This window comes from Lissotriton vulgaris, chromosome 8, assembly GCF_964263255.1.
Source record: "Lissotriton vulgaris chromosome 8, aLisVul1.2, whole genome shotgun sequence".
Lineage (NCBI taxonomy): Eukaryota > Metazoa > Chordata > Amphibia > Caudata > Salamandridae > Lissotriton > Lissotriton vulgaris.
This window is the reverse complement of record NC_141696.1, coordinates 1,556,123,655-1,556,267,833: the sequence shown is the minus strand read 5'-3', so window position 1 is coordinate 1,556,267,833 and position 144,179 is coordinate 1,556,123,655. Positions and strand designations below refer to the sequence as shown.

General features: G+C 47.1%; 1 protein-coding gene across 1 annotated transcript; it reads left to right on the top strand.

Moving 5' to 3' along the window:
- The first annotated feature begins 37,560 nt into the window (after positions 1–37,560).
- On the top strand, positions 37,561–115,021 carry LOC147700385 (uncharacterized). Its single transcript, XM_086935758.1, has 3 exons — positions 37,561–37,727; positions 76,056–76,131; positions 104,849–115,021. Exon 3 carries the CDS (start codon positions 105,942–105,944, stop codon positions 107,280–107,282), a length of 1,341 nt encoding a protein of 446 aa, XP_086791884.1. The 5' UTR covers positions 37,561–37,727; positions 76,056–76,131; positions 104,849–105,941; the 3' UTR covers positions 107,283–115,021.
- The last annotated feature ends 29,158 nt before the right edge of the window (positions 115,022–144,179 follow it).

The window sequence follows — 144,179 nt, the reverse complement described above, 5'->3', positions numbered from 1 at the left end:
TTGGAAAGGCGCAACTATTATCCCCATTCACAAGAAGGGTGATCGTTCACTGCCTGCCAACTATAGGCCTATAAGCCTAATAGCTACCATGCAGAAAGTAGTTGGGAGAATGGTAACAAACCAGCTTATGGACTGGGTTGATGACAACAACACCCTTTCTCCATACCAAGCTGGATTCAGGCGAGCAACCAGTACCATTGACCAGGTCTTCCGCTTCACTATATTGCGGTGGAAGACTGTTGTACTGGGAAGGGGCTGTCTGTATGTCGCGTTTGTCGACCTGCGGGCGGCATTCGACCTAGTCCCCTGGTTCAAGTTATGGTTGGTTCTGCAAAAGTTGGGGATTCCTGCCGATCTGCTTACACTAATCATGCGATTGCATGAATCCAACTTTGCAAGAGTCCAGTGGGGTGGAAACGGGGAGACAACCCCGGACTTCCCAGTGGAAAGGGGTGTCCGACAAGGCTGTTCCATGGCTCCTTTACTCTTCTCGTTATTTATTAACGGGATTGTTGAGAGAATGTTGAAGGCTAGTGTAGACGCCCCGTCGTTAGCGGACACCAGGGTTCCGATCCTGATGTTCACTGACGACACCCTTATCTTGTCTAAGACCCCTGCAGGGCTACAACGTGCACTAAACATTTTCGATGCTTTTTGCATAGAGCATGGGCTAGAAGTGAACGTGGGAAAAACAAAATTGATGGCCTTCTCCCCACGTCGCAGAAATTACCCCAAGGTAACCTTAAACAACAGCAGGTTAGATACTGTCGCATAATTCACGTATTTGGGAGTACAGATTGCAGAGGGCGCTGGCTGGACGCATCATTTGGATAAAGTGGTCTTAAAACACCAACAGCTCTCAGGTGCTTTAAGGGGGGAACACCGTAAATCCAAGACGAAACCTATTAAACCCGCACTTATAGTGTACGATGCGAAGGTCTTGGGTGCTACATTATATGGTGCGGAGTTATGGGCTTGGGACAATCTTGCGGCTCTACAGACTTCTGAGAACAAGTTCTTGCGAGGGATCACAGGACTTCCACAGAGCACCCCCTAAATCCCATTGTTTTTGGAGCTGGGTAGGCGTCCTATTGCCGACAGTTCCCGATTGCGCCCAGTCCTTTACTGGAGACGTCTCTGGACGACTCCAGAAATTAGACAATATGCGGAGGGTTTTCTTTGGATAATCAAGGAAGACATCTTCCACAAGATAAAATGGCTAAAAAACCTGAAGGCCATGTTAACTAACCTAGGGTTTTCAAATCTCTGGAATAACCCTGTGGGAGAAATCTTCCCAAGTAAAGAAGCCCTCAAAGAACAATATTGGGATTGGGTGGGTGGTAATCTGCTGAAAGACGCTAGGGCAGACTCTATGGCTGGTCGCTTCCTGGAGACAAAAATCTTTCCTATCCTAGAAAACTATTGGGATACCATCACGGTACCAATGGATAGGAAACTCGTCTTTCAGTTAAGATCCGGATCTATCCCCCTAAAGAAACTGACAGCTGGTTGGCACAGACCAACCAATAACTTATGTCCAGCATGTGAAAATGCCGAGGAGAGTGTAGGCCATTTCCTATTTGTATGTCAAGCTTATTCAGTACCGAGGAGAAAATGGCTTACGCCTGTATGTAAAAACCTGGGGACACGCGACAGCGCAGTGGCTTTAAGAATCTTATGTACAACAACCCAGGATTCGATAGTCATAGGGGTAGCCAAATACCTGGGCTGGGCTTGGGCAATTAGACGACGATCTGGAGTTCTGGACTTTTTGGTTCCGTCCAGAGGTGTCAGGGAACAACACCCAAAGACCCCGGAGTTCCACCTGCCTTGGTGCACAAATGAACAGAAACACGGGCTTCTCGATGGTGGCGTCAAAGACCAAAGGTTTATTACTGCAGGGACACAGAAGTCACAGAAACTACGCATGGGCAGTATCTAGGAGCCTGTTCAATTTGTACAAAGAGGGTTGCTCCTTATATACTAAATTTTGGCCTTCAGGCGAATTCCTCACATGTTGGTACATTCCCAAAACCTTTGTGTCATAAACAATAAATATTTGGCGTACACAGGAACCGTTGATAAAATCTGATACAAAACATCCACGAAGAGGGGTTCCCACTAGTTCATCACAATCCCTTGTCAATATTGTATTCAAGAGCCGGACCGCCTCATCGTAAATTTCGTTACCTCCCCCTAATAAAGATTCAGAAAGAAAGGAACGGAGCCAGGTGTGGAAGATAGGAAAGCGGGATAAGAGATGTTTGTGGGTTGTAAATGGGCAAGGCTACCGGCTTCGGCCGCCTAATCATGATCGGGACAATGGACACGAGAACCAGTTCAGTTGGGCTGGCCTCGGGCAGAGGAGGCAGCCTTTGTCGAGTCATGTAGCTACAGCGTGATCTGGTTTAAGGTGCACGTGTCATGAAAGAGGTGAATCTCCGGCTAAGGCTACGTGTCCTTAATCGAAATGAAGTGATCAGAGGTTATTGCGTATGTGAGGGCAAGAAACACAAAATGGCTGCCATGATCTAAGATGGATGCCGTGGGTAGATCAGAAATGTGTTCATAACAGGAGTACTCTTGCTCGTATCGTAGCGAAAACACCAGGATATGCTAAATGGATCATTTGCGGTTCGCCGATACCAATATTATGTATTTCCGACAACATTGAAAACACGGGTTCAAATCGTCACGGAACCTCAGACCCTCCTTTTGCCCTTACATAGGCAATTACTCAGTCTATGTCAGAATCTAATTCTATGCTCATCAGGTCAGTGACATGCTGTTGTATCATCATCCTTTCTCGTGCCTTTTCTCCAAACACAGGTGGTTTTCTAAAACAAGTTGCAGCACAAAGACTACACAGAGCAGGACCACACTGGATAATCAGGCAACATGAGAAGAGGAATACTACGATGACACCAATGACCATTAGAACCTTCCATCCCCACGCTGAGATCAGAGTCCAAAACCACTCCATGAAGGACCAGCTTCCCTTGTCTACGTGTATAGAGTCGGAAATCTTATGTAGCTTAGAGATCGCCTCGTAGACTGTTGGAGCATTATTAGGAATAAAGACACAGCAGCTCGATTGGATCATTCTGCATACCCCACCTCGATCTGCAAGTATAACATCTAGAACCATACGGTTCTGCAACGTCATGAGTCTATCCGCCTGAAGCTCAGCTGTCAAATTGCTAAGGGCACCAGCAGTTTCGGTAATAGTAGATTCAACTACCCGTGTTAGCTGACGTATGTTTCTACTATTGGCCATAGGCCCCCAGAACGGAAGGAAGCCTTTGAAGAAGTCTCCAGCTTCCTGACCAGCGGTATCTTCCTTGCTGAAGACACCTCTTGCTACTCTGGTTCTGTGGTAGTCAGATGAAGCAGTGTATGTTGGAGGCAACAATCGAGCAATATAACATGAACCTGAAAAGTCAGCAGGTATCCATGTATAGGCTCTGTCTCGACAGATGAAGTAGGTACCCCTAGCAGTAAGGAAGGCAGGGGAAGAGTTAGCCGGAAACACATAAGTCTCTACGCACTCACTCCTCCTTAGCTGAGCTCTCGGATTTCTCCCATTACCTTGCAAACAGACCTGACCTCGGTGAGGTACGACCCAGACTGGAGTTGAGCTTTTACGCTTGCTTTCTCCCAAACTAAGGCGATACTCTGAAGAATTCCAACTTAAATATACTCGCAATTCGTCTCTAGGGTAAGATGGAGTATTATTGACGTCCTTGATCATGTCAATAATTCCCTGGACTAAGGCTTTGTTGGCAGAGTTATATTTAATAGAACGTGGTGGACGTGGAGGATAAGTTTCAAGGGCATAAGCAAAGATGGTTTGAAGGGCCTGAAATGATCCATTGTAGCTGAAAGGCAAAACCAGATAGGGAATGCCTTTATCCATAGTGTGGGGTATCAAGCCACACACCCAGCAGTCTGTAGTGTTAACTACCAGTTGGTGTTGGTGCAAGATCTGTACAAAAGTGTTATTAATGAATTCTGAGCGTCGGGCTTGCTCATGTTCAGGAAACGAGTGGAAAGAGTGTATAGAGGAAACAGTAGAAGTAACAGGATCAAGGGGAGGTACTGTAGTAACTGGCACAAAAATCAAACTCATGCCAAAAACGATTCCACCCACCAACGTTATCAAAACAATTAAAAATGTAATGGCACATTGCATCAAAAAGCATTTGCTGTGAAGGATTCTGTAAAGTCTGTTTCTGCGAACATAAATCACATTTTCTCGTTGCAGCGCAGGAAGCTCCATCTTCTACAATCCGCTCGCGACCACTGATGATGTGTACGTAGATGAAAATGCCTCTATCAGCCCTGGGAGTTCCCAGAACCAACAGAAAGATCGACCTTGTGTCAGACCCCCGCAGATTCAACTAGGCACACAGCCACGACCCTACGGCTACCCAGACGGCAAGGCAATTTTAAAAACAATAAAACAATAGCAAACTTCCTGGCTGAAGGCAAAAGTTCAATTTTTCAAAATATCACAATATGCAGTTGCCTGCTTTATTTGTCCATTTTACGGTTTCGTAAATTATATCTTTGCTTAGCAGGTACTGTTTGATCGGCAAATAGCGTATCACTGGTAGCTGTTGCAGTGTTCAAGTTCGCAGATGACAGAGTTTTTTCTGATGCAGGAGACAAATGTTCGGAGTTCAAAGGAGTCTTTTCAGGAGGAGAGTCAGAGTTTGGGGTGTCAGTAATCAATTTGGCATCGCTGAAAGGGATGAACTTTGGCGTGCTTTCAAATTCGGAGGCACCAATTCCCTTCTTCACCCAGTCGTCGTAAGGAAGTGGCAAAGGTACACGCTTAACATGGGATGCGTGCACCCAATGCTTGCGACCAGCTACACGAACTGCTGTTCTCGTTGCAAGCAGGACCTGGAAGGGGCCGACGAATCTCGGCTGAAGGTTCTTCGTCCTCGCGAAATTCCTGATAACCACTTGATCTCCGGGTTTCAGCTGATGCCCTGGACTCTCCGGAGGCTTTGGTAAAGCATCGAAAACCTGTTGGTGAATAAGACTCAATTTAGCAGTCAAGTCGTAAAGGTAGTCTATTAACATAGGATATTCTAGAGAACAAAACTCCTTAGGCCTCGGCACACCCCAAATATTTGCCGGGCGGCCAAACACTATCTCATAAGGGCTAAGCCCCACTCTAGAATGTACAGTTGCTCTCGTTGATAACAAAGCCAAAGGAAGTGCGTCTGGCCACGGTAAACCTGTGGATGCTTGTATTTTAGCTAGTTTCAGTTTGAGGGTGCCATTGTAACCCTCCACTAAACCAGCAGACTGGGGATGGTTCGCACTGTGGAACTTTTGTTTCAGACCTAGGCCGGCACACACACTCTGCATAACTTTCCCTATAAACTCACTTCCGTTATCTGACCATACAATCCGTGGCATACCGAATCTAGGGAAATATTCTTTGAGAAGAATTTTGGCAGTTGATAGGGCAGTGTTGTCCTTTAGTGGGTATGCTTCGATCCATCTGGAAAAAGCACAGACTACCACCAGGACATATTTCAAATTATTACAGCGATCCATGTGAATGAAGTCTAACTGAATCACTTCAAAGGGGCAGGAAGGAGGTGCGAAGTGACCAGCAGGAGTTGGAGTTCCCTTGCCAGGATTATGCATCAGGCATACCATACAATTTTTCACCACTCTCTCTGCACACTTATTGATCCCATCATTCTTCCAGACTGGAGCCAACATCTTACAGATTCCTTTAGAACTTATATGCGCTACTCCATGCGCCATTGTCACCACTGCAAGCACATACGCATCAGGCAACATCCAACGCTGCTGTTCTGTCAAATCAATCCAACACCCATTTGAATCCAACTTGCCCGTACTCTCTCTCCATACACGTTTTTCCTCCTCAGTTGCTTCTTTCTGAATCTCTTTCACACTTTCCATTGTATCCTCACACATTCCAGATTCAGCAATCCACCTTGCAGACGTAGCAACATACATTCTACTCATCATGTCTCTAGCTGTCTGTTTAGCAGTTTCATCAGCAAAAGCATTCCCACGACCAACATCATCCGTGATTGCTTTATGAGCACTGCACTTCACAATCGCAACTTCAGTCGGCAAGGTTAGAGATTCCAACAAGTCGTTAACTAGCTGACCATGTTGAATCTTAGTCCCATGGGACGTAATGAAACCTCTTTCTCTCCACAACCGGCCAAAACTATGGGCCACGCCAAATGCGTACTGACTATCTGTAAAAACATTCACTCTCTTTCCCTTAGCTAAAACACACGCTCTTGTTAGAGCTATTAATTCTGCAGCTTGGGCAGAATTCTGACTCACTCTTGCAGTCTCCACAATCGTCTTCAAAGTCGTTACTGCGTAAGCAGCAGTCACATCACCATTCTCTAGTTTAAAACATGACCCATCCACATACAGCGTGCCATCTGGATCTGATAATGGAGTATCCTTTAGGTCAATTCGTCCTTTTGTCTCTTCCTCCGTTCTAAAGCAACAATCATGTGGCTCGGAATCACTCGACTCTTGATTAGCCGGCAACAACGTTGCTGGATTCAATACATTGCATCTTTTGATCTGAATATGACTCGCTAGTAATGTCAGCTCGTAACCAGATAGTCTCGCACTGGTAAGGTGTTGTGTCTTGGTTCGGTTCATGAGTGTATCCACCGCATGAGGAACCATGACCACTAGCATGTTGTTCATCACCAAACCAGCAGATTGTCGAATGGAAGCCGCAGCTGCCGCTGTAGCTCTCAAACAACTAGGTAACGCTCTGGCTACCGGATCTAATGTCGATGAACAATACGCACAAGGGCGTTGTTTATCACCAAATATCTGTGTCAGAACACTCAACGCGCAACCTTCTCTCTCGTGAACGTAGAGCGTGAATGGCTTACTGTAATCAGGTGTACCCAATACAGGAGCTGAACACAATGCTTTTCGTAATTCAGTAAAACTCTCCCGACATTCATCAGACCATGGCACTGGACTCGGAACATTTTTCCCAGTCAAAGCTACCAATGGTTTTGCTAAAAGAGAAAAATTTGGGATCCACTGCCTACAGTAAGAGGTAATACCTAAAAAGGCACGTACTTCTCTCTGTGTGCGTGGAACACTCATCTGAGTAATTGCTTTTATTCTCTCTGGGGTCAACTTCCTTCCCTCCTTTGACAAGAGATGACCTAGGTAGGTCACTTCTTGGCAGCAGTATTGCATCTTTGAAGGTGATACCTTGTGATTCAAATTAGACAAGTGATGTAATAACGAAACTGTAGCTGCTTTGCAAGTTTCCTTGTCATCGGCAGCCACTAGAAGATCATCTACATACTGCACTAGAGCAGAGCCTGGAGGAAGGACAAAGGAATCTAACTGACTTTTTAATGCTTGACTGTAAATAGATGGACTCTCACAGTAGCCCTGTGGAGCGCGTTTAAATCTGAAACTGCGACCTCCTAGACAGAAGCCGAAAATATCTCTGCTTTCCTCGGCTATCGGAATGCTGAAAAAGGCATTCTTCAAGTCGATAACTGAAAACCAAGTAGCTGTAGCAGGAATCAATGTTAACAAGGCAGTAATGTCTGGAACCACAGGAAACTGCGGGACCACAATCTTATTGACTTCTCTGAGGTCGATGACAAACCTATACACTGGAGGCTTTGTAGGATCAGTTCGTTTCAAAATCGGTAATACAGGACTATTACAAACATTTCCTCTAGTTTCTTCAACCACACCTTTCTTAATTAAATCCTGCACAATCAATAAAAGCGCACGCTCACCTTCACTAGATATTTTGTATTGAGGAATTCTTGGAAACTTCACATTTTCTTTCAAAGTTACTACATATGGTGGTATTTCTAAGAGGCCTACATCATTAGGACCAGTCGCCCAAAGAGAATCAGGGAGTGAACGCAGCTCTGGCGGGAGTGCATCCATTGACAAGTACATCGGAGAGGTGATTCTTCTACCCAATGTAAGCTGTACCCCTTCCGGAGAACAGTACAATGTCGCATATAGTCGTTTTAATAAGTCTAAACCAAGCAGATTTTCATTACAACCTGTCGTCAAAATCAGAGGTGCTTTCAGTTGACACGGTCCAATAGAAATAGACAAAGGACCAGATATGGGGTTATAAACAGGGGCGCCTGAAAAACCTACAGAAACATTTGTTGAGCCAGACAAAGGTGCGCCAGGGAGTTTCGCATGAATGATAGAACTTTTTGCTGCACCAGTATCCAACAGAAACGGTTCGACTACACCTGATGTTGCTACTGCGACATAAGGCCCACTCTGATCCACTGGAACTGATACTACTCCCTCTCTCTGTCCATGGCTGTCCTAGTACCCATTTTGCTGAAATCCCTCATCCACTTCACAATAGTCTTCAACAAGATATTGTTGAGATCTATTTTGCTGGGCTGACTGTCCATTTCGTTGATCAAAGTGATTGGAAGGACGATCATTCGTCTGTGGAGGCATAGCACCTCGCCCTCGACCTCTAGAATTCTGCACAAAACCACCACGACCTCTCTGAGCTGCTGCTGCATTATTTTGCGCTAAGATCGGACATTCATTCTTATAGTGACCCTCTTTCTTACAGTACGCACACTGGTTCCACTGATATTGAGGCCTCGTTGAACTATAATCTGTCCTTTGATACGAACCTTGTTGCGTATTAGTCTGGTTCATGCGAGGCGGATACGCCTGTTGCAAAAGAACTTTAGTTTTTAAATCTTTCGTTTTCTTGTCTGATTTCTCTTTTTCCTCCTTATCCCTATTTTCGTAATATTGTGCAGTTGCAAGTATTTGCGCAGTTGTAGAAACAGCCCACGCACTCTCTGAATCCTTTAATTTATTGCATAACTCAGGTAACAAATTATGCACAAATTTATCGACAAACAGTCTCTGTCCTCCTTCTGTGCTCATATCCTGACCACTATGATCTACGAAAGTCTCTTCAAACCTCGTGAAGAAGTCGGAGACACTTTCGTCTTTCTTCTGCCTGCATGCAGATAACTTGTCCCAATTAACACGCAATGCGGGCATCAGAGTCTTCATTAAGTCTATTATCCTACCTGGAAGATTTGCAATTAGGGGTTCGGGTTTGGCACCACCCATTTGCTGACCATCCGCTGCAGTGATAGCTGCCCAATCACCACCTAAGGCAACTTGATGATCCTCTCTACGAATTTTAGCCCACACTGGTTGCGGAACTACATTACCAAATAACATATCAATGTCCGCTAAGTTCATTATACAAGCCTCAACTGTATGTGTTAATTCCTTGTAATATCCAGCAGGATTCTTACGCGGATCTGGCAAGGCCTGCTTTACTGCTAGCACTTCGGCTCGCTTCCACGGAATGTGTATCCACACCCTTTGGAATTGGGCTGGAGCAGCTACAATACCACGAACATTATCAGCTTGCACAGCTTCGCGCCAAATTGGAGGAACCTCCCTCATTGGATATTGGCGACTCAGCTTCGTCTTACCTTTCTCTAAATCTCTCGGTGAACGAAGAGATGGATCATTTCTAAAACTTAAGATCAGTTCCATCGCTTCTTCTATATTTTCACCTACTATCATACCTGCAGCAAACTCTTTCTGAACCTTAATTAAGTCTTCTAAATTTGATTCAACATCATCTTCTTCTATCTCCTCACGTAACAACGAGCACATCTCATCAAAGACATACCGTTGCGTTGGTTCCTTCCACTGCATAAATGTATCTAGCACATCTCTCGTACTATATCTCCTACTCTTCGAAATCCATCTGAGAGCCGTGGAATCTAAAATTCCCCGTTCCTCAGTGCTTGGATGCTGACTACGTCTCTGAACAGAGTCAGAAGTAGGAGTCTTGATTAAAGTTTTATAGAAAGGAGACAGCATATTAGACAATGAATCAGTGATTCTTCGACGAACAGAAAGTGGAGTCAACACACTCGCAGACGTAGAGAACACACTAGAGGTAGGAACAGATAACGGAACAGTAGGAGTATCAAGAAAAATAGTTTGGGGAACAGTAGGTGTAAGCGAGACAGATACAGGCATAGAAGTCGGCAACCCAGGAAGAGGAGGAGCCGTAGGAACATTCACATTAACCACAGGAGGTACAGGAACTTGATTCTGAGGGGCAGGAGCAGGAATACCAGGTTGTCCAGCAACCGGCAATTGAACATTCGGTACAGGTGGAGCCGTAGCACCTTGTGCATACGGTGGAGGTGACCGTAACAGATAAGACAACAGAGGATCGTTTTCGGGGTCCTCTAGTATCTTAGCTGTTTTCGATGGCAAGGCAGGATAGCACTTGTCGATCGCCAAATTATGCTCTCTAATGGCCACCTCTATGGCCTTCTCACACTCGTTATTTTGCAACTGTTTAGTTGCTTGCTCTAGAGTCAACTCTTCTTGCTCTTTCTGTTCTTTCTTCAACCTTTTCATTTCTCTCTGTTTGGATTCTTTTCGCCAGTAACGGAAAGAATCAAACATTGCCGGCCGGGCTTTCTTCTTAAACAATTTCGCTTCTAAATTGTCAAGAATTTCGGGTTCAAAACTACCATGCAGTGGCCAACTAAGGACACCATCTTTCTCAGTGTAGCGGACCCACACCTCATTATAAGATATAGGACCCACACCATGTTTACAGTACAAGTCATATAGGGGAGTCCCAATCGGAGGAACCAGACATGAGTCCTCCAATCGTGAATCACTGTTGCAACCGAAACAAGACAACATACAGTTTCTCCGACTTACCATTTTTCAGTCCGGAACACAAAACAAACAAAACACTAAACAGATATGTGCACCTGAACCAAGAACTTTTAGGCCTACCAAAACGAACTGATGTATCGATACCCAAACTAAACCAAATAGATTATCGTAACCAGAACAATCAATGATAATCTTACGAAACCAAACCAAACCAGGAACCAAAAAAGGATTTTAACAACCCTCACGAAGTAACCAACTAGCAACCACTAAATACTTAACTGAGGCACTGAAGACGTCACCAAAGAGAAACCCGTCACGTTTTGCCGTACTAAGGACTGCACCTCGGGTCCAAGACAGGGCGACGGTCAAGGCAACGGCCCACTGCAGCCGTCCTGAACGGGAACCCTCGTGGAAGAGAACTTCGGGCCACTTTTGCGATATGCCGGGATCGATGAAGTGGGGCGCCTCCCTCAGGAATCTTCACACGAAGCCTCTCGAACTCTTCAGGCTTTTGGACCGGTACCGAATGACGTCGCCCTACGTTGGGCGCCAATTGGAGTTCTGGACTTTTTGGTTCCGTCCAGAGGTGTCAGGGAACAACACCCAAAGACCCCGGAGTTCCACCTGCCTTGGTGCACAAATGAACAGAAACACGGGCTTCTCGATGGTGGCGTCAAAGACCAAAGGTTTATTACTGCAGGGACACAGAAGTCACAGAAACTACGCATGGGCAGTATCTAGGAGCCTGTTCAATTTGTACAAAGAGGGTTGCTCCTTATATACTAAATTTTGGCCTTCAGGCGAATTCCTCACATGTTGGTACATTCCCAAAACCTTTGTGTCATAAACAATAAATATTTGGCGTACACAGGAACCGTTGATAAAATCTGATACAAAACATCCATGAAGAGGGGTTCCCACTAGTTCATCACAATCCCTTGTCAATATTGTATTCAAGAGCCGGACCGCCTCATCGTAAATTTCGTTACCTCCCCCTAATAAAGATTCAGAAAGAAAGGAACGGAGCCAGGTGTGGAAGATAGGAAAGCGGGATAAGAGATGTTTGTGGGTTGTAAATGGGCAAGGCTACCGGCTTCGGCCGCCTAATCATGATCGGGACAATGGACACGAGAACCAGTTCAGTTGGGCTGGCCTCGGGCAGAGGAGGCAGCCTTTGTCGAGTCATATAGCTACAGCGTGATCTGGTTTAAGGTGCACGTGTCATGAAAGAGGTGAATCTCCGGCTAAGGCTACGTGTCCTTAATCGAAATGAAGTGATCAGAGGTTATTGCGTATGTGAGGGCAAGAAACACAAAATGGCTGCCATGATCTAAGATGGATGCCGTGGGTAGATCAGAAATGTGTTCATAACAGGAGTACTCTTGCTCGTATCGTAGCGAAAACACCAGGATATGCTAAATGGATCATTTGCGGTTCGCCGATACCAATATTATGTATTTCCGACAACATTGAAAACACGGGTTCAAATCGTCACGGAACCTCAGATCTCAGGGGGGAATTAGGTAATCAGGTTTTCCTTTTAAACACGACTTATGTAACACTATTTATCACAAATGGTTTTTGTATGCAAATACTGTATGAGCTGCACAGAATGTTTAATGAATTTATATCTGTAATTATGTTTTATTGTGTAATTGTTTTAAATTTTATGTGCTTTTATTTATTTTATTTATTTATTTATTTATTTATTTTTGGCATTTATTAAGCGCGAACAATTGCCCGCAGGCGTCTCGGCGCTGTACTGTTTTACCCTCCTATATGATCTGTACAGTTTTTCAGAGGTTTAATAGCCAGGTTTTCAATTTCTTCCTGAAGGACAGTAGATTTGGACTTGATCTTATATTTTGAGGAAGCGTGTTCCATAATCTTGGGGCGGCAGCTAAAAAACGTCTGTCTCCCCAGTTGACCAGTCTGGTTCGAGGCACTACCAAGTCATTCTGTCCTGCAGACCGTAGCATTCGAGTGGGAATGTACGGGACGAGATGGTCGCAAAGGAACTGAGGCGCTTGATGGTGTAGTGCCTTGTAGACGATACATAACGTCTTAAACTTAATTCGGTTCCTAACAGGTAGCCAGTGGAGACTCCTCAAGGATTCGGATATAGGTTTAAATTTAGGAATGTTGAGGAGAAGTCTGGCTGCTGCATTTTGGATTGTTTGCAGTTTCTTGATTGTCTTAACTTGGGCATTTGCAAACAAGCCATTGCAATAATCCAGCGCTGAAAGGACTATTGCGCTAACCAATGTCTTTCCCACATTGGTAGGGAGAAACGGAAGAATCTTCCTTACCAATCGTAGCTTGTAGAAGGCATTGGAGGCTGTCTGATTGGCGTGAGCCATGAAATTTAGGTTATCATCAAAGATGACACCCAAGTTTCTCACTTTCGTAACTGGTTCAGGTACAGCTCCGAAAGATGATGGCCACCAAGTGGGGGACCAGCTGGGGCTGAGGTGGCCAAAAGTGACCACCTCGGTTTTGTCGGAATTTAATTTCAAGCAGTTTGCTGACATCCATTTTCCAATGGCCAGCATACCTGTCTTGAAATTTTCCGCCACTGTTTCCCCGTCATTTCTGACAGCCAGTATTAGCGGAGTATCATCCGCATATGAGGTAAGGTTCATCCCGTGCGCTTTGATGGTATTAGCGAGGTCCGACACATAGATATTAAATAGTGTCGGACTAAGGGATGAACCTTGAGGTACCCCACACGGCAGTGATAGTTCAGCAGATTCATATTGGCCCAGTATGACTGCCTGGGATCTCTCTGCTAGAAAAGACGCTATTTAGTATTTTGCTAGGCCTTGCACGCCCATCCTTTCGACACGGTTGACTAAGATCTTGTGGTCAACCGTGTCGAAGGCAGCTGATAAATCTAAGAGCACCAATAATGCAGTTCCACCTTGGTCTCTGATTAATCGGATGTCGTCTGCTGCCTTTATGAGGGCTGTTTCCGTCCCATGAAACTTACGGAAACCGAATTGTGTTTCATCGAGCAGATGGTGTTGCTCGATGAATCCCGCAAGTTGAATGTTCATGGCTTTTTCAATTACCTTGGCGATAAAGGGTAGGTTAGCTATAGGCCTATAATTTTTTAATTCTGCTTTATCCAAGCCTGGTTTCTTCAAGAGTGGTTTGAGTAATGTTTTTTTCAACTGGTTAGGGAAGATTCCTGTGTGGAACATGAGATTGGTCATTTGCGTAATAGCTGGAATTACGGTGTCTATTAATGACCGGAGAGTGTTTAAAGGGCAGGGATCCATAGCTGATCCGGATTTAATTGTTTTCACGATGTCCTGAATATTGGCATCTGTTACCTCTGCGAAGCAAGAAAGGGTGTTACTTGGAGGAGAGGTATTTGTTTTCCTGATCCATTGATCTTCACCTTGGTTAAATGCTGAAAATATGTCATTTACTTTGGTGAAGAAGAATGCTGCTAATGAATCGCAGAACTCTTGTGAGCAAGGAGGATTGAGATCTGGGGCACATCACGCAAGATGTTTAGTTATTTCGAAAAGCTTTTTGTTCGAGTTTTTTGCGCTTTCGATTTGCTCAGTATAAAACTTCTTTTTAGTCTCTATAATTAGAAGTTTATATTGAGTTAAGAGTTCCTTGTACGCTATCTTGTCCCTGTTATCATACTTTTTCCTCCATATTCTTTCTTTATTTCGGCATTGCTGTTTCAATTTTTTAAGCTCCTCAGTGTACCAAGGGGCTGAAGGGGTACTTCTGTTTCTGGACATTCTTTTTTCAGGTACCAGTTTGTTAGCCGCCTGGCCTACCCATGTATGATATTGTTCAATAACGGTGTCTGGGTCAGCTGCCCATTTGGGAGTGGAGTTCAATAGCGCCTCCTTAAAGCAGGGGATACTGATGTCTTTCCAGACCTTGAACAGTTCTCGCGAAGAAGATGTAGAGGGGGTTGTGGTTTTGTTGATTTGGATGGTTGCCAAAACCAGATAATGATCGGACCAGGCCATAGGTAAAATATCAGACACTGATATATTTACCACGTTGGTAAAAATACCATCTAAGGTATGGCCTGCATTATGAGTGGGTCCTTTCACCAGCTGAGAAAGACCAAAGACCTCCATTTCAGATTGCAATGATATGGTGTCCTTGTCTTTGCCACATTCCAAATGGAAATTAAAGTCACCTAGCAGAGTTATCGAGTTGTCAGTGCCTGAAGTTTCTAGGATGGTAAGTATTTCTGTCAGGAAGTCTGCCCTGGTTTCTGGTCTTCTATAAAGTAATATACCTTTGAAATTGTATGATGGGGAGAGATAAATATCGAATTGAAGTGCCTCACATGCCTTTAAAAGTAAGGCAGTGGTGCGAATTTTAAAAAAGTCACGGGCAATTATTGCAACCCCACCGCCTCGTTTGCCAGTTCTATCTAGTCTGTAGCAGTTGTATCCAGGTGGAACGTCTATCACGAGGTCTGGGTCAAAGGCTTTGTCCAGCCAAGTCTCTGTCAGGAACATAATGTCTATGTTCCTGTCAGTGAGTACATCGGCTACCTCTTGCCTGTGTTTGGGTAAAGAGCGTACGTTAATCAGGGCTATCTTGAACATTTGGTTTGTTTGGTTCGTGTTTTCGCCACCTGCTCTTTTATTTAATAGGGGAGTTGACATTTGACAATGTTTACAGTGCAATTCAGTTTTCGATAGCAAAGAGTCAGGGCTGTACCTTGTACAATGTTGCGAGGTTTGCGGGCGTAGATCGGTCAAAGCCGAGCATGGGTATGAGATGAGGCTTGCGTGGACATTTTGACCAGGGGGGGTGGCCCTAGGCCCGTGTCTGGCGCGGACGGGAGCAGACGGGCGCAGACGGGCCCGCCTTTGGCGCGCCTTCGGCGCGCCCGCTGCGCCCGCCCGCTGCGCGGACGGGATTACCCCATTATTTTATATCCTGCCGAGGAGGGTGGGAGGCGTCCTGCCACTGGACCGCCAACCCTTCCTCCCTCCAAGATGGCGCCCCTGTCCCGCGTCGTCAGCCCGCAATCGGCCACGCCGGGATGAGGGGGTGAGTGAAGCACGCCTCGGTGCTAAAGTATTCTTGCACTCGAGCGGACTTTAATTACAGCAGTTTAAAATTGTAGCGGTTAAAATATATACAATTCTTAAAATTCTATGCAGTAACAGCGCTAAAAGTCTATGCAGTATCAGCGCGCTTCAGCAAAGGGAAAGTAGGTAGAACCCCCGGCTTTCGCCTCAGGGGAGAGTAAACGAGTACAGCGACCCTTGGAAATACAGCCCCTTAAGTATCCGGGAGGGCGGGAGGCGTCCTGCCACTGGACCGCCAACCCTTCCTCCCTCCAAGATGGCGCCCCTGTCCCGCGTCGTCAGCCCGCAATCGGCCACGCCGGGATGAGGGGGTGAGTGAAGCACGCCTCGGTGCTAAAGTATTCTTGCACTCGAGCGGACTTTAATTACAGCAGTTTAAAATTGTAGCGGTTAAAATATATACAATTCTTAAAATTCTATGCAGTAACAGCGCTAAAAGTCTATGCAGTATCAGCGCGCTTCAGCAAAGGGAAAGTAGGTAGAACCCCCGGCTTTTCGCCTCAGGGGAGAGTAAACGAGTACAGCGACCCTTGGAAATACAGCTCCTTAAGTATCCGTGAGGGCGGGAGGCGTCCTGCCACTGGACCGCCAACCCTTCCTCCCTCCAAGATGGCGCCCCTGTCCCGCGTTGTCAGCCCGCAATCGGCCACGCCGGGATGAGGGGGTGAGTGAAGCACGCCTCGGTGCTAAAGTATTCTTGCACTCGAGCGGACTTTAATTACAGCAGTTTAAAATTGTAGCGGTTAAAATATATACAATTCTTAAAATTCTATGCAGTAACAGCGCTAAAAGTCTATGCAGTATCAGCGCGCTTCAGCAAAGGGAAAGTAGGTAGAACCCCCGGCTTTTCGCCTCAGGGGAGAGTAAACGAGTACAGCGACCCTTGGAAATACAGCCCCTTAAGTATCCGGGAGGGCGGGAGGCATCCTGCCACTGGACCGCCAACCCTTCCTCCCTCCAAGATGGCGCCCCTGTCCCGCGTCGTCAGCCCGCAATCGGCCACGCCGGGATGAGGGGGTGAGTGAAGCATGCCTCGGTGCTAAAGTATTCTTGCACTCGAGCGGACTTTAATTACAGCAGTTTAAAATTGTAGCGGTTAAAACATATACAATTCTTAAAATTCTATGCAGTAACAGCGCTAAAAGTCTATGCAGTATCAGCGCGCTTCAGCAAAGGGAAAGTAGGTAGAACCCCCGGCTTTTCGCCTCAGGGGAGAGTAAACGAGTACAGCGACCCTTGCAAATACAGCTCCTTAAGTATCCGGGAGGGCGGGAGGCGTCCTGCCACTGGACCGCCAACCCTTCCTCCCTCCAAGATGGCGCCCCTGTCCCGCGTCGTCAACCCGCAATCGGCCACGCCGGGATGAGGGGGTGAGTGAAGCACGCCTCGGTGCTAAAGTTTTCTTGCACTCGAGCGGACTTTAATTACAGCAGTTTAAAATTGTAGCGGTTAAAATATATACAATTCTTAAAATTCTATGCAGTAACAGCGCTAAAAGTCTATGCAGTATCAGCGCGCTTCAGCAAAGGGAAAGTAGGTAGAACCCCCGGCTTTTCGCCTCAGGGGAGAGTAAACGAGTACAGCGACCCTTGGAAATACAGCTCCTTAAGTATCCGGGAGGGCGGGAGGCGTCCTGCCACTGGACCGCCAACCCTTCCTCCCTCCAAGATGGCGCCCCTGTCCCGCGTCGTCAGCCCGCAATCGGCCACGCCGGGATGAGGGGGTGAGTGAAGCGCGCCTCGGTGCTAAAGTATTCTTGCACTCGAGCGGACTTTAATTACAGCAGTTTAAAATTGTAGCGGTTAAAATATATACAATTCTTAAAATTCTATGCAGTAATAGCGCTAAAAGTCTATGCAGTATCAGCGCGCTTCAGCAAAGGGAAAGTAGGTAGAACCCCCGGCTATTCGCCTCAGGGGAGAGTAAACGAGTACAGCGACCCTTGGAAATACAGCTCCTTAAGTATCCGGGAGGGCGGGAGGCGTCCTGCCACTGGACCGCCAACCCTTCCTCCCTCCAAGATGGCGCCCCTGTCCCGCGTCGTCAGCCCGCAATCGGCCACGCCGGGATGAGGGGGTGAGTGAAGCACGCCTCGGTGCTAAAGTATTCTTGCACTCGAGCGGACTTTAATTACAGCAGTTTAAAATTGTAGCGGTTAAAATATATACAATTCTTAAAATTCTATGCAGTAACAGCGCTAAAAGTCTATGCAGTATCAGCGCGCTTCAGCAAAGGGAAAGTAGGTAGAACCCCCGGCTTTTCGCCTCAGGGGAGAGTAAACGAGTACAGCGACCCTTGGAAATACAGCTCCTTAAGTATCCGGGAGGGCGGGAGGCGTCCTGCCACTGGACCGCCAACCCTTCCTCCCTCCAAGATGGCGCCCCTGTCCCGCGTCGTCAGCCCGCAATCGGCCACGCCGGGATGAGGGGTGAGTGAAGCACGCCTCGGTGCTAAAGTATTCTTGCACTCGAGCGGACTTTAATTACAGCAGTTTAAAATTGTAGCGGTTAAAATATATACAATTCTTAAAATTCTATGCAGTAACAGCGCTAAAAGTCTATGCAGTATCAGCGCGCTTCAGCAAAGGGAAAGTAGGTAGAACCCCCGGCTTTTCGCCTCAGGGGAGAGTAAACGAGTACAGCGACCCTTGGAAATACAGCTCCTTAAGTATCCGGGAGGGCGGGAGGCGTCCTGCCACTGGACCGCCAACCCTTCCTCCCTCCAAGATGGCGCCCCTGTCCCGCGTAGTCAGCCCGCAATCGGCCACGCCGGGATGAGGGGGTGAGTGAAGCACGCCTCGGTGCTAAAGTATTCTTGCACTCGAGCGGACTTTAATTACAGCAGTTTAAAATTGTAGCGGTTAAAATATATACAATTCTTAAAATTCTATGCAGTAACAGCGCTAAAAGTCAATGCAGTATCAGCGCGCTTCAGCAAAGGGAAAGTAGGTAGAACCCCCGGCTTTTCGCCTCAGGGGGGAGTAAACGAGTACAGCGACCCTTGGAAATACAGCTCCTTAAGTATCCGGGAGGGCGGGAGGCGTCCTGCCACTGGACCGCCAACCCTTCCTCCCTCCAAGATGGCGCCCCTGTCCCGCGTCGTCAGCCCGCAATCGGCCACGCCGGGATGAGGGGGTGAGTGAAGCACGCCTCGGTGCTAAAGTATTCTTGCACTCGAGCGGACTTTAATTACAGCAGTTTAAAATTGTAGCGGTTAAAATATATACAATTCTTAAAATTCTATGCAGTAACAGCGCTAAAAGTCTATGCAGTATCAGCGCGCTTCAGCAAAGGGAAAGTAGGTAGAACCCCCGGCTTTTCGCCTCAGGGGAGAGTAAACGAGTACAGCGACCCTTGGAAATACAGCCCCTTAAGTATCCGGGAGGGCGGGAGGCGTCCTGCCACTGAACCGCCAACCCTTCCTCCCTCCAAGATGGCGCCCCTGTCCCGCGTCGTCAGCCCGCAATCGGCCACGCCGGGATGAGGGGGTGAGTGAAGCACGCCTCGGTGCTAAAGTATTCTTGCACTCGAGCGGACTTTAATTACAGCAGTTTAAAATTGTAGAGGTTAAAATATATACAATTCTTAAAATTCTATGCAGTAACAGCGCTAAAAGTCTATGCAGTATCAGCGCGCTTCAGCAAAGGGAAAGTAGGTAGAACCCCCGGCTTTTCGCCTCAGGGGAGAGTAAACGAGTACAGCGACCCTTGGAAATACAGCTCCTTAAGTATCTGGGAGGGCGGGAGGCGTCCTGGCACTGGACCGCCAACCCTTCCTCCCTCCAAGATGGCGCCCCTGTCCCGCGTCGTCAGACCGCAATCGGCCACGCCGGGATGAGGGGGTGAGTGAAGCACGCCTCGGTGCTAAAGTATTCTTGCACTCGAGCGGACTTTAATTACAGCAGTTTAAAATTGTAGCGGTTAAAATATATACAATTCTTAAAATTCTATGCAGTAACAGCGCTAAAAGTCTATGCAGTATCAGCGCGCTTCAGCAAAGGGAAAGTAGGTAGAACCCCCGGCTTTTCGCCTCAGGGGAGAGTAAACGAGTACAGCGACCCTTGGAAATACAGCTCCTTAAGTATCCGGGAGGGCGGGAGGCGTCCTGCCACTGGACCGCCAACCCTTCCTCCCTCCAAGATGGCGCCCCTGTCCCGCGTCGTCACCCCGCAATCGGCCACGCCGGGATGAGGGGGTGAGTGAAGCACGCCTCGGTGCTAAAGTATTCTTGCACTCGAGCGGACTTTAATTACAGCAGTTTAAAATTGTAGCGGTTAAAATATATACAATTCTTAAAATTCTATGCAGTAACAGCGCTAAAAGTCTATGCAGTATCAGCGCGCTTCAGCAAAGGGAAAGTAGGTAGAACCCCCGGCTTTTCGCCTCAGGGGAGAGTAAACGAGTACAGCGACCCTTGGAAATACAGCTCCTTAAGTATCCGGGAGGGCGGGAGGCGTCCTGCCACTGGACCGCCAACCCTTCCTCCCTCCAAGATGGCGCCCCTGTCCCGCGTCGTCAGCCCGCAATCGGCCACGCCGGGATGAGGGGGTGAGTGAAGCACGCCTCGGTGCTAAAGTATTCTTGCACTCGAGCGGACTTTAATTACAGCAGTTTAAAATTGTAGCGGTTAAAATATATACAATTCTTAAAATTCTATGCAGTAACAGCGCTAAGAGTCTATGCAGTATCAGCGCGCTTCAGCAAAGGGAAAGTAGGTAGAACCCCCGGCTTTTCGCCTCAGGGGAGAGTAAACGAGTACAGCGACCCTTGGAAATACAGCCCCTTAAGTATCCGGGAGGGCGGGAGGCGTCCTGCCACTGGACCGCCAACCCTTCCTCCCTCCAAGATGGCGCCCCTGTCCCGCGTCGTCAGCCCGCAATCGGCCACGCCGGGATGAGGGGGTGAGTGAAGCACGCCTCGGTGCTAAAGTATTCTTGCACTCGAGCGGACTTTAATTACAGCAGTTTAAAATTGTAGCGGTTAAAATATATACAATTCTTAAAATTCTATGCAGTAACAGCGCTAAGAGTCTATGCAGTATCAGCGCGCTTCAGCAAAGGGAAAGTAGGTAGAACCCCCGGCTTTTCGCCTCAGGGGAGAGTAAACGAGTACAGCGACCCTTGGAAATACAGCCCCTTAAGTATCCGGGAGGGCGGGAGGCGTCCTGCCACTGGACCGCCAACCCTTCCTCCCTCCAAGATGGCGCCCCTGTCCGGCGTCGTCAGCCCGCAATCGGCCACGCCGGGATGAGGGGGTGAGTGAAGCACGCCTCGGTGCTAAAGTATTCTTGCACTCGAGCGGACTTTAATTACAGCAGTTTAAAATTGTAGCGGTTAAAATATATACAATTCTTAAAATTCAATGCAGTAACAGCGCTAAAAGTCTATGCAGTATCAGCGCGCTTCAGCAAAGGGAAAGTAGGTAGAACCCCCGGCTTTTCGCCTCAGGGGAGAGTAAACGAGTACAGCGACCCTTGGAAATACAGCTCCTTAAGTATCCGGGAGGGCGGGAGGCGTCCTGCCACTGGACCGCCAACCCTTCCTCCCTCCAAGATGGCGCCCCTGTCCCGCGTCGTCAGCCCGCAATCGGCCACGCCGGGATGAGGGGGTGAGTGAAGCACGCCTCGGTGCTAAAGTATTCTTGCACTCGAGCGGACTTTAATTACAGCAGTTTAAAATTGTAGCGGTTAAAATATATACAATTCTTAAAATTCTATGCAGTAACAGCGCTAAGAGTCTATGCAGTATCAGCGCGCTTCAGCAAAGGGAAAGTAGGTAGAACCCCCGGCTTTTCGCCTCAGGGGAGAGTAAACGAGTACAGCGACCCTTGGAAATACAGCCCCTTAAGTATCCGGGAGGGCGGGAGGCGTCCTGCCACTGGACCGCCAACCCTTCCTCCCTCCAAGATGGCGCCCCTGTCCGGCGTCGTCAGCCCGCAATCGGCCACGCCGGGATGAGGGGGTGAGTGAAGCACGCCTCGGTGCTAAAGTATTCTTGCACTCGAGCGGACTTTAATTACAGCAGTTTAAAATTGTAGCGGTTAAAATATATACAATTCTTAAAATTCAATGCAGTAACAGCGCTAAAAGTCTATGCAGTATCAGCGCGCTTCAGCAAAGGGAAAGTAGGTAGAACCCCCGGCTTTTCGCCTCAGGGGAGAGTAAATGAGTACAGCGACCCTTGGAAATACAGCTCCTTAAGTATCCGGGAGGGCGGGAGGCGTCCTGCCACTGGACCGCCAACCCTTCCTCCCTCCAAGATGGCGCCCCTGTCCCGCGTCGTCAGCCCGCAATCGGCCACGCCGGGATGAGGGGGTGAGTGAAGCACGCCTCGGTGCTAAAGTATTCTTGCACTCGAGCGGACTTTAATTACAGCAGTTTAAAATTGTAGCGGTTAAAATATATACAATTCTTAAAATTCTATGCAGTAACAGCGCTAAAAGTCTATGCAGTATCAGCGCGCTTCAGCAAAGGGAAAGTAGGTACAACCCCCGGCTTTTCGCCTCAGGGGAGAGTAAACGAGTACAGCGACCCTTGGAAATACAGCTCCTTAAGTATCCGGGAGGGCGGGAGGCGTCCTGCCACTGGACCGCCAACCCTTCCTCCCTCCAAGATGGCGCCCCTGTCCCACGTCGTCAGCCCGCAATCGGCCACGCCGGGATGAGGGGGTGAGTGAAGCACGCCTCGGTGCTAAAGTATTCTTGCACTCGAGCGGACTTTAATTACAGCAGTTTAAAATTGTAGCGGTTAAAATATATACAATTCTTAAAATTCTATGCAGTAACAGCGCTAAAACTCTATGCAGTATCAGCGCGCTTCAGCAAAGGGAAAGTAGGTAGAACCCCCGGCTTTTCGCCTCAGGGGAGAGTAAACGAGTACAGCGACCCTTGGAAATACAGCTCCTTAAGTATCCGGGAGGGCGGGAGGCGTCCTGCCACTGGACCGCCAACCCTTCCTCCCTCCAAGATGGCGCCCCTGTCCCGCGTCGTCAGCCCGCAATCGGCCACGCCGGGATGAGGGGGTGAGTGAAGCACGCCTCGGTGCTAAAGTATTCTTGCACTCGAGCGGACTTTAATTACAGCAGTTTAAAATTGTAGCGGTTAAAATATATACAATTCTTAAAATTCTATGCAGTAACAGCGCTAAAAGTCTATGCAGTATCAGCGCGCTTCAGCAAAGGGAAAGTAGGTAGAACCCCCGGCTTTTCGCCTCAGGGGAAAGTAAACGAGTACAGCGACCCTTGGAAATACAGCTCCTTAAGTATCCGGGAGGGCGGGAGGCGTCCTGCCACTGGACCGCCAACCCTTCCTCCCTCCAAGATGGCGCCCCTGTCCCGCGTCGTCAGCCCGCAATCGGCCACGCCGGGATGAGGGGGTGAGTGAAGCACGCCTCGGTGCTAAAGTATTCTTGCACTCGAGCGGACTTTAATTACAGCAGTTTAAAATTGTAGCGGTTAAAATATATACAATTCTTAAAATTCTATGCAGTAACAGCGCTAAAAGTCTATGCAGTATCAGCGCGCTTCAGCAAAAGGAAAGTAGGTAGAACCCCCGGCTTTTCGCCTCAGGGGAGAGTAAACGAGCTTTATGAGAACTGTCTCGAATAAAGCTTATACAAACAAGCTTATTCCGATCCTGAGAAAGCCTTGCTGTAGTGTGGGATTGTGAACATTTCAATCTGTTTTTATACGGAAAAAAATGCACTCTTGTCACTAACCACCAGGCGTTGCTTAGCATTTTTGCAAATCTGAAAACCAAGAGGCCCCCTTGCATAGAGAGGTGAGGGTTGCGACTACAAGAGTATGATTACACTTATGTGCATAGGCCAGGAAAAGATCAAAATTCAGCTATTTTTCACGAGTGCCATTTCTGTGTCAAAGTGCATTGTCAATGGCAGATGAGGCCTATGATAATTTTTAAAGTCAATTCAAGTACGCGTTCCGCTTTCCTGTGTAACAAATCCTTGAAGCTAGGAACACCGATCGAGATATGCTTGCCATCAAAACATTATTACACAACAGTCCAGAGGGAAAAATACTTGACCGCTTACGGACGACTTTCAATATGAAAAGTGTGAGAAAAAAGGTTTCTATTACGCAAGGAGGCATTATCTTGCAAGGTAAGAAAATTGTCAATCCCGAGAGTGTGAGACAAGAAGTAACTGAACTCGCACACAAGGGTCATTGTCGCCACGAAGAGAGCTCTCCGAGTCTGAGTGTGGTTTTCTTGTCTTGATGAAAGAGTTGAGTGAGAATTGGAGGTCTGTTATTTGTATAACTGTTTATCTCCCAAAACAACACAACACCCCCTAATCATGTCTGACCTTCTGAAGCAAGTGTGGGAGAGGCTTGCCATTGATTTCTTTAGGCCTCTCAACAATAGACATCATCTCATGGTAATCATGGATGGGTACTCATGATTTTCCCTTGTGGAAGATCTGTCTTCAACCACATATGACAAAGTAATTTGGACATTGAATTACAGTTTTGCAACATGTGGTGTTAATTTCATTCTGAAGTTGGACAAAGACCCACCCTTAAATAGTCGAGTTTTAACACTTTCTCATGAACAAGTGTTAAACATTTAAAAAATAATACACCTCTCTGGCCACAGGCAAACAGGGTTATCAAACGTTTCATGGGTCCCCTGGAGACTAGTTCAGCGAGCTGCGATAAAAGGAAGTGACCTTAGATCCGCTTTGTGTTCATCCCCTCGTGCTTACAGATTTACTCCCCATTCCACGACAGGTGAAAGCCCTGCCACCTTGATGTTTGGTAGAGACATGGTAACAAAATTGCTGCAATGGACAAATCATAGATCGGCTGATGCTGACTAGGTCCTCGAAATGGATTCTTTGCACAAGTCCAGGATTAGGACCTACGCTGATAAGCATCGATGTGCTTGGTACATGGCTTGCAAGGAAGAAGACTGAGTCCTGGTCAAACAAAAACGGAAACCCAAGTCTGATGCTCCATTTGATGCAGATCCCTTGAGGGTTGTGACGAGTAAAGGGCATATAGCGACTGCTCAACGTCCTGGAAATGTTATCACACAAGACTCTTCATACTTCAAGCGCCAGCCTTGATGTTTGTCGGCTCCAGATATTAGAAGTGAGAGTCCACAGAGCCCCACTAATACACCTGCCTCTGCATCACCTGTACCCAATGCAGGCACCTCTCCTCCACCTCATTGACATCAAATGACTAGACCTGGCAGGCTGGTTCGAGCCCCTCGATGATTCATTGAGGAACTATAATGTATACATGTATGTTGTGCCTTTATCCTTTTTCTATTTCCACTATCTCTAAATGCGCAAGCTGTCCCCAGCACGTAATTGGTTAAGCCTGCTGGAATGTTGACAGCTGACGTTGTGTTTGACAGTTGAGTGAGTTAGTGCCTGGCTGCGATGCTCAGGCATGCTGCGGTGTGTTGTCTTGAGAAATAAATTATTACAACACTTCTACATGTTCCTGGAAGACCATACCTAACAATTTGGCGAAGAGGACAAAGACTTCACACCACGAACCCAGAAGAAGATACTCCGGTAAGGAAGGAGTGGAAAATAAATAAGGAAACTAAGTGGAATAATTCATAATTTGACAGCAAGCGGAATATGATGAGAAGGCAGTCAGAAATAATAATATAAATGATAATGTACGGGCTTGTGTACGAGTCGAGTATGAAAAGCGAAGAAAAGAAAAGATAAAATAACGTGAAACGAAAAACTCTGAAGAATCTGAGCAGCGAGTGATAATTGGGCTGTGTAAACGTACCTGTGAGAAGTAATGAGGAGATATTGACGCACAAGAAGAGCAGCGGATTGTTACGGCTGTGTTGATTCTGGCTGTGTGCAAGGAGTGTGAAACTCTCCTCAGCGCTAAGGCGCGAAAGGCTGAGAAAAGCGGTGAAAAGATTCGGGAATAAAAAACAGAGCGTGAAAAGACAAACTCTGAAGAATCTGAGCAGCGTGTGACAATTTGGCTGTGTAACGTACCTGCGAGAAGTATGAGGCGATATTGATGCGCATTAAGAGCAGTGGTTCGTTACGGCTGCGTCGACTCTGGCAGTATGCAAGGAGTGTGAAATTCTCCTCAGCGCTGAGGTGCGAACGGCTGAGCAACGTCAAATGACGTATTGAGCGCCATCTTGGGAGTGAAATTCAAGGAAGCAAATGCGCACAAGACTTTCGCGCCCAAGTGACATTGACGAGTAAAATAGGAAGATACTATTTTAAAACTGAAGAAAGATTTATAAGGAAAGTACACCCTCTAGTTGAATCAAGAAGCAGGAACATAGCAAACTGTTGAGGAAAATAAATAAGACTTTTGAGGAATCCTTGTTATAGGAAAATATGGCAAACAGCAGCAACTACATTTTGCAACCACCAGAACCTTTTTTAAAAGGGACAGGTACACCACCAGTAAAATGGGAAACATGGAAAGAATACTTTTGCAATTACATATCCACTTTTGAGAAAGAAGATGAACCAATGAAACCTGAAGAAAAGAAAAAAATACTGCTACATTGTTTAGGAGCAGGAGATTTAGATGTTTACAAAAATATAAATAAGAAAGCACGTGACGGTGGTGACAGGAATGTGTATGATGAAGCACTTGAAGACTTAGGTGGATACTACAAACCCACAATTTGTGTAGCAGTTCACAGATATATGTTCTACAGAAGAAAACAAGGGAAAGATGAAAGTGTCGATGACTATGTGGCTGCATTAAAAAACTTAGCGTAGACTTGTAAATTTGAGAACATGCATGATGATTTAATAAGGGATCAAATTGTCATGTGTGCAACAAACCCCAACATACAAGATGCGTTACGGGCTAAAGGCGAGAAACCACTACAACAAGTCATTGAGATTGTAAAGAAAGCAGAATTGACTGGAAGGTGTGCTAAGGAAGTAATTAACGAAAACAAAAGCAAAGAAGACATTTCCACGGTTGTAGCGAAAGTAATTGGAACAAGGAAAAAGAAAACAGACTACAGAAGTCAAAGCAAAGAGAAACCCAAACAAAGCAGCTATGGAAAAAAATATGAAGAATTAAGATGCTTTCGTTGCGGTAGCAGTAAACACCTTGCAAACAATTGGAATTGTCCAGCGAAAAATAACAAGTATGGAAAGTGTGGTCTCATAGGGCATTTCCAAAAAGCGTGCATAAGAAAAGAGAGAGCAAGAGTCAAGTATGTTCATGAGGAAGAAAGTGATGATGCAAGCGAGTCATCTGAGGACTCAGGGTACAATTTATGTGTACTTAATATCACGGATGTAACTGAAGAAAATGAAGATGAGGATAACATAGTTAAAAAAAAAACAAAGTGAAAAATGACAATTGGTGGTGTAGAGGTGGAGATAATAGCCAATTCTGGTGCTCCGTGTACTATTGTAAACAAAGAGGTGTGGAGAAACAAATTTCAAGAAGTTCTAGGGAATAAAATGGAAAAACCAGATATAAAATTGAAAACATTCACGAACCAACCTACAGAACTCGTGGGTTATAGGAAGTAAAATTTTGAGTTCAAAGAAAGAACCATGAACAGCAAACTGTACGTGGCAGTGACTGGCCCCTCTGGGAAAACTTGGAATTACACTCAACCCTAACAGTGCAGAACCGGTGTTAGTCATGCAACTGGACACGGAAACGAGTGAGGAACTCGTGGAAAGGTTTCCTAAGGTGTTCAACGGAAAAATAGGGAAATTGAAGGGTTTCCATCACAAAATAAAGTTAAAGGTTAATGCAAACCCATGTGTACATAAAGTAAGGCATGTACCCTTAACACTGAGAGAAGTCAGAAAAGAAATAGATAAAATACTGGATGCAGACATTATAGAGCCCACTGAGTCAGCAGAGTGGGTCGCACCCTTGGTAGTTGCGAGGAAATCAAACGGAAATTTGAGACTATGTATGGACCTGAGGGACCTCAATAAAAATATTCTCATCGACCAGTACCCTCTGCCAAGAATTGGAGAAATGCTGTCTCTCACAAAAGGCATGAAAGTATTCTCTACCATCGGCCTAGCGGCGGCATACCACCAGGTACTATTACACCCTGATAGCAAACACCTCACCACCTCCATATCACCATTTGGGTGTTTCAGGTTCAAGAGAGTACCTTTTGGCATAGCGTCTGCCGCTGCGTTATTCCAAAGACTAATGCAAAAAAAAAAATTAAGGGAGAGGAAAACATACTCATCTTTCAAGATGACACCCTGGTCATGGGTAAAGATCAAAGTGAACACGACAGCAGATTAATACAAGTACTGAAGAAATTAGAAAAATATGGATTGACAGCTGAATTCAAGAAATGCAAATTCAGTAAAGATTGTGTCAACTATCTTGGACATGAAATCTCAAGTGATGGAATAAGACCAAAGAAAGATCCCATCAGAGCAATTAAAGAGGCGCCGGTACCCACCAACAAAGATGAACTAAGGGCATTCTTAGGATTAGTGGAGTACTACTCAAAATTCGTAAAGGACTTTTCAACAAAAACGTACAACATAAGAACACTTTTAAAAAACATGAGCAAATATGAGTGGACCAGTGCATGTGAAGAGAGCTTCAAGCAACTGAAGAAGGAAATCTGTGAAGCACCGGCTCTGCAAGGATTTGATGGAAAACTGGAGTGCGCGATAACTACGGGCGCAAGCGGAAAAGGGCTCGGTGCTGTACTCACTCAGATAGAGAGCAATGGTAGTGAGGTAACTATCGCATTTGCCTCATGCTCACTTACAGCAACAGAGGAAAGGTACTCCGTGATCAAAAGAGAAGCGTTGGCTTGCGTTTGGGGAATGGAGCACTTCCGCCAGTACATCTGGGTAAAAAAGATAATTTTGAGGTGTAATCACAAACCTCTAACCAAGGTATTGACAGTAAAAGGGCTGTACAATGCTTCACCACGTTTGGCACGAATGTCCATCAGACTGTTGGATTATAACTACGAAGTACAGTACCTACCTGGGGCAAAAAATGTGGTAGCAGACTTTTTGAGCAGGCTTCCTTTGAAACACCCGGAAACATACGGTAGCACAAGAAGAAGATCTTTGTGTTGCAAGCATCAGTGAAGAATTTCCTACCATAAAAAGGAGCAAATGGATAAAGGAATGTACCAATGATAAGCAGATTCAAGTCATCAAGGACCACATTGTGAAAGGATGGCCACCGAAAAAATACTTGGAAAATGAATTGCGGATATTTTCGGAAATGAGAAATGAGCTGTCGGTAGAAGACAATCTCATCCTAAGACAAGGAAAAGTTGTACCTCCAAAAGGCCTCAGGGAAAGGATAATCAACATATGCCACTAAGGACATTTGGGCATGAACAAAACAAAACAAAGAATAAAATGTTGGTATTGGTGGCCAGGTTGTGACATGCAGGTGGAGAGAGCCATAAGAAAATGCATAGAATGCGAAAATTCAGACAAAACTCAGACCACCCTGCGACCCCCCACTTCAGCCATTGCAATGCCCGGACGTACCGTGGGAAAGAGTTGGCGTAGACGTCATGGGACCCGTGAAATGGCAGGATGAAGGAGTGTATGTCCAAGTGCAGTGGACCACCTTTCAAAGTGGCCAGAGGTAAAGGTTTGTGGAAAAGTAGAAACTAGCGACGTGCTTAAGTTCATGGAGGAAGTATTCATCAGGGAAGGAATCCCAAAGACAATTGTCAGTGATAACGGAAGCCAATTCACTTCTGAAGCCTACAATAAATTTGCTGAAAGGAATGGCATCAGCCATAAAACCACATCAGTATACCACCCTGCGGGAAATGGAGCAGTGTAAAGATTCAATAGAGTGATAAAATGTACCATCCAACTTGCGAATAACAACGGAAAATGCTGGAGGAAAGAAGTGAACAAGATGGTTTGTGGATACAGAATGACCCCAGGAGAGAAAACGTTGGTGAGTCCTTTCGAAGTCATGAGGGGTAGGACCCTTATCTCCAAGGACAATATTGGATGGATCAAACCTCTGCACCCCTGGAAGTCATGAAGGTTTTCTGCAATTCAGCCTTGCTCAGTGATGGAAGGGTATGGCATGCCTCTGCAATGTCTGTCTGTCATAGATCTGAAATAAACCAACAGAAAGGCAGAGAGCAATGCCCTGTGAAAGAGGATAACTGCTACAGAAGATCACAATTTGTGGGAGAAGAGTCCGAACAAGAAGAGGATTGTGAAGGTGAATCGCCTGCAACATGTAGTAACCAGGTTAGACGAGACTGTGGTAACATCGAGACTGTTGGTGAACGTGAGGACTTCAGCACGGATGCCTCTGTGGTGTCCCAGGACACATGTGAAACTTACACTTCTGGAAATAGACAAGAGGAGAATGAGTTTGAGGAAGCGGAGGGTAATCTAACGTACAAAGAGACTGGAGAATCCTCACTCAGCAAGGAGGGAACCGCTCAAGCACCTGCCGGTGCGTCTATGTGTGATGCAGAAGGGACTAAGACAAGCACCCGGCAGTTTTGGCAGGCATCTGAACAAACCCAGTAGATATGATGACTTTGTTTGCGAATAGCACCTCGTTGTGAATTACTTTAACTTTGCAACGCGTTTCCAAATGCCTTCTCATTAGGGAAGGAGATTTATTGTGCCTTTATCCTTTTTCTATTTCCACTATCTTTAAATGCGCGAGCTGTCCCCAGCGCGTAATTGGTTAAGCCTGCTGGAATGTTAACAGCTGACTTTGTGTTTGACAGTTGAGTGAGTTAGTGCCTGGCTGGGATGCTCACGCATGCTGCGGTGTGTTGTCTTGAGAAATAAATTACTACAACACTTCTACTTGTTCCTGGAAGTCCATACCTAACAATTTAATATCTGTATTTTTTTAACAAAGGGGTGATACAGTGTCTTGTGGGTATGTGTAGTAGGTCCCTTCTGATCCCTGAAGGATCCAGTAGGAAATGACACAGTCATTTGGAGGTGGTTAATAATAGTTTATGACACAGTGCGTGCAGTTATTTATTTATTTATTTATGCATTTTTATATAGCGCGGACTTTACCCGAAGGAGTCAGAGCGCTTCACAATAGGAACAGAACTGGTACATGAGGAGAACATTACACATGAACAGATTACAAAAGCAGACGTTAAGTTACATAAGGTAAAGTGACAATTGTGAGCAAACAAAATGCATGAGGTAGCAAAAAGTGCACAGGAGGACAACGTGACAAGTGTGCAGGTTACAAGAGAAAACAAAGTACAATTAGAGGTATAATACTGCAATATATGCTAGACACTCAGGCACAAGAACAAACGTTACGTAGGCAATGGTGGCACTTGTGCAAGTATCAAAGGCAAACAAAATGTGAGAGGTAGCAAACCATGTGTTACAGGGGAAAAGTGGTGTGTGCATGTTACAAAAGAGTACCAAACACAAGTACAAGGATAATACTGCAATAGATGGCCAACACTCCAACCACAAGAACACACTGGGAAGGCACTTCCATTGTCATGGAGAGTAGAATTTTCAGTAATGGGAGGTCTTCCTTCAGATAATAGAGAGGACGTGAATTACTTTTGGAGGTGTCTTTGGAACCACAGAACTTTGAGGTCCCTTTTGAAGGCCTGGGAGGAGGCGGTGGTCCGGAGCTGAGGCGGAAAGGAGTTCCAGATTCTCACTGCTTTGTCTGAAAAGGATTGGGCCATCGTTCTTTCCTTCTTGAAAGTGGGAGGTTCAAGCAGTAGGTTTTCCGCATTACGTGATGGTCTACAGCCTCCAGAGAGTTTCAGTTTATTCGCCAGATAGCGAGGAGAGGAGGAGTGCAAGGCTTTGTGAGTGATACAAGCAGTCTTGTAGATAGCTCTAGCCTCGATGGGAAGCCAGCGGAGGGTGGATAACATCGGTGTGATGTGGTCGCTTCTTTTGGCCCCATAAATGAAACGAGCTGCTGAATGGAGAATAGATTTAAGGGGGGACAACTGGGATTTGGGGAGGCCAGTAAGAAGAGAATTGCAGTAGTCTAGTCTGGAGAGGACCAGCGATTGCACCAGGGTTATAAGGTCCTGCTCCGGGAAGAAGGGACGGATTCCCCAAAGAAGGCGCAGTTGGTATCGAGCAGACTTTGCAATGGAATTGATGTGGGAGATTAGATTGAGTTTTTTGTCGAGTATGACACCAAGGGATTTTGCGCTGTCGACAATGATGGGTTTATTGTTATGTAGATTCATATGATCCATCCATGATTGCACCGGGGGAGAAGAGAGTGAGGAGGAGAAGAGGAGGAATTCAGTTTTGGAGGGATTCAGAATCAGTTGATGAGTTGACATCCAGTTTTGAATGGAGTCGAGAGTAGAGCTTAGGATGGAGAGATCGTGAGTGGAGGCAACCTTGAGGTAGATTTGAGCGTCGTCTGCATAGAGATGATAGTGGATCCCGGATTACGTAGGAGATTTCCCAGTGGTTCTAAATAGAGATTGAACAATGTAGGTGCAAGTATAGAGCCTTGAGGAACACCTTGACCTACCGCCACAGGATATGAGAGACTGTTCGCTATTTTGATCATTTGGGATCTATCAGCGAGAAAGGAAGCAAACCATTTAAGCACAGTGCCCTCAATGCTCATTCTCTGTTGCAGAATGTTGAGGAGGGTGTTGTGATTGACAGTGTCAAAGGCTGCAGAAAGGTCAAGGAGAATTAGAAGACAGGACCCCCCGAGTCGAGTATCCTCAGCGCGTCATCAACCACTTGAAGCAGGGCTGTTTCAGTGCTGCAGTTTTGAATGAAGCCAGATTGGAAATTGTCAAGAAGATCATTGTCCTTGATATGACGGGAGAGTTGTTTCGGTACACATCTTTCTGTGATCTTCGTAAGAAAGGGTAAGTTAGTGATGGGGCGGAAGTTGTTAAGGTCAGTCGCATCAGCAGTTGGTTTTTTAAGCAGAGGGGTGACCTGCCCAGTTTTGAAGGAGACAGGAAGGGAGCCTTGATAGAGGGAGAGGTTGACCAGAGTGGTCCAAAAGGAAAGGGAAAGGGTATAGAAGTCAATGGCAATGGCACTGGGGATGGGGTCCTGATAATGGTTGGAGGGCTTTGTTTCGCGGATGCACTTGAGAAGGGCATCTTCAGAAATGGGGTCAAAGTTCTGCCAAATGGCTAAGGATTTGCACTCCTCTGGAGGGGTAGGATGAGCGACCTGATCCACAAGTGATTTCACTTTTTCATCGAAGAAAATAGCAAAATCCGCTGCTCTCTTTGCAGAATCCTCCAACTTGGAGGTTGAGGGAGAGTAGTTAGGAATCTTTTGGGTCAATATTTGGCTGAGTCAAGGAGGGTTTTGAAGTGCGCCGCTTTCCCAAGGAATTTGTGCTTGTGGTACTTGGATCTTGCTGAGGGAAGCGTGGCCAAGTTATCGGTGGAGGGCACTTGCCTCCATTGTTTCTCCAGGAATCTTAGCTGCTTCCTTTCTTCATAGAGGGATTTGTTGAACCAAGGTGCTGAGGGAGTGGGCCTTATCCTTTTGCTTTTGAGTGGAGTGACATTATTGATTTCGGCTGCAAGAACTGTGAGGCATTGGGAGGTGAGTTTGTCAACATCTAGGTTCGGGTCTGGCCTTGGAAGTGATAACAAAGCTGATTCACAGAGGGGACCGACATCAATATTTTTTGCATCACGGAACCAGGAGATAGCCCTCTTGGGTTGGCCAAGAGTTATAGAGTGTTAGACCTGTCAGCCCTAGGGTGGTCTTCCCTGTATTTTTTTTGCCCTTGCCTCATTTTATTTCCACCTTCTTTTTGTTGGCCCTTAGGTCTTTGGGTACCTTTTCATGGCTTATCCATGTTAGGGTGCAGGTGCTCTCTACTTCAAACATGGCTGCCACTGGCCCCTGCTACTGCAGCGTGGTCTTTTAGTGTAGCACCCTAGCTGCCAGGAGCTGGCTGGATCCCCATACAATGTTGCAATGCCAGCCACCCATCGCCTGTCCATAGGTAGCGTAGGGAAGCTCCTGGAACCTTCCAGAAGAAAGGCGGAGCTGATTTTTATCTGGGCATATATAAGCAAGGGGGGGAACTTTTTCTAGTCAGTTGGGGCATCACTGACCTGGGGAACTCACGCAGGAGTTTTAGGCGGGAGGGCCTAGTTAGGAACTTATGCTACTGGGAGTGACAGGATTTAGGTGCTGCCTCTTAAGCTGAGTGAGGTGTCCTAGACTAGACTCCTGATCTGGCCCAGCGGTAGGGAACCCCAGGGCCCATCTGCAGTGACTGAGGAAAACTCATCCAGCCTCCAACTCAAACCCCCCCCCCAACTTCAAGAAACCATCACCTAAGGGCGCAGAACCATCCAAGCGCCAAGAAGACTACTTTCCTTTGACCAGAGACTGCTGGGGGATCGACCAGGTACTGGACTGTGCTGCCCTGCGCACTCACAGCCTTCATCTGGGCCCCCCTGGCCCTACCTGTCTCCCCCTGACTGAACTGCTCTGCTGTCTCTGCTAAACTGTGTGAGAAACGCTATCTTCTGCTCCCCCCTGTCCAGTGCTGTATTTGAGACTGTCCGTCCTGTCAGGAGTTTTGAGATTGCCTTCCCTCCTGCCGGCCCTATCTGCTGACTGTCTGGCTAAGCGCTGCACTCAGTTCCCCTGCTCAGCGCTGCGACGGAGATTACTGGAATTGACCCTTGGCCCTGCCTGGGACCAGCGCTGTGAAGCCCCCTAAGCGCTTCTCTGAATCGGCGCCAAGCGTTGTACTGTGTCGCCCTGAGGCGCCTGAGGAGGCCTTGTCACCGCGACGACTCTGAGGTGCTTCCGGCCTGTCCTGTGGCCGACAGTCCCCGCGCTGCGACCAGCACCGTCATTGACCCCCTCGGCAGCCCCCGGTACCAGGAGAGGGCCGCCGCATCAAGTTGGTCAGGCCGCGATAGGCCTGAAGCCTTCCTGGGCCCTTGTCACGTGAGCGGGAGCGCCACCGCGTCATCGGCCGCGCCCCCGCCCAATCCTCGCAGCCATTGGCTGTCCTCGCCGAGTCTCGTGTGGAAGGCCCGGCACCCGGAGCAGGACACGACTCCTCGCGGAGGGGGTCAGGAGCCAAATCCGCCCCTCCGCTTTGCCTCGCAGTGTGTTCCCTTGTCCCCGGCGGCGGTGCGCTAAGACAGCGCCCTGCACCGCGCCGGGCAGCGGAAAGCCACGCGACCGGTGGAAGCTTCTCCCGCCTACCCCCAGACATCGCAAGGGCCCCGGAGGGCCGAAGTCCAAAGGTAACCCCCAGGGGAGGAGGGCGGAAGGCCGGTTTTTAGGCCCCGAGTTCGCCCCTCCCCCGGGGAGCGCTGTGACTGGGCCCTGTTGGCCCCATTGAGCCCAAGCAGTCGTGAGGCCTGATTTATGCATGAGGTGCTGGGGCCAAGTAACTGTACATGCCTGAAGAGCAGGCTCTATTGAATTAACTGTTTCCAGCCCCTTGGTAACGAGATCGATCAGGTCATTGACTGTTGGTGTTTGGTGGCCGTCATGCGGCCTGTATTGCCCATGCTTACTTATATGTTTTCAAGCCTGCTGACAAAGTGGCGATACTTTTCCCTGTACTGAATTTCTTGCAGGGGAGGGCTTCTACAGTTCCTGATGGGGTTCAAACCTAATCCCTAGGAATTCATTCCAGCACTATTTTGATGATCTGATTTTGGTGACTAAACTGTTGATATTTACAAGAGGAAATGCTTATAATTGCTTCCTGCATGCTAGTCCGTGGTTTATGAAAATACCCTTTTAGCCTGCTGAAGAGTAGACGCGACAGGCTGTGTTATTTCAAGTTTTCTGCTTTACTGGAAGTATTTACTGAAATGTTTCACCATTTTACAGGAAATGCATTTTGGAAGGCTTCCATGAAATGCTGTAATGTGGTACTTTAATGAAATGCTGATGATTTGCTAATGCATTAATTGCTTTGATCTAAAGCCTACATAAAAGATCTTGATTTTCAACCACAACTACTGGTGTGGTCTCCATTATTGCGCCCACTTCTTGTCTCAGTGGATGAGAGTGTTAAGTAGCTGCTTTACACGTAAGCCCCTGGCTGCCTTCCTGCTTGAGCCAAGCTACCCCCCTAGAGAAATGGTGGTCCCAGTTCCTACATAGAGTGTGATAGTTGAAGAGAGAATGGGATGAGGAGGTGGTCAGACCAATCTACATGAATAGGGGTTTTGATAGAAAGCATGCCTGCTTTAGAAATAACGAGGTCCAAGATTGAGCCCTTAGAGTGAGTTGATTCTGTGCAGTGTTGGATAAGATCGTTTGCAGAGAGGAAGGTGGCCAGGGAGTTTGCAGAAGAGTCTTGGGGTAGGCCCCAGTGGAGATTGAAGTCACCCACGAAAGTCTGATTGTCACTTTGCGAGTATTGGTCACTGATGAAGTCAGTGAGTTCCTCCAAAAACGAAGGGCCACTACGAGGCGGGCGGTAGATGACATGGAATCTGAGGCGTGAACGGTGGTGCAATTGTAGCTCAAGAGAAAGGCATTCAAAGGTGTGGGAGGAGCTGATAGGAGAAGCCTTGCGTTAAAGGGAGTTTCTAAAGATGACTGCAACACCTCCCCCGTGCTGTCAGTTCTATCATTCCTAAATATAGAATAGCCTGTGGGTAATAGGAAATCAAACATAGAGTGAGAGGTATCTTTGAACCAGGTGTCTGTGAGGAAGAGCATGTCAATATTGTGATGGGTGATGGTATCGGAGATTTCAAGTTTGTGTTCTACTGCAGATCTGCAGTTGTGGAGCAGACAGCGCAGCTCTGTCAAGACTGTTTTGGTGACGGGGGCACTTGGGCTCTGAAGGGTGATCGGGATGTTGTACTTATGAGGGGGTGTTCGGGAGGGTTTAGGTGGATGCTTAGTTCTGACAGAGGAATAGTGTAGATAGTAGGGTTGCTAGGGTATGAAGGTTGAAGAAGGGTGGCGTTCAAGGGCTTGTGTGAGTTAACGAAGTTTGCAGATGATAGGTTGAGCTTGGCTATATCGGGGTGAGGGGGCGAGGTGCATCTCGTGGGAAGTTGGGAAGGAGTAGAGGTGCAAGGAAAGGTGGAAATCTTAGAGCTTCAAAGTGAAATGGCAGCAGTAAGCTGGGAGATGGAGGTGATAAGCGAACCTAGATTATTTTCCAGAGAGAGTAAGGCTAAGTTTAGTGGCACTCTGTAGAATAAAGAAGTGCACTGCAGAGCCCCATGCGTGGCATGGTCATTTACATTCTACTGGGTTGAGGGGGACGCTTAACATGCCATGTCATACTGTATGCATTATTGATGCCAGCTGAGCTGTCCATGTCCTACAGATGTCTGACATATTGCAATCCTACGGTATACAGTGTTCTAATGCCTGTGTACTTTTTTCCTATGTTCTTCCTTAAACTCGAATACATGAATATTTTAAAAAATAAAGAAACTTTACTCTTCTCGCCCAGCCTATGTTTTTGCTGCGTGGCTTTTTCATATTTCTGGAGCAAGTCCAATAAATTATGTCACATTTTCCAGCGTGTGGGGGGGGGGGGGGGTGGGGGGGGTGTTGTGTTATCCTCCCCTGGGGGGGGGGGGGTGGGGGGGGGGAGGGGGGTTCGGTCTCTTCTCCTCCTTCGGCCGCAGGTGGTTTCAGCCTCGAGGCCGCTCAGGGTCACTGCAGCCAGAGCTACTGCTGAGTCCGTTCTCTCTTTCGGTTTAGTCCCTTGTGTCTTTCTTTTACTCTCAGCTCCAGACCGGAAAGCACGTGATTTCCTCTTCCGGTCGTCGAGGGCAGAGACAGCACCAGCAGTAAATGCGGTCACTTCCGGCCTCTTCCTCGGCTCCAGCAGCGGTAGGGGTGGAAGGATCCTCGGTTTGTGCGGTGACCTTCACCCTCTGACCCCGGACGTCACCCCCGGCCTCGGATTGTCAACTTCACCGTCCCAGACCGAGGGGGAGAGGACTGTGAGCAGGGGTCTGCCCAGGTAGAGTCTTCAGTCCACTGCACCCCCCCCCCTTCAAGGCATGCCCTCCACCCCCCCCCCCCCCCCACCACCCGGGCTGCGACCCTTCAACCCCCCTTCAAGCCATGGCCCCTCCCGGGCTGCGGCCTCTCCATCTCACCTCTTCTCATCTCCCCTCTCCTCATCTCCCCTTCCCACCTCTCTTCTCCCTGTCCCATAGCTCCCGTCCCTCTCTTTGCCTCACACCGCGGCCCAGAGAAACCCTCCCTCTCAGCTTGGACTCTCAGAGACGGTGCCTGTGCACAGAGACTCCCCTGCACAGTGAGACCCTGCTGCTGGTGCAGGCAGGGTCTGACCTTATGTGTCCCAGGGCAGGGTTCTATTTTCACATATATAGCGCTTGATAGCCCTGACAAGGTGTAAAGCACATGTTAAAAGAGCACAGTACACTTTCCTCGATATGGATGAAAAAGCTACTATGGATGGGGAGTGTTTTGAAACACCGAGGTTCAGACGTATTTTTTTATGTGTGCCGCTGCACCTATTCATGATTTAGAAGTACCAATGAGTGGATAGTGGGACACTAACGCCTTGGATGGGACAATGTGTGTGAGAGAAGTGTTGTCTATGTTGTAACTGTTTTGGTAGTGTGCCTGTATGGCAAAGACTGACCAATCTATGTCAGAGCAAATATTTAGCAGAGCATCAGTGTACGGGCAAAGTATGAGAAAAGATGTGCTATACCTTCAAGTGGATGCCTACAAGTTTTGGCTTGGTCTCTGTTGGATGTGAGCATAGGTAGTGCCCACTCATGAAAGGATGCTATCCCTGGGGAGGGTACAGCCTTTCATCATTTGCAGCGTGGGTGCTCACAAACTGTTTTGCATCGGACAAAAATACTGTGGTAGCCTCTGCATTAGGGTATTGGACTCCGCCCTTCTTATTTCAGGCCTGTATCTCTCCCCCATAATTTCTTTCTCTTAAGCTCTTGGCGGCCTCACCGTACCCCCGAGTATCATGGGGCAGGCAAACAATGATAGGACGCCCACTGCGCATCACCCCTAGCGGCTTTCCCGTTTTTTAGGTCGAGCAGACCTTACTCTCAATGCGTGAGCATTGAGAGTGTCTGCTTCAGACCTTTTGCCGCCCGTATTTAGGAATGAGGACAGCTACCAGACGCGCGCTTTGACGAGGTCAGATTTCACCTCGGGAGCGAGCGTCTGGTAGCTGCGCATGCGCGAAGCAAATCCCTTGCTCACACACAGACACAGGCAGCCCCCACCCCTCTGCATGCACGCACACACACACACACAGGCGCGCGCATGCACACGCAGGCATACGACACACATACAGGCTCAATCACACACAGTCACGCATGCGCACACACAGTCACGCACGCGCGCACACACACACTCCCCCCCTCCCCTCCCAGGCATACACACAGGCACGCACTTCACTTCAGCCCTGGGCCCCACTCACCGACTGCGCTCTTCCGGCGGGCTCCTCACGGCGCGGCGCGGCTCGTCTCCTCTTCTCAATCGGGCTCGCGGACCTCGGGAGGCGGGACTTCCGGTCGGCCGCGACCTGATTCGCCGGCCGGCCAAGAGCTTCCGGGTCGCCGCGGGCAGCGCGGCGGCACTCCGTAATATGAACTTGTTACTTCATAAGGTAATACATAGGGTGTTCTCCAAAGAGACTTACTTTTTTCATCCGCTTTATCTGATCTAGTTGATTTTCTTGGCTGCATCTTTGAGGCTTGAGATTCACCGTGCCAGGTAGTGTGCTTTTTTTCATTTTCAAATGGACGTAGGAGAAAGGTTTCTCTTTTGTTTAATAATAAAGCTTGTGGCCGGTGTGGTGAGAAGTACATCTTTGAGGACGACACTTGCACACACTTTGAAGTGGACGATTATCCAGCAACCTGTACTGGAATCGAATCTGCATATGTATGCCTACTGACGCCAGAAGGATTCTGGAAGACGAAAAATGGAGCCGACCTCCCATTCATGACCAGAGTCCTGCAAGCAAAGTAAGAACTAGTCGAAATGAAGTGATATGATCTGGTGGTACAACTGAAAAGTGTTTCAGATCCTCCTGGACATCTGTAGTTCCTTTAGTGCATGTCCTAGTGCTCTCTGGTGTCAGTGTCCCCGAGTGTACTGGTGCCGCTGCTACTGAGATCTCAGGGTTTTAATTCACAATCCTATCACAAGTGTGAATGAACGTAAGATTCAGGTACTTAGCTGTTGCCTTTCGCCTCCTATCAGCACTGGTTTGAGGAACACTACCGAGTCAGCACCCCAGATGAAAGGAAGCGGTTGTGTGGTGGCGCAGTGATTCCTCGTAGTGCAACGTCTTTTAGCGGATGTGGGTGCGTGCACAGGACCTCAGGTAGATTATGGGAGGTTTTAAGCAGCGTTGTCTTCAGGTGCTAGAGGACAGTAAGTTTAAGGGCATTTGTTTCTTATTTAAAAATACTATTAAGCAGAATCCTATTTAAAAAAGGCAAGGAACCATATTTTACTTTGAAAACATCGAGCAGTATAATCATTTACCTTGTGGCGCTGATCCAATCCTGTTATTATCCCTTCAGTTTTTAGTTCCATTGTATGTCCTCCGCTGGCGCCAGTTCAGCAACACACTTGCACCATCATATCATAAACTATTTTAAAGTTGAAACAGCCCACATGTAAAAAAAATGTTGTGTGGTTTGGCTCAGCCTCCACGACTCTAAGGATACTGTGTACTTTTGGTTGCATTTGAAATATTTCCATTTCCTCGATTTATTGCTGAGAATAAAACATATAAGCTTGTATTATATGTTGGGAGGATATGTTTACTTGTGCAGCTTGATTCAGCAGATGGACTGTTGGAACACTGCTTGTTAGATTTACGTCCTCCTCCTTCTCCCTTTCATTCCCCTTAAGAACCGTACAATCGGGTGTTCTTGTTTATTTTCGCTTCCAATCTTTTGGTGTCAAGTGAGGCGTGATTCTACATTGAAGTAGGATATTTCACCATGTTAGTTGCCTTTCTTCTGTTTCAGGTCCTTTACCTTATGTGATCTCTCCATGCTGTCACTGATTTCTACCTGTCAGGGGCCTCTATTTTAGGGTTTTGTGAATGTACTGCAGTGTTGTGACAATGGAATGTCTCAGTTGCATCCATCTAGATATGTCAGCTGCTTTGGGTTTTCTGAGTTAGCCGAGAGTGCTGAGGCATCCCTGAGGATAACAGTGGAGCACAGAACGGCAGACGTCCACACAGGTTACAATAATTGAGACTGAATTTATGCTACAAGGGACTTGATAGTAGAACTGTGCTCCTTCAGTGTGCATCGGGTTGGTGTAAATCTGTTGAGTAGTTCTAGAGAAGTAAGCATTTAGAAAAGTTGGCTGAGGGGTGAACACTTACATCATTGCCATTTAAAACCACAATTCACAAAATTGCGAATCCTGTCAATCAGATTTTATTTTTTCAACAAGTATGTGACTCTCACACTGTGGAAAAAAAATGACACAGCCATGTGGAGCACCTGATAGGTGCCTGACCCCAGAGGAGTGCCTTGTGGCTACCGAGAGGTCAGAATTGTGGGCTAACATTTTTTTGTTTGTTTTCTGGAATACAATTGCAATTTTAAGGAAAATCGCAATCTCGCAGCTGCCATTTTATGAGCCGCACAAAAGATAGCATTGTGAGCAAAATATCAAAATTTTCAACAAAGTTATGAATTTTCACTAAATAGAAAAAGTAGTAGGGATAATAGTTTTCCCTTTAAAAGGGGGAGAGGGTAATCCCACTGTATGCAGAAAATAAATGACTAGCTGGATGGGCTCCATTCATGAGTAGCTAGCAACAGGTTGGCTACCCAATCTCTGCGAACAAACGCACTACGAAAAGCAGCCCGTGTGACGCAGGATTTGGTGCCCGCAGAAAGAATACTGTAAGCAGTGGGGTTTGGCCACTGACAATGTGCTAGGCCTGGCCAAAGGCAAGGTCTACCGGCTACTGTACAGGTCTTAGTATTAATTATAAAAAAAATTAAGCCATTGTTATTTGTAATATCAATACATCTAAGTCACGTAAATACAACACACATTGCATTACAAATGCTATAGGTGTCACATTTGCGAAAGTTATAATTATTGGCAATGTAAATGACAAAGCTATTAATTTCGCTATTTTCAAAACCAACACATAAATAAAAAAATTGTCATTTACAATACCAATAGCTCAAACTTTCCCAATGCGAGACCTATTGCATTGCAAATGCTTGTCTGTCCTTGATTTCCATAGTAGAGGTGCTGCAGGAGTAACCTCATCATGCTGATGAAATTCAGTCTTAAATTTAAAGGGTGTTGGGGTGATACAGTTGGGCATGTTTTCACTTGGGCAGTAAGAAACATTTGTTTTGCATCAGTCTCACTTCCGTTTTTGACAAAGAAACTGGCCACTGTGTTGTGACACAACATTGACGGGCATCGAAATGGTGCTATATGCATCTAGAAAAAGATAACTCTGATCATTAATGCACTTTCTGTAGAGATATGTGCTTTCTGTATTTGCAGTTTTGAACCATATTGTAGTCTTTAGCGATAACGTGTCTCCTGCATAGCACATTCTGTGACATGCAGATGACAGATTATTATGTCAAAGCCTAGTCTGGTTTGCTAACGACAACTTGGGGACATTCAGAAAGCTTCTCTGGGGATGCAGTCCACCCGTGGCTTACCGTTTGCTTTCTAACTCACATTTTCTTGCTTTCTATTTACTGGCTTTATTTGTTTTAGGCTGTCCAGCTTGAGTCTGTCCTTTTGGTTGCCCAAACCTTATTTACAGTATCCGCCCGAGTGTTCCTTTTTTGTAAACATGCATTTAAATCTTGTTCCGTCACATTTGCTGTACATTCAACGGGAAATGTCAGGCTTTGTTTTCCAAGGAGCTTGGTGTTTACTTTTCTTTCTCTTCAAAGTGAGAGGATTTCAGTGACAATCATGCTGGCTACAGGGGGTAATTCTTGTAATTCCGAAGTGTGGTGGAAACAAACATTTTAATGCCATCAATACACAAGGTGATGATATCTCCACACATTATCGTTTGTGCGCTGTATACTTTTAGCAGTAAAACTGTATGTTTGTGCAAATGATGTGGTATTTCAATTGAAGATGTGTTGTTTGTAATGACAGTGAGTTACCACACCATGCATTCTCCATTTGACCCCATTCCACTCTACTCTGCACCACTGCACTCTACTTTGCAGCACTCCACACTATGCCTCTCCACTCTATGCCTCTCCACTCTATACCACTCCGCACTGTCACTGCACTCTACATCACTTACCCTTCCCTCTATGCCTCTCTACTCTGCGTTACTCTATGCCTATGCACTCTACCCCCTCTACTTTACTATGCACCACTGCACTCTACCCCACTATACTCTACACCATTGTAATCTAAATCACTGCACTCTACGCCACTCTGTTCTACTCTGCATCACACTACTCGACACCACTGCACTCTACGCCAATCAACTATACACCACTGCAATCTACGACAGTCTATTTTGCAGCACTGCACTCTGACACTAAGCTCTATGCAACTCTACTCTGTGCCACTGCATCCACGCCGCTGCACTCTATTCTACGCCACTCCATTCCACTGCACTCTCTGCCACCACACTGTACTCTGCATCACTCCACTCTACACCACTGCATCGTCCCACACCACTCTACTCTGCAACACTGCATTCCCCACGACTGAAATATACGCCACTCTACTCTGCAACAGTGCATTCTGTGGCACTCTACTGCCCTCTATGCCAATTCGCTGTACACCACTACACTCTATGCCGCTCTACGCCAAGCCACTCTATTCTGCTTTGAACCATTGCACTATACAGCACTCTACTCCATGCCACTGCACTTTATGCCACTCTACTCTGAAACAATCTACTCTATGCCACTGCACCCTACACCAATCTGTTCTACTCGACTTTACACCACAGCACTCTATGCCAATACACCCTACACCACTTTACTCAAAACTAATATACTCTATGCCATTGCACTCTATATCACTGAACTCTGCCACTCTATTCTACTCTACACCACTGTACTATACACCACTCTACTGTGCACCACTGCACTCTCAACACTTTACCCTAAGCCTCTCTACTCTGCACAACTCTACTCCATGCTGATGCGCTCTGCTTTACTTGGTAGCACCGAACTCTACACAAAACCCGTCTAGGCAACTCTACTCTGCACATCGCCACTCTACACCACTCCACTTTACACCATTCAGAAACATTCTACTCTCTGCCACTGTGCGCTATTCTGCGCCACTCTATACAACTCTACTCTGCACCACTCTACGCCAAAGCACTCTACTCCACCAATGTGCTTTACGCCACAGCACTCTATGCAAATCTACTGTGCACCACTGTACGTTACTCCACTTCGCTCTTGGCCACTCGGCTCCACTTTACAACACTTTACAACTCTCCACTCTGATGCTCTGATGCTCTACTCCATTACACTCTACTCCACTCCGACAGTGTACTCAACTCGGACAGTCCACTGTACAACACTCTACTCCACTCTGCTATTCTACAACACTCTACGATGCTCTACCCAACTGTCTCTACTTCATGCCACTTTACTCCACTCTATGCTACGACACACTATTCTACACCACTTTGATACTCTGCCACTCCACCCTAAAACAATCTACTCCACTCTATGCCACACCACTGTACGCCAATCTACTCTGCTGTACACCACTCTACTCTACAAAACCATACGCCACACAACACCCAATATGCCACTCCACTCTACACCACTCCAGAACATACTATACTGCCCCACAAAACTCTGCTCCAATCTACGCCCTCTACTCTATGACACTCTCTGTGAGAAGTTGGCCTGGCATATTTATTTTGAAAGTTTTATATAGCGCGAACAAGATCTTTGCAGATATCAGAGCGCTTTACAAAAAACAACAACAAGGGGTAGGAAAAACAAGAGAGCGATTAACAGGCTTTTCAGCAAGGAATAGTTATAGGTAATAGATGAGTAGCAAAATAGGGTAGGTACATGAGGGAGCATAGTCAATCAGCTAAAACAATAATACAAGTAGACAGTCAGATAAATGAATATTACAAAAGGTGCGGAGTCTCAAATAGTTCCAAAGTGAAGTACAAGTTTTAGGTGAATTTAGCCATGAGGATAGCTTTCACTTCTTTCTTAAAAAATGTAGTGGAGGTGATAAGTCTGGTTTCTGGAGGGAGTGAATTCCAGATCCTGGGTGCCATTCCTGAAAAGGAGCGCTTATATGTATTTTCCTTCCGAAATCTATGAGGTTTCAGAAGAAGATTCTTTGTACTTCTTGTGTTTCTTGAGCCACCAGAAATTGTCAGCTTCTGAGTGAGGTAGCCGGGTGAGCTGTGGTGTTTAGCCCTTTGGGTCATGCACACAATTTTCAGATGTATTCTGACCTCAAAAGGCAGCCAGTTTAAGGATTTTAGGTCAGGGGAAATATGCAAGTGTTTTTTTGATCCAGTGATAAGCCTCGCTTCAGCGTTCAAAGAGGCTCTCAGGGGTGCAGTTGTGGAAAGGGGGAGTCCGCAGAGGGCGACGCTACCGTAGTCTATGCGCGGCATGACTAGGGCTTGTACTGCAGTTTGGAAGTCCTTGGCTGGGAGGAAGGGTTTAAGTTTCCTCAAAGTATTGATTTGGAAATTAGCTCCCTTAGTAACCTTGCTGATATGCTGTTGCATATTGAGATTGGCGTCAAGTGTTATGCCTAAAGATTTCGCTGAGTCCACGATGGTAGGTTGGACATTGAATGCAGTTAGGTGCTTAAGCCAGGTTTGAGTGGTGGAGCTTTTCGCGGAAGGTGAGATCAGAAGGAACTCAGTTTTCAGACCATTGAGTTTGAGGTGATTATCGGCAAGCCATGATTGGGTGTTTCTGAGCGTTGTGTTCAGAAGTATGATGTCTTTGGGGGATTGTAATTTCAGATATAGTTGGGTGTCATCAGCGTACATGTGAAAGTGTACATTAGATGCGTGTAACAAGGTGGTGAGATGTTCCATGACCAGGTTGAACAATGTTGGCGATAGGGAAGATCCTTGTGGGACGTCTAATGTTACAGGCACTGGTGAGGACATCAGGTTGTTGCTCTTGAATTTCTGAGACCGGTTATGTAAAAAGGAAGTGAACCACTTGAGTACAGTCCCAGATAGACCCATTCTGGTGTTTAACAACTCGAGTAAGTTCTCGTGTTCGAAAGTGTCAAATTCTGAGGAGAGATCAAGAAGGATGAGGAGGCAGGAATTGTTTTGATCTAGGATTTGGAGGGCGTCATCAATTATGTGTGTCATAGCAGTTTCAGTACTGTGCCCTGCTCGGAAGCCTGATTGATGAGGGTTGAGGAGGTCAAACCGATCAATGTGTTTTGTTATTTGGAGTTGGACGCATTTTTCCAACAGTTTGGCAAGGGTGGGAAAGTTGGTAATAGGACGGTAATTGTTTAGGTCAGTAGGGTCAGCTGTTGGTTTCTTGAGTATAGGTGTGACTTGTCCAACTTTGAGGGAGTCAGGGATGCGTCCTTGTTGAAGTGAACTGTTGATAATTTTGGTCCAGAGTGGTAGAAGTAGTGGGATGAAGTCCTTTACAGCGTTAGCAGGAAGGGGGTCTGTGAGGTGATTAGAAGGTTTCAGTGTGGTGAGCAGTTTGTTAATTGTTTCTTCTGAGGTAGGTGTCAAAGGATGACCATGTAGCATGGTTCTTTGGTTCATTGGGTGTTATGCTGTGGGGGTTGGAGTAAAGGCTTACGTCATTGAGGAGATTGTTCCTTATGTTATCAGTCTTTAGATTAAAAAAAGCAGAGAAGTCTTCACAGGATGGTGTATCACCTATAGTGCTATGTGATGGTTGGGGTTGTTCCTTGGATTGTGTATTGATTAGTTCAAACAGTTTTCTTGGTCGGTTTTTTGCTTGGTCTTGCTGGAGGCTGAAGAAATCTGATTTTGTGCGCTTGATTTTCCTGAAGTAGGTGTTTCTCTTTTTCTTCAGAGTTTTAAGGTGCAGTGCCGAAGGGGCTGATCTCCAGGTGCGCTCTGCCATACGCATGGCCTGTCTATCTTCGTTGACGGGTACCCTCCACAGGAGCACCGGTGGGTGCGAGAGCAGAATTATCCCCCAGGGAGATCCACGCTATCCTAGTGGTAGCTGTGGTGAGCAGCCTTCAGGCTAAGTCTTGAAGGAATGTAAAGCGCTTGTTTTACCAGTCTATAATCTTGTGAATGACCAAATGAAAAGATAACCACACCAGGTATATATATATATATATATATATAAAATATAGGTATTTATTCTAAACACATCCCTCTGGTCTCTTTATGAGGCTAGAGGCAAAAGTACATACGGAAAAATTATTTAGCACACAGTAAATTAGCACAATATACGTTGAGCCCCAGGGGCGTACCAAACCATATATTAAGAAAGTGATATAAGTACCATGACTTACATAGAGCACAGGACTAGGGTCTGTAGAACCGCGTGGGCCACCAGGAACCACCCAAGTTAGTGACACAGGGGACCCACGGGGACGAGTGCAGTGTCTAAACACAGCCACGAATCATCATTAACTGCTAAGGGAAAGTCGTGTTTGAAAAATTACAGATTAAGGACTCTTAGAAGAGGACTTGGAGCAAACCCCTTTAGAACTAGTAGGCTCTAGAGTCAACACCCACAGGAGCACCGGAGCACTCGAGTTACCTCACCCAGGGAAGCCGGGTGCATAGGTGTCTTTTCGTGTCGGGTTTCATCGTCTATTTCACTGGATAGCTGCTGTTAAGTGCTGCTGTCGTCCAAGTGGAAAGTATCTGGAGAGATCCAAGGGTGGATCGGAGATCTGAAGAACCTGAAAGCAGAGGGGACAGAGTCTGGGTCACTAGCCAGTGACCAGGAAGGCGATGAGCGGATGCCCACCGATGTCGGGTGATTTCAGGTGAAGAAGGTGAAGCTTGACTCTTCAGCCACGAGGTCCCGGAGACGTCGACGACAACCAGGAGCTGGATTCGAGCTGTCCCACAAAGGATGTCTAGTGCTGCGGTGTCGGATTGGACCCAATAAGCCTTGGCAACAGCAACCCACGCAGAAAGCAGAGATCGGCTTTGGTGCAGACCAGCAAGGTCTGGGAGACTCACCTCTTGGTAGGGAGTCCGGGCACGTCTGGAGCAACCAGGGAAGCCCAAGGAAAAGTAGAGTTACCTTCGAGGGGAGCCACCAGTCAACAGACTAGGGATCGCAAAGGAGCCTCAATTGGAAATGCAAGAAGCAGACCATGGAACACTCTTGGAGTGTAGGCCCACAATCTTTGGTGCAGATGATGCTCGGGTGTGGGCTACAAGTAACCCAAAGCACAACTTCAGAAAAGCTTGGGAAGTCAGTGCACTTAGCAAATGTGCACGGTGTCAGGAGTTCAAGTTCCACGTCACTCGTTCAGGCTTCGGGCCTCAGCTTTGCTGGGGACTCGGTCAGCCTTAGAGAAGTCTGGAAATCCTCTTCAGGGGCTTCAGAGTCCGGCGGGAGCTGCGAAGATGCAGACCGGCAAATGCTTCGTTGGTGCCTGTTTGAACAGGGGAGTCACTCCTTGACCCCAAGGGAGATTCTTCCGTCTTCTAGTTGAAATAGAATGTTGAGGTTCCAGGATATATGTTGCAGAGTTTTGTCCAGGTGTAATCTAAAGTCCTAAGGACTGGGTTCCTATACTTATACTGTGTTGGACATATGCTGGGGACCCACCTTTGGGAGGGTCTGGGAAGAGGGTTGGTTACACCCATTCCCTTTGTCCAGTTTCGTGCCAGAGTAGGGGCTGAGTGCCCCTGCAACCGGTTTGAATTGGGATATGCACGGGGCACCAAGTGTTCCCCCAGCACTGTCTGAAAAGCATTCATGAATGCACTCACCCAGCCCCAATACACTAAAGCCTGTCTGGGAGGTGGTTACACCTCCCTGTGACAGGAAACCTATTGTCCAGGCCTCCCCTGCAGGAGTTTCGTCCAGCAGCAGGAGGTCAGACTCCTGTCTGAGGCAGCAGCATCCATTTTGTGATGCTGAGGTTCTTTAAAACTATTACTGGTCAGACCAGTGGGTACATGTCTCTCACTCTAGTGGGTGGAATTCTACCCCCGCCGCCAGGACTGGTGGGGGCGGGTAGGATTCCAAAGTGGTTGACACCAATTACAACATGTTTCGATGCAGTCATTCCAAAGTTAGCATTCACCACAAAGTTATAATGCACTTAAGAGTATATGGTCTGGCTACATCACAGAACAGCCTCAGATGATGGATTCCAAAAGCTGCAGAGGTTTCCTGCTCATGCATGGCCCCCCTCTCACACAAAACCAAGCACTCTGCCTTCAGGATTGTTAAGGCCTGCCGTAGGAGTGACTTATAGGTTTATATGTGTCTGTTATTAAAGGTAGATATAGGTAGCCTATCTTAGTAAGGGGAGCATGCACCACCTTACCCAGGTTGCAGTAGCAGAGATGTGGTGTCATTTTGGAAGGCTTCCCAGGGATGGCATAATACATGCTGCAGCCCCTGGTAGGCTGCTGGGGTACCCATGCCCATGGTACCTAAGGTACCATATACTAGGGACTCACAAGGGTACCCCAGTAACCAAACTGGAGTGTACCTAAAGTACATGCTCTCATTTTAGAGAGGAAGCAGGTAGGCTGGAGTCCTGATTAGCAGGGCCCCAGCCAGGCTAAAGTCGAGAAACAGTGAAACACCAGCAAAAAGTGGGGGTAACCATCGTAAGCAGATCCTACTCTCCTACACTCTCTTCCCTCCACAACACTATATGCCACTCCACTCTACGCCATTCCATGACACTTCACTCCACACTATGCTACAAACCTCTTGTCTAAACCACTCCACGACACTCTACTTTAAGACACTCCACTCATGCCACTAACCTTAAGACATGCTGAACTGCATTCAACAAGCCAATAGCTCTTGCACAGGTGAGATCTATTTCCTGCGCTAATGCTTGTTATTTTATGTATATGGTTAAGTGGGTTACTGCTTTTGACACAGAGAGCCGTTTATTACTCGCATATCATAAATTACAATCCTTCTAATACGGAACAGTGAGCTATGAACTTGCCTCAAGAAACTGCATGCAGACTACAAGGCATGGGTTTAGAACTTTGTTTTTTCCCCTCAATCTGTTGTTGGTATTGTGAGAAGTTGGCCTGATATATAATGTTCACTATTCTAGTGAGCACTTTGTATCAGTCCAAACGACCCTTATTGATGATTGGTTGTAAGTCAACCTTATAGACCAGCTATCCTAGTAGCATGGATACGAGCAGTCTTCGGGCTAAACTCTAGAGGGCGTGTTAAGCCAGCTGTTATACCATCACATATACCCCTTGAACACCAAGTGAAAGGACACCACACAAGTGTTATGAAAATAAACAGTGTATTTATTTAGATCACAACAGCCCTGGACTCTTTATGAGGACAGGGTACTAAGCACACAACAAAACTCTTACGAAAATACTATAAGTCGCACATTTTACACAAATACCCGAGGGGCACGAAAAACCATATACTCTAAAAGTGGAAAGCGAAATTACTAGCAGGTAAGTACTAATCTCATAGGGTTTGGAATCACCAGGACTGGACTTCTGAACCTTCAGATTACTAGCAGGTGGCCTAGGGGACTCGGGTGCCGAGTGTGCACTCTCACGCGGGATGCGGGACAAAGTCTATGGATGCTAGAATTTACAAAGTTAGTGTTATCGGACGAATCCGACTAGGTAGAGCTGAAACGAAAAAGGATCTGGACCCTTGGATAGTGAGGCTATGCTGGGGCACCGAAATGCCGAAGTTACCTAGCCCAGGGGCTGCGGATGCATAGGTCTGGAAAGACGTCGGGAATCCTCGTTGCAGTCTATGGAGCCTGAAAGAAGAAGTTGCTGGCAGGCGACCAGTGAAGAAGTTCGAAGTGATCCAAGCCTGGATAGAAGATGGAAGACACCTGTAAGCAGAGGGGACCAAGTTCTGAATCACTAGCCAGTGATTAGCTGGGCACCAGGATGGCACCGGATGAAGTCACCTCGACCAGGTGAGTGGGCGACGCTGGGCTCTGCAGTCTCACGGACCAGGAGGCGTTGTCGGCGACCAGGATAGAGTTGCGAGCTGTCCCACGATGGTATATGCTGTCGACGTCGCTGGACCCAGGATTGGGGCAACAAGTCTTGGCAAATGTAAGCCCACGCGCTGGACTCAAAATGGCGTCTGGAGTGGACCAGGAGGGTCCGGGGTGCTCCTCTGTTGGAGGGGAGCAAGAGCCAGTCTGGAGCAACCAGACCAGCAGTGTTGATTTCGTCGTCGGGAAGGCCACAAGCCAGCGGCTAGTAGCCAGACAACGCGGTGAGCAGCAAAAGAGCAGAAGGGCCCCACGCAGATCTCGAGGAGGCTGGGAGGCTGAACTTCAGTGCTGGAGCTGCTCAGGGTTGGGGCTTCTCGGACCCCAAAGCACTCACTCGAGGATCCCTCGGCGGTCGTGCTGGGCAAGCGTCATGCAGTCTTGAAGATGGCCGGTCCCTCGAGGTCTCGTGGCACCCACGGATCTCAGCTGAGCTGACGATGTGGGTAGAGGTCAGAGGTGCCAGGGAAGCCGGGTTTCGTCGTGCTGGTCAGTCGGATTCCGGAGGAAGGACATGCAGCAAACCGCAGTGTTCTTGGATGGTGCCTGCGTGTGCAGGGCGACTACTCCTTAGTCACAAGGGGGGAAATCTTGAGAAGAAGTCGAGAGTTCCTTTCGTAGAAAGTAGTTTCAGGATTCAAAGATGATCTAATTTGGAAGGGGGCCCGCTCCTACCTTTATACTAGGAAAAGGGGCTGGCACGCGACTAGGTCCTGCCCATGGGTGGGACCAGGAAGGGGGTGGTTACACCCCTCTCCCATGCCGGACTTTCCCCAGGCCAGGGGCTGGTGTGCCCCTGGAACTGGTTCTAGCCGGCCTATGCATAGTGAGCACCGGGGTGCCACTTGCAGTCACCTTCCTCTAAAGCCCTGCCTACCCAGGATACACAAAACCCTGTCTGGGATGGTGCTAGCACCGCCCCTGACAGGAAACCCTTTGTCCCAGCTCCCCTCGCTGGAAGGACTCCCAGCTGCAGGGGGTCAGACTTGTGTCTGTGGTGGCAGCATCCATTTTGTGATGCTGAGGCTCGAGTTAACTTTAACCGGGGTTCACAGTTACATACATGTCGTGTCACTCTAGAAGGGTGGAATGCTAACCCCGTCGCCAGAATTGGCGAGGGGTTAGTATTCCAATTCGTATGACACCTTACTCGACATGTTTTGATAAAGCAATACCAGAGTTAGCATATAACCGCGAGGATTATAATGCACTTAAGAGTATATGGTATGCGTTATCATGGAACAGCTATTAGGACTTGGTTCCGCAAGCTGCAAACGGGCTCAGCTCATGCCAGAGCACCATCTCACATAATTCCGAGCACTCTGCCTTCAGGATTGTCAAGGCCTGCCATAGGAGTGACTGATAGGAATCTATGTGTCCATTTTAATGGTTAGATATAGGTATACTATATCTAAAGCAAAGGGTGTTTACACCACCTTGCCCCAGCTGTCGTGCAGCCAGTTGTGTCAGATTTAGATGGCCAGCCAGGGGTGGCATAATACATGCTGCAGCCCCTGGTAGGCCCTGGGTACACCTATGCCCTGAGTTACAGGGTCTAATAAGGTGGGCCAGTACCAATTGGTAAATGCACCTAAGGTACACGTGTCAACTTAGTGAGAGAACAGCAAGGCTTTGGGTCTGATTAGCAGGCCCACAGCCAGAGAAGTCGTAAACCAGTGAAGCAAAAAGCAAAAATCTTGGGTGATCATAGGATTACAGACCCTACTCTCCTACAATACCCCTCCCCAAACTTTGGGACAATAAACTAACCTTGACCAGGTGAGTGTTCTTGCTCTAAGTGGAAATACCTGGAGAGCCCATCTGCATTGCCATGATCAAGTCAAGTCAAGAGATTTATATATCGCGCTACATACCCATAGGGTCTCAAGGCGCTTGAGGAAGGGTGGGGGATTACTTGTCGAATATCCGAGTTTTAAGTTGCTTTCTGAATGCTAGGTGGTTCTGAGTAAGGCGAAGGTGAGTAGGAAGTGTGTTCCAGGTTTTAGCTGCCAGGTAGGAGAAGGATCTACCTCCCATGGTGGTTTTGTTGATGCGAGGTACAGTGGCAAGGGCTTGGTTGGAGGATCGTAGCTGACGGGAGGGGGTGTAGAAGGACAGTCGTGTGTTGAGGCATTCGGGTCCAAGTTCGTAAAGTGATTTGTGTGCGTGGGTTAGGAGGCGGAACGTAATCCTCTTATTTACGGGGAGCCAGTGGAGGTTTTTTAGGTGACCAGAGATGTGTTCTTTACGCGGGATGTCTAGTATGAGCCTGGCTGAAGCGTTCTGGATGCGTTGGAGTTTTTTCTGGAGTTTTGCGGTGGTACCGGCGTATAGGGTGTTTCCGTAGTCTAGGCGGCTCGTGACCAGTGCGTGGGTGACCGTTTTTCTAGTTTCGGTGGGGATCCAGCGAAATGTTTTTTTGAGCATGCGAAGAATGTTGAAGCAAGATGATGAGACAGCGTTGACTTGTCTGGTCATCGAGAGAGAGGAGTCCAGGATGACGCCCAGGTTCCGTGCGTGGTCAGTTGGGATGGGCGCTTTTCCTAGGGCAGCTGGACACCAAGAGTCATCGGAGGCGATGGGGGAGGTGCCTAAGATGCCAGGTCTATGCTCCACTGTAAAATCCATCCCCTTTAGGGAAATGGACCACCTAAGCAGTTTGAGGTTTTCACCCTTCATCTGATTTAGCCACAAGAGGGGCTTATGGTCGGTCTGAATCTTGAAATGAGTGCCAAACAAGTATGGCCTCAGTTTCTTCAGGGCCCAAACCACAGCAAAGGCCTCCCTCTCAATAGCTGACCAATTTTTCTCTCTGGGGGTCAGCCTTCTGCTTATAAAAGCAATGGGCAGGTCATGGCCATCAAAATTCAGCTGAGATAGAACAGCTCCCACACCCAACTCAGAAGCATCTGTTTGGACAATGAATGGTTTGGAGTAGTCTGGACTCTTTAGGATAGGTGCTGTGCACATGGCCTGCTTTAGGTCATCGAATGCTTTTTGACAGCCTGCTGTCCACTGAACTTTCTTTGGCATCTTTTTACTTGTCAGTTCATTAAGTGGAGTCACAATTGATCCATAATTCCTGACAAATTTCCTATAGTAACCAGTCAGGCCCAAGAAAGCTTGAACCTGAGTCTGGGTGGTTGGAGGAGCCCAATCCTTGATGGATTGTATCTTGCTCCCCAGTGGCTGAACCTGGCCTCCACCTACAAGGTGGCCCAGGTATACAACCTGTGTCTGCCCTATCTGGCACTTTGTGGCCTTGATAGTGAGACCTGCTGCTTGCAGTGCGGCTAACACTTTCCTCAGGTGGACCAGGTGATCCTCCCAGGTGGGACTAAAGACAGCTATCATCAAGATATGCTGCACAGAAGTCATCCAGCCCAGTGAGAACTTGATTCACCAGCCTTTGAAAGGTGGCAGGTGCATTTTTCAAACCAAAGGGCATTACCACAAATTGATAATGCCCACCAGGGGTAGAAAATGCTGTCTTGGGCTTGGCATCATCAGCTAACCTGATTTGCCAATACCCAGCTATCAGGTCAAATGTGCTTAAGTAGTTGGCAGATGCCAATCTATCTATAAGCTCATCTGCCCTTGGTATTGGGTGGGCATCAGTCTTAGTGACTGCATTGAGGCCTCTGTAGTCTACGCAAAACCTCATCTCTTCTTACCACCCTGGGTGTGAGGTTTTGGCACTAGAACTACTGGACTAGCCCAAGGGCTATCTGAGGGCTCAATGACTCCCAGCTCCAACATTTTCTGCACTTCTGTTTTGATGCAGTCTCTAACATGATCAGGCTGCCTGTAGATTTTACTCTTGACTGGCAAGCTGTCACCAGTGTCAACCTCATGGGTACACCAATTGGTTTGGCTGGGTGTGAACATATGTCTGAAGGATTGAAGAAGTTGTTTGCAATCCTTCTGTTGATGGTCAGAGAGGCTGCCACAAAAGACAACACCATCTACTGATCCATCATCAGGATTCTGAGTGAGCAGGTCTGGGAGAGGGTCACTCTCCTCCTCCTGTCCCTCATCTGTGGCCATGAGCAAGCCCATGTCCTTCCTGTCAACATATGCTTTGAGCCTGTTCACACGGAGCACCCTGTGGGGGCTCCTGGGAGTTCCAAGGTCCACCAGGTAGGTGACCTCTCCCTTTTGCTCAAGGATTGTGTGGGGCCCAGACCATTTGTCTTTGAGTGCTGCTGGGGCCACTGGCTCCAACACCCACACCTTCTGTCCAGGCTTGTACACAGTCAGGACAGCCTTTTGGTCATGCCAAGCTTTTTGGAGTTCTTGGCTTGCCTCAAGGTTTTTAGAAGCCTTTTCCATATACTCAGCCATCCTGGAGCCGAGACCAAGTACATAGTCCACTATGTTGGTTGCAGGCTTTTTGAGAGGTCTCTCCCATCCTTCCTTCACCAAACATAGGGGTCCTCTTACAGGATGCCCATACAGAAGTTCAAAAGGGCTGAAGCCAACCCCCTTCTGTGAGACCTCTCTGTAAGCAAACAAAAGGCAGGGTATCAGGACATCCCATCTACGCCTGAGCTTTTCAGGTAGTCCATGAATCATCCCTTTTAGGGTCCTGTTGAACCTTTCAACAGGCCCATTGCATTGTGGATGATAGGGTGTAGTGAAATTGTAGTTGACACTACATTCATTCCACATAGCAGTTAGATAGCTTGACATGAAGTTTGCACCTCTGTCAGAAACAACCTCCTTAGGGAAGCCCACTCTGGAGAACACTCCAACTAGGGCCCTTGCCACTACAGGTGCTGTAGTGGTCCTAAGTGGAATAGCTTCAGGATACCTGGTGGCATGGTCCACCACCACCAGTATAAACTTGTGCCCTGATGCTGTCTGGGGTTCCATTGGACCAACAATGTCAATCCCAACTCTTTCAAAGGGTACCCCCACCACTGGCATTGGTATAAGGGGGGCCTTTGTTGTGCCACCTGACTTACCACTGGCTTGGCAAGTGACACAGGAGCGACAAAACTCCTTGGTATTTTCATTCATGTGAGGCTAGTGAAAGTGTGAGACAATTCTGTCCCAAGTCTTATTCTGGCCTAAGTGTCCTGCTAAGGGAATCTCATGGGCCAAGGTAAGAAGGAAACCTCTGAAAGACAAGGGGATGACCAGCCTCCTGGTTGCACCTGGTTTGGGGTCTCTTGACTCAGAGTACAGGAGTCCATCTTCCCAGTATACCCTATGGGCACCTGTGGCGTTCCCTGCAGCCTCAGCAGCAGCCTGCTGTCTGAGGAGTTCAAGGGAAGGGCAGACTAACTGTTCCTTCCCCAGGTCTTCTCTGTAGGGTCCCCCTGAACCCAGAAACTCAACCTGGTCAGGTTCAAGTTCTTTAGGCTCAGTTTCCCTCAGCTCTTTGAGGTCAGCCTCCTCTGAGACTTGATCCACAACCTGGGGCAAGGGGGAAGGCAATGCCTTAACCGTACTGCTCTTCTTCTTGGAAGGTGTCTGGTCCATTGTTCCAGGATCCAGCACCTGTTCAGTGGGGCATCTTCTGGCCTGTGACCTAGTCACAGCAAGCACATGTGCTGGCAAGCCTAACATTTCCATGTGAGTCCTCTGCTCCACTTCTGACCATAGGGATGCCTCCAAATCATTGCCCAACAAACATTCAACTGGGAGGTCTGAACTAACAACAACCTTCTTTTGGCCACTTACCCCTCCCCAGGAGAAATCAACAATTGCCATACTATGGTGGGTAGTGACATTGCTGGCATTGGTCACTAGGTACTCTGGTCCTAGCATGATCTGTCCAGGGTCCACAACGTTAGGTGTCACCATTGTGACACTGGCACAAGTGTCCCTATAGGCCTGAGCCATCTTGCCATTGATAAAAGGTGTCTGTCTGTATTTGCCCAAAGTATTGGGACTGGCATCAGGGGATATATCCACATCCCCTGTACAGACAAGGACAGCCTGAGTGAGTGTGCCAACTAAGTTGTCATACCCCTCAGAACCCAAGGTTAACCCAACTAATCCCTTGGGAGGTGCACTACCACTGCTGACTGTACTAGGGGGTGCAGTTGCCTTAGGGGCTGTAGTGGTAGGAGTTTGCCCTCCTTTCTTGGTGCACTCACTAAACCAGTGAGTTTTACTTTTACAGTATTGGCACCACCTTTTAGACTGGCCTTCTTGAGTCTTCTTCTTCTGGGAAGCCTGACCCCCACCCTCTTTGGTTTGTTGGGGACCTGTCGAAGACTTCTGGTCATTTTGTTCACCTTTGGTATTATTACCCTTCTGGTCTGCTTTCTTCTGACCACCCTGGTTCTGGCCCTGGTTTTGCTTAACCCTTGTTCTGACCCATCTGTCTGCCTTCTTTCCCAATTCTTGGGGAGAGGTCAGATCTGAGTCAACAAGGTGCTGATGCAACAACTGGTTCTGACAATTCTTTAAAATCTGTTCCCTCATGATCAGATTGTACAATCCTGTATAATCAGTAACCTTACTGCCCAGCAACCAGCCCTCCTAAGCCTTAGTGGCACAATCTACAAAATCAGACCAATCCTGAGACTGAGTTTTCTGGGTATCCCTGAACAGCAACTTGTACTGCTCAGTGGTTAGGCCAAACCCATCTATCAGTGTATTTTTCAGGACTTGGTAATTGTTAGCATCCTCAGCTCTAGTAGTGAGGAGCTTATCTCTACCTTTGCCTTCAAAGGAGAGCCACAAGACAGCTGCCCACTGACTCTGGGGGACGCACTGGACAGTGCAGGCCCTCTCCAAAGCAGTTATCCATTTGTGGATATCATCCCCTTGTTTAAAGGGGGGCACTATCTTACTCAGGTGTCTAGTGTCTAAACCCCTGTCTTTTTCTCTTGGGAGAATGCTGCCACCAGTGGAATCTAGTCCACTTAACTTTTGCTCTCTAGCAAAGGCAAGCCTCTCTTTGGCCAGGGCAAGTTCTTCCCTTTCAATCCTTAGATTGGCTTCCCTCATCTTAGCTTCATGATCCCTTCTCTTAGGGGATGACATCCCACTATGAGAAGAGGTCTGAGAGCCATTGGTTCGAATGGATCTGTTAGAGCCTCTGGATAGAGACCTAACTCGTCCATTCCCAATGTTAAGTCCACCTGAGAGTGGCCCTGGGGGTCCCCCAAGTCCATTCTCATGCCTACTTAAGTTGGTCCTAGTGAGTCTACTGACTTCTACCTGACCTTTGTCTGCCTCATCCCCTGACAACTCCTGTTCCTCCTCCTCCTCTTCACTACCAGTGCCATTGAGGAGGCGGTCAGGGTCCCCAAGGGTTCCCTCTAAGGGGGGCATATTCCCATCTGGATGAGAAGGATCTGTGTTGGCAGTCCTCCTGGCATCATAAGTCTCTAAGAGACCAATCAGAAAAGGAATGGTAGGGTTAGAACCCTGTTTTAGCTTCCTGGATGTACAGATTTGTCTCATCTCCTGAAAGCTAAGAGCAGCATATCGAGAAGTGACCTGTGGAGGGTCCACTGACACAAGGGGGGGCTTCTGAGTTCCCTCCTTTGTCCGACATGCTTCTAGTGTGGTGTAAGTGATGCACCTACCTACACTATTTGTTTGCCTACTGATCCCTTGCTAAGAGTTGTAGTCAGGGTGTGCTAGGCCCTGTTGAACTACAACAACTGGTTCATTAGAACTCAGAGTATTCTAAGCTAAGTTATATGTACCTTAATACTTATGTGATCTTTCACAAAGATATTCTTAGGATACGTGTGGTAAAACAACAGCAAGCTCAAATCCCACCGCTGCCACCAATGTGAGAAGTTGGCCTGATATATAATGTTCACTATTCTAGTGAGCACTTTGTACCAGTCCAAACGACCCTTATTGATGATTGGTTGTAAGTCAACCTTATAGACCAGCTATCCTAGTAGCATGGATATGAGCAGTCTTTGGGCTAAACTCTAGAGGGCGTGTTAAGCCAGCTGTTATACCATCACATATACCCCTTGAAGACCAAGTGAAAGGACACCACACAAGTGTTATGAAAATAAACAGTGTATTTATTTAGATCACAACAGCCCTGGACTCTTTATGAGGACAGGGTACTAAGCACACAACAAAACTCTTACGAAAATACTATAAGTCGCACAATTTACACAAATGCCCGAGGGGCACGAAAAACCATATACTCTAAAAGTGGAATGCGAAATTACTAGCAGGTAAGTACTAATCTCATAGGGTTTGGAATCGCTAGGACTGGACTACTGAACCTTCAGATTACTAGCAGGAGGCCTAGGGGACTCGGGGGCAGAGTGTGCACTCTCACGCGGGATGAGGGACAAAGTCTATGGATGCTAGAATTTACAAAGTTAGTGTTATCGGACGAATCCGACTAGGTAGAGCTGAAACGAAAAATGATCTGGACCCTTGGATAGTGAGGCTATGCTGGGGCACCGAAATGCCGAAGTTACCTAGCCCAGGGGCTGCGGATGCATAGGTCTGGAAAGACGTCGGGAATCCTCGCTGCAGTCTATGGAGCCTGAAAGAAGAAGTTGCTGGCAGGCGACCAGTGAAGAAGTTCGAAGTGATCCAAGCCTGGATCGAAGATGGAAGACACCTGTAAGCAGAAGGGACCAAGTTCTGAATCACTAGCCAGTGAGTAGCTGGGCACCAGGATGGCACCGGACGAAGTCACCTCGACCAGGTTAGTGGGCGACGCTGGGCTCTGCAGTCTCACGGACCAGGAGGCGTTGTCGGCGACCAGGATGGAGGTGCGAGCTGTCCCACGATGGTATATGCTGTCGACGTCGCTGGACCCAGGATTGGGGCAACAAGTCTTGGCAAATGCAAGCCCACGCGGTGGACTCAAAATGGCGTCTGGAGTGGACCAGGAGGGTCCGGGGTGCTCCTCTGTTGGAGGAGAGCAAGAGCCAGTCTGGAGCAACCAGACCAGCAGTGTTGATGTCGTCGGGAAGGCCACAAGCCAGCGGGCTAGTAGCCAGACAACGCGGTGAGCAGCAAAAGAGCAGAAGGGCCCCACGCAGATCTCGTGGAGGCTGGGAGGCTGAACTTCAGTGCTGGAGCTGCTCAGGGTTGGGGCTTCTCGGACCCCAAAGCACTCACTCGAGGATCCCTCGGCGGTCGTGCTGGGCAAGCGTCGTGCAGTCTTGAAGATGGCCGGTCCCTCGAGGTCTCGTCGCACCCACGGATCTCAGCTGAGCTGACGATGTGGGTAGAGGTCAGAGGTGCCAGGGAAGCTGGGTCTCGTCGTGCTGGTCAGTCGGATTTCGGAGGAAGGACGTGCAGCAAACCGCAGTATTCTTGGATGGTGCCTGCGGGTGCAGGGTGACTACTCCTTAGTCACAAGGGAGAAATCTCGAGAAGAAGTCGAGAGTTCCTTTCGTAGAAAGTGGTTTCAGGATTCAAAGATGATCTAATTTGGAAGGGGGCCCGCTCCTATCTTTATACTAGGAAAAGGGGCTGGCACGCGACCAGGTCCTGCCCATGGGTGGGACCAGGAAGGGGGGTGGTTACACCCCTCTCCCATGCCGAACTTTCCCCAGGCCAGGGGCTGGTGTGCCCCTGAAACTGGTTCTAGCCGGCCTATGCATAGTGAGCACCGGGGTGCCACTTGCAGTCACCTTCCTCTAAAGCCCTGCCTACCCAGGATACACAAAACCCTGTCTGGGATGGTGCTAGCACCGCCCCTGACAGGAAACCCTTTGTCCAAGCTCCCCTCGCTGGAAGGACTCTCAGCTGCAGGGGGTCAGACTTGTGTCTGTGGTGGCAGCATCCATTTTGTGATGCAGAGGCTCGAGTTAACTTTAACCGGGGTTCCCAGTTACATACATGTCGTGTCCCTCTAGAAGGGTGGAATGCTAACCCCGTCGCCAGAATTGGCGAGGGGTTAGTATTCCAAAAGTTAAGGTGATCAAGTACGGTTATTATTTCAAACCCGCACTTGCACTTGCTTTTTAAACCTTAGGGATTGGGAGACACTAATAAAATTTGTTTTTCTACCCAAATCACCTAATTTTAATAAAACCCCTCACTACTTCACTCCTACTATCACACACTGCTTTTTTCAGTAGCCACCTTAACTTTTGAATATCACATACTACCCACTTTTCACATCTATCGGTCACGGTAACATCAGACCGGCCGTTCTGTCTCCTGGGTAAGGAGAACCCAAATGATGAGAAAGAGGGCGGTACAGTGTGGCTTCTGATGGGAACAATTTTCTCCATATGCTCTTGAGCCTCGACTTGGCCAGCATTTACCAGCGTGCATGGTGTGTTCTCACTGGTGTTATATGTATGGTATTGGTTTTGTGATCCATGTTGAATGACTTACCCTTTTGACTCCCAGGTACAATTTGGTGTTCTTGATATTGTGTTTGGGGCGTGTACCTGGTCAGTCGTTAAATCTGCCCTTAGACCCTCCTCTCATTATTTGTTGTGTATGTCTAGTAATTAGGCTCAAGATAGCTCTCAGCCAGGATTATACTCAAACAAAAGGAGCCCTTTACAGTCATCCTTTGTTTTGGGCCCAGCTGGAATCTAAAATAAGAAAGCCCCCTTGCTGCCTACTTATTGCCATCTCTAAATATAAATCGGAGCTTTTGCGAGTGCTGCTAAGTAGTGTTCCTGTGTTGACAAATTACAACAGGACTAATTTAGCATGTTTCACTGGGGCCCGGCGGATCCACGATCCGATTCAATAATAGCTGCCGGATGGATCCCCCTTAATTCTAGCACTGCTTATTCTCGAGAGAAACTAGGGTGTCGATTAGGATGGTGGACGGACCTGCGTCCGTCCGCCATCCCGAGGTGGAGGGACCACCCGCAGGGGCAACGGCGTTCCCTCCATAGGAATTAGGATGTGACCGCCACCCTGGCGGTCACATCCTGTATATTTAACATTGCGGCGTTGCTGCTTAAAGCAGCACCCGCCGGAAAGTTAAAAATGCATGCTTTGCATGTGCATGCACAAAGCGGCAGGCACCGCACAGTGCATGCACATGCAGGGGGGTACCATAGGTACCCCCCATGTTCACCCCTCCACCCCCCAACACCCTAGGGTCCTGCAAGGGCCCCCCAGAAGCAAAGGTCCACATGCTTTTCCATGGCAGAATATCCGCCGCGGAAAAGCATGTCTCCGCACACATCATAATTAGGGCTCCCGGTTTTCCGGTTTTACGGATTTTACATATAAATACAGACGGAAAAGTATATTTCCTTTGTCTGTATTTATATGTAAAAACAGCAAAATACGAGTAAATGTTGCCGCATGCTGGGAATTCCTTCCAGTGACGTACTGTGGTTCGGGGTCTTGAAGTGCCCCATAGCCAATCCTGGTTGTTTCGAAGCGTCACAGTGTCCTCTATGTGGCCTCAGGGCACAGATCGATCCGCCTTAAAAGCTGCTCCTGCCTTTCTCTCTGTCCCTCTGCTGCCTCGAGCTCCTGCCCTCCCTCCCCCACCCCACGTATGAAGTAGCAGCACCAGCTGTTTGCATCCCCAGTGTTTATTTTCATTTCTCTAGTGATCTGCTTGGCTGCCGCACCGTAACCCCTGCCTTAGCACCCTGTAGGTCTCTATCACCCCCCATTTTACCTTCTCAGGTTTACTAATATATCGCCCCCGGGCAGCGACGTGGCATTTAGGGAGGCACTCCCTGATGCCATCAGCTCTCTGGCCGTAGGATGTGCCAATTTTTCTATCCTAGGAGACTTGAATCTCCATTTTGATACTTTGACTCTGCCTGCTGTGAGTGGTATCGTGGCTGATCTTGAGGCTCTTCAACTGCTTCAATTGGTCTCGTATCCCACCCATGTAGGTGGACACATTCTGGACCCCTTCTTTTCAAATATAGCAGAGGTAAGGGTTGCTTCCCCTGTCCCCATGGCCTGGACGGACCACTCTTTGGTGACGATCCAGTGTCCATTGTCTGAGTCTCCTTTTAAGTCCACGACGCGCGTCTTTCTCAGACGTCGTTGGAATAAATTAAAACTGGAAGACCTCCATCGTCTTCAATCTGTGGACCCTTTGGGCCCGGTGGAGAATGTGGAATCTGGTTACGACCGTTTTTGCGAATGGGTTACCAGAGCCCTTGATTCTCTTATTCCAATGACCTCGAGCAACTGTGGACTACGGGATCCTAGTCCTTGGTACGATGGATCTTTGCGTGCGTTGAAAAGCTCTTGTAGACGCGCAGAGAGAGAATGGCGGAAAACCCATGACATCAGTAAAAAAGCCATATATCTGGCTACCGTCAAATCCTATCATCGCGCTGTCTGCAGAGCTCGGGCGGCATTCTACGCTCTCGAATTTCACAACAGCACGAACCCTTCAAAGAACCTTGTGGCTAAAAAGGCTTCTGCGGATGCCATTGGTTCCAACGCACACTGCGAAACGCTGGCGGCTTTCTTTCTGGAAAAGGTCCATAACATCTATGGAGCCTTTCCTACGGCCACGCCCTCTGGTGAAGGGTTCCAAAGCCCTCCAAGGCAGGTTGTATTAGATTCTCTTCCCTGCCTAAAACCGGAAAGTTTTAAGACACTGGCCCTTCAAGTTAAGTCGGGGTCTCCGGTAGATCCGTTAAAGCTTGCGGTGTTTAGAGACTTGGCATCTTCTAATCTTCTACCAGTCTGCTCTTTGATTAACATCTCGCTCACATCTGGTCTGGTACCCCTGAAGTGGAAACAGGCAGTGGTAATGCCCATTCTGAAGAAGCCGTCTCTTTATACCAGCAAACCGGAGAATTATCGGCCGATACCGCTCCTTCCATGGCCGGCTAAAGTCGCGGAGGCGCATGTTAATATCGCCCTCACAGACCATCTTTCGCGTACTAACATCCTGGATGACACGCTTAATGGATTCCGAGCCGGCCACAGCACGGAGACAGCCCTCCTATTCATGGTGGAGCATCTTCGCGCTGTGCTTGATGCGGGTCAAACGGCGGCGCTTATTTGATTAGATCTGAGCGCCGCCTTTGACACCGTCTCGCACGGGATTCTTCTGCAGCACCTGGAGGAAGCGGGCGTGGTTGGCTCCGCTCTTCAGTGGTTCCGCTCTTATCTTAATGACCGATCTTTCTGCGTGGCCTTTCCGCCCCCATCAGTCCAAATCACATCCCCTGGCTCTTGGGGTCCCGCAGGGATCCTCGCTGAGTCCCACGTTGTTCAATCTTTACGTGAGGCCGCTGGCTGAGGTCGTAAAGCAGGGTGGTATGACCATGGTGTCATACGCTGACGACACTCAGCTAGCGGTCACGATCAGCGGGGATTCTGGGGTGGAGGCCCCAAGATTCCAGGATGGACTACGGGCGGTTGCCAGTTGGATGACTTCCAACTGTCTCCAACTTAACGCAAAAAAGACGGAAATTATGGTCTTCGGCAAACAAGCGGAACTCTGGGGCGATGCATGGTGGCCCTCAGAGCTAGGTCCCACCCCTACTCCGGTCTCGGAGATAAAAAACTTAGGGGTGTGGTTAGATCCCACCCTTAGCTTTGTCTGCCACACTAAACGCACTGCGGCCTGCTGCTTTGGCATCCTGCGCAGCATGAGACCTGTACTTAAAAATTCTTTGACGCCTCGACTAGACATCTCGTGGTACAGGCGACGGTGATGTCTCGGCTTGATTATGCCAGCTCCCTCTTGATAGGGATAAATCAGGCCGAACTCCCTCGTCTCCAACGCGTGCAAAATGCAGCCGCCAGAGCAGTCGTAGGCTTACCCAGGTTCTGTTCCGTCTCTAACACCTTGCGCTCTCTTCACTGGCTACCGATTAGGCAGAGGATCCAGTTCAAAGTGCTTTCTATGTCCTACAAGATCCTTAAAGGTTCCCCTGCTCAGATTCTTCAGAACCGTTTGTCTCCCTACATTCCTTGTCGCTCACTACGCTCATCGGACCTTGAACTAGCAGTAGTTCCACGGTTTAAGCATAGTCGGGCTGGGGGTCGCTCTTTCCGTGTACGTGCTGCTGTCCTGTGGAATGCCCTACCATTCGAAATACGTACCCTTGCTGATCTGTTCTCATTTCACAGGGCTGTTAAGACCTTCCTGTTCCCTTAGTCTTTTCCCTTTCATCAGTCCACTCTTTTAAGTTGTGTTATGTTGCTCCCTTGTCAGGCGCCGGGACGCTCCTTTGCTGGAGCAGCTGCGCGCGTAATAAATGCTCATAACATAACGTAGTCCATCAGCCTTCACCTATTACTGTCCTCTCTGCGCAAATCCCGTCTTCCTTGCTCCCGCTTTTCCTTCTCTCCCTTCTACCTGCCTTAATCTTTCTCACTCTACCCTTGCCTCACCTCCTCGCTCTCGTCTCCCTTTCCTCATCTGTGCAGTTACTTCTTTCTCTGCCGCTCTTTCCCCTTCTCTCACCCTCTCCCTGTGAGCTCTCCTCCTCTCTCTCGGAATAATGCCCTGTCTTTCAGCGATCTCTTACAATTATGGTGCGATTCCCGGCGCTCACTAATCCTAAAGCGTATCACTAGGTAAAAAAAAAAAGTGCAGCCGCTTTGAGGGTCGGTAGTGGGGGGGGGCCCTTGATACATGTTTCTTTCCCCCCCCTTTCTCCCCGCCCAGTTAGTTATTTTTGAACAGTGGAGCAAGACAAAATTATGCCCTCCTCTTCCCAACCAACACCTTTGCATAATGGGATGAGGGGTCCGAGTCTTCACTGGTCTTGGGGTCAATGGGTCAATGGGTGCCCCCTGACGGGTTGAGCCAATCTTTAAAGGTGCACTCGCTGTTCCTGTTGTTTTCCAAAGTCGGCTGCCTTAGCAGTTGAACTACTGTTTATCTGTTTAAATGGGGTTTGAAGCCGCTGCAGCAATTGGCAGTGAGTTTGGCGCAACCCTGGTGTTTTCCTGTATGGGGGGGCGGCCTCCTCCTGACCCGGGTACAGACAGTTGACCATGCCTCTGTGGCAAGAGGCATGCGGGGTTGGCCATACTAAGGTGGGGGCCCTGCCCAACGGTTTAGGGGGTTATGAGGATGCCCACGGGGGCTTGGGGCACATTAGGCGACAGTTTTCGCATGCGTCCATGGTTATTGATAAAATGCCTGCCACAGGAGATTACCGTCTCGATGCAGAGCGCGGATGGGTTGCTGACTTCACTCTGAAGGCACCAAAAGGTTGCAAAGGACGTCAATATCTCGGCTGCCGAGTGTCCGCTTTTTTGGGGGGAGGTGGGGCGGGCTGGTCCCACCTCTGCTTCCCGCGGATGTTAAATATCCCGTTGGAGGGTGTAGAGCTCTTCCACCTTGCTTCGAGGAAAGCTCAACCTGGACTCCCGGGTTGGCTCGGGGTCTTATTGCTGCATGGGAGCGGTAAGCGTCGCTTGGCCCTCTCTCCATGGTCATAACGCGGGTGAGTGACAAGGACCTAGGCCTGTGTGGGCCGGGAGATGAGTGGTGGGGAGGACAGTGGGTTGCACAGAAGTGTCTTTTGCATCGAGCAAGCGTGCCCCGTCACCATGGTGAATCTGGATAGGCTAGTCCGAGCCCTTGAATTGGGCACTCAATCGTATTAGGAGTGAGTAGAACACTTCCGGGTCTTGGAAAACTTCAATGGCTGGTTCATTGTTCTTCTAACTGTACAGTGCCCTGACTCGGAAGCTTTCAAAGACCGAGAGGAAAGTAAATAATACTCTACCTAGTAGCCCAGAGGAGAGTTCGGTAAGAAACGGGGACAGCGAGCAGACAGGAAACAGCAGATATTGTAATTGTATTGTAATTGTATTTATTTAGCGCTTACTCCCCCTAAATAGTCTATATGTAGCATTTGTTCCGTTTTACAAAGAATCTGTTACTCTAGTCTTGAGCGTTGATTTATCAATCTAATGCATTATGGGAGGTAGTCTGCTTCATGCCAATCAACACTCTTTGGTATACAGAAACATGGGTTACGTAGCTCAGTGTGCCACAAATACTAAAGCTTCCATCATTCCTGGTAGGAGTGCTGAATTCTGGCTCTGGTCCCTGATGCCTGGGTGCATCTGGTTGTTCGTTTTTTTTATCTTTAGCTAAGTCTGACTAAATGTGCAGGTTTAATTAATACTCCTATATGTGATAGATACCAAAGACCAGAAGCCTGTTTTGACCAGTCCTTCTGCCATCCAACTATTTTAGAACTGTGGAACCTCCTCAGATGTGTACATAAAATGTAACTTTGGTCCTGAATTTTGACCCTTTGTCCTGAGTTTTTACAGTCACTGCCCAGAATGTCCCTTGTTGCCAGTTGGCGAGCCTCCTAGGACCCTCCAGGGTTTACAGCCTAGACCCTGGACACCTGGGGACCTGGGTTCGCGTCTCGGTAACGACGCTAAACAAAACATCCTGTGATTCTGGGCAAATCACTTAATCTCCCTGTGCCTAACAAAAAAAATGAATGTGTGTGTCCTCATGTAACGTAACTGGTGTTATGTAAAGCGCTCTGATACCTGATTCAGTTCGGGTCTAGTTCGTGCTATATGAAACTTAAAAAAAAAAAGGCAACATTTTCAGATGAATGTATTGTGTTGACCAATAACAAACGGGCGCAGGTGTGCCTTGTCAATTTAAATAAATGTGGAAAAATACTAGCTGTAGCGTCGTCTTTTGCCTGTGGCAAAAATAAATGTGGATAAATACAGAAAAAATACCCCAAAAAAAAAATATAGATAAATTCAGACGGAAATGGCAAAAAAATAAATTTCATAAAACCGGGAGCCCTAATCATAATATGGCTGGCGGTGTCTTGCAGACACGCCACCATATTGTGGTCCACACCCCGCGGATCGCTGATCCCACCACCATCATAATCTGGCGGTGGGTGTTTTCAAGGACCGCTGCGGTGAATCCGCATCCTCCGGGCCGTTGGTGGCTTCCACCGGCCCGGAGGATGCGGATTCACCGCCATCATAATCAACCCCTAGGTTCCTAAATATGGAGCAGAGCACAATTCGCAATCAATTGGCTATATAGTAACAATAAATATCATAGTTTTTCAAAACATAATCCATCGCAACTGCTTGGTTATCCTATTTAGTGCTTATTCTCAAGAGAAATCAAGTTCTATAATCTGGGGCCTCGAACCAATCATGACCAATTGGTTACATATTATCAAGAAACATCAACCTTGTCGTCTAGCATTAAAAAAACACCAAATTTATCACTCTTATTTGAGGGGTGTTTGGCCCACATTATTTTCATATTGGCCGGATGTTCAGTCCGTTAATCCAACAGGGTTCTCTCTCGGATAGTAGTGTTTCAATGTCTTCTCTAGGATATGGTTTTCCTTCTGACTCTATTATCTGGAATTGAATCTAGCTTAAATTATTACCATATATTTGGCAATGTTTACCACTGTTTTTTAGGTCTCGCCTTCGCAGCGCGCTGCAAAGGCAAAGAGACCTTTTCCGATCGGTTTGGCTTTTTTAGCCAAGCACGTGCACACGTTCCATTGCCTTCAATGGCAACGCGTCCACGTCGGGAGATTCACTTGCGGGAGCACGCGGCACCAGATGGTAGCAATTATCGCTCCCGCAAGTGAATCGCGCAGGCCATCTCCCTCCCCAGTGAGCGCTTGTACCACCTGAGACCTGGCCCAGTATACACAGTTTGTTTTCTATGGCTGTAAATACATTTTCACTATTTCGTGAAAACCGGACGCAGCAATAGCCTCATCTCGTGAAAGACTGACGGCCATGTTAGAATGGTGTGTGCATTCGAGCCGCAGCAATCAGAACCCCCACTTTGATCAATAACGAGAAGAAAGGCTGCCTATGTGTTGCGCACGATAAGCAATACAAATATCTTAATATTGCATTGTAAATTCTAACCCAGGATGAATGGTGCTACGACGCTAATACTAATATTCTCAGGAATGGGAATTTTGCCCGCGCAACAGCCAACTGAGGTCATAGCTAAAAGGAAAGCTGACTTTTCTAGATGTGTTTAGTGTAATCAGTGAACGCCCGCAAGCGACTTGGTAGCAGGGTTTCTCACACATGTGCAGAGAGCGTTAGCCCCCATTAGGTGTTGCAGCAAGGGGGCTCGGGCCCCAGTATCCTGGAATACTTCGGGGGAGAGGATGGCTACTGTCGTTGATACTGCCAAAGCGAGACCGGGAATATGTCTAAACTGTGGCCTTCAAGTAAATGGAAAAATCCTTAGATATGGTAACTGAGCAAATTGATTTTTGGTTGCATTAGCGCGCAGGCAAAGAGCATCTAAATTCACAGTCTGAATAAAAGGCGTTTAAAATGTCGCAACAAATTCAAGTTTAACGCCTGCCGTGGCTTGATCGATTGGTGTTGCACGACATACACGCCGTCTCCGTCCCGGCGATATGGTTTGCATGGAGTGCTCTTGCACCATACACCCTCCTCGTCCGAGGTTAGGTTTGCATGGTACAGCGGCCAGCCCTCTTGCAGCTGTCTGCAGCGGCGCACGCCTTGCCTCATCCGGTCAGGGCCTCACCCTCCTTGGTCAGAGAGCGTTGCCCGACCGGGACAGGTGGCTCGAGCGACAAACGGGCGGCAACTGAGTGCGCGAGAGGTGCAGGAAGTCGCAGCGCCGCTCCCATTGGCGGACCGGTTTTGTTTCTGGGCGTGTCTCGGGACTCGCCCGGCTGGCTCCCGGGTGATTGCGGATGTCCCCAGTGCGTTGAATTCTGCAGTGGGCTGTCCAACTGCCTCCTGAGACCACAAGCTCGATCTGGGGCTTTGCGCCCCTCCCTGCACGTCCAGACTGCGTCACTGCCCGGGATTTCGCACAGGTTGATGATTGGACCTGATGCGTGACGTAGCAAGGAAAGTAGAATCCAATTTTCTTCAATATTCCATTTATTTTATCTTTATTTCAACCAGGATTTATTCCACAAGTTCATCGCATCTTATTTCATTTTTCATATAAAGACTGCATACCTCCCTTGTTTCTCTGATCCTGAGGAAATGTCTATCCAGGCCTTTTCCAAAGTATGTGGGATACACTGTCCCAGGCAGCCTTGTTTAAAATTACCCAATGCATTTTGGGCTACTATACAGCCTTTCCCCGGGGGTAGCAAAAACCACAGTTGCAAAGTTAACACGCATTGGCATAGCCAATTGGTCTTGCATTTCGGACCTTATAAGTGTTTGGCCATGCACCAGTTAATGTTGTTGCACCAAGGATATTTTTGCTGCATAACGAAATACTTATAGGGCCCAAAAAGCTAGACCTATTGGCTATGCCAATGCTTGTTTTTCATTAGGTCTAGGCTAGACCGCGCATGCACTGTCTCTTCAAGACATGTTGTTTACTGTTAGTGGGCTTGGAGAGCTGCCCATTACTTACCATGGGATGGCTTCTTAGCTACTCTCAATTTATTGCTTCATGTTGGCTGCCTCCGCGTTGGCCACCTCCCTCTTCTTGGATGTGACGATCCCCTAGAGCATGGCCCAAGTACATGTGTCCTTACAATGCTCGCACCTTTGGGAGGTATTTTTTTTTTGTGGAGCCCCTCTACTGAGTGCATCTTTTCTAGTTGGCTCTGTCGTCTGCTCCCTCCCATTGTCTATGTTTACTTATTCCCCCTACTTCCCATTGCTGTGTCCCCACACTGCACCATAAATTACCAGGGAGGCCAGATACCTTTGTTCCGTTCCCTGACTTTTATTACAACTTTTATAAAGAGTGCACTCGAACCAAAGGTATTGGAGCACTTTACACAAGCATACATTCATTTTGTGTAGGCGCTGGAAGATTAAGGGATATGCTCAAAATCGCAGTATGTTGAACTGGCACCAAGACTCAAACCTGATTCACCAGCTAGCAATAAGGACACTGACTCTCCCCATCCCAACTGTTTCTTTGAATCATTCCAAACGTCTCTTTACTTGATTTATTCTTAAGTTATGTTTCCAAGGCCCTGCACACCTCCAGACGCACCAGACTATTTGACTGGCAGTACCTTTTACCATACCCCCATTGGAAAGAAGGTGTGAACGTGCCCCAGCTCTGCCATCCTTTCAGGGGCACCAGACTGACTTGTGACTGACTTTTCCAAATCTTACCCGTATTTTAGTAGCTAGTCTGACAAATTAAACCTTGCAAGACATTATGCACGACTGACTGCCACATGCAGGTAGTATTTGGTAGTCCGCAGTCTCTGATTAAACAATAGTTTTGTTAATGTTAATGTTAAAATGTTAAAATCTGATTTATATAGCGCTCAGCTACTCCGAGGAGTGTCCCGGCGCTTTAACAAACCCGACGCAGAGGTCAGGGGCAGATGAACGGACAAAAGAGTTATTGAGCAAACAGACAAGACTTCAGCTCCTTCCTGAAGGCTAGTAGTTTGCCGTTTTTCCTCAAAGAGACGGGTAGGGAATTCCAGAGTTGAGGTGCCAGGTGACGAAAGGAGCGACCTCCAATTCTCGCCCGTCTAATAGATGGAACAGATGCCATGGCCAGGGAGGCCGATCTCAGTGTCTTAGAATGCAAATAGAAAGCCAGACGTTTCCTAATGTATTTCGCACCTGAGAGATTGAGCGCTTTGAAAGCGAGCGTGAGTGCCTTAAAAGCAATCCGTTTTCTAATAGGTAGCCAGTGCAGTCTTTTAAGTAGCTTCGATGCACTGGTTCTCCGATGGAGACCGTAGGTGGCTCTCGCAGCAGTTCTGCACTATCTGAAGGCACGAAAGGAGATACTCTGGCAGGCCTAGGTAGAGTACGTTTGCGTAGTCCAAACGGGAACCTATCAGGGTCTGCACAGTAGTTTTCCTATGCTCAATGTAGAGGATCGGAAGGAATTTTCTCAATGTTTTCAGGATGCCGAAACACTTCCCTGCGAGTCCAAGAATCTGGGGCTTCAGAGTAAGGCCATCGTCAATCTGTACTCCAAGATACTTGGCCTTGGAGGACGCAGCCGCCGGGGAAACATGTCTGGGGGCCACAAAGACTGCCATCTGGGATCGGGTGGGCATCCGAAAAAAAGCAACTCCGATTTATCGGAGTTACATTTGAGGCTATGATGTTTAAACAATTCGAAGCCCGCACCCAGGCAGCCTCTGATCCGCAGGCCATCAAAATCGGAACCCTTCTTGCAAGTAAAGAGGAGCTGGGTGTCATCAGCATAGGACACGATCTGGGCACCAAGCGACTCCGCCAGTGCCGCCAAAGGGGCCTTATAGATGTTAAAGAGGGTGGGACTTAAGATGGAGCCCTGAGGCACCCCCACCTCCAGTGGCCGCATATCGGCGGAGAACAGTGGGGCCCAGACCGTTTGACGGCGGTCTGCCAGAAATGACTCAAATCAGCGGAACACCGCTCCCCATAGCCCGATCTCTCCGAGTCTTAAAAGGAGACCGCCGTGGGGAACAGTGTCGAAGGCCGCCGACAAGTCCAACATTACAAGCATGGCCTTACCTCCCGCGTCTAATACCTCTCTTATGGCATCGGTGACTTCTAACAGTGCGGTCTCCGTGCTCATGCTGGCACGGAAGCCCGACTGGGTGTCATGTAAGATGTTATTATGTTCTAGGTAGTTGGATAGAGAGACGTGGACGTGCTTCCCCACCACCTTAGCCAATGCCGGGAGGAGGGAGATGGGCCTATAGTTGGCATGGACCAGCGGGTCCAGATTAGGCTTCTTCACAAGCGGCCGGATCAGGGCATGCTTCCAGGCCCGGGGAACCACTCGCGTGCTTAGCGAGAGATTAAGCACCGCACCGGGTTTACCAGGGAGTTGATAGCAGGAGCTATTTTTCCGAGACATTTTGCGGGACAGGGATCATGAGGGGAACCAGATTTTAGTTGAGTGAGAAGGTCCAGGGAGGAAGAAAGAGACAGGGGAGGAAAATCAGAAAAAGTGGGACCGTCAAGGACCGAAGATGTGAGCAAAGAGACACTGGTCTCCGGTGAAATTACTGCGCTAGTGAGGGGGGAAGCGTCTTTCCCCATGCCAGAGTGAAAGGGGCTAATATTTGGGCACCTATGACAAACTGGCTAAAAAAAAAAGGCACGGGGGGCTGCAGAACAGAATAGGAATTGGATAATACAAACTTGTACCTGTAGGAAAAAATTAAAACAATTTAATTTAATTTGATGCTCTTTTTTTTTTCTTTCTTTTTCTTTAAAGTTTATTCATAAATTGGAAGAAAAAATGGTAATAATGTAATGTAAGAAATGACTTCGGAAGTGTAAATGCCTTTTCTTAGTTTTTTTTTTATGTACCTGATGGCATAAAAATATATAAAAAATAAAAAATGAACAATAGTTTCCACTACCGAAATCCCTGGAGATAGCAAGGGAGCGTTTATCTTACAGAGGGTACAACATGCGCAATGCAAGGGGGTGTTTAGGTTACAGAGGGGACGGGAGATGTGCGATGCAAGGGTGTGTTTAGGTTACAGACGCGATATGTGCGATGCAAGGGTGCGTTTAGGTTACAGATGAGACATGCGAGATGCAAGGGTGCGTTTAGGTTACAGAAGAGACATGCGTGATGCATAGGACATTTCTCTGAGTTCCTGTATCTCCTCACACCCAGAAGTACCACTTAGACCAAGGGAGATCAGCTCGAGGGGTTTGAGTCTACGATGTTGGCTCGGAAGGGATGGGGCGGTGTAGGAGAGGCATCCTATGAGTGGGCGCTGCAAAGGTGTAGGAGGGCAGTGGCATTGCTAATGTTGTTTATTTTTGCACTGGGAAACTTGTATTTGAATCCATCCCCATCCCTCTTTCTTCTACTCCCACCCACCACCCCGTCCCTATCCTCTCTACGTAATGCCACACAATGCCACTAAACGTAATTGAACACCACTGCATGACACATATTCACATTCCACATAATTCAACTCCATAATTCAACTCAACGCCTCACAATTATTTGCCACACAATTCAACAAAACAAATCCATGCCACATAATTCCTTTCCACACAACACAGTTCTCATCTCTCAATTCCACACCACACAATTCCGCTCAACATTATTCCACTCCATGCCACTTAATCACAGTCTAACAAATTCCGCTTCACAGATTTCCACTCCACTATAAAACCATTGATCTGTTTGTGAAACAACTACAATGTCCGATTTTCCCTGTATTAGCAGTGTCAAGGATTGACATTATTTCTTGGTCAAGATAGGATATTATAGCATTTCTTGCAGAGATTTTTGTTTTCTGTGATTGGTGGGTAAGTAATTTAGGGGTAGGAGAAGGCAGATGACAAAACAGGACCATCGATAGAAGGGTTTGACGTACCTCCAAGTTTGTGTTAGCATGCCTATGAGCCGCCCTACCTTTACAACCACAGCATCTCTATTTTACAAAGCATTATGGTGATGGTTCTGGAATGTTGCGCAAGTTAGTATGAAAGACAGACCCTCTCCTCCAATACCATCCCCAAACTTTAGGTGCTCTGATGGTTGTATCGATACTCTTAGAGGCTTTAGCTTTTGGTTTTCATTTGAGCATCCAATAGCCTCAGACCCCCATTTATGGGCAGCTGTTGTGAAAGTTGATGCATTGTTTGACTGGCGGTGATTGTCACTAAAATTAGTTCAACCATGCCACTTATCACCCCAACCGGTCTGGGATTTCATGTGTTCCAATGTAGAGTGGACCTGGACTGGCAGTTCGGGCTGGACTGTTGCTATTGGAGCAGACCAAGACTGATTTGCATATGGCTGAGTCCAGTTTGAGGTGGCATGGGGGGATCAAAAAATGATGGACTGCGGTGTTGCTCCAGGTAATTACATGTGGATGAGATTAATCCTAGCTTTGCACTCCTCTCTTTTTTGAATTCCTCATGTTGCTGAGTAAGAGAAAAAGCACAATGTTATTTTAGACTCTAAAATCTGGAACCCCGTCATGTCCGTCATTAGTGCTAAACCTGGACTCTAGGCACAGACGCATTCACACAGACAGAAATGCAGAGACACGTACACACACGTGGAGAATCATACAAAGACTCCCTCTCGTGTTCAAGCTGTGTCAAACATAAAGTAATTAATATGGATTAGTTAACAACAGTGCTAATATAATAGAATGGTTCCTGGCCCTTGTGTGGCGAAGGCGTGGACTTGACCATGTGAAATTGGGCTAGGCCGTTTGAACAAATAGTGCATCACAATTGCATAAACAGCATCCGTAGTGTCCTGTGAAGGCAGTAAAAAAAGTGTTGTAATACTTGCCCAACTATGAGGTGAATGAGGAAATGACTTGATCCTAATGCGCAAACCAGGCCAGATTAAAATGCACATAGATGCCAGGTTCAAAGGCACAATCTCTCACACACACCTGCACACTCCCCCCACCCTACCACACCCACACATTTTGAGAAACAGACAGTACATGGGCCTTACACACACATTTTGAAAACAGGCTGTACATGAACTTTTCACACACATTTTGAAAACAGGCTGTACATGGACTTTTCACACACATTTTAAAAACAGGTTGTACATGGACCTTTCACACACAAACACACACACACATTTGAAAACACACATACTGTGCATGGACCTTGAGGGGGAGGGATTTGGGGAGACCAGGGAGAGTGTGTTTGGTCTGGTTAAGTAACAGAGACCAAATTCAAGGGTAATATGTCGGTGAAGGGTTTAGATTAATACGCAGGAAGTGATGGCGCTCTTGCTGATACGTGTAAAGGAGATGGTAGTGAAGGTAAATAAAGTGTCCGGTGCGGATACAGCAGAACCAGCGAGGAGACCGGCGTCCCAAGCATAGCCCATTTGTTCTGGTACGGACAGACCCGTCCTACCTTTTCCTTTACCCGTTACGGATGTGATGTTTATCATACATCACCAAGCACACACCGAAACCGCCACCGTCCGGCCCATTTTAATTCCTAATTCTGGCCCTCATACGTCCTACAGCCCTGAAGAGTCACAATTGTACACGTTGTGACGAAACACGTGTCGGCTGGTAGAATGCACGTTGTACTGATCTGGATTGACTTCTAAATCCATTTGCTGAAACTTTCAAGGTCTCATCTTGCATTATTTGGACATTCTCAAGTGTTGATAAACCGGTTTTACCGCAATCCTCCACATAAATACATGTGTACAGGAATTTTGTCTCATCGGCCAAATTCAAGGGTGTCTGACTTATTAAATGTCTAGATTCCTAATCTCTACAAAGTCTTTAAACATCTCACTGAATTGTTTCTTCTGTCTCCTTAGGCTTCAGTCCTACAGACTCCTTCTTCCCCCCCAGAGACCAGCTGTGCACTTCACCGCCCTTGGATTAAACAAAAAAGTAAGTGTTATTTTATCCCCTAAAAACCATCAGAACTATCGGAAAGTCTATTCCGCTCCACTTCCTATGTATCGCTGTTCTTCCAAATGGTGTTTTTCAGCTTTTCTTCTACTTTTATGCACACTTGTATCACTTGCCCTTTATTTCTCCTGTCTATTTTTTCCTTGCTTCTGCTTGTTTCTTTTTCTTTTGCGCTCTTGTCTCCTTGCCCCCACCTTTATCACGAGAATAAGACCCTTTATTAGGCCACCAAGACTCACTTGTAAAAGGAAAACAAAACGGTTACCTTCAGACTGGCCCTGTAAGCTGGATTCTGTGAGCAATAGTCAGTTTTCCCACTCTCCCTACAGATGAACAACTTAATTTTTTTTGTTTTTTTACAAAAATGCACCAGGAAAGAAATAGAAGCGGGAGCTGCAGCTTCGGCTATATGGCCTTACAGCGATTCGCTTCTTTTTTGCAGAACTGCACCTTTCATGTGGCACAAAACTCTTTTTAGTCTCAGGTTTTTGCTTTGCAACTGGGGGTGCCTTATGGCTCCTCCTTGAGCCCTACTTTATTCAGTCTTTACATGCACCCCCTGCCTGATATCATAGAGTGTTGCATATCATAAGCCGTTGATACACAGCTGATTATCATCCTGTCACAGGACGAAGCTAACATGGCGGTTCTGTTAAGGACCTGTCTGACGGATAGGCTGATTGGATGGACCTCAATTGTCTCGAGCTCAATGCTGGGGAAACAGAGGTCCATATCCTAGGTAAGCAGCCTTCCATTTGGTCCTCCAATTGGTGGCCTGACGCGCTTGTATCCTTACCTGCCCCAAAGCCTAAAGTCAAGAACCTTGGCATCTGGTTCAATGCTGGGCTCTCCTTTGATGGTCAGATAACAGCCTTGGCTGGCAAGTGTTTCGGGATCCTAAGAACTCTTAAAAAGATACTTAGACTTCTCCTGGAAGCCGCCAAAAAGACAGTAGTCCAGTCCATGGATATGTCCAGGCTGAACTATTGTAATGTCCTGAACATGCGTGTCTCACAGTCTCGGCTGATGAGACTTTTGTGTACACAGAACGCGGAAGCCGTTTGCTGAAAAGGCTTTCCTTTAAAGCAATGTGCTATTGCTATGAGGTTGTTAACAATAAGGGCCCTCGATGTTTGCATCCTTTTGCTAAACTCTAAAAATAGCACCCACTGGATGATCTTCCTTTAGTTTTCTAGCAGCCCAGAGGTAGAACTCTCCTCGCCTTTCACTCAAACAGGAAAAAACTGAACTTTCGTTCCGCTAAAATGTAAGGACCTGGTTGTTTAGGTCAGTCTTATTAGAGATTTTTTTCTTAGCATGTTGTTTGGTTCTAACTTTCGACAGCGAGACCTTAGCGTACTTTGGTAAAAGTAACTAGGTGCTTTATAAATCATACTAGCAGCCCGTCCTGACGTTGTCCGGGTATGAATTCTTGCGGCCAGTAGTATATTGTTTTGTAGGATTTCGTTTTGATAGCATTTCTTATCTGTGACAGGCCTGTGAAACGCTCCGATTCACAGTGCACTGCTGATGCACTTAAGAGTGCGCGTTCAGTAGTGTGTGAACTCGAGTTTCCCTACTTTATTTTTCCTTGCAATATTATATAGCGCAAACCCGACAACATTGCATGAGCACAATTTACATTACAGAAGAACACATTCATTTGTGGTAGGCACGGGGAGACAAAGCGATTTGCCTGGAATCACAGGATGTTGAGCTGATGCCAAGATTCGAACGTAGCTCCCCAGCTCTAAAGTTCGCAATTCTAGAACTTGTGGCGGGAGGTGTGTCTAAAAGTGTATGTTGGTGCTTGCCATCAATGAGAGAGACCTGTGCATTTTTCAAATGGGTGGTGAAAAAATGAGTATGTTGCTGGAGATGTGGGCCGCCGTGCCACCAATGTACTTACCGGAGAGGGTAAACACCCATTATTCCGCAACTTTTTTTCCGCATACCATCACTCCGCATACTTTCATTACGAAAGTACCATGACTCCGCAATGCCATTATAACGCATGGCATTACATTTTATATGCTTTTACCACGCATATATTTACAACGACGTTCGTTGTAAATGCATGAATGGTAAAAACATGTTTTTTAATGTTTGGATAAGGTAAGTAGGGGTATATGTTTTGGGGTACTGAGGTATATGTTTTGGGGTGTTTGGGTATTGTAAGGGTTCAGATATCGTTTTGGGTTATGGGGTACAGGGGTAGTTTTAGGGTTTAGGGATAGGTATGGGTTTTGGGGTACAGGGGTATTTTTAGGGTTCAGGGCTAGGTTTGGGTTTTGGGGTACAGGGGTAGTTTAGGGTTCAGGGGTAAGTTTAGGTTTTGGGGTACAGTGGTATTTTTAGGGTTCAGGGCGAGGTTTGGATTTTGGGGTACAGGGGTATTTTTAGGGTTCAGGGGTAGGTTTGGGTTTTGAGGTGCAGGGGTATTTATAGGGTTTAGGGCTAGGTTTGGGTTTTGGGGTACAGGGGTATTTTTAGGGTTCAGGGATAGGTTTGGGTTTTGGGGTACAGGGTATATTTATAGGGTTAAGATGGGTTGGTGTTTAAGGGTGTTGGGGTATTTTAAGGAGTAAGGGTGGGTTATGATTATGGGGTGCAGTGGTATTTAAAGGGAGCAGGGTGGGATTAGCACACGATATGAGACATGAAGGGCGGAACATACCACACGCCCCCAGCGTTTGTCGCGCCCCCAGCACACGCCCACAGCACAATGCAGACACGCCCACAAGGGACTACTTTGCTGGCACGGTTCTTTTGACTTTTAAATGTATATGGTGGGCGTCTGCATAGCCTATGTCCTTCTGCTGCAGCTGCCCTTTCCAACGCTGTACTGGGTGTTGTGATTGGTGCTGTGGTTCCTGAGATTACCCGCCTCAAAGGTTTGGGCTCTCTCTTTATTATATTACTAGCAGCCCATCCCGACCTTGTCTGGGAGCAATCTGGCTTCCCCGACCCCCGCCTGCCCCGACATTGCCCAGCAGCCCGGGCCCCCGGCCGCTCCATCCCCCGCCTGCCCCGACCCCCGCCTGCCCCGACATTGTCCCCCGGATGTCACAAAGGCCCAGTGTTGAGGCGCTCTGCATAAATCTCCATGGCAGATGCTCTAAGTCCCTATCCCCTGCCTGCCCCGACCCCCGCCTGCCCCGACATTGTCCCCCGGAGCCTTTCCTCAGCCGATGTAAATTGTACCCTTCTGTTTTGTTGTAACTCCCCGTGCCCCGACCCCCGCCTGCCCGACATTGTCCCCATGACAACTCAAACGCAACGAAGCCGATTACAGGGAGGGCAGAGTGTTCACGTTCGCGAAAAAATACGACCTACTAGTGAAAAAACCCAAGACACCTGAACCAACATTGGGAGAAGGAGCGGCCTCAACCGCATCAAGTTCATCCTCTCTTAACACCATCCCTAGCGAGAACAAAACAGAAACAGAAAGGAACACCAACGCCTCCAATTTTTTGGGCGAAATCTTAACCATCAGATGCAAGAAACGCACTCAACAGCGTCAGAACCCCAGCGCAAAAAGACCAGAAGAGGCAAACGACCCGGGAAAAGAAGAATACAAAAGAAAATTGAGGTCAGGGAACAATCGGACATAAACACAGAGTCCCAAGAGGTACAAGTGGTGAACCTGTCCAACAAAATTCTGTCTCAAGATATGACGAATGTGCTCAGTAAGGGCCTCAACTTCAACCCTCAAGACAATGGCGGCCCATGCAAGGTTAAAATAGATCTATTCAAATTTGTACGTCGGCTTAAACTAAGAAAACATTTTGCTTACAACCCAAAAGAAGGGCCAAGCACATGTACAACACTGACCAGACCTATAGAAGGCATGCATACCATACAAGAGATAAAGGACATACACCTTCTTCTGACCCTCAATGAAACCTCTGACCAACCGTTCACACCTGAAAACCTGCTACGAGACCTAGGCATAGAGGATGACCCCACACTTAGCTGCAACCTTAGATGCAAGTCGAAATGGACACCAAATTCACCAGCGGGCAACCCCATCGACACTTTTCACACGCTGGTACTAGAAGACCTTGAAAGATACGAAATCAGAAATCACCAACCACGGAAATACAATAGTAGTGACAATCTCACCAGAGGCGAACGTTTGGCCCTAAAGTCACTCACACTGGACAGGGGAAATAGTGATAAAAGAAGCAGACAAAGGCGGCAACGTCGTTGTCATGGACAAAACTGACTATGAAGAAGAAGTACATTCCCAACCTAACGACTTGACATGCTACACACCCATCAAGAATAATCCACTGGAGACATAACAATCAAGATTAACAACCAATTAAAGGAATGGGGCGGAGCTGGTTTACTGAATGACACAGAAACTTCCTACCTCAAAATACATAAACCAATGGCCCCTTGGCTCTACACCCTGCCCAAGATCCATAAACCTGCCACTTTCCCTCCAGGAAGACCGATAGTCTCCCGAATAGGGGGACCCACCGAGAGATTGTCAGAGTACGTGGACATCTTCCTTAACCCACTGGTCAAGAACCTCCCTTCCTACATCCAGGGCACAAAACACGTCCTAAGTATCCTCAACGACATACATTGGCAAACTGGAATGACAATGGCAACTTTGGATGTTGTCTCACTGTACACCTCAATAGATCCAGACAAGGGCTTGGGGGCTGTGTCCAAATATCTCAACACAAGACCAGTTAATCTATGGCAACATACGAACATGATTACTACCATGATGAGCATCATTCTCAAGAATAACTTCATGTTCAACCAGAAAGGGTACAAACAAACGAAGGGAGTAGCCATGGGCTAAAGGTTTTCCCCTTCGTTTGCTAATCTCTACATGGGTACAATGGAGTCCTCTTGGATTTGGAGTACCAAAGGTGCAGCATTGGTGGACTCGATAGTATACTGTGGCCGATACATCGACGACTGCCTACTGATTTGGTCCGGCACACACCCTGAGTTGGAAGCCTTTTTTGATCATCTTAATACGAACGACATGGATATGAGATTCACCTGCAACTACAGTACCAAAAAAGTCACCTTTCTAGACCTGGAGATTTACATATTGGACAATACAATGCACACCAGGCTTTACCGGAAGGAGACTTCGTGTAACGCCATCCTTAGAACTGACAGTTCGCACCCTAGACATCAAATTGATTCAATACCCTATGGTGAACTGGCCAGAGCACGCAGAAACTGCAGCGAAAAAGTTGGATTTGAGACCTGCGTCAGTGACACGCGGAACCGTTTTCTCAATCGAGGCTACAAACAAAAGGTCGTCAACAAAGCAGTCAAAAAGGCGCAAACACTGAACAGAAACAACACGTTACTGCCTCAGAACAAACAAACTGCTGACACAGCTCAAACCAGGATGATCATGGACTACAACAGCATTAGCCCCGTGGTGAGAAAAAGCATCAACAGACATTGGAATATTCTGTTGGCGGACAAAACTCTTGCGCCATGCATCAACTCCAAACCACAGATTACGTACAGACGCGGCAAGACCCTACGAACACGATTAAGCCCGACCGTACCCCCTACACACAACCCAGACACCTGGCTTACCAACAGTATGAAAGTATTCTACAAATGTGGGTGCTGTGGTGTGTGCAAATGGGCAAGAAACAAAACCAAATATTTCCATGGTCCCCTCAAACAGAAATATAAGATCAACACCAACATCAATTGCAATACCAAATTCGTTGTATACATTGTAGAATGTATGTGCCACAGTCAGTACGTCGGAAGCACAATCAGGCCCCTCAAAGACCGCATTGGTGAAAATGCCAGGGCCATGCACCAGCAGGATCCCAGATATCCAAGGGCCCTTCACATAGCACAATGCTCTAGTCAATCAACACACAAGACATTTGAATTCTATGGCATTGACATTGCCACAGGGCTCCTCCCTTAGCCCCACACTTTTTAATGTTTACATGTCTCCCCTTGAAGACATCATCACTCCCTTTGGTGTCAAGACAGTGATGTACGCTGATGACACCCAGCTGGTGGTGTCCATCAACCACTCAAACACCAGCCTAGGAAACCTCGCCAGCTGTCTCGAAGGGATCTCACAATGGATGTCGGACTCAAGACTTAAGCTTAACGGCGATAAATACGAGATCCTCTTCCTTGGCAACCAAAACAAATTACCTGCAAACCTTTCCTGGCCACCCTGCATGGGCACCTACCCTACACCCAAAACCGAGGTTAAAAGCCTAGGTATCTGGCTCGACCAGGACCTTAACTTCAAAACCCAGGCCAGGAAAACAACAGGGACCTGCTTCGGACTAATCCGTATGGCCCGTAAGATCCTCCACCTGATCCCTTTTCATTCCAGGAAGTTACTGATGCAGGGACTTGTCAACTCAAGACTAGATCACGGTAATATCCTGTACCTGGGAGCCCCTGCATCAGTTATTCAAAAACTTCAGGTGGCCCAAAACGCCGCAGCTAGAGTCCTCACGGGAACCAAAGCACGGAGTTCGGCGAAACCTGCCCTCAAAAGCTTACACTGGCTCCCAGTGAAGGAGCGCATCACATTCAAAACGCTCTGCACAGCGCACAAAATCCTGCATGATAAGGGCTCCCCAGTTCTCAGATCCCTGATGAAACCACACCAATCTAACAAACATCTAAGATCTGATTCACTTGCCCTGGCCTCCATCCCTAGAATAATAAAGGCAAGATCTGGCGGCCGCAGGTTCGCCTACAACGCGCCAAAGCTCTGGAACTCCCTTCCACTAGCCATGAGGAGTGACCATAATCTACTATCCTTCCGTAAAAAACTAAAAACGTGGCTCTTTCCCTAAATACCCACCTGCTTTGACCCCTTCCGGAATAAACTAGGTCCTCTTAGCGCTGGGATGCCCAAGGGTAGCTATGCGCTCTATAAATCCACTTCCAAAATTCCAAACCGAATGTACGCGGAGGTAACCGTGAACTCCGCCTACGCAGACTGGAAGCCACTTGGATCATGCATCTGCACACTGTCAAGTACGACCAAAACATGGACTCAGAGCTAGAAAACTTCTTGGACACATGAAATATCAGTCACAATGTAGCTTAGTAGCTTGTTGCTGTCTTTCTCTGCTTCCCATATAAATCTGGTTTCATGATTGTCAAACACGACTTTTCTCCGCATGACACCGCACATCTTGTGACCCCATGCACACCTACTCGTGGCATTTTCTCATCATATACTGTTTGTTCACTACTTAGAACTACGTAGGCACCAGCCCTAGGGCAAACCGGTTTTTTGTCCTAAATCGTATATTTTTTACCGTAACGTTTCTCAACATGTTTCCTTGTTTGGCATGATTTTGGATATGTTTTTACGTCTCTTATCTTCGTATTACTGTTTTGTCATAACATTAGGTAGAGCTCCAACTTGTACAAATATGATCCCACCCTCGGCGCACCTCCCGAACACACTGAATACTAGAGTCATCACTCTAGTTGCTCCTAGATCACGTCCTGACATTTTGTTTTTATCAACCCATTACGCCTGCGTACTCGTAGGATTGTGACCAATCTCCACCGGCACTATTAACTACATGCTTGCGCACCCGTAGGCTTGTGACTACTGTCCACTGGCATCATCACTACATGCATTTTTCCTGTCTACGTTGCACCAGAGTGAGCAGTCTAGCTGCACCTGTAACGTATCTTCACTTCCTGTTTGTAATCACCAATGCGCGTGCGCACCTCCGGGCATTTGGTATTTCACCTCTAGCGCCACGAGCACCGTGCTCTCCAGCTCATTTCCGCCCGACGAGACGTGAAGCCACATCTTTTCTCTAGGTAACCTTTTAAGCTCAGATACATGGGTACTGTACAGACCTGGACACTTTGTCGTGTCTTAACCGTACTTCCATTCCAGTACGGTAACACTCTTATCCTTCTCCCACTTTCAGGAGGCAACGCCCCAGTCGTACCCGACTGCGTGCAAGCCATCCGTCAGCCATATGACCCTTGCCCTTCACTTCCTCATTGTGATTGCCCTGTATCACCGGATCCACCGGTGAGTCTCATACGGACGTCCCAGTCCGAGTTCATTTATTTCTTCATTGTTTCAATTTCCCCTACCACCACCATGGCCCGACTAATTCCCTCCTGCTTCTGCCCCCCACAGATCAGAACACAAGCGCCGCTTTCAGGTAATTGCCCTGTTATTGTCCCCAGCCATTTTACACTCACTATCGTTAAGTGAAGCCGTTCATAGTTTGTTCTTGACATGCCAAATCATTTAATAAAAATTATTTAGTTTGTATCTGTATTTAAGAATTTTCTGTTCAGGTTCGACCTGGGATCATATTTTAGCCTTAGGCCGACTCTGCATCATTGAATGTAAATTGTGCTCACCATTACGTCTTTGAAAACGTTTTTCAAACGTTACGGATTACTACACAGGCACTCATATTGGCCTTTCAACAGTCACCAAATAGTCGCGTTTTACTCTTGTACTGTTTTACGGATCACAGTCACTGTTCCTCACTCACTGACATGCTTTAGGTCAAGTTGTCTGACTTCTGTTTATGTACGTATTCCCATTCACACAAGTGGCAACCATTTATTAATTATGCACGTTTGCTTGAACCATCCTAATATTGTGGCAATGATGTCTTCACAATGGTTATGACTCACATTCCTTCATACCGTCTGTAAGCTACCTAAACATCGTTTAGATCTTTTTCTGTACGACATGGCTCATTTGCTTTGAACAATGTAACAGTACGATTGCGTGTTTTTTGGCAACTATAACCTGCACATTCAGGATGTCCGTTTATCTGAACTGAAATATCAGATTGTTATGGATTAGCCATTTATCGTCATCTTCTGTTTCCAAGTCACGGACACGCTAGACACACCCTATGTCCGCCCGCCTTAACCTTACGGGGACCACCGTTTTTTCCGTCCGGTAGCCACGCCACACTGGCACTACTATTCCGCCTCTCACTCCTGGACACTACTTATTCCTTGTGACTAATCCTGATTCGCCCTTAATCAGCTCTTTTCCACCATGCACCTACGAGCCATAAAGTTATTCATCCGTGGCTTTCCTTCTAGGCAGGGGATCCATTAACTGAGGTATGATCCTTCACCACACCCCTGCCATTTCTCCACATCCACCCTTCCTGCCCTCACCTCTCCCCATCCTCGCATGAACACGCAATTGGTCCTCATCCATCACCACACCTCCATCCCTCACACCGATGTTCCCAGACATCGTTTCGCCCATGTTTCCAATGTGCGACAGCAGGTATTATTTCCATTTTCCAACTTAGTCGTCATACACATTCCCCTTGATTTGCTTTCATCTGACACACGTCACGCACCTTTTTAGGACTGCTGCTTAAGTCTTGAATCCCTGTGTTTGTTGGCCATGCACTTTCACTGATGTTTTTGTACTATGATATATTTTACAGCCCTGATGAGTCACAGGCACTGCCCTGTTGATGAAACACGTGTCGGCTGGCGTTCTGTAAACATACCAAAGAAAGAAGACCTATATAAAGTTTAATATATTGTCTTCACCATACAGCCGGTGTCCATCGTTTTGTCTCAATCAACCAAATCACTTAAATTTGTTTGTACCACACGTGTGCCCAGTACCTGTTGTATAATTTGTGGAATTGCGTCTTGGACAACGTATACGTCTGTTGGAGATCTTAGGAGGACATATGTGGGCCTGTCCAGACGTCGTCTAATAATGAGATGCCAGTGGCATCCCATCGAGTGTACCCCTTTAATGCTCCCCCCCCCCCCCAACCATGTAGCCTTGGCACAAGGGGGTGTGACGAAGCCAGACAGGTTAGTTCCGGAAATGCACTGGGGATGGCGCAACCGTAGAACATCACCATTATTAGTGGAAATCCCACTGAGGCAAGTTCCAGCCTGAAAGCCCCCTGTTGAACCAGTCATTGATGACAAAGAGGTGTGACGCTAAGTAGTACAAATCCAAGTTAGCCACACTAAGCCCCCTTTTTATGGAGCATGAATGACAAGTGGAAAAAGCCAGGAGAGGCATACCATTATATCATGGACAGCAATAGCTACTGAATCCAGCTCCCTGAACCAGTGATGAGAAATCATGTGTGTGAAATTTTGGAAGAGGTACAGAAATCGAAGTAGCGACATTCAACGGTAGTGTCTGCTACCTCTTAAGGTCTGTTTTAGTTTTGTGGGTTAGGGGGTAACTTTAGGGGCCATGTTAAGTCTGCATTAAGAGCCACCTGTATGCTCAAGTAGCGGAAACTAAGGCGATGGATCAGGATAGTTGTTTGCCAGTCCTCACAGTCTTGCGAGGGCAGTAGTGGGACTAGTATTGATTTGGCCGTGTTGATGACCAATCCCAAAGCTTCCGCAAGGCGCTGCAGGAGTCGAGGGCACAGAGAGCCACTGCTTCTTAGGCCAGAGAGCTACAATAGAATGTCGTCTGCGTAGAGCGCAACGAGGTCTTCATGTCCCTATGTCCCTTATCCCATCCGCTAATTTGCACGTTACAACTTATGAGTTTGGCGAGGTGCTCAATTGACAATGCAAAAAGAAGGGGGGCAGGGGGCAGCCTGATAGGAAATTTGTCAGAACCCACTCAATTGATTTATACTTGGGGCGTCAAATTAGCATAGAGAAGCCAAACAAAGCCACGGAAGCAGGACCCAAACCCTGCCTTCTCCTGTACCCGGATCAGATAGCTACAGTCTACAGTGTCAAATGCTTTTTCAAAATCTATTAGGACTAAAGCCAATGCGGATGCCAGTAAGTGCAGATGGGCCAATCGCACGTCTAGGCGCCTCAGACAGTGTATTTTGCTGCTAGCAGATATAAAGCCGCATTGGTCTGGGTGAATTAAGGACAGAGGACCCATCATAGGCGTTCGGCCAGGATGGTTGCGAAGATTTTAACCTCCAAAATAAGGGATATGGGCTGTCATTCGGCACAGGAGATAGATGGTGGGTGTACCCTCTGTATTATCACAATGGTAGCTTGATCAAGGTCTCGGGAGAAAAAGCCCGGCTGCGTCGCTTCTCTGTAGAGACATAATAAGTGAGGGGCAAGTATGTCCTTATACTTAACATGACATTCCGTAGGGTAGCCATCAGGGCCAGACATCTTGCGGACGCCATTTCCGAGGTCTCATCTCTAATCTCTTCGACCGTAAGGGGCTGTTCCAGATCTCGCCACTCTGTACTAGAAAGGCTGGGCAGGGAAGGAAGGTGGGGGGGAGCTAATTCCATAGACTGGTGCAAGGCTGCAGCATAGAAAAAATTGCTCCGCAGTGTAGCCTATCAAGGTTTTCCACGTTAGGGAAATTGAAGGTGGCGGATCTGTTGGTGCAAACCAAATCTGGGTATGTCCCCCTCATATATTACATCTTGTCCGTGAGGAGATTAGTGCCGCCTTGACCCCAATACTAAACAAAATCACAAGCTTGGGGGTCTTCCCTATAGGCTGGAAAAGGGTCTGTATTAGGCCTATCTTAAAGAAACCCACACTCGACCCTCGATACTAAAAATTACCGGCCAATATCCTGTCTCCCTTTTCCATCTAGAGATACTAGAGAGAGCACTAAATAGAGAGCTGACCTATTACTTGGATCAGAACAAAATCCTTGATTCTACACAACATGGCTTTAGAGCTCAGCATTTGACGGAATCCACTTTGATAATGGCCACAGAAGAGATCAGAAAAATAATGAATTAAGGGGGAAGGGCCATCCTTATACTGCTTGACTTAACTGCAGCCTTCGACACTGTTAACCATTTGGTACTGGTGCGGAGGCTGGAAGAGGTTGGCATTACAGATAAGGCCCTAGCCCTGCTAGCATCCTATCTGACATCCAGGGAACAAGCAATACACTGGAATGGACTTCAATCAGGAAAGTTTACTCTTCCATGTGGAGTTCCACAAGGCTCTGCTTTGTCTCCCACTATGTTTAACATATATGTGGCTCCACTGGCGAGATTGATAAAAAGCCATGGGTTCACACTAGTGTTGTACGTGGATGACACCCAATTAGTGGTGTCAGTCAAACACAGCGTGGACCTAATGGCTGAATAGTTTTTAGAATTGCTTAACGGCCCTAATGACATGGATGAACTCGAATTTCTTGAAACGAAACACAGGAAAAACTGAGGTCATAGAGTTCGTCCAGAAACCATCGGTTTGGAGCCAACTGTGGTGGCCATCAGAAGCCGGAACGTGTCCTGTCCCCAAGGCCAGGAATTTGGGCTTTCTGATTGACAAAGACCAAAGACTTGCCTCCCAAGTTAACCAGGTGTCTTCTACTTGCTTCCACACGCTGAATGTCCTACGTAAGATCCTTCCATATATTCCCTTCTCACTAAGGAAACTGTAAACGCAGCCTTAGTCCTGTCAAGGTTAGATTACTGCAATGCACTATACTTGGGGGCAGGGGTAGGGCAGCTCTTTAAACTCCAATCACTACAAAATGCGGCTGCTAGAGTATTTCTTGATTTGCCCAGACATCATCCGACATCCACAAGTACAAAACATCTCCACCGGCTTCCTGTCAGACAGAGAATAGAATTTAAGGCCCTCTGCTTACTCCATAAATCCCTCTACGGAGGAATTGCAGATAACATCCACCTTCTATTCCCCCGTTATATGCCATCACGCTGTCTCAGATCAGCCTATACTGGACTGGTCCATGTCCCCAAGATCAGAAGAGCAAGATGGGGAGGAAAAGAATTCTCAGCCCAAGCGGCAACATTGTGGAACTCCCTTCCCACTCATTTGAGACTACAGTCCAGTAGGACCCTCTTTCGAAAACTGATAAAAACACAGCTTTTCTCTATACTTTAGACCCGGCAGTATATGGACTACACTTCCCTCAGCGCCAAGACGCCTCAGCAATAGTGCGCTGAATAAATATTCAGTCAGTCAGCCAGCATAGAGTGTTGCATAATAGTCAGCAAGACTTGAGCAATGTCGAGAGAGGTGTGGTGAGTGTGGCGTCTGACGTACCAATGTGGAGGAGCAACAGGGCGTGATCAGAGATCCAGCATGAGAGTATCTGCACATGTGAAACCGATAACAGTGGCCGGCATGAGAAGAATATCTATGCTTGCATGCATGTGTGTGTGTGATGAGCAGCTGAGGTGTATGTATATTGCCTCTGCCTAGGGTTCCAGAGTCTACATACATCACACATGCCAGGGAGCTCGCTTTATGACGCCAAATCTTCGATGGAGGACCGGTGGAATCGTCCTCAGGGTGTAGGACTGCATTAAAGTCCCCCTCAACGATAGTGAGACCTGGAAGCAGTTGGGCAAGTATGCCAAGGAGTGTGGGTAGGAAGAAATCTAGTTCTGCGGGGGCATAGAGATACAGGAGATTCAATCGGCTGCCCGCCATCGTACCAATTAGGGCGAAATAGTGACTTTGGGTTTCAGCCCATGTCTGTACTACCACCACGGGAAAAGTGCGACGCAGCAGGATTGCCACACCAGTGGACCTCCTAGCATACCCAGCATGGTAGACTCTGTCATAGCCCTGTCGTGCTAGAATTGGACAACCCACACCCATAAAGTGTGGCTACATTCATAGGAACAAAGCTCAGTTTAAAAACTCCAAAAGATTGATCATAAAAAAAGAAACAAGTAGATTATGGATGCTGCTAGTCGGGAAGCAATGGTTGCCCCTTTTCAAGTTAGCAACTTCTAGATTCGATTCGTTCAGTATAATCAATATATTTTAAATATAACAGGTTGAAAACTGGTTGAAAGTGTGTACAAGTTTAAAATAAGTAAAATGAGTAACGGATGTCAAAATAATGAATCTGAGAGACTTGTTTGATTACAGAGCTAAATTTAGCAATGCCCTCTGATGGTGCCACATAGAATTCAAAACGCGAGAAACAGCAAAAACGATGGGTGGATGGGTGTCCGTTCGCAGTAATCTAAAAGCCTCCGCAAACTGCCTAAACCCCAAGTTCCTGCAAAGTGGGGCTAGCCATCGCTGTCTAGCAATTTTCTACCCGGGACAGAAAAAGAAAACCTGGATATCGGTCTTGTTGGTACAATTACATCTAGGGCATGCCAGGGGAGAGGCTTTGACAATTTATTCGTAAAGGCAAGAAGCGGCAAGGTCCCTGTTCTGAAATGGAAATACAGTTTCCTTGCAAAAAGTGGCTGGACAGTGTCCATATAGTGCTCAAAATGATCCTCCACTTTGATGTTTAAAAAGTCAGGAGTCAAACGACCCAGTTGGGCATTCCCCAGAATGTCGGCCAATTTGAGCGATCTGTATGCTCTGACCACTACAAGGCACGGGGTGGCTTGGCACGCTACTTCCGGGTTATTCCACAGATTTGGAAGGCCTGGCTTGTAGCATTTGCCCCTTATCAGGGCTGGAAAAATCATTAAAAATGCACTAGACCTGCAGGTCTAGTAACCTGCAAAATCTCCTCGACCTAACTGAAATGCACTTGACCTCTAACTCTGAAACCTGAGCAAATGTGACAAGTTAACAAGATTTAAAAGCATTTTTATTGCTCATTTACTATGTGAGCAATAAAGATGCCTTTAAATCTTGCTATCTTGTCTCATTTTTCTGCTTTCAGAGGCAGAGGTCAAGTGTCTGTTTGTATTCCTAGCCAGAAAGGGCGAGTAGGACCTAAAAATAGCTCGTCCTGAATGAATCTGTCTCGCAAATGCGAGCGGTTGAGTGAATTTTTCGAGCCCTGCTTATATAGGCGAGCCATGGCAACTTGCCCCCACCCAGTAAACCCAGAATCTCTTTAATTTCTGACTGATTCAAGGCTGTTGTCTAGTAGTTCCTTAAACCGTACAAGTGCGGAACCCAAAACAGTCTCCCCAACAGTGTCCAGAGCTACACCCCCTGAAGTATTACATGCGAGTACAGGTAAAATAAAAGCAACATCTGTTTGTGTACTAGTTGTACAGGCATGTACCACCCCAGAGTTGGGGCTTCGGATCCCTTTCTGTTGTTTAGGTTTTTGTATGCCCTCTCCCCTTCTTCGCCTCACTGGTGGCTCTTTCATCTTGGCCTCTGTGTGGGGTTTAAAAGCCTGTGTCCGTGTCCTGGTAGCTACACTAGTCCTGGTTACCGGATCCGAAAGGGAAACTTACACAACGGCTACAAGTATAGGTGCAGGTGAAGAAACAATTGCAGGAGAAGACTGCAGCTGGTCTTGTGTGGTAAAAGGACAGCAAGTTTGTGAAGCCTCCCACGGAGCGGTTTGGCTTAAAGAAGAGCACCTTGACAGGGTTAGAGGGCCTAAAGAGGCGCCTCTAAGTCAGTTTGATCTCATGACTGAGCATGGATTCCGCCCTGATAATAAAAGCATCCAAAGGCCCCATAACTCCCTTACGTTTGCTCATTGTGGACACAGAATAGACAACGCCACAAACACCTATTATAGCAGAATAAGCGACTGACATTTGCCACAGTACCTAGGGATTAAGGGTCCAAGTGTTTTGTTCCAGTGTTGTTAAGGGGGTGGTCCAGCCCAGCCTCCTCCGGGCTCAGATGCGAGCAGACAGGTCCACCCGCGCGCATCCCACGCTGCGGGAGCCCGCAAGCTCTTAGGCGCGCGTCCTGGAGCGATGCAAAGCATTGGCGCCTCACACCGGCACTAGGGACTGGTGGTTGTGGTCCCCTGGAAGCTTTGGTCTGTGGCTGGCAGCACAACAGCGTTGATGAGAACAGACTCCCACGCTGCGGTAGCCCGCAAACCCTTCTAGGCTCCTCATGGTGCGAAGCAAAGCGGTGGCGCCTCCCACTGGCGCTAGGGACCCTGGTGATTGTGATCCCCTGGAAGCTTTGGTCTGCGGCTGGCAGCACGACGACGTTGATGAGAACGGACTCCCCTTTGACAATTGCCAAAGCAGTGAAGCACCAAATATGTTAACAAATGCTCTTGTTTCTTCTGCAATTCAATTTACAACTCAAAAACACTTTTGGTATGTGTCTGATTCTAAGATCTAGGGAAAATGGTGCAGTTACTATGAACTGATGTTGTACTACAATCGGATGGACATCTTGTTTATAATAGTGTTAATATCATTTGGCACTTGAACACATGTATGGCTTATATTGGCTTGTTCGCTTTAAAAGCCTTAAAACTAATAAAATTCTGTGAGCCGTGGCCTAGGAGTCCAACATGACAGATCGGCTTTAGGCGAGCTCCTCCAGCACACAACACTATCTGCATCAATCCTGCCGGATTACTACATCTCAACATGTTTTAGAGGTCCTCACTGGCATAGGCGGTGTAGCAATGATCTCTCAGCCCTTGTATTGGGAGTGCGGCTCCTAGAAGATTATAAGATGATGTAGCCGCAATCACCAATGCCTGAGGCCTACGGCCGTGGCTGCAGACTGCAGTAGGCCGCGTGAGATGCACCGGGGTGATCAGGGGCCGGTGTCAAAGAACCTCCGGCCCACAGAGACGGAAAGGATGGCTGAATATGCGGCTGCAGTGACTGCATCCTTACGAGTGAGTGGAGCCAGGGGCCCTGAGTGGGTTGTGGGGGTCCCTGCGATTGGAGTGACAGAAGGGGCCTGAGCTGCCTAGGCCAGGGCCTAGGCGGATCTTCGGGAGAGGGCCCGGCTGCCAGCAGTGGAGATCCGGTGGCTCTATGGGCACTGACACAGCTGCCTGAGATGGAGTGTGGTGCCCTGGCGCTCCCGCACTGGAGTTTACGGCGGTCTTGCCAGGCTGCCGGGGATGGTAAAGCCCCCGCCTAGGAGCACACAGCAGGATCTGAATGGCACTGCATGGGAGCTGCCTGCCGCTGGTGACTGCCCGCGGGTGCAGCGCACCCTACGAGGTGAGGCCCGCCTGGAATACCTGTTCAGCCACATGTTATAGGAGCGCATGGCAGCACTGAAAGGGCATCGTATATGTCGGACCTGCTGAACACCCTACAAATCTCACAACAATTGGGCGGGCAGGTGTTGGGGGGATGGGGGGGGCACTTTCCCTTCTGCAGAGGCGGCCGGGCTAGGTCCCACTGCGGCTTGTGGTCGGGAGAGACCCCCCCCCCTCCCCTCGTGCACACACCAAGCAAGAATATGGGCCATGGAGTGCCTTTTTCCTACTTGCACAACTAGGGCCCACGGGTGGCAGTGCCCAGTGAGTGACTGATACTATTGAGGTCCGGGCCCTGACGACATTGTGTTGAAGTCTGCCACGGCCGGCTGGTGAGGCTTGGACGCTCAACCAACGACATTGTGTACCATCGGAAGCGACCACTATTTGGACATGACTGAGGATACGCCGGCGGTCCCTGCGTCATAGCAAAGCACAATGGACAGATTCATGGGGACCGGCACGTCAATGGCCGCTGCCAAGGGTGGCCCAGGTGGTACCCCTGATGATGCAAATTTACTGGCTGCGATAACCCAATCCAGAGATATGCTGGAGGCCAGAATAGGAGCTGTAGGGCCGGATGTGATGCGGCTGCGCCAAAACCTGTCCAACGTTGCAGTCCAGCTGAAACCAGGGTCTCCAGAGTAGAAGATGCAGTCCAAGATCACGAAAGGCCTGGCCACGCACGTGAAAGTTGCAGAGCGACGGGCCCGCGGAAATAATCTCACCTTTGTGGACTTTCCCAAGGGCTGTGAAGACAAGGATATGGGCAAATTCTTGGCTTAATGGCAATGGCTCAAGACGTGGAACCCGGCGGATGCTCTCTCCCCATGCTTCATTATAGAGCACGCCCACAGAACTGTCTGAGAGGCCTCCCTCTAGCACGAGGACCCGGCTGGTCTTCGCTAGGATTTTAAGCTTTCACGACAGAGACACTATCCTCACCTTTGCCAGACCTCAGCATCTATGACTCCCATTGTATAATGATCTTTCCAGACTTTTCTAGACTGGTTTAACAGCAACACTAGTCTTTTGTGGCAGCGAATACCCATCTCTGCAACCTGAAGATCTCATACATGCTTCTGTTTCTGGCCCGCCTACGAGTTGGCTATAAAGACCGTACCCAGTTCTTTGACACGCCTGAAGTGTTCACTTAGACCGATGAAATGTGACAGTTGAAGCCTCACATGCCCCCACATCGGGACTCTGACTCTTCTTTTGGAGACCCACATCAAACTCAGACCAAACTAAAGGACAAGAAAAGACACAGATCAAGATCATATTGGCGCTCCAAGCCATGCTTTGATGACCATGCAGGAGGCCTTGGATACTGAACACTCAAATTCCAAGGGTGCAGTGTATGGCGAATTGGGCAAAGTGTGTGAAAAACTTACTATATGGGTTGCCCCTATGGAGAAGTATACACCGAACTCTTCAGTAAATTCTATGTTGATGGGGTACCTGGGGATCCATTGGACGGATCATAAGCCTGCTCCCTGTTGGGGCTGGTGCTGGATTTCTTCTGTGACAGATGCGTCAATGAGGTTTGAGGTATTAGGTTGGGCAGTGGAGGGGCGGTATGTATAGTTCTACAGTTTTTTTAAACTTTATTGCACAGTATGAGTCCCTACAGTGAGGCTGCCCAGTGTATCGACAGTCCATGCCCTATACTTCCTATATTTAGATGACTGCAATAAACACTGAGGTTTCATTGGGGAGGCTTCAAGTGGTGACCTGGAACTTCTGGGGAGTTTTAGATCAAGTGAAATGGGGTGCAGTGCTCCACCAGGTAAAGCGCCTGGGGGCAGATGTTCTGTTGATGTAGGAAACCCATCTTATGGGGACTAAAACTACATGCCTAGCCTGCTTTAGCTACACACGCATTTTAATGCAGGTTTTGCTAGGGTTTCCAGAGGGGTGGCCATACTGCTACATCAGAGTCCCCTTCCAACCAATACCTGATCCAATTTCTGAGGATAAAATTCTCAAGATACAAAAAGATTTTAACGTTACACACAAAGCATCTACAGTTAGAGCTGTCGTGTAGTTCCTATATAGGCTCTGCACATTTTGACAACATAGACTGTGGGCTTGGTGTCCAGACTAATTCTGGGCACCTCGACCGACTAGAAACCCCTCTTGCCAAGGAGAGAATAGTTCTTGGCAACTATCGAACATGACAACCCTGATCCCTCAGGCTTGTGGAAACCTTGTAATACTTTTCGCTCAGTCACTAATGCTCCCGTCGTCTCAGAGAGATACACAGTGGGGACATTTTTCAATAAGGATTTATTGAACCAGTGTCATTTTAGTGTTAAAGAGGTGGGCTGAAACAACCATTAGACAGTAATAAATAAAAATGATTATAAGCACCATCAGAGTAAAAGGACGGCAGATTTCTACCATTGTGCTAAAACAATGAATGCTGGCAAGTATATAAAATACATGACAGTAAAATGGGAACTCCTACGATGCGACCCTAACTAGATGTACCTAGCATGTATTTAGGTGTGAATGCCAAGAATCTCTCTAGGATAAAGTCAACCTCATTGTGTTATGTTATGTTAACACATATTTATAAAGCGCACGGCTACTCCCTGGAGTGTCCCGGTGCTAAAACACAGCCAAATATCAGTAACACAAACACAACCAAAGACTGCCAGCAACTCAGAGCTGAAAGATCCAAGTTTTAAGCTCTTTCCTAAATGAGAGAATGTCAGGACTCAGTCCGATCGCGAGAGGAAGACTGTTCCACAGCAGAGAAACGGCTAGGCACTATGCTAAGTTTTAGCTGGAAAGGTAAACAGCATGTCTATTGTCAGAGTTTATTAGGATAGATCGCACAGCACATCTGTTTTCATTAGGAAATAGCAACTCAGTAATTCTTTATCACGGCTTTGCCCGGGAATGAAAAGCAGTGCTTAGCTGAAGGGTGCAGTGTTCCCAGCAACATCTCCGAGTAGCCTGGTTGCCGTTGCAAAGCCTTGTGACCTCTGGCTTAGTCCTGGTGTGAACCCTAGGTCAGATAACTACGTTTTTATAGTATCTGATCGGCGATCTTACAGTACTTGCAAACATTAAAGTATCAAGTCTAAAAAATATGGTGATAAATGCATCATCTGGATTCACATATTGATTATATGCTCCCATAATCATAAGCAATAACAACATTTCAGCTAATACAGCGAGAGTCCATGATGTTATGGCAGCATCCATAACTGAAAACAATAAAGATATATCAGCCTTTATAATCAGCAGACATGATGCCAGCATTTCTGCACGTGTCTAAAACTATACACTTTCTAAAAAACAATCAGTCTTTGAAAGCAAGTCCTCTCTGTTGGTGAAAGAAAGAGAAATTTGCTTGCAGCTCCAGCTTCTCCTGGTGCCCTTTATTTTCTGTACTTTTGTCTGTGCCTCAGAATATTCATCCTGTTCTGCATCGAGCCCGGTGTCCTCTAACACCTGAAACTTGCGGTCATAGAAATTAAAAGAGGGCCGCAAGAACACGGTCCTCGGAGGTGAACATCTATCACGGTCCAGTGGTTCCCAAATTCACAAACTGTGCTTCGTGCGCGACGCCCCTGGCTGGTTTTGACGGTTCACCGGGGTGCCGTGGCACACAGATTGGGAACCACTGCCATATGGTATAAGATCCTTTAAAATGAGAGCCCTTGATTTGTCACTTTAAGGTTTTGATTAATTTGTCTTCATTCAGACATAAACTGCTAGCATGCACATACTAACATATTCTTCGGCAGAGATCTGATTGCCACTGAAGGAAATCATGCTTGGGTATCAATATGAATCAAAAGGGGGAGAAAGGGGGCATCCAGGCCGCCAGCGGAAGAGTCAGCACAAGTCATCTTACACTGCCCTGTAGCAGGTAAAAAGCTCCCAGGCCGTCCAATGAAGTCCGTAATTTTGGACGTAAGGTGCTATCTGACCATGTGAGAATCGGGTCAATACACCCAGATTCACAGAGACCATAACACAATACGGCCTCCACCTTCTTCTCTTTTGTAGGTCCTGAAGAGAGCCCACTTGACACACATGGGCAGCCACAAGAGCTGAAACATGGTGACCGTTTTTTATGGACACTCTCAATACGTTAAACTAATAAGTCTTCCACGCATGACACAGTTTTTAGGCATCTCAAACCCAAACTGATTAAACCTACAAATCTGGATATACAGGATTTTAACACCACCTTTTGATATTCACTTCACTACAACACTCCCACTTTTCTTTGATCACTACTGCAAAAACCAGTGGTTCACCTCCGGATGGAGGAAGCATACAAAACGAACCCAATGATGATGCTGTCACGTCTCTTAAACAGGACGAAGAATCATGATATACTGCCTTCCGACTTCTCTACGTGAATGAGGGTTTTTTATCGGTATACTACATGAATTTTGCAAACCCTGGTTACTCAGGTTAAGTGATCCATTCCCATTTGATATTTGGGTATCAATATGTGCAAGATATCAGCAAGAAACCAGAAATATAACACAACAACCAACATACAACTAAAAACAGCCCGGAGGATTGGTTTTGTCAATGGTTGTTTAGCTATTTAAGCAAAAATTGTTGTTTTAACCAATAAATAGTTCCTTCACACACATTTACATAGAATCACAACTAGAATGCAGGACCATTGCTCTTTGTGCTCTGCAGGGAGGCCATATTTTGAATGATCATGCAATCTGAACACCTTTTTGACCCACTAACAAGCACAGTGTGAAATCTGAACTGTCCGCAGCCTCATCTCCAAAGTGCTCAACTGTAGCCTGTTATAAACACCTGGAGGCGACTCAGTACAAAGGGTGCATCATCCAAGAGTAATATGCAGTGAAATGAAATACAGAAACACACATGCTGGAAATAGTTAGTACTCTTGGGAAATGCAAGATTAAGTAAAGCATGGGAAATCTAAACCGGAACAAAATCACTGCCATGGATTAAAATAACAGCAGGAACGCTGGAATTGTGCGGCAGAAGATGGCTAAATTATGTGGCAGGGTGAGTAAATTATTAGACAAGAAAAGGCAAATTATGCGGCATAATGTGGCACATTTTGAAAGAGTATTACTTCATTTTGTTGCCCTTTTTAAACTTGGTAACACTGTTTGGGGATTGGTTGCACCCATTAGCACCAATAAAACACCCAAATTCCAGCTTTTCAAAGGGCCTTTCCAGATGCAGCAAGATGTGTTGTTGCATTTTTAGAAACTTTGGAATTGTTTGAGATAGAAAGCAATTTTGTTGTTAAAATCTGTAGATTATGCAGCAGATAATGGATTATGTGGCAAATGCGGGAAATGCATAATTATGCAGAAATCAATGCCACCGCACGATCGCATAATTCCAGTGGCCCTGCCTAACATGCAGCATCAGACTGGGACAGAATATAGGCCATGTACCAAAATTAAAATTAGTGAGTTAGTTAGCTAGAAAAGTGCCCCATGTTTGCAAACTAGGGCAGGTTTTAACTTGTAAAGACATGCGGTATACATGTTTTGTAAGGTATGGAAGACTGCATTGATTGCAGTTTGCTGCAGGCACTGTTTGATTTATTATCAACAAAAATCAACAGTAAAAACCGGCTCACCTGATAATTAAGCAGGTCAACAACTAGCCAAACAAGCATTTACAATGCAATGGTCTAGTCTTTGTTAAAGTTAGAGCTATTGGCATTGCTCATGACATTATTTTTGTTTTTAAAACATATAAATAAATGGCATTGTCATTTACAATGCCAATAGCTTAATCTCTCGCAAATGCGAGACCTATTGCGTTTGCACCCACACACACACACAGAGCCACACACAGTCGCACACACACACACAGAGCCACACACACACACACACACACAGCCACACACACACACACAGAGCCACAAACACACACAGAGCTACACACACACAGACAGCTGCGGCAGGGATGAGTAAATTATGCGGCAGGCAAAGCCAAATTATGTGGTGTAATACAGCACACTTTATGCTAGTAATATGCCATTATTTTGTCATTTTTACACTTGCTAAAACTACCTGGGCATTGGTTGCACCTCATTTTTTCAAGTTTAACCATGGAATATAGCAATCCGCAACAAAAGGTGACCAGTCAAGCTCTGGTACGGGCATTCTATGGAGCAGCCACACGTGCTGCTCCACCTTTAGTAACTTTGGAAACACTGTAAAGGTTGCCTGGACACAGATGATGCAGTCCGGCTGTAGGGCACTACTGAGATGTGGTTAAAGAGATCTGGCCCAGTTTCAGGGGTGGAAAATATGGTCTGGTGTGAAGAGATTTAAGGGGACTCATTAGAGAGGGGGTTAAGGAGACATAGATGTCGGAGTTGTCTGCAGTAAAGAGAGGGTCAAGGTGGTCTGATCTTAAGTGGCACAGATGCCTGGGTCAATCGGTTGTTACAGACGGGTAAAAACCTAAAGGTAGTCTGATTCTGTGGTACAAGAGAAAGAGTTGAGGTGGTCTGGCTAAAGGAGCCTGGTTTTAAAGGGGCCTGATCAAGGTGGTCACATTGCAGGTCCGGCTTAAGTGATCTGTTTGCAGAGGGGTTAAAGGGGGGTCTGTGTAAGGTAGCCTGTTTATAGGGAGTAAAAGGGGGTATAGCGGTGTGGTTACAGACGGGTTAAATAGGAGGCTGACTAAGGAGATCTGCGTCTATGTGGCTAAGGCGCCCTGGTTAAAAATGTGTTACAGACTGGCTGAACGAGGGTCTGATTATGGTGATGGGTCAGAGGGGGTGGAGGGTAGATGTATGGGTAAAATATTCTGCATGCATACGCGCCCCTGCACACTTACCTCTGGATAGCAGTTCTTGGCCAGCAGATGTAGCATGGCCGTCTTCCTACAATGCACCGCCCCGAAACGCCCCATCATTTTCCGACTGGGGGGCGTGTGTTTCTTTCTCTCCTCTTCTCATTGTCTGGAATGTAAAATTCCAGCCAATGGGAAGTGGCGAGAAAGAACCTAAAAAAACACACGGGGCTTAAATGGACAGATGCCACTCTTCTCCATTGGCTGGCCTCCGTTTAGAAAGCCAGCCAATGGAGAAGAGGGGCGGGTTCAAGCCCCACTCTGGAAAACATAAGATCTCGCCACCGAGACTGCCAAGCGCAGCCTACGCAGGCCGAGACCTAAAAACGGCCTACATACTGACCTGACAGGAGTGCTTTAAGTGGGATGAAAAAAGTGGGGGGGCTCTTTCAAATGGGCATGGCTGATGTATTTAAGGGCGTGGCTTGAAATCCTGTCCGCTATAAATCTGTGCATAGCATAGGGTGCCGTCCAACTGGTATTTTGCTGCATCTGTCATTGCCTGCAGATAAATATTACAACAAGTAACATTATACCGACAACAAGCCAGTTGCTATTAGTTGCATAAGATGAATAAGCAACATCTACGGCTTCCTTGTATATAGTATTGGAAATGCTTTGGTTCTGAAATGATGAGACTGAAAGAACTATATTGAGTCTCGTTGAAGTTACTTTAAAGGCAGTGAAGGCCGGCACTGCTGCAGAGTTAAGTTTTTTCTTTTTTTTCACTCTGAGGATGAGGGCAAAAATGGAGATCAGCAAGTCTCATCACTGGCTTTTCAGAACTTTTCATTGTGCAGACACTTGATCAATGTTTTTGTAGGAAAGCTTAAGGGCATGAATATAGGGCCCCTTTTCAATGTCGATTTTAATTTACTACCAGGTCCAAGACTCAAGTGGCCCAGCCCACTTTCAACCCTGCTCCATCCACTTACACAGACCTTTTGACCGGGTGCAAGTGTTTGATTGATTCAGATGCTCCGTCCATCACCACCCCCTTTTGTACCCCTTTTGGCCACCATAAGTGTGGAAGGGTATGCTCAGACGTGAGTCCCTTGCTCACTTTGCCACTGGATTCAAGCAAGCCGGGCTGAAGACGGCTGGAATGCCAGAAACCGGTCCTCGGAAGCTTGTTTCCGGTCCAGGGAAGACCTGGCTTGGCAGTTCAGGCTGGACTGTTCCCATGAGGCACAGGGTCAGACTGATTTGCATATAGCCATGTCTGAACTGAGGTGGCAGAGTGGGCTAAAGAACGGTGATGGATTAAACCCAGATCTTTTGACTGGGTGCGAGTGTTTGATTGATTCAGATGCTCCGTCCATCACCACCCCCTTTTGTACCGCTTTTGGCCGCCATAAGTGTGGCAGGGTATGCTCAGACGTGAGTCCCTTGCTCACTTTGCCACTGGATTCAAGCAAGCCGGGCTGAAGACGGCTGGAATGCCAGAAACCGGTCCTCGGAAGCTTGTTTCCGGTCCAGGGATGACATGGCTTGGCAGTTCGGGCTGGACTGTTCCCATGAGGCACAGGGTCAGACTGATTTGCATATAGCCATGTCTGAATTGGGGTGGCAGAGTGGGCTAAAGAACGGTGATGGATTAAACCCAGATCTTTTGACTGGGTGTGAGTGTTTGATTGATTCAGATGCTCCGTCCATCACTACCCCCTTTTGTACCAAAGATGTGGTGTGGGCAGGGGTCTTCCGGGGATCCGGAGTGGATGGTGTTCATGATCTTGATGGTGTTTTCGTCGTTGATATTGGTCCAGGCAAGCAGGCGGTTGGTGCCGATGGTGGTTGTCGTGGGAGCAGGCGTCTCGGTGGTTGCCGGGTGGGGGGAGATGACGGTATCGAAGCTGTTGTGGATGTCTGCGATCTTGCGATGGAACAAGGTGGCAAGTGAGTCGCACAGGACTTGTGATGGTGGGATGTCGTTGGTGTTGGAGCTGGAGTTGGAGAGTTCCTTCACGATGCTGAAGAGCTCTTTGTTGTTGTGTGCGTTGCTGTCTGGGCGGTCTTTGAGGATGGTCCTTTTGGCGGATCTGATGAGGTAGTGGTGTCTGCTGGTGGCGTTCCTGTGGGCTGTGTAGCTTTCCGGTGTTCGTTCATGGATCCAGTTTTTTCTGAGTTTTCGGCAGGTTCGCTTGGAGTCCTGGAGGTCTTTGGTGAACCAGCTGGCTCTCTTGCTGGTGTGGGTGTTGGGGGCGTTCCTTGAGCGGGCGAGGGTGTTGGCGCAGTCGTCGTTCCATTGTCTGAGGTTGCGGGCTGCGGCGTCTGGGTCGGTCGGGTCTGCAGGTGGACTCTGGGCGAAGGTGTTGGTTAGCTGGTCCTCGGTTACCTTGCTCCAGCTGCGGCAAAGCATCTGCTGGGTGCGTTGGTGTGTGGTGGGTTTCCGGAAGGTGAAGTGGATGCAGCGGTGGTCGGTCAAATGGAGTTCGGTGGTGTGGTTGAAGTAGACGTGGGTGCTTGCGGTGAAGATGGGGTCAAGCGTGTGACCGGCGGAGTGGGTGGGTGTAGTGACGAGTTGTCGGAGTCCGAGGTTTTCGATCAAGGTGGAGGAGTTGGAGTCGTCATCGTTCTCAAAGTGGCAGTTCAGGTCCCCGAGGAGGATGTAGTCCATGGAGGCTAAGGCGTTTGAGCTGATGAAGTTGGGGATGGAGTCGCTGAACTGCGGTTGGTGTCTGGGGGGTCTGTAGATAAGGGGGCCTCGGAGGGTGGTGTTGGGGTCAGTGTGGATCTGGCAGTGCAGGTGTTCAGCGGTGCTGAGGGTGTCATCGGCGTCTGTCGAGATTTTGAGAGTGTAGCTGTGGACAATGGCAATTCCTCCTCCTACTCTGTTGGAGCGGTCCTTGCGGGTGATCTTGTAGCCTTCCGGGATGGCTATGGCGATGTCGGGTGCCAAGGAGGGATTCAGCCTGGTCTCCGTCGGGAAGGCGACGTCTGGGGCGTTGGTGTCGAGTATGTCCCAGAGTTCGATGGCTTGTTTGAGGGCGGAGCAGATGTTGAGCAGGATGCATCTGAGGTAGTTGGGTTCTTTGGTGGGTGGGTTGGCGGGCCGGATGCTGGTGAAGCTGCAGTTCCTGGGTGCGCATCGGGGCGGCCAGGCAGCAGGAGCGTGGTTGTCCGGTGTCGAGTGCGTGGAGGGTGCTGGAGTCGTAGCGGAGGCAAGCGCCGTGGGGTCAGGGGTCCTGGCACTGGGTGCGGTCCAGGCGCGCACGGACGCAGATGGGCTTGCCTTAGGTGCGCCGCTGCGTCCGCTACGCTGCTTCCATATGTGGGGCTACGGGTTCCCATGAAGCCAACGCTTTTTCAAGAACAGTGAAGCACCTCTCTGCTAGTTGTAAACTTGTTGATGCGTTTTGAATCCACAAATATTTTGATAAAACAGGGTTCTCATCAGAACATCGACCTTGGGATAATTATTCTTCACTCTGTAGTCCACTTATGTTTCATGTACTTGAAGACTTTTGTTGGAAAAAACAGGGAAGCCGGCACATCACTTCCACTTAAATAATGGCTTTATTTTACAACTGATGTTGCAAGAATTATGAAGAGAAATAAAATTTGGTTTTGAAACTCTGTAAAGCAGCTGCCCATAGGGAAGCCATTATTGAAGTGGAAACTCTACTCCTCCCTGAATACCAAATTGTTAGTGTTCCATCTTAAAGTTAATAAATTCCCCATTTTCAATTACACAACCAGTCTATGTGCATTCACAATGTGTTCAGCAGGTCATGTTCACTTCACTCGAATGTGACAGTCCCTCGAAAGACCCTTGGGACGATATAGGCATTGCCTGGCCACTCTCTGCAGTGAACATACAGATACCATTTTCCTTTAAATGCTACCTAATTCTCTTTTCAATCTATGTTTTGGTTTTCGTTTTGAGAATGATTCTATTTTTTCTATTTATCAAATAGACGTGTTGTGTTTTGTTTTTGTTGTAATGTTATTCTTTCCCAAGATATAAACATGATAAAATGGAAATATATTCAATAATTGTCTTGATGTGCTTTAACTCACTGACCAGGCCTTTCAAGGTGTAAACTATTATATGGAGGCTTTTGTTCCTATTCAGATGAACATTAAGTCATGTTCTTACTGGACTGTTACTTTTGGAGCACGATCAAGGCTGATTTGCAAATGTATGTTTTCTCTTTAGTAGCACAGTGATGAACTGAATTGCTGCCTAGAATAATACCAGTGACTGAGAGTAATTAGGAAGTTCACTTTTTTACATTGCATTAAAGACTTAGGACCTGATTTAGATGTTGGCAACATGGAGGTCCGTCCACTTAATTTACAGGCAGGCGGGCCTTCAGTATTTAGACAGCGGAAACTACAAAGTCTCCTCTCCCTGTATAAACCTCTGACAGCCCTACAAAGAAAGGGCCGTTGGAGGTTTAGAAGTTTGCTTGCTCGATTAAGAGTATAAACTGCCACCTAAAAGATGGTGGTATATAAAAGCTCAAACTTTTCAATGACCCCCATGCCATGGGAGAGCTGTGCCACGATGGGAGGGGGGTGATGGGGGGAGGTGGGAAAGTTGAGGGGGGGTTCATTGTTCTTTTTTTTTTGTCTCTTTTTTTCTTTTCAAACACAGAATCTGGCTTTGAGATTTTATTTTTGAAAATAAAATAAAATTAAAATTGAAAGTGTGCAATGCTGTGATGCTGCCTCAAGGCACACTTTCAGTGAACTTACTGGAATTACCAGCATGGTGAGTCCTGTAAATGCAAGAGATGTCTGCTGGGCTGCCAGGCATCTCATCTCAAAATGTGGCGGGAGGAGTACCCTCGCCATGTCAAGAGAAAGGTACTCTGCCATGGTGACGGCACGAACACCGTCCAACAACATCTAAATCAGGCCTATGGTGTACAACTCAGTAGAGAATAAGTACTTATATTGTCTGCCGCATAGTGTTCTATGTGTTGCTTATATATTTAGAGACTACAAATATTTTTGCCTCCACAGAGAGCAGATTTGCGAACATATAGGATGAAGAGTGATGAAGAAAATACATTAATACCTGAAAGCTGTCCGATATTCAAGAAGAGCTCGAAATAATGGCAAACAGTAATTATAGATAGAACAGCACAGTAAGAATCTTGTATATGAACAGACAAATCCTGCAAGAAACATCAGGTGCAATCCAGTGGCTTCAAGACGCTGAGGACACTCATGCTGCTGAATTCAAAACATTGACATGAAATAATAGCACAACAATGATACGGTTACAATGCAACCAGTATTAAAAGATTCTAGATGCCACCCTTTGTCTAAGATAAGTATTAGATAGGTACAACAGTGCTCCACTTCCTAACATGATAACTATACTGTGGTGTTAGACCATTATAAACTCTGTTTTGAATGGACCTTGCAATCTCTAGAAAAAGAAGATAAAAGAACAAAATATGAATTGTGAATCAGACATGTGAAGGTGCAACTTAAGAAAGCTTTGGCTATGTACATTACAGCACACTATCCTAGAATGTAAAGACTTTTTAACAAGGTTTGTTCTTTGTATGTTTCATGAAGCTATACGTTTTATTCTTTGTTCGCAGTCTTTAAAAATGTTAACTTTTGTGGACACAAGCCCTGATAGATATGTTGTCAGTCTGGCAAGCTTTCCAAGCACCATTCAACATTATTATAAACAGATAAACATACATTGCAAGTACGACCCATTTGCAGTTAATGTTGGATTACAGTTAGTCAGCAAGCACGCTAGTCAGTCAGGGAACACATTAACATGAACTATGCCAAAATGTAACTGACTCTTTGACACTAAACCTTAGAGAAAAAAGATGCATACACAACAAACTTAAGAAGATCTTTGGTTTCTCCTCTGTACTAAAGCAGCATCAGCAAGCATGCTCTGGGGAAAAGTGATAAAGACACAGTGAATGCGTCAAGAGTATTCATCAACCATCACAACTGAGAGTTCATTCGCAAACAAAAACGTAATAAAAGGATACAGATGCCGTGTTTGTGGGAAGAGTTTTAATCTCTCATCCTCCCTACATTGTCATATGCATCAACTCAGTAAAAAACCTATTTATGTAAGATGAGTTTAAATGAACAATCTGCTCTACAGGTCATATATCGAACACATACAAGAGAAAAAAGAAATACATGCAGTGAATGTGGAAAGTTCTTTACTCTCTCTGGACATCTAAATATCCATCTTCGAACACACACAGGAGAAAAGCCATACAGGTGTAATGAATGTGGAAAAAAATTTAACAGTTCATCAACATTAAAGAGCCATGTGCGAACACACACAGGAGAAAAACCATACACCTGCAGTGAGTGTGGAAAGAGCTTTGCTTTAGCAGGAAAACTAACGGTCCATCAGCGAACTCACACAGGAGAAAAGCCTTACTGCTGTAATGAATGTGGAAAAAACTTTGCGTATTCAATTTCACTAAAGAACCATCTGCGAACACATACAGGAGAAAAACCATACACCTGTAGTGAATGTGGAAAGACCTTTAGTAAATCCACAAATTTAAAGACCCACCGGCTAATACACACAGGGGAAAAACCATTTGTTTGCAGTGAATGTGGAAAGTCTTTTACTCAGATATCTAGTCTAAAGAAACATCAGCGAACACACACAGGAGAAAAACCATTCACATGCAGTGAATGTGATCGAAGCTTTACTCAAAGAGCAACCCTAATGCACCATCAGAGAACACACACCAAGGAAAAACCTTACACGTGCAGTGAATGTGGAAAGAAGTTTCCTTTCTCAACTAGCTTGAAATGCCACCTACGAACACACACAGGGGAAAAACCATACTCTTGTAGTGAATGTAACAACAGCTTCACTGATTCGTCAAAACTAAGAATCCATCAGCGAAAACACACCGGAGAAAAACCATACAATTGCAGTGAATGTGGAAAGAACTTTAGTCTGTCAGGAAACTTAAAGGTCCACCAGCGAATACACATAGGGCAAAATAAATCATACACCTGTAGTGAATGTGGAAAGGGCTTTGCTGCGATACAGAGTCTAAAGAAACATCAGCGAACACACACAGGGGAAAAACCATTCACATGCATTGAATGTGGTAAGAGCTTTGCTCAAAGAGCAAACCTAATGCTCCATCATAGAACACACACCAAGGAAAAACCATACACATGCAGTGAATGTGGAAAGAGGTTTCCTTTCTCATCAAGCTTGAAAGGCCACCTACGAACACACACAGGGGAAAAACCATATCCTTGTAGTGAATGTAACTATAGCTTTACTGAGTTATCAAAATTAAGAATCCATCAGCGAAGACACACAGGAGAAAAACCATACTCTTGCAATGAATGTGGGAAGAACTTTCGTGTGTTAGGAACCCTAAAAATCCACCAGCGAACACATGAAAGGAAAAAAATCCTACACCTGCAGTGAATGGGGAAAAAGCTCTACTAAATCAGCACCTCTAACCTCTGTTCCAGATGCCTTATACATGCCAGAAAGGAGAGAGATCTTGGTGCTCCTATTGCTCAATATCTTGGTAACTTTTAACAATGTTGACCATGGGGCACTTTTTACATTCCATCCATGCACCTGCAGATGGTGGTTGCGGTAATTAATTATGTAAATATTAACTTCCAGGTAAATTTCAATTTATAATCTTTGTAATTTTGTTTTAACTGACATCCCCATGACATTGATTTATCTGTTCATCCTCATGGTGTGTCACTATTTCTTTTTTGATGGATTTGTCTGTGTATTTTTATAATTGTTTTAAACATGCTTGATTTCACTTACTGTTAATAATATGTCATAGCAATGAACAACAGTCAATGTGCAGTGCACACTTGGGCGCAAGAATGCTTTCAGAAACATAAAAACATTATTTTTATTTCTGATAAACTCTTGGAGAAGCAGTGTGCTTCCTAGGTTCAACATAATGTACTGTAACAAACCTGCAGGGGGTGAGAGAAGAGAAAGAAGCTTATTTTTCTAGGGAGTCAAAGCATGCATGCAACCAGGATGGACACAGCACTGTAAGCTGGTTCTCACCGGCCGGACTACAAGCCCTTGCAACTAAGCATACAATTTGTGCCGTTCTCTTGCTCTGCAGGACTAGAGGTTCATGCCCTGCCTATACGGAGAGCTTTTCTAGCTTTTACATTTCGATGTGTATGGTACTTTTTATGTGGGTTTCCTGCACCTATAATGCCTCCCCTTTAATCTCAAACTTCTGCCGAGGAGGCGGCACCCTTGGAAGGAAACTGAATGGCTTTGACTAGGCCGGCTCCTTCTATGTTTTAATGGGAGATCAAAGCCCTGTCTTAATAATGTTGTTTTTCATGTTTCCTTGCTGCTTTTGCCCACAGAACATATTGCTTTATTAAATTTCAGGAACAATTGTCTTTTATTGATTTTGAAGACTATTCATTAATCTTACACCTTAGTACGTTTGCAGAAGTTTGATTTTAAGTTTGTCTCAAAAATCTAAATCTATAAATAACTTAAATACCTTCGCATCCTCCACTTAAATCTTAAGTAGATGATCTAGAAGAACCATCACTAAATTAAATTCTAGCAGAAATACAGGCAGTTCGTAGCAATACAGATCTCATTAGCCTAGATATTTAATATACTATAAATTATTTCATTATGAAATGGTGAATGGTAATACAATCTATATTCCACCAAGAAAAAGAAATGGTAAGCATTAGTAATCAATTTACAACCCTTTCACCTCAACTCTAGAATTTAGGATATAAATATGGCCTGCTTGACCCCTCGACCATGCAACTCTTTTAGATGATTCAACAAAACCCTTCAGTAATCCCAAGGGCATAATTGAGATTCTTGATCAACATCATCCTATCAATATGAGGCAACAAGATATTGTTTATTTGTAGTCTATTTGATTGATAATGCTGTGTCCTCTTTTTTTTGTTTTTTTTTTACAGATTTTATATGGCGCGAACGTGACCCGAACCGAATCGGGTATCAAAGCGCTTTACATAGCACCAGTTACTTTACATGAGGACACGCATTCATTTTTGTTAGGCACGGGGAGATTAAGTGATTTGCCCAGAATCACAGGATGTTTGGCGTCATTACCGAGACTCGTACCCAGATTCCGAGGTCGAGCGCCCTAGCCTCTGTCACACATCTATTGTTTGTGGCTGGTTTGTAGTGTTGCATCTTTTCTCCATCTTATGCTTGCTCCACTGGGCTTCACTACTATTGAACATTCCTTCATTAATGTTTGTTTGTTCTGTGTTGTATGTATTATTTGTTTTAATATGTTCTAAGATTCACTTATTACTATTTGTATTAGTACTTCTCATCCCATTCATCTTTTTCTTCTCTGATTCTTTCTCCTCCTTTCAGTTACTTTTATGACTTTAAATTGTCCAACCTAAAATTATTTTATTAAATGTTAAACTCTTCAGACATTGCATGCCTGAAGTATAACGTATAGAAAGATCAATAAATATCTTTTTAGGCATAAGACTAATATTTGTAGGATTCAGAAAATGGATGTGAATGATAGGATTTTATCCTCCACGATTAAAGGTCAGTTTGGAGGTTTTTGTTTTTTTCTCCGCTGACAAAAAGAAAAATGGTTTGACCATTCTTTTTTCTAAAAGATTTCCTCTTCAGATGTTGCTTATGCTAGGTTTATACATGGTGAATTACAGATTGATTGATTAAATAGTTTTGTATTAAGTTAATATTTATGATCCTACAACAGATGAGCCACATGTTTGGAAATCTGTTACTTCTGAAATTGTTACATTTTCCTTTTATTACAAGATAAGGCTCTATTTTTAGACAAGACACTCTATTGAATGGATTATCTGTGACCAAGTTTTAACCTTCTTGAAAGTTTCCTGTTAATAATTTTTTTATTTTGTTTTCAAAACACAAAATTATTCAATATTGTGTAGACTTCATTTTCCCACTGGTAAAGAATGTACCTTTTTCTCGAATCCTTGTTCGCCATATCACATCATTGATCACCTACTAGAAGAGGGTGCTCTAAAGTCAGTCCTGGGGGGCTAGATCCTTTCCAAATTTTTTGAATATCTCTTTTTGGATAAGTGTAGTTATCTTAAAAACCTGGCATGGGTCCCGCCCTCCAGGAACGACTTTGGATAACGCTGATCTAGAGGTTCATACCAAGAAATCCCCTGTCCCAAGGTGCATTCAATTGATATTTCAGACCATGCCATGACATATTTTTTAATTAAAATAGTCAACAGTAGCTCCATAAATCCTGCTGAAAAATGAATGCTGTTATTCTTCTTGAAGATGAATAAAAAAACAAATTAATAAATTCTTTTACGCTATTTTTTCTGTTGATGCAGACAATGACGCGTCTAATATAACCATGTGGGATTTGTTCAAGGCTTATAATAGAGGTTTAGCTATCTCTCTCACGGTTAATAAAAACCAACTATTCTCTCTTGAATAACTAATTTATAAAAGGGGATTACTAAATAAAAAAGGCTGTTTTCTACTCAAATAATTGGTTTATAAAATACACCTACAAAAATTAAGATGCAAACCTGTGATCTGCACATATCAAACAATAGAGCAAAGATTAATTTTCAAGCTAATAGATCTAGGAAACGAATTGCGTAATAAACATGATAAACTAACAAAACATGCTATTCAATCAGATTTCTGACAATTGTTGACATCTTTCAAGGATATTTTATTTTAACTAAAGACAACAAAGATTCTTTACATGTCCTAATTTCTCTTTCAAAAGTCAATCTGCCATTGCTTCACAATTCCTGAAAATCATCTGTCCCAAATGGCATTTCTGCTGAGTTATATAAAACCTTCACTGCACAATTAGCATCCTATTTTCTTACACATTTTGCACAATATGCAGCTGTAGCTGGTTCTTTTTCTGAAGCCTTGATTGTAGTTTTTCCTAAGCCAGATAAAAAATCTCTCAATTGTTTCCAAGTACAGATCAATATCATTAATCAATTAGGATTGTAAAACCCATGCCAATTTCTTGCTACTAAACTATCTAAAGTACTTGGTCAGCTAATTCACACTAGCCACGTTGGTTTTATGAAATACAGATTGTGTGTGCAATACATCAGAATGGTTTGCCATGGTCTTTCGTCTATAGTAAGGACCTACCATCACACTTACTTGCAATAGATGCATAAAGTGTTGATATAGTTAATTGATACTTGTTATGTCGGTTTATAGTGTTGTTATTTTGGTCAGCCTTTTATTAACAAGATTAGAGTTTGTTATATTTCTCCCACAGCTAAACTCTTAGATAATGCCCATGCTTATAACTCCAATCTCTTTTAAGGAACTAGACAGGGTTTCCCCCCTTTCTTCCCTTCTTTTTGTATTGGCTATATAACCTCTACTTAACTTTATATGGAACTCTACTCATAATAAATGTCTCAGATTTGTCACCACTACTGCTAAGACTTCTGCATATGCTGATGATCTATTATTTATTACTGATCCAGAGACATCAATCCTGAAAACACTGGACAGAATTCAACATTACTCGCTAGTTTCAGATTAAACCCTTAATGTAAATACAATAGCATTGTTTCCTCTTACTGGATAATGAACAATATAATAGTGTCTGATGTCCAAATAAACTTGAATACCTCAAAATCCTCTTTGCAAATACTTTACAGTATACTTTATAAAGAATGTGTTATTCAAAATGTTAAAATGGGAAATTAATCTTTCTTAATTTGACTTAGTGGGGGTGAATTCAGTCAATTAAACATGGTGGTTGTCCTGCAGATATTGTATGTGCTATCGATGTTACAGCTTTATGTCCTTTTATCCTTTTGTAAAATGTTGCAGAAAATACTATCTAACTTAATTTGGAATAACAAATCCCCGAGAAAAAGTTCTTTGAAACTCCAACATGACATTAACAATGCTGATTTGAGACTATTTAATTTTTATGATCACTACTTAACCTTCATTGTATGACCGGGTCCCTCTTTGGTTAAAAATGCTACTTTAACCTCTACTATTATGTCAGTTAAACTTGAATTCCCTAACTAAATATACCCCCCATAAAGAGGTGGGCCCAAGCAGCTCTCCAACTCAAGATCCTAAGCTTTGAGCATGGACTCAGAGCAGCAAATGGAAGAACCAAAGGGGACAAGGACGGAAGTCCCACATTTGATAATGGTAACAGCTCAAGCAAGATAGACTATATTTTAGGTAACCTGGAGTTTTGGTCAGCAATCAGGGATATGACCATCATAAAAAGAATTGAGAGTGACCACAATCCTCTTAGTCTAGAGCTACAGCTTTTTAAGGACAAGGTAGAAGTCACCAGGGATACAACTAAAGATATCGTTCTTGCGAACGACACAAGAAGACTCAAATGGGCTGAATGCTTAAAAAAATTCCAATGCATCACAGAAATGGATGCACTGGTATTAAGTGCAACCACTGAGCTTCAGGGCTGCACATCCAATGACGATATTATGACCAGGGTGGTTCCAATTCATACAACCCTTTTTTTAAATCTTAGTAAATTTTTTATTAAGGAAAGAAAGGATCCACTCTGCAAAAGTAGAAAGAAGCCAGAATCCTGGTATGGCAAATGCTGCAGAATCGCTTACAAATCTCTAGCACTAGCAGTGCGATCAATGGACAGGCACCTAATACGTGACGCTAGGCGTCATTATAAAATGACCCCGCAGGAAGCGAAAAAACCTGGGACAATAAATACTGGGAAGAGCTTTACGAAGCAAGTAAGTCTAGAAATATGACAGGCTTTTGGAATTTAGTGAAACTGGGCAAGGGGTGTCATAGGCTCCAGCCAGAAAACTTTGTCCCACCTGAACGTTGGGTATCACATTTTAAATTGCAGTTTGCACACCCCGTCCTGGTATGTGCAGAAAGTCTGGATCACATTATAAACTATGCAGCTATTACTCCGTTAGTGTTTAGCCGAAGAGACATCGAACATGCTTTAAATACAATTCCCAGAGGAAGAGCCCCGGGTCCGGACATGATTCCAGCAGACCTTTTTCTTCATAGCAAAGAGGTATGGGTGCCGTATTTAGAGCTGCTGGCTAATGCCATCTCCAGGGGCTCCCCAATACCAGATGTCTGGAGGGGAGCGGAAATAATTCCTATTTTTAAAAAGGGGGACCGTGCTGATCCTGCAAATTATAGGCCAATCAGCCTAATTGCATGTATCCAGAAGGTGGTGGCCAGGCACGTGCTCCTTAGGATTCAGAACTGGATAGATGACTCCGGGGTCATGTCTGCGCTACAAGCAGGCTTTCGCCCATTCACGAGTACTGTGGATCAAGTTTTTAGATTCTCTACCATATATTGGAAATGGGTAATCTTTGGAGGGGGCACTCTCTACGCTGCCTTTGTCGGTTTAAAATCGGCTTTCGATCTCGTGCCGCGCACCAGGCTGTGGTGAGTGCTTCACGAGCAAGACATGCCACATGAACTCCTTGCCTTCCTGATCAAATTTCATGAAAATAATTATGCTCAGGTTAGGTGGGGAGACCAGGGCCAGGTTACTGACAAGTTTGTAACGGAAAGAGGAGTTAGACAAGGGTGCGTCCTGGCACCAACATTGTTTACGTTATATATAAATAGGGTTACCGAATATTATAGGGAGGTACATACAGATGCACCTAAACAAAATGGCGTCCCAATACCCCTGCTAATGTTTGCGGACGACACCCTTCTAATCTCCAAAACGCAAGAAGGGCTTCAAAAAGCAATTGGTTGTTTTGAGGCTTTTTGCAATGACCATGGATTAATTATCAATGTGTCTAAAACTAAATTAATGGCAATGCAGAGACACAAGAAGGTGAGGGGCACAGTCTTTATGAACGGAGAGCTCTTAGAACAGACCGATTGTTTCAGTTATTTGGGTATTAAACTGGGGTCTCGGTTGGAATGAAAGCCACACATGACTTACTTAACCACAAAACATGCACAGCTGGCAGGCGTCCTTTTGAGAGAAGTAAGATCCTCCGCTACATAACCAATAGCCCCATCCCTAAAAATATATGAGACAAAAGTTAGGGCATCAATGTTATACGGGGCTGAACTGTTGGAGACTTCTGATGTCTCAGCGCTGACACATGCACAAAATAAATTTTTGCGGTGCCTAACAAGGCTTCCACCTTCAACACCACTGATACCTTTGTATATGGATCTCGGATGTCAGAAAATTCAGGATATAGCTAGCTTTAGATCAGTTGCATACTGGAGGAGGCTATGGGTCACGCCTGAACTTTCTCACTATGCTCTAGCGCTACTGGAAACTAGAAATATGGATCTTGGGGGTAAAATACCATGGTTTAGACAGGTCAAGCTGATATATAAAGCCTTAGGAATGATGGAATTATGGGAAAATCCATCTGAAAATATATTTCCCTCACGAAAGACCCTAAAAGAGATGTATTGGGCAATGATAGCTCAAAGGGAGTTTAAGAAACACATTGATCCATCATTTACTAGGGCTTTTCTGGAACAAAAACATACTCCTGCCTACGAACGTTATTGGGACTTCATTACCATCCCTGCCGATAGGAAACTTTTCCATCAATACAGGGTGGGAACTCTTCCTATCAATACATTTACAAGCAAGTGGTCAACTAACAAAGATCAGTATTTGTGTCCTTTTTGTGTTGCCCAATCTGAAAGTTTAGCCCATGTTCTGTTTATATGCCCAGCATATAAAGCCCCGCGCCTCAAATGGATTAGACCAATTTGCATACAGAAAGGCATCCAAAGTGGCACCGAAGCGCAATGGATTGTAAAAACAGACTGTACGGATAGCATGGTAATTGCACTTGCAAATTTTTTTTAATGGATGTGGTCAATACGTAGGGATACACTGAAATTATTGTAGACTGCATTGTTTTAATCTGGCCCTAAAAACAAAAATGTTTGAATCATAAAATTGGTAATACATTTTTTACATTTTTTATATCCACAAATATTTATTATTTTAAATTGTTATGTTTGGGACACCCTGTACATGGTATCAATTGGATGGATTAACCAATGAATCTTCTCTGGTCAATACGAATAATGGAAGTAATAAGTATGAAATGTTGAGCTTCTTTTATTGTTTTTACTGTGTTGTCTTTTATGACTTGTAGTCAAAATAAAGACTTATTTGACTTGACTTGATTGCTTTGAATGACCTAGACAACTCGGCTATAGACAATTGTCAAGGCTGCCTTCTACATTGGCAGACTGGATGTTTAGGAACTGCCTCTGCCTCTGCATAAACTGAGAAAAATCTTAGATCCTAGTCTTCAGCACCTCCTCTCTGCTAGATATGGAGAGAATTTGGCTGTCTGAACTGTGCATCCCACTTGCCCCCACCTCTGTGGCCAAAACCGAGGATGTCAACATTGGCCCCTCACTTTCCTTTAAACTCCAAGTCAATGCCACAACTGGTACATGCTTTGCAGTAATTACATCACATGGAAATTTACTAATTTCTGCCAGGAAACACTCGCAAATGTATCACTCACGCCCTAATAACATCTAGGCTTGATTATGCAAATATCCTGCTCCTTGAGGAACCTCAAGGGCATGTAAATAGTCTACAGTGCCATGGCTCACCTGGCCCTGAATGTACCAAAATTCAACTCAATCCGAAAGGGACTGAAAATACTCCACTGGCTTCCTATCAGTCAAAGAATTTAATTAAAATCATGTTTATTCACTTATAGAGCTGTGAATCTGACAGGCCCGAGTTACATTCAGAAGCAAGTGAGAATATTTCAACCCCACAGAAGTTACGGTCTGCTCACCAAAATTTGCTTGTAGTCCCAAGAATATACAAATCCAGAGCTGGGGGCAGGGCTTTCTCTTATCTGGCACCCAAACTGTGGAATGTGTTTCCTGATGGTCTTAGGAATATACAGACAGAGTTCATGTTCAAATCCTAGCTAAAAAAGAATACATTTTTAAAAGAACTGTAACTGTGACTGCTCCTCCGGTTTCTGTCTTAGACATTTCAACTATTCTTTCTGGTTACTTTACCTGCAACTAGCGCCGGGACGCTCCTGCTGGAGCAGCAGTAGCACGCCTATAAAAAGTCATTCTTTGCACAACCAAAGTCAACATGCTTGATTAATGATTTAAATTCTATTGTAGAGATCATGCATACTGTCTGCAACGCTGGAGAACTGTACTCTATTATATGGAAGATGAATCTGTGAAGGCTCAGTATAATGTACAAATAGTTTCTTTTTCTTTCACTGTATTTTTAGGTTTAAAAAGCTACTTTATACAGGGAATATTTTCATGGTGATGAGGACTTTCTGGGAAATACTTGTTTTGAAATTAATGCTAAACGAAAGGCCATGATCATGTTAATAAATCAAACTGTATCATTGTTGCTGCATAGAAACTAATATGTTCTCTATGGGCAGTGGGGCCATGACTCTTGAGTCACGAAGTCTTGAGCGAGTCCACTCCCATCCATAATCGATTGTAATAAATTGCAGGTTTTGCTCAGCAGCTTAGCATATTATGGTTTATGTCATGCTGTGTGTTCCTGTGCAGTAGTGTTAATTGCAAATTTATTTAACCATAACCAAAGCACAAGGGGTTACATCTGTTCGATGACTAAGAATGACTGTAAACAAGTCTTTTGTGTAGGGCCAAGTTGAATAATTTTGTTCAATGATTTTAAAATTGAATCTTTGATGCATTAGGCCTCTCAAAATCACACCATGTTACCAGTCTTTTGACTGGGGGAGAATGAGAAATTTCCTAGTTAGCACAAAGGAAAGTTTCAATTCTATTAAGGACGTGGAGACGAGGATTATTCATGTCCTTTCTTCATTTTAATGACAGCAAGTTCAAAGATGAAAACAAAAACACATTCCATGAACTACATATCCCATGAGGCTCACGGTAGCCATGGGGACCAAGTAACCAATCATAGTCCAGCCGAGTCTATTTAGTAACTACCTCGACACAGTCCTTCCTCTTTCGCTGCTGCAGGGAGTTAAGCCATGTACATTCTAGTCTGCTTTCTAATCAGAACCTAGGAGAACAGAGAACACCATAATATCGCATTGATATCAGACTCCTAAATGAGCACAGTAAAGAACCATAACGCGAAGATATATAATGTAAGTACGAGAACAGTCTCAGATGAAATACATGAAGCATAAGCTGTAAAATAGCAATACAAAAGGAAAAAGAACAGTAAAGGAATGATCAATGTACAAAATGCAATCAATTGCCAAATGAACACAGTACTTTCCTGATACGTAGACATGTCAGGACATCTAATAAGACAGACATATCCTCAGGGAGGGAGGCACAACAATTGCCAGGGGGGGATAATCCTCGCCTCCGTCCTTAATAGAATTGAAACTTTCCTTTGTGCTAACTAGGAAATTTCTCATTCTATGTCAGGAAGCGGAGGCGAGGATTATGCAAGTTCAAAGCTTACTTACCACCAGCGCAGCGGCTTCATGAATTGGTTTAAAATAAAACATTTTAAATGTAGATTTCGAAGACCAATCAGCCGCATTCATAATGTCCTCCAATCTGCCACCTACCTGGACAGCCTTGGAGGCCATAGCTCCCCTAGTAGCATGAGCACCAAAATGTCTGACATCAATACCGGATTCTGACATAATCCATTTGACCCACCTAGCAATGGTAGGAGAAGATACCGCCTGAAACGTTTTTTTAATGGCAATCAAAAGTTGCCTTTCACCAGGAGATTGAGCCTCCAAGGTCATGTCCTTATAAGATTTTAAGCATCTTACCACACACAGTTTAGAAGAATCTGGGAAAGCAGGATAAGTTACTGACCTTGTACTCGACTTAGTCCTCCTGGAGATGGTGAAAGTAACCCCTTCCGGGGTATAAAACCCGGGCGGTAATGTCAAGTGCTCGGACGTCTGACGCCCTCTTACAAGTAATAAGACAAAAGAGTTTAGCCGAGATCTCCTTCCGAGATAGGAAATCATTGTCTTGCCAAGATAAGAGTAAATGAAGGACCAAGTTAACGTCCCAGAGGCCTGAATAGCGAGGCTCTGGAGGACGCAAAAGACTAATTCCCTTCAAAAGCTTATAAACCCATGGATGTTCACCAACCGGTGCCCCATCCACCAGAGAATGACCAGCAGAAATGGCTGACCTGAAAGAATTAATAGTGCAATAAGCCAGTTTCTGATGGAAAAGTTCCGCCAAGAAGTTTGCAACTTCTGCAACGCAGGCGCCCACAAGAACCAGGTATTTCGCCACACACCAATGAACCCATCTTCTCCAGGCGGATCTGTATCGCTTGGTAGTACCCGGGGCCCAGGCCTGTTGGATAAGGAGTTCAGCTTCTCTCGAAAGCGAGACGCCAGTCCATCATCTCCTGAAATCCTCCAAGACATAAGATGTAGATGTCCTTGGAGAACCACGGGATGAGGATGACCCAGGGGATCCAGCAGGATGCTGTTGAAAGACTGCAAACGAAGAGGTCTGTCCCAAGACAATTACAGAAGGGACGGAAACCAAATCTGTGCTCGCCAAATCGGGGTAATCAGGATCAGAGAAGCTCTCTGCCTGCGGAACTGGGCTGTGACTCTTTGGATGAAAATGAAGGAGGGAAACGCATAAGCTTGGATCCCCGACTAATCCTGAAGGAAGGCATCCACAGCTTCTGCTCCCGGGTCCGGCTTCCAACTGAAAAATCGGGGAAGTTGGGCATTCCATATGGAAGCGAAGAGATCCACCAGAGGAAGACCCCAAAGATTCACAATCTGAAGGAACACCGCAGGATCCAGCTTCCAATCGCTGGCATCCCTGAAATGTCTGGAGTTCCAATCCGCCACACAATTCTGAACTCCCAAGAGATACTCTGCCGTCACCGAGATCTGACGCTGAAGGCAGTAATGCCAAAAATCCTTGGCGAGTTCCGCTAGAATTTTGGAGTGGGTACCTCCCAGGCGGTTGATGTATTGTCCATTCTGAGGAGGACACCCTGTTCGCTGTGAAGGAACGAATGGCAAAATAACCCGCAAGAAGTTCTAGACAATTGATGTGGAGAAGATGTACCTCCTCCGTCCATCTGCCTCCCACAGAGAAAGTCCCACATCTGGCCCCCCAGTCCAGACGACTAGCATCCGACTCTATCACTAGATCCGGATGGATCGCTCTCCCATTACAGGCCTCCATGTGATCTATCCACCAATGAAGTTCTGACCTGGTCTCCGAGGAAAGGGAGATCAATTCCGAGCAAGTAATGCGAGGCCTTCAACCTCTGAAGGGCCCAGTAATGCAGAGGCCCCGTAAAAATATCTTGAATCGACGACGATAACAAACCCACAATCCTGGCCAGCTGTCGAAGGGAGATCCTGTCCCGACGGAGAACTTTCAGAATCTCCTTTTTGATCTTGGAAATCTTCTGGGACGGAAGATTCAAGGTGGCATCCCTCGTGTCGATGCGAAAACCCAGAAAAATCATGCTTTGCTGGGGAACCAGATCTGACTTCTGGGCATTGATGGTAAATCCCAGATTCTGCAGAAGCGAAATTGTAACCCGTAAGTCAAGGAGAAGATGTTCCCTGGATTGATCCATCAGAAGGATGTCGTCCAGGTAGATAATCAACCGGATGCCCTTTGTGCAGAGCTGTTCCACCACAGGTCGGAGAAGCTTGGTAAAGCACCAGGGAGCTAAGGAAAGACCAAAGGGAAGAGTTCTGCACTAGTATATCTGACCCCTCCACAGGAATTGAAGGAACCTGCAATATGGAGGGAAGATGGGAACCAACAGATGGCATCTTTCAGGTCCAACCGGACTAACCAATCGTTCTGGTGAAGAAGATCCCTGAGCAGATGGATTCCTTCCATCTTGAAGTGACGGTAAATCAATCACTCGTTGAACGACCTGAGGTTGATAACCGGTCTGAAGCCTTTTTCTCTTTTCTACAAGAAAGATGTTGCTTAACCTCATGCGCGCTATTGATATTCTGCTCGTATGCTGAGATTTTAAAAAACCCATGTTACATGACGAACTGGGCTCGTCATCAGCGTGCGAGGAGGCTACACCATGACGAGCCCAGCTCGTCATGAGCGTGGAAGGGGTTAAAAGCCCAGCGGATGAAGACTTGAGAGAGCGATAGCGCCTTTGGAAAGTAGATCCTGAACTTCTTGATATATCAGCGACTGTTCCGAGTTTGAAAAAACCAAAGGGCGAGGGCGTGAGGTTTTAATGGGAGACCCGTAGAACTCTATGTGAAATCCTCGAACCGTCTCCAACACCCAGGGATCTGAAGTGAGATCTGCCCATTCTGCTAGAAACAGAGAATCCTGCCCCCCAGTCGAACAGGAGAGAGGAGATCTATGCTTACCATTGAATCCCCTGGAATTAGCTTGGCCTCCACCGCAGCATTTGCCTTGTCTCTTGCCGCCGCGGGAGGAATAGAAGGTCCCTTGTCGGCCATCCTTCCATCCGTTGTGCCACTTTGCCTGTGCTCTATTGGGGCCTTGGTTGTATTGACGGCCGGAAGAGCGACTCCTGCCTCGTCCGGCCCCACCAAAAAACTTTTTGGGAAAAATTGTCTTCATGGAAGCCTGAGCCTTATCCAACGCAGAGAACATGGCGACAAATGTACCTAATTCTTTAACAAAAGGATCACCGAAGAGGGTACCCTGCGCCACTGATCCAGCCTCTGAAGAAGACCACTCCCCAAGTTTCGGGTCAATTTTCAACAAGCGAGAGCCGCGACGTTCAGCCGAGAGGGCACAGTTGGCGTTCCCTAAAAGGCACATTGCCCTCCGAGCCCACCCCACAATGTCATCTGTTGGGAGAAGTTCCCCAGACTCACGAGAGCGTTCCGCTAAGTCAATAATCAGTCAGGGGCCCGACAACATCCAGGAGCTTTTCCACGATCGACCTATACCCTTCCTAGGGTCCTTCATATATTTCGCAAAAAATGTGCAGAGCTTAGGGTCTATCTCAGGGGTAGCCTTGACACCATTAGGAATGGAAGGCCTAGGACACTCCGACTGAAGACGTGATCGCAACACCTGTTTAAGGGGTTGTCTAATCTTAGCAGCAACATAATCCGCTGTCTTCTTGTCGGGAACCCAATCCGCAGAACACGGACGAAAAATAGAAGTGGGATCAAACATGTCAGAATGAACCAGTTCCCCATCCGCCAGTTCTGAGCAGGAAGACCGAGGGCGCCAAGATCTGCCAGAATCTTGCAAATCATCTGAAGAATTATCATCATCCTCAAAAACATCATCCTCATCACCCTCTCCGCCATCGGGAAACCCTTCTTCAGTGTCAAAATTTGGGGTGACATTGCCACCAGTATACCCGGGTAAGTCTTCCTCCCGGTAGGGTGTACTTCTCGGCATGCGCGCACTCTTATGGAAGACTTCAGCTAGTTTACTGAAGCCCTCGTGGTGCCGCGCGTCACGCTTAACGGCCTTGCGTGGCACCACAGAGTGTATGCCACTAGGCCCAGCCCCTCCGTCACCCAGGATACCAGCACCAGTTTTAAACACATGTGCAGACAATTTATTGATGCTATCCTGCAGAGGTGCAAGCTCCTGGGCAATGGCCAAAGAAAGGAGCTTGTCAACCTCTGCAGGAGGGCGTCCCTGGGAGGGCTGCTCCTCATTAGAGGGTACTGCGACGTAGTCCTGCTCATTACGAGACTGCATAGCCAATGAGGGTCGGGCACCCATACACTGAAAAACACCTTGATAATATACGAAGGGTTCCCCCAACACCAGTGCCCTGCAGTTGAAATACCAAGAAGGTCAATGAGGAAATACAGGCAAATGTGTAACCCAAATAACACCAATAATCCTGAAATATGGGCAAAGCCCGTCAATCCTACCGCAAACGCGGTGTCCAGTGAAGGGGGAGAGACAAAAAAACAGTATTGCAGCGAAGCGCTATTGTCTCAGCGCATTCCCACCACATGCGCGCAAAGGGCGCTGTGGAGGAGACTCGAAACGCTTGCGACACGTGACAGCACCGCACAGCGCACTCGCGCTAAATTCAGCAAAAGACGCTCGAGCAAAAGCCTACTGTGTCACCAACAATGCAGGAGAGAGCCTGCAATACCAGACACTCAAAAAAACCTTTTTTTTTAAAAACAAATTTGTCACAAACTACCCCACGCGTAAATCCCGAAGCCAAGATATGTGTGAAGGGACTTAACTGACGGGGGCAGCAATGAAGAAAGAGGAAGGACTGCATCGAGGGAGTTACTATATGGACTTGGCTGGACTATGATTGGTTACTTGGTCCCCATGGCTACCTTGAGCCTAATGGGATATGTGGTTCATGGAATGTGTTTTTGTTTTCATCTTTGAACATGCTGTCATTAAAATGAAGAAAGGACATGCATAATCCTCACCTCCTGACATAAAACGTTTGCATTGTCAGCATTCCGTCAATCATTTGTTTGCTGTAACACTTTTCGCCCTATGTGGGATGGGTATGCCCAGACGTGGTCCCCTTCCTCACTGTGCCACTGGATTCAAGCTAGCCTGGCTGAAGAAGGATAACATACCCTGAAACCGGTCCCAGGATGCTTGTTTCCGGTCTAGGGAGGACCTGACCTGGCAGTTTGGTCTGGACTGCTCCCATGGGGCACAGGGTCAAGACTGATTTGCATATGGCTGGGTCCAAACTGAGGTGGCGTAGAGGATGAAAAGAACGATGAATTGAAGCCAGATCTTTTGACTGGGGGAGAATGTTTGCATTGTCAGCATTACGTCCATCATTTATTTACTGTAACACTTTTTGCCCTAAGGGGGATGGGTATGCCCCGACGTGGGTCCCTTGCTCACTGTGCCACTGAATGCAAGCTAGCCTGGCTGCAGAAGGGTGACATACCCTGAAACCGGTCCCAGGAGGCTTGTTTTCGGTCCAGGGAGGACCAGGCCTGGCATTTCAGTCTAGTCTGTTTCCATGGGGCACAGGGTCAAGACTGATTTGCATATGGCTGGTTCCAAACTGGGGAGCTGTGCTGTGTTGGGCAAAAGAACGATGGATTTAATCCAGATATTTTGACTCAGGAGAATGTTTGCATTTTCAGCCTACCTTCCATTTTGAGCCAAGACCTACTTATTAAGGGGTCATACAAACTTGGTCAATCAGACAAGGTGTTCACATGCAAAGCTGGTTACTATTCCATTTCGCCACTACCAGAACCAGCAATGCGGTAGTGTCAGAGTTGAGAAAAAAACCTCTCTATCGACTCTTGGTTCTGATGAATTGCCACCAGATCCGTTAGGGGCTACCTTTGGCAAGAAACATGTTGACATCTCGGCGAAATTGAGATTGATCCAATTAAAGATTCTACATTGGGTATATCTCTCTCGGCAGAGACTGGTGCTGATGGGCAGGAGTGAAGATGGGATGTGTAAGAGGCAATGTGGCTTGGAGGGGACTTTTCTACACATACTCTTGGAATGACCACTAATCCAAAACTACTGGAAAAAGTTCATGAATGTAGGAGCACGGTGTGGGGGATGGAAATTCAACTTGAGGCCAAAAGTTGTCTCCTGAACATTTGGGAGCCCAAGGATTTGAACGCAAAGGGGAAAACCTGGACAACGCTTAGACAGATGGTAGCTAAGTGAAATATAGCCCGCCTATGGGGAGCGGCAACACCACCAACACTCAATGCCTGGAAAGAGGACTTGGATTGGTGTATGATATGGGAAAAACAGTGTATGTAGCTCTTGGCTATCCCCGAAAATGGATAGCGATCTGGACTAAATGTAATGTTTATCGTGGGAATGTGTGTGAGCCCCCAAATGTCCCCTCCCTTGACGAACCACTAACACCTTGATGTAAGTAGACAGCGAACATCCTAGTACTGTCCACTGCAATGTTAAAACTTTGATAAGTGGTTTAGGGGTATGTTGATGAAATCTATTTTTCACTGCGAAAAATGGAGCATTTTCTATATTTCATGGTTCCCTCTGGGTTTTAATAGCACAGTAAAAACACTCAAACGTGAAATCTGTAGTGAGAATTCTTTTTATACAAGAACAAAGTCAGTTCACATCAACAGCTTGCATTTCACTTTGGAGCATAGGGCCAGATATACAAAGCTATTTTTAATTTTTAATTGTAAACCCTGCAAGCAAGGCTGGACTGGCTGAGCTGGGCACTGGGTGTTTTTTTCATGGAGGCTGGAAGGTTGGGGGGCGGCAATTTTTGTAGCAGTGCTGCTGTTTTAAAAGCACCTGCTGCAGAGTGTGTCCAGTAGGTTTCTGGCAACAATAAAAGTGTTGAGATAACTGGCGATATATATTCCTGCTGGAGAGAGATCCAAGTTTTGTCTAGTTGCAGTTTTGACTCATCTAATGTAGTGCAGAGGGTTAATACTCTTGCTGCAAATGACGTGTACCATGCATATCACAAAACAATTTTTTATGTGCATAGATAGCTCAGTGGGTTATTGCTTTTGTCACAGAGACCCTTTTGTTTCATTGCAGTTCATAAATTACAATCATAAACTAGCACAGTAAGCAATGAAGGGTCATCAAAGAAGAGCATGTAAACTGCATGGTACAGGTTATAAAGTTATGATTTTTTTATGGAGTCTGTCATTATCCTAATGTTGTTCAAAGGGTTTGTTTCGGTAGAAAGATTTCTTATTAGTAGAGCCAACCCTAATCACTGTGTTATGTTCTGAATCTTTAGTTTGTGCTTCTCCAAAGCAAGTACTCTTAAAAAACTAAAAATGCCTCCCCATATGTATGACATGAATCCTACACCTTTAGTCCGCTTTGTCTTATATAACATTTTCAATACACTGATTTGCACACGTATGATTCATTGTCTCTGTAATTGTGTGATGTAAAGTGCTCCGACGCCCTACACTGGTATGAGAGGTGTAAATACATGTGAGAGAAGGGCTATAGAGGGAGATGTGGGACACTGTTGTTTGGTGACTGTGAGGGGATCATTGAAGAGCTTTGATATAGATTGTTGAATCCTGGTGCACTGTAAGCTCATAGTTTACTATGCTTTAAAATCTAGCACAATTGAATATATAATAAAAATGTGTTGCAGAAAATGCAATTTTTGCCCAAATTTTCTTGGGGGAGACTAACCCCCGCCCCCCCCTCCCCCCACACCCTCCTTGGAGTGGTCATGCTCGCTCGCTGCATAACTTTGCACTGCATGGAGGCTGGTCTGATAACATTTACCAGTGCTGCTTTGGGATCCTTGTCTAGCCCTGCCTGCGAGTCATAAAATCACAGGATTTGCAACAGTTATATGGGTTTTTTATATACTAAACCCACTTGGTGATTTGGAAAAGCCTTTCTGTTAGACCTGGCACCTTGGCGTGAGTCTCCCTTCCACTTTTTTCTGGTGTGCCTCCGATGTTTTGCTGGTTTTCCGATACTCAGGGCACTGCGCCACGGCTGACCTGTGCCGCAGTGCAAGTGCTCCCTACTGTAAATTGAACATGTGATTGATGTCCATGATTGGTTCATTGGATTTACTGTTAGTCCCTAGTAAAGTGCACCGGGAGTGCCAGGGCTTGTAGATGCCAATACTGCTAGTGTGCCTGCAGCGCTGGTTGCGCCACCCACAGAAGCAGCCGTAAGATGTGTCTAGGAACTGCCATTGCAGAACCTGCGTGCAGTCGCGTACTGTCACGCTGGCTGGGCAAGTGCACCCACTTGCCAGCCCCTGAACCTTCCCTTAACTTCATATTAGTCACCCCTATGGTAGGCCTGAGGGCAGGGTGCGTTGTAAGTGTAAGGTAGGACAAGCCCTGATGTGTGTGGCCTGTCCTAGTAGTGAATTACAACCCAATTCGTATTTCACTATTGTAAGGCTACCTGCTTCCTTTAGGCCAGAACGGGCTGCTGGAATTATTACACACTATAATCCCAGCAGGCTCAGGGAGCATGGTGGAGAGTCGTGTTTAGTATGCCTGAACTCAGAATAATAAAATATTTCTTTTAGTAAAGTTTATTTTAATATCCTGTGTTTGCAAATGCTACTTTTAGAAAGTTAGCATTTGCTTGCCTAACCATTTCAGCCCGCCTCCGCTGGTATGTGTATCTGACTGTCTGGGATGTGTGAGTGACAGGGCTGGGGGATGACAGGTGGTGAATGCGTAGATTGCACCCTAGTGGGAGGTAGGAGTGGCTCTTGACTCTGAATCTTGCTGTGCTCTGCCACCACAATGCTGGCTCCACCCTCCTGGGGAGCGACTGATGACTCAGCCGACACCTGGCCCAGGAAGGGCGAAGCCCCATCAACAAGGTACTTCTGGCTGCCCCTGTCCACACAATGGTGGCTCCACCTCCTGTGGGGCGTCTGATGCGCCTGCCCCTCACACTGAAAGCAGAAGCCGGATTGCACCCACCAGAGTACTCAAGGACTGAAAGTGGCTATGCAAAGGCCCCCCTGGCCTGCGAGAACAAAAGAAATGCAGTATAAAAGTAGGAGCCCTGCTCCTTGTAAATTAGATCCTGTTTGTGCTACAGAAGAAACTCTGCCCGAAGAGAAGGACCTGGAAGGACAAGGAGGAGTGCTGTCTCTGGCCTGTGTCTGGTGCCTTGCTGCAGAAGGAGAGGAAAGAAAAGACTACAAGAAGACTTTTGCTTTGTGAAACTTTGTGCCAAACTTTGCTGAGAGATCTCCAAGGGCTTGCCTGTAAACTTGCCCCCTGACCAGCGCCCCAGGAACAGTGGGCGCTACCCCCTGACAGAGGAACCACTGCGAGACGCTGTCTCCCCTCTGCAAGCCTCTCCGAAGAAGCGGAGCGCGCTGTGACCATCGCGCTCTTCAGCAACGCTCTGGGAGCTGCCATCTCTCTAAACAAAGTGACTGCCGCCTGCCTGGTCCAGAAGCATCGTAAAGATCAGCCCAGCTGATCGGAGCACAGTGACTGACCCCGAGCCGCAGCTCGCAACGTGAAGAGAAGGGGCGCCCGGTGCCTGCTTGCCCCCTTCGTGTCGTGTGCCCCTGAACGCGCCGCCGCTGTCCGAGAAACAGCTGTTGCGTGGGGTACCTGAACGTCGCCTGGAGTAATAGAGGCCTGCGCCGAGGAGCGCTGTCCCCTGAGTGCGCCCTCCTGATCAGGAACCCCGAGGCGCTGGCCCCGTGCAACCCGGCCTGCACAGCAACGTCGACCCACGAGCCAGAGCCGAGCCGCCGCTCACTCCAAGCCAGACGGAAGACAACGCGACGCGGACTGCCGCATTGACATACGCCTCACCAAGTTTCCCCCAAGGTACTGTGTTCTTTGTCCTCCCGGTGCGAGCGTCCTGCGACCTGAGCTCGCACCGCGCTGCCTGTTCCTCAACGCGAGCCGCCTCTGAAACCGAGGCTCGCACTGCTCCTGGTCCTCGAGGCCCACGCGGGAAGCGTGAGCTTTGGCCGGCCGGGCCCGATCTCCTCTCTGAAGCGAGCGGAGACAGCGGAACACGCATTGAGGCGCTACGAGACACTAAACCTTGTTGAACCTGGGCAGAAGGCCCAAAAGATTGCTTAATTGCTAGAAAGAACTGTGGCAACTTGAAACAAAGTGAACTGGAACCGCTATTGAAAGTTTGACAACCGTATTTACAAGCCTGCTTGAAATTTATATAAAGATATATATTTTTACAAAATACAGTTTGGTGTCATTGTGTGGTGGGTTGGTTGTGATGGTGTAATATTGCAAATGTTTAACCCTATGTGCCCCACAGATTAGCCTAAGACTGCTTAAGCCACACTACCTAGAGGGTAAGCAGAGGTTGTCTTGAAGGTAACCCTCGGCCCTGACGAGGAAGAGAGAGTCCCTGCTTGTCGCCAGTGCCGCACTGCGCCGACTGGAGACTCCCCCTTCCTACATTGGAGGCAGCAGTGAGGATTTTTCGAATTTACATTTGCAGTGTTTATACCTTAACTTCTGACCATTGCACAGTGAGTACAGTCCAGTAACTTAGCCACAGACTTTGTTTTTGATTTTGCCAAGAAAAGACCCCTAGTGCAGAAACCATGCCGGGCGCGAAGAGCCTTGATGGAGCGGAATCCACGACCTCTGAGATGTTGGAGGTGGAATGGGATGCAGCAAAACTGGATAATTACACAAGAGGTGAATTGAAGTTTTTTTGCAAGAAGCTCAAGGTTCCACACGCCGCGTGTAGAAACAAACCAGAACTCTACAAAGCCCTGAAGGCCTGGATAGAGTCCAGAAAGGCCCCTGAGGAGCAGAATGCACCTGAGGATCAGAATGCACCTATGGATCTGGTGGATCTCGAAAAACCAGACAGCGTGCATAGCTTTGGCAGAGGCCTGTCGCCAGAGGAGCTGGCAGACAGGAAGGAAACCAGGGATCATGAAAGGAAACTGGCAGAATTGAAAATCCAACTGGAGCTTGAGACCAAAAGAATGGCGCTGGAAGAGCGAAAGCACCAAATGGATTATGAATTGAAAATGAGGGAGATGACTCTCAAGGAGAGAAGCTTGGAGAATCCTCCCTCTGGTGGCAGCACAACGCCGGTGCAGGTAGAGTCAAGAGTGCACATCCCCAAAGACGTAGTTAAAGAGTTCTTTAAAGGGGATGACATAGGACAGTGGTTTAGGGCATATGAGGTAGCCATGTCCTCCCACCGGGTCCCTGACAAGGATTGGGGAGCGGGGTTGTGGGGAAGGTTCCTTAGCGAAGGGCGGGACACCCTGCTAGATTTGCCCACTGAAAACCAAAGATCCTATTCCCACATGAAAGAAGCTTTAATGAACAGGTATGGGCTTACCCCTGAAATGTATAGACAGAAGTTTAGGGGGTGTACTAAGCGGCCTGGGAATACGTATGTGGAGTATGTGACCTTTTTTTGCAGAGCACTGGATGGTTGGGTGAAGGGTAGCAACGTGAAAGATTTTCAAGGTCTCTTTGATTTAATTGCATGGGAGCACTTGTCTGATCACTGTTTTCCTGAGTTACGCCAGCACCTGATTGATAGCAAGCTGTCCAACCCGAGGAAGCTTGCTGAGGAGGCGGACCGCTGGCTCAGCACCAGGGTCCACAAGGGTCCAGTGGGAGACTCCGCCAAGGGTGGGCAGGGTCCCCAGCAGAAGAGTGGGGGGGACAAGGGAAAACAGAAAGGGTTCCAAAAAGGCCCCCAAAGTAATCCCCAAGGGGACCAGCAGAAAGGTTCTCAGCCTCCCCCACCCCCAAAGCAGAATGGGGCCCGACAGGTAAACCTGTTCCAAAGGGGCCCTTCAATTGTTTCAAATGTGGCGAGCCGGGGCACATATCCAGTGACCCCAAGTGTCGCCTGTTTGGAAAACCAGCACCCACTGGTGCTCCGCCCCGTCAAGTGACTAGTGTTCACTTAGGAGAAGAAGTGATGGTCCCGGGGGGTGGAGATCCCGTTCAGATGACCCTAGTCTTGCTAGGAGACAGTGAGATGGTCCCTACAAACTACCTGCCCTCTAACACTAAGAAGTATGGGCAGGTGGTGATCATCAATGGTAAGGAAGCTGAGGCTCTTAGAGACACAGGAGCCAGTGTGACTGCAGTGAGGCAGCACCTGGTGTCTCAAGAGCAGGTTGTACCCCATGCCTACTGTAGGGTTATCAATGCTGATAATTCCGAGAGTCAGTGTCCGATGGCTCAAGTTCCCTTCGAGTGGGGGGGGGTCTCTGGTACTCTGCAGGTCTGTGTGAGGAAAACCATGCCCGTTGACTGTTTGCTATGGAATGACTTGGAGCACTCCCCTTGGGAAAAGGTGGAGAAGACGACTCACCTAAAGATGGTGGGTCTACCTGACTGGGCGTGCGTGACCACCCGGTCGATGGCAACCAGTAGAGGTGATCAAGAGGTCCTGGGGCCTGAAGGAGAGGCACAGGAACCGGCCTTAGGGAGAAGGCGCAGGGGGCGCAGGAAACCGGCCCCTGAAGTTCCCACGGTCCAGGAGGAAGCAGACCTTGAGGGGGATGCCCTGGAGCCTACAGGGGAACAGATCGCCGAACTGGGGGACCTGCCTGAGCTGACCCATTGGCAGCAAGAAAGAGGACCCTCCAGGGAGGAATTCTGCAGGGAGCAGAAAGAATGCCCTTCTCTCGTGGGTATGCGGCAGCAGGCTGCAGACCAGGCCAATGGTGTTCAGGCCAAAACACATTATGTGTACTGGGAGAATGACCTCCTGTATTCAGAGCCTAAGGCTGCTGAACCTGGGTCAGCCCGTGTGCTGGTGGTACCCCAGAAGTTCAGAGCCTTCCTACTGGGGCTGGCTCACGATGTGCCTTTAGCAGGACATTTGGGGATGGACAAGACCTATGACAGGCTTGTCACCCACTTTTACTGGCCCCAAATGCACAAGAGCTCAGATGCTCATTGTAGGACCTGTCCGACTTGCCAGGCAAGTGGGAAGAGCGGAGGGAAGAACAAGGCTCCCCTCCAACCCTTCCCTGTCGGTACTCCATTCCAGCGACTGGGTATTGACATTGTTGGGCCTCTGGACCCCAAGACAGCCATGGGCAACAGGTTCATCCTGGTCTTGGTGGATATTGCCACCCGGTACCCTGAAGCCATCCCTCTGAGGACAGTGACGGCCCCCGTGGTGGGACGTGCACTGATGGGAATTTTCTCACGAGTAGGATTCCCTCTAGAGGTGGTGAGCGACAGGGGGACCAACTTCATATCCAAGTATATGAAGTCCCTTTGGCAAGAGTGTGGTGTAACCTACAAGTTCACCACGCCTTACCATCCCCAAGGAAACGGGTTGGTTGAGAGATTCAACCGAACCCTGAAAGGCATGATCCTGGGCCTGGAGGGTCCAATGAGGCGTAAGTGGGACGTCCTCTTACCATGCCTGCTCTTTGCATATCGCGAGGTACCACAGAAGTCCCTAGGGTTCAGCCCCTTTGAACTGCTGTACGGTCACCCCGTGAGAGGACCACTGAGTTTGGTAAAGGAAGGCTGGGAGCAATCTCCCAGGAAACCTCTCCAGAATGTATATAGCTACATGCTGGCCTTCAGAAACCAAACCAGGCGCTTCAGACAACTTGCCGAGGCAAATCTGGAAGCCAGCCAGGAGGAGATGAAGCGGTGGTACGACCAGAATGCCACTCTGGTCGAGCTTCAGCCTGGACAAGAGGTGTATGTCCTGGCCCCAGTGGAACCCTGTGCCCTTCAGGATAAGTGGACAGGTCCATTTGAGGTTGTGGAGCGCAAGAGCCCCGTGACATACTTGGTGGACATGAAGACGCCCAGGAACCCTTTGAGGGTCCTACATGTCAACCGCCTCAAGCCCCACTTAAGAAGGTCCGAAGTGGGCATGTTGTTGGCAACTGATGATGGAATGGAGGAGGAGTCTGAGCCTCTTCCTGACCTCTTAGTGGCCTGTGAGAAAGACGGGTCAGTGGATGGAGTTAACCTCTCACCCACCCTGACCCCTGAACAACAGGAAGACTGCCGCCAGTTGCTGGGGCAGTTTCCAGATCTGTTCTCCCTGGTTCCTAGTGTCACAGATTGGTGCGTCCATGATGTGGACACAGGAGACAGCTTACCTGTGAAGCATAAGGCTTACAGAGTGACTGACAGGGTCAGGGCCTGCATCAAGGAGGAGGTCTCCAAGATGCTTGCCCTTGGGGTGGTTGAGTCTTCCAGCAGTCCTTGGTCCAGCCCCGTGGTCTTGGTCCCAAAGGCTGCTGCGCCGGGAGCCACACCTGAACTCCGGTTCTGTGTGGACTACAGAGGACTCAATTCAGTTACCAAGACTGACGCACACCCCATCCCCAGAGCTGATGAGCTCATTGATCGGCTAGGGGCTGCCCGGTTCCTCAGCACGTTTGACTTAACGTCTGGGTACTGGCAGATCGCCTTGACCGATGGGGCAAAGGAGAGGTCAGCATTCTCTACACCAGATTGGCATTTCCAGTTCCGGGTTATGCCATTTGGGATGAAGAATGCCCCTGCCACCTTTCAGAGATTGGTCAACCAGGTGTTGGCTGGGCTGGATGAGTTCAGTGCCGCCTACCTGGATGACATCGCGGTGTTCAGTGGCACCTGGCCAGAACACCTGCGACACCTCTGGGAAGTGTTGATGGCCCTGCGCAGAGCAGGCCTCACAATCAAGGCAAGCAAGTGCCAGATTGGGCAGGGTTCAGTGGTGTACTTGGGACACCAAGTGGGGAGTGGCAAGGTGGCACCCTTGCAACCCAAAATTGAGACCATCCTGGCTTGGGAACCCCCCAAGACCCAGACTGCAGTGAGAGCCTTCCTGGGGCTCACTGGGTATTACAGGAGGTTTGTCAAGGGCTATGGCACGATTGTGACCCCCTTGACAGAGCTGACTTCGAAGAAGCAGCCCAGGAATGTGATTTGGATTGACACCTGTCAGAAGGCTTTTGACACCCTGAAGACTGCCATGTGCACGGCGCCCGTGCTCCTGGCTCCTGATTTCTCCAAGGAATTCATAGTGCAAACAGACGCTTCAGAGCATGGTGTAGGGGCTGTTCTTTCACAGATGACTGAGGAGGGCTTTGACCAACCCGTAGGCTTCATAAGTAGGAGGCTACTTCCACGGGAAAGTAGGTGGAGTGCAATAGAGCGAGAAGCATTTGCTGTGGTCTGGGCGCTGAAGAAGCTAAGACCCTACTTGTTTGGGTCTCACTTCCGAGTTCAGACGGACCACAGGCCCCTCAGATGGTTGATGCAAATGAGGGGTGAGAACCCGAAACTGTTGAGGTGGTCCATTTCTCTACAGAGTATGGACTTTACGGTGGAACACCGCCCTGGCACCGATCACGCCAACGCTGACGGTCTGTCCAGATTTTTCCGCCTTAGTGATGTGGAACTCCCTGGGGAAGGGTAGTTCCCCCCACATTTCAGCTGGAGGGGACACATGTTAGACCTGGCACCTTGGCGTGAGTCTCCCTTCCACTTTTTTCTGGTGTGCCTCCGATGTTTTGCTGGTTTTCCGATACTCAGGGCACTGCGCCACGGCTGACCCGTGCCGCAGTGCAAGTGCTCCCTACTGTAAATTGTACATGTGATTGATGTCCATGATTGGTTCATTGGATTTACTGTTAGTCCCTAGTAAAGTGCACCGGGAGTGCCAGGGCTTGTAGATGCCAATACTGCTAGTGGGCCTGCAGCGCTGGTTGCGCCACCCACAGAAGCAGCCGTAAGATGTGTCTAGGAACTGCCATTGCAGAACCTGCGTGCAGTCGCGTACTGTCACGCTGGCTGGGCAAGTGCACCCACTTGCCAGCCCCTGAACCTTCCCTTAACTTCATATTAGTCACCCCTATGGTAGGCCTGAGGGCAGGGTGCGTTGTAAGTGTAAGGGTGGACAAGCCCTGATGTGTGTGGCCTGTCCTAGTAGTGAATTACAACCCAATTCGTATTTCACTATTGTAAGGCTACCTGCTTCCTTTAGGCCAGAACGGGCTGCTGGAATTATTACACACTATAATCCCAGCAGGCTCAGGGAGCATGGTAGAGAGTCGTGTTTAGTATGCCTGAATAAAATATTTCTTTTAGTAAAGTTTATTTTAATATCCTGTGTTTGCAAATGCTACTTTTAGAAAGTTAGCATTTGCTTGCCTAACCATTTCAGCCCGCCTCTGCTGGTATGTGTATCTGACTGTCTGGGATGTGTGAGTGACAGGGCTGGGGGATGACAGGTGGTGAATGCGTAGATTGCACCCTAGTGGGAGGTAGGAGTGGCTCTTGACTCTGAATCTTGCTGTGCTCTGCCACCACAATGCTGGCTCCACCCTCCTGGGGAGCGACTGATGACTCAGCCGACACCTGGCCCAGGAAGGGCGAAGCCCCATCAACAAGGTACTTCTGGCTGCCCCTGTCCACACAATGGAGGCTCCACCTCCTGTGGGGCGTCTGATCCGCCTGCCCCTCACACTGAAAGCAGAAGCCGGATTGCACCCACCAGAGTACTCAAGGACTGAAAGTGGCTATGCAAAGGCCCCCCTGGCCTGCGAGAACAAAAGAAATGCAGTATAAAAGTAGGAGCCCTGCTCCTTGTAAATTAGATCCTGTTTGTGCTACAGAAGAAACTCTGCCCGAAGAGAAGGACCTGGAAGGACAAGGAGGAGTGCTGTCTCTGGCCTGTGTCTGGTGCCTTGCTGCAGAAGGAGAGGAAAGAAAAGACTACAAGAAGACTTTTGCTTTGTGAAACTTTGTGCCAAACTTTGCTGAGAGATCTCCAAGGGCTTGCTTGTGAACTTGCCCCCTGACCAGCGCCCCAGGAACAGTGGGCGCTACCCCCTGACAGAGGAACTAACTGCGAGACGCTGTCTCCCCTCTGCAAGCCTCTCCAAGGAAGCGGAGCGCGCTGTGACCATCGCGCTCTTCAGCAACGCTCTGGGAGCTGCCCTCTCTCTAAACAAAGTGACTGCCGCCTGCCTGGTCCAGAAGCATCGTAAAGATCAGCACAGCTGATCCGAGCACAGTGACTGACCCCGAGCCGCAGCTCGCAACGTGAAGAGAAGAGGCGCCCGGTGCCTGCTTGCCCCCTTCGTGTCGTGTGCCCCTGAACGCGCCGCCGCTGTCCGAGAAACAGCTGTTGCGTGGGGTACCTGAACGTCGCCTGGAGTAATAGAGGCCTGCGCCGAGGAGCGCTGTCCCCTGAGTGCGCCCTCCTGATCAGGAACCCCGAGGCGCTGGCCCCGTGCAACCCGGCCCGCACAGCAACGTCGACCCACGAGCCAGAGCCGAGCCGCCGCTCGCTCCAAGCCAGACGGAAGACAACGCGACGCGGACTGCCGCATTGACCTACGCCTCACCAAGTTTCCCCCAAGGTACTGTGTTCTTTGTCCTCCCGGTGCGAGCGTCCTGCGACCTGAGCTCGCACCGCGCTGCCTGTTCCTCAACGCGAGCCGCCTCTGAAACCGAGGCTCGCACTGCTCCTGGTCCTCGAGGCCCACGCGGGAAGCGTGAGCTTTGGCCGGCCGGGCCCGATCTCCTCTCTGAAGCGAGCGGAGACAGCGGAACACGCATTGAGGCGCTACGAGACACTGAACCTTGTTGAACCTGGGCAGAAGGCCCAAAAGATTGCTTAATTGCTAGAAAGAACTGTGGCAACTTGAAACTAAGTGAACTGGAACCACTATTGAAAGTTTGACAACTGTATTTACAAGCCTGCTTGAAATGTATATAAAGATATATATTTTTACAAAATACAGTTTGGTGTCATTGTGTGGTGGGTTGGTTGTGATGGTGTGATGTTGCAAATGTTTAACCCGATGTGCCCCAAAGATTAGCCTAAGACTGCTTAAGCCACACTACCTAGAGGGTAAGCAGAGGTTGTCTTGAAGGTAACTCTCGGCCCTGACGAGGAAGAGAGAGACCCTGCTTGTCGCCAGTGCCGCACTGCGCCGACTGGAGACTCCCCCTTCCTACACTTTCCGACTCGCAAACCAGATTTACTGACTCACAAATAGGAAGGGGCTTCTGTCTGAGTCATAATGAGAGGTTTGCCGCATAAATTTTGTTGCAAATCATTCATAAGTTACCGATTCCTGAAAGAAGGTAGTAACTTATTTGGAAAGGAGAAGCTTACCCCATTAGACAGCTTCCCCTTTTGGATTAATGCTGGGCGAGATGGTGACTCTGGGGTGGGGGAAGATTAGAGGAGCAGGCAATGGCCCCAAATAGGAAACTTGGATTCTTACTTTTTTAAAAAAAAAAAAATTTTTTATTTGTATGGGCTCCTTTAAGGAAGGCATGCTGCTATTTTTTAAAGTTTCTCTTTTGGGAATGTAAACACAGGGATGATGGTCTGATGTTCCTTGCAGGTCACCATCTCTAGGTTTATGACAAATAGCAACCTGCCTAAATAATATTCAATAGGCATGTTGTTCTGCGACTGGAGATATTGTGATTCAACCTATTAGTACATAAGCTGCAAAAAAGCAAAGCCATATTTGCAACCACTATTTGCAACTGGTTTATTTGTACATCCCTCAATCTCAAAATGTTAGCATTTCTAAGCAAAAGGTAGAAGTACCACTCATGTCTACACCTCAATGACCTAGCAGTATTTACTTGTTACACTTAATGCTTTCATTCATTTAACTCAAATATAATTTTCCGCAAAAGGAGGCAAATTCATGAATTAATTTCAGCAAAACACAAATGAACGGTACATCATGCATCATCTGCAGTCAGCCCTCGTGGTGGGGAATTAAAGACAACATTTGCACAAGTACTTTAGTGGGTACAAAGTTTCCTCTATTCAAAATACCAGCACAATGTGTGTTTCTGGTGTTTGGGCTCTGGACACCACTCTGTCGTGCAACAAATGTGCCCTCCTGCATCTAAAGGTGATCCAAACTGAGAATCACATCACGGTCATAGGAAGTTGAGACTCCTGTGAGAATCCTGTGAAAGTCCCTGTCCATTCCAGGGCATGGCCGCAGCCTCACTCTTACTCCCTGGGCTGCACCATTTGTATTGTATATACAATATAAAAACAACTGATACAATCTTGGGTTTGGGGTAAGCATTCGTTAAGAAGGTGCTTTTAGGAGAAGTAGTGCTTTGTTTTGTGTCCTGGTGTATTGATTGTAACTGTTAGCGCTGTACTATATTGGCATTTTCGTTTTAACACACAGGTGCTGTAAGGCAATAGATAGATATGAGCAGGCAAAAGGGGGCCCTGGGCACTTTGGATGCTTTTATTGTTAGAGCTGAATCACTGCTCACTCATGAAATTGAGTTTGCAGAAAGACGGCTGTCACTTGACCCAGCTAGGCTTCCCACTTTTAGACAAGTCAACTTGCCAAACCACTCAACCATGCCTAATAGTTACAGCCAAGCCCAAGAGGCTTAGAGTTATCTGCCCCTGATAATAATTTAACTTCCCCTGTTTAACCAACTGCTATGAGTACCTCATCAACTTATTACTAATGGGCCAGGCACCACTTTAAGATCACGAGTGCCAAGACCAGTAGGTTCCCAAATGAAAGCTAAACAGAATCAGAAGTGCGGCAAAAATGGACCAAAGAAAAATGTCGTGAAAAAGAAATTAGCAGGAAATATTAACACGTCTGCAGATATTACAAGCGACCTAGACCAAGAGGTCATACATTGCAATACAGTGGGTACCCAAACTGAGGAAGATTATGCCATATTCTCTGTTAGAATTGATGAGGGAGCCGGGCAGATAGAACATATGGTTGCATCAATCACTGAGACCGTACTTGGTAAAATGACAATTCAGTTTGATGAATACTTGGTTAAAAAACTAAGCGAAATGGATAGAAAGCTAGAGCCATTAAACTCCGCCATGGATCAGTTCGTAGCATTAAGTCAAAATGCCAAATTAGCAATCGAGGATGGCGCAAAACAAATAATTGAGGCTAAAGATACATTAGTTTCTGTTCACAACAAAGGGAAAGACATAAGCAGTGTGCAAAACATGGAAACATAAGGGGTTGACATGCTCCATAGGGTTGGAATTACAAGGGGCATGGCGAATAATCAGGGTGGTGGCAGCACCTTGAGAGTTTGTTTGGGAAAGGCGAGCAGACTGCGAGAATCTCTCTTCTGCTTACTTACTCTGCGCTGCATTGTGTTCATTGATAATTTTTAATACTTCATTTTACACCCAATTGATTTGAGAATTGTGTTGTGTGTTGTATTTTAAATTGTACCTTTTATACTCCCTGCGCGCTGTCTCCCGGTCTCCCTGTGCCCCGTTCCACCGCGGCTTACCAGTGCCGATTGCTGTGGAGGGCCAGGTCGGGCGCCATCTTTGGTGAGTCCCGGACTCCGGCTGGTCTCGAGTTAGCGGTCCAGCTCGGGGAGGGGCTTGGGCCTCAAATAGGATCAGAAGTTGCGGGCCTTCGCGAATAATCAGGGTGGTGGCAGCACCTTGAGAGTTTGTTTGGGAAAGGCGAGCAGACTGCATGAATCTCTCTTCTGCTTACTTACTCTGCGCTGCATTGTGTTCATTGATAATTTTTAATACTTCATTTTACACCCAATTGATTTGAGAATTGTGTTGTGTGTTGTATTTTAAATTGTACCTTTCATACTCCCTGCGCGCTGTCTCCCGGTCTCCCTGTGCCCCGTTCCACCGCGGCTTACCAGTGCCGATTGCTGTGGAGGGGCAGGTCGGGCGCCATCTTTGGTGAGTCCCGGACCCCGGCTGGTCTCATGTTAGCGGTCCAGCTCGGGGAGGGGCGTGGGCCTCAAATAGGATCAGAAGTTGCAGGCCTTCGCGAATAATCAGGGTGGTGGCAGCACCTTGAGAGTTTGTTTGGGAAAGGCGAGCAGACTGCGAGAATCTCTCTTCTGCTTACTTACTCTGCGCTGCATTGTGTTCATTGATAATTTTTAATACTTCATTTTACACCCAATTGATTTGAGAATTGTGTTGTGTGTTGTATTTTAAATTGTACCTTTTATACTCCCTGCGCGCTGTCTCCCGGTCTCCCTGTGCCCCGTTCCACCGCGGCTTACCAGTGCCGATTGCTGTGGAGGGCCAGGTCGGGCGCCATCTTTGGTGAGTCCCGGACTCCGGCTGGTCTCGAGTTAGCGGTCCAGCTCGGGGAGGGGCTTGGGCCTCAAATAGCGATGCCTCATCGGATGCACAGTGGTTGCGCGCAGCGGGCGCGCCGAAGGAGCGCCAAAGGAGGGCCCGTCTGTGCCCGTCCATGCCCCGGACGGGCCCAGGGCCAGCTCCTCTGCCCGACTACCTCCGGGTTCGGCCAGCTCAGATAAGATCAGGTATTCTCGCCATGACCTCCTGAGTCTTGCTCTCCCCGTTAGAAGGAGGACTTGCTGGCACGCGGGTCTGGACTGTGCCATGGTGAAGTGCCCCAGTTGCGGTTTTCTTCCCCAGCCATCCTTACCCCTGCGATTAGTCGGTGACACCGGTCGTGTGATCATCAGGGCTGGGCTGATCAATGCCAGATCCGTGGTGAAACATGCCGCCAATATTATTGAACTACTGGTGGATGGCCAGTTGGAGGCGCTGTTCATAACGGAGACGTGGATGACCAGCTCGTCCGCCCGAGTGTGGAACTTGCTGTCCCCAGAGGTTTCAAGATTGCCAGGGTAGATAGGCCTTTGGGCAGAGGGGGCGGATTAGCCGTTATTTTTAAGGAGGGGTGGCGCTTTGCCTCTGAGCAGCCCGCTGCGGATGTTCAGGGCGAGGTTCTCCACTTTTCCCTTATCATCTCCCCTCATTTCACCTTAGGGGGGTCTTTGATTTATAGGCCCCCGGGCCAGGCTAGCCATTTTATTGATTCTTTAGAGGAACATATAGTGCCGCGGGCCTTAAGTTTTCCAAAATTTCTTTTGGTCGGCGACCTAAATATTCATGCTGATGCCCTTGACTCCCCTGAAGCTCGTCGGCTGGGGGAAGTCCTCGACCTGGCACAGCTCAAGCAATGGGTGACTTCTCCGACGCATGTTGGAAGTCACCTTCTTGACTTGGTCTGCTCTAACTTCCCCATTAAGACTGTGAGCGTAGAAAAAGTAACGTGGTCTGATCATGACCTGGTCAGGTTCGCGTGGGAGATGGTGGAGGCTGGTCGTGCACCCCCCACGAGCCACACCCAAAAAGTCAACCTGCCCGCGTTCAGCAAGGCCCTATCTGGAACCCGCCCGAAACCCACTGCTGTAATGGATGAAGCAGTCAGCGGGTTCGATGAGTGGGTGCTGCAGGCGGCTACTGTATCCACTAAACATACTACTGTGTCCAGACTCCGACGCACTCCCTCCCAACCCTGGTTTTCCCCTGAGCTGAGGGAGCTGAAACTAGGCTGCAAAAAACTGGAACGAGCGTGGAGATGCGGGTATAGATCAGAGGCCAAGTCCGTCCTGCGCACAGCCCAAAAAGATTATTATGCCGCCATTAAGGTAGCAAAAGGGAATTATTACGCAGGGCATATCGCTAAAGCAGAAAACAATAGTAGAGAGATTTTCTCTATTGTTAAAAGTTTTGTATCCCCTGTTGCTGATGCTGCTATTCTCCCTTCCTCTGCGCAATGGTGCGAGGATTTGTCCACTTTTTCATCAGCAAAATAACTAGGATTCAACAGGACCTACTCTCTGCGCTGCCTATGGACTGTTCAGCGGCTGGCTCTTGTTCCATACAATGCCCGTGCAATGGGCAACAGCTGATGAACTTTTCGCTGGTTGCTGAGTGTGATGTACTGCCTCTCCTTCAGTCTCTGAAATCCGGCTCTCCCGCTGACCCGTGCCCAGCCCGGGTGCTCTCGGAGGTGGCGGAAATTGTCTGTAGTGAGGCCACTCAGATAGTGAATCTCTCCTTAGCTTCAGGTGAGGTTCCTCTTAGCTGGAAACGAGCTAAACTTCTGCCGCTTCTGAAAAAACCGGGACTGGATGCCACGGTCCCTGGGAACTATCGTCCCATATCCCTTTTGCCAGAACTCGCAAAAATCTGTGAGAAAGTGGTCCTTCATCAACTGGAGAGTTTTGTGGAAACCTCCAATGCTCTTCACCCAGCTCAATCTGGTTTCAGGGCGACCTATAGCACTGAGACTGCGCTGGTGGAGATGACGGAGTCAATCCGGGAATGTTTGGACGGAGGCGGCAGAGTGGTCCTGATTTTACTGGACCTCTCTGCCGCGTTCGATACCATTCCCTACGAGCTCCTCTTCTCCAGGCTGTCTGCTATTGGTATCGGTGGGGGTGTTCTGGCCTGGTTGTCCTCATTTCTATTGGACAGGACACAGCAGGTCTGGATGCCGCCCCACGCCTCAGAGCCTAAACCACTCCTCACGGGGGTCCCACAGGGATCCACCTTTAGCCCCCTACTGTTCAACATTTACATCACCCCCTTGGTTTATTTAGCGGAACAGTATGGGGCCAAGATTATAGGGTATGCCGATGATACTCAGCTGCTGTTCACCTGGCCAGACGACAATCTGGATACTACAGCAGTCCATTTGTGTTTGTCCTCAGTTTTTCGCTGGTTAACCATGGCCCAGCTGAAATGCAATGAGGACAAATCCGAGGTGCTCTTTTATGGTTCTTTCCCCCCCTGGTTCAGGAACAGGCTGTGGCCCCCGAACATTCCCAGCCCCAAAGAGATGGGGGGCCCCGCGAAAAATCTTGGCATCTGGTTAGGGGACGACCTAAGATTCGAGGACCATATAAAGAAGCTCTCGGGAGCCTGCTTTGCTACGCTGAGAATGCTTCGCAAATTCTTCCCATTGCTCCCCAGGGACGCAAAGGAGACTGTTGCTCGGGCTCTCATACTGGCAAGGCTGGATTATGCGAATGCCCTGTTTAGTGGCATTCCGGCTTACTTGGTTAAACGCCTGCAAATCATTCAGAATGCTGCTGTCCGTCTCCTATTTAATGTCCCAAGAAGGAAGAGTGTGCGCTCTGATTTGCGCACTCTTCACTGGCTGCCTGTATCACAGTGCATCCTGTTTAAATCCTTGGTGCTCGCGTTTAGAGCAATCCACGATCAAGGCCCTGCGTATTTGAAAAAGAGATTTGCCTTCTATGCCCCCGCCCGAACCCTTAGATCATCTACTCTGTTTAAAATGTCTCTCCCCCGCTTCAAGCGAGCCAGACTAGGGGGTCAGTCGACAGCTGTAGTCGCTGCTCGAGCCTGGAATGCTCTCCCTCTTCATCTACGCTCCACGCAATCTGTTGCTCAATTTAAGAAAAACCTTAAAACCCATATGTTCAGGAGTGTAACCTAAGATGTTTTCTTGTCTTTCCTTCCTCTGCCTTCTCCCATTCACGCCAGGATACTCCCAAGTAATGGAGTGCGTTACAAAACGGTTTATACATACATACATGACCACATTAACATATACTAGTGAAGAATATATAAGAGATAGATCCTGTACTCAGGTGGCTGCTGATCCTTTTTTTTTTTTTAAATATTTTTTTATTGGATTTTTTACAGAAAAAAAGACGATACAACATCCCCTCCCCTCCCCCCTCCGATCGGGCATGTTAAATGTGAAACAAATAGAATTTCAAAAGCATATATGCATAATGAAAGAAAAAAGTAAATATATGAATTAACACATGATTGTTCAAGGACAATAAACATTGGATTAAATATGTACACGTTAAGACTAGAAAATTGTAGCCAGGTTATCATAATATAAGTCACTAGGATTCAGACCATTCTATTAGAGGTGACCAAATTTTTAAACCTTTTATTCTACGTTTCCTACCTTTAGTTTTATATATTGCCATTTCTAGATTAAAAATTGCTAACAATCTTGAAAACCACTGTTGGTATGAGGGGGCAAAAGGATCTAGCCAAGCTGACACTATACAGATTCTTAATACGGCCATTGAGATAAAGATCAATTCATGACCAAAATTCTGATTAATACAATTTGTTAGACCCAAAACACCTGTTTGATCAGATAAAATAACAGCGGTTTTAAGAATCAATGAAAGGAAATGTTCGATTTTTGATTTGAGAAGAGTTAAAGATGGACAAGATGAAAAAATATGAATACAGTCCGCATCTTGTAAGTTACATCGAAAATAGCATGTTCCTTTCCCACTGATACATAAAAAAACAAATTTTATAAAATTGTGTTTGCAGTTTAGTTGACATAAGTGCAGTTTGTTATAGCCCATATACATATTCAAATTCTTCTGTGGAGATTATACATTTATTTTGCCATTTCTGAATAATCTTCTGCCTGTCATCCGATAAAGGTGGTTGCTGATCCTATAGAACTGAGTAAATGTGTGGGGGTTATACACAGCCCCTAGGGAACATATATAATCTCTAATACAGACTTTCTAAAGCTACAACCCGCTGCATGTCTGTTAGACCTGTCTGCATCTGGGGATACTCTAACCAATATTATTTATTTTTGTCCCCCTTAGCCTCCCAGAGTTTCTGTTTTTATTTTTTATATGTCCACCAGGATTTTTCAGTGCTGTCAGGGGGCTAGGTGTTCCTTGATTATGACGCCATTTTCCCCTCATAATCTGTGAGGCCTAGTTATGCTCCTTGAAAATCTAGGGACACCCAGAAACCTAAAATGGTGTCCACCAACTGCCATAACGGACACTACTGGAGAACAGGCCCATAGGCTAACATGAGGAACTTTCCCGAAGCATCCAGTGACTTCTGCAGGTCTCAGGCCACCCTATAAAAGGCCAGTGACCAGCAGCCATTTTGTAGTAGTCTCAGGAGTGACCAGTGAGGAGAGAGGCGACTTGTGGAGGAGGATTGCGCACCAGTGGTGACCAGATCGACCTGTAGGCCGGCTGTCGCGTGTTGGGAAGTGCCCCCTGTCAGGTTGACCGAACCCCACTGTCACACCAGCCATAAAGTGTGACCAGAGACTTTGTAATTAGTTTGGAGAGTCCGGGTCGTGTTGTAAGAAGGCCTCCATAATCTACAACCCAAATCGACCCTTGTAAGCGTCCTGCTCATTTGCCCTGAAGGCTGTGGGCATCCTAAGTGAGCATCGGAACTGAGCTGTGCTGCGCGGCTGAGGGGCGTCTGTCATCTTCATTAACCTGGTGACTGGCTCTCTACCCGTGAAATAAGGCAGTGACGCCGGCGGAGTCTCCTACCTGTGTGAAGCGCCGTCTGCCCGACTGTCCCACACGAGTGCAGAGTGTCCAGCTGACCCGACTGTCGTGGGAAGGAGAGGCGGTATCTGAAACTGTGTGGGAGAACTCGGCGCGTCGGAAGAGGTGTGCTCAGAGGCGGTATCTGAAGCTGTGTGGGAGGACTCGGCGCGTCGGAAGAGGTGTGCCCAGAGGCGGTATCCGGAGCTGTGAGGAAGAACCCGACCGCGTCACAGGAGGTGCGCCCGAGGCGGAGCTCCCATCTGAAGCGACGCGGAAAGAAGGGAAGCGCCGCTACGGTCCCGCCAGCGGAGCGTCCCGACAGGCAGTGAGCTCTCCCGGTTCCCCACCCCGAAGCCGACACTACTGAGGCTTCGTCGTCGGCGCAGAGTGAGGAGAACTGAGCGCAGGGGTGGCTACAGAAGGATCGCTGCCCAGCACAAGTAAGCAGGGATAAAGGGGAAGCGGGAGGCGGCAGTGCCGGCTGGCCAGGAGCCCAGAAGCGGCCTCTATACACCAACTAACTGAATAACTGAGTTGCTGCTGGGGATTAAGAAACAAGAACTTGGCCTCTGACTCACGTAGTAATCTGGCATTGAAATTACCAAGACCGACCAGGGAAGGGGGAAAGCAGCGAACAAGGGGAATAAAGTGTTAAGCTCCTATACCTGACAGAATAGTAGCGCAAGATTGGGCAAAAGGGTGTCGGTAACCAACAGGGCCAGTCGCAGCTAACCGACTAGTTAGACTTTTGCCTAGCAACAGTTCCCTTCAGGGAGGTGTGGCTATAGTTGATATATAGGGCAACACT

Excerpts from the sequence above, each read along its gene's own strand:
- LOC147700385 (XM_086935758.1), top strand. The coding sequence starts at position 105,942 with ATGAGTTTAAATGAACAATCTGCTCTACAGGTCATATATCGAACACAT.